The 144,179-nt window shown below is 42.6% G+C and overlaps 3 protein-coding genes across 5 annotated transcripts in view; 1 reads left to right on the forward strand and 2 right to left on the reverse strand.

Annotated features, from left to right (window-relative positions):
* The window catches only part of FBXL5 (F-box and leucine rich repeat protein 5), a 16,331-nt gene extending 10,255 nt beyond the window's left edge, over positions 1–6,076 (forward strand). Inside the window, exons 5-11 of the mRNA XM_072126061.1 lie at positions 1–121; positions 1,302–1,427; positions 2,179–2,333; positions 2,411–2,493; positions 2,634–3,326; positions 4,114–4,262; positions 5,792–6,076. The exon at positions 1–121 is cut by the window's left edge and continues 62 nt beyond it. Coding sequence (XP_071982162.1) covers positions 1–121; positions 1,302–1,427; positions 2,179–2,333; positions 2,411–2,493; positions 2,634–3,326; positions 4,114–4,262; positions 5,792–5,868 — 1,404 coding nt within the window. The 3' untranslated portion in view covers positions 5,869–6,076. The remainder of the gene's footprint in view (positions 122–1,301; positions 1,428–2,178; positions 2,334–2,410; positions 2,494–2,633; positions 3,327–4,113; positions 4,263–5,791) is intronic.
* Positions 6,077–10,071: 3,995 nt separating this feature from the next.
* On the reverse strand, positions 10,072–70,763 carry CC2D2A (coiled-coil and C2 domain containing 2A). 2 transcript variants are annotated; one of them, XM_072126063.1, is made up of 37 exons: positions 70,521–70,763; positions 63,738–63,821; positions 62,630–62,705; positions 57,193–57,284; positions 55,368–55,469; positions 54,589–54,687; positions 52,466–52,654; positions 51,312–51,465; positions 49,126–49,262; positions 47,574–47,705; positions 46,758–46,967; positions 44,696–44,802; positions 40,711–40,851; positions 37,469–37,625; positions 36,924–37,156; positions 36,208–36,385; positions 35,949–36,105; positions 32,224–32,365; positions 30,469–30,607; positions 29,447–29,650; positions 28,233–28,325; positions 26,961–27,052; positions 25,906–25,920; positions 23,891–24,058; positions 21,189–21,294; positions 18,042–18,151; positions 17,583–17,679; positions 17,403–17,501; positions 16,594–16,770; positions 16,304–16,507; positions 16,134–16,223; positions 15,425–15,538; positions 15,018–15,152; positions 14,758–14,880; positions 14,234–14,292; positions 13,895–14,072; positions 10,072–12,444 (listed from the first exon to the last, which is right to left on the reverse strand). In XM_072126063.1, exons 1-37 carry the CDS (start codon positions 70,668–70,670, stop codon positions 12,256–12,258), a joined length of 4,932 nt encoding a protein of 1,643 aa, XP_071982164.1. In that variant the 5' UTR covers positions 70,671–70,763; the 3' UTR covers positions 10,072–12,255. The 2 variants fall into 2 exon arrangements, with proteins under 2 accessions (XP_071982164.1, XP_071982165.1); XM_072126064.1 differs by lacking the exon at positions 25,906–25,920 and having other exon boundaries at positions 70,521–70,762.
* A 9,774-nt stretch (positions 70,764–80,537) lies between these two features.
* On the reverse strand, positions 80,538–120,168 carry C1QTNF7 (C1q and TNF related 7). 2 transcript variants are annotated; one of them, XM_072132609.1, is made up of 3 exons: positions 119,827–120,168; positions 84,011–84,256; positions 80,538–83,115 (listed from the first exon to the last, which is right to left on the reverse strand). In XM_072132609.1, the coding sequence occupies exons 2-3, from the start codon at positions 84,249–84,251 to the stop codon at positions 82,487–82,489; spliced, it is 870 nt and encodes a 289-aa protein (XP_071988710.1). In that variant the 5' UTR covers positions 84,252–84,256; positions 119,827–120,168; the 3' UTR covers positions 80,538–82,486. The 2 variants fall into 2 exon arrangements, with proteins under 2 accessions (XP_071988710.1, XP_071988708.1); XM_072132607.1 differs by lacking the exon at positions 119,827–120,168 and adding an exon at positions 114,725–114,797.
* Positions 120,169–144,179: the final 24,011 nt, after the last annotated feature.

Below are 144,179 nucleotides of genomic sequence, written 5' to 3' on the forward strand. Positions count from 1 at the left end.
ATTTTTAGTTACCTTAATCCTCAGGAGCTGTGTCGTTGTAGTCAAGTAAACAGTAAATGGGCACAGCTGACAAAGGCTGGATCTCTCTGGAAACATCTGTATCCAGTGCTGTGGGCTAGAGGTAAGTCACAACCAGGTAACCGTGACTCTGCAGTTCATATCTGGTTACACATACCTTCACTCTGTTATTTAAAGGAGGAATTTTACTAACTGAGGTCCTCCACCAAACTCAAGAACTAATGCCCTGACTCTGATTGATGGACGCACATGTCCTTGTCCCCATTTTATAAGTAGGGGTCACACTGGTCAGTGCTCTGCCTGCCAGATCTTCTTGATAACGACTATGTTATCCATTCATTGATGCTGTATAGAAGCCTAGGCACCAGATAGTATTCAGGGTATGCAGGTATCATAACTATTGCATTATATAAAAGATCTTCACATTTGCAGCCCAGTAGTTGTAGGACCCGGTGGTTTATGTGCATGAGTTGTGTACAAGATGTTGTGTTGATATTCTCTGTCCCTCTGGTATAGCATTTCATCACACCTTCTAATATGGAGATGACTGTTGTGTAATTTCCTTGTCGCAATATTGAAGTGAGGTTGTTTCATCTCTGCTGTTTTGCAGGTACATAGAAACTTTGGTAAAACCAGCAGTTCTATCAGTCCTTTCATTGTATCTTTGGCTCAAGCGAGTTCTGTCTGTCAGACTCGTTGCATGTGCTTGTGAGATTTCTCATAAAAAAACCTCAAATTGCCAAATTAAATTTAGCAAAAGTCCGTTCAGTGATTCCAGGTTGAGTCCAGGAAATACACAGGTGCACGGAGCAAGTTTCTTGGGCCGAACTCGTTTGTGGGCAATGGTCTTTAGGCTGACGACACACATTAGATAATGAAAGCTCAGCCTCCAATGTCAGATGTCACGTGTAATGTATGAGCCAGCATTACTGTTATGTATTGCATTTGTACATGGCTGCAGCATGTTGTGTCTAGTAGCTGCTTATCTCCCATGGCACAGCTCATATGTATGGCCACCTACAATTTGTAACTCTTCATACGTTGTAATCTGGATGTAGCACATTCTGGTGGACTATTACTTTTTGTCATTGTTGTATCTGACTACACTTGGTTTATGTTGTCTGGGTACTGAGCAGCTTACATAGGATGTGTCATATACCAGCTCGCTCTGTTGTGTCCCAGTTGTATTACACAATGGGGACAGTATACTCCTTAGTCATGCCCTGTCTTGTTTACTTGCCGGGTTATTTTCCTTTTGCATTGTGACCAGCGTCTTTTTATAGGAAACTGGTACAATGGGCCAGCCGCTCACCTGGACACCGAACCTGATGAAGACTGGGTCACCAGCAGGAAGGATGAGAGTCGTGCCTACCAGGAGTGGGATGAGGATGCCGACATTGATGAGTCTGGTAAGGACATGGACTTCTTCATTACTGGAGGGTGGCTCCCGTATTAATGGTAGATGGGCCCAGGCCACTAAAACTAGAGACAGTCTGAGTAATAGCAGAAGGTTGGCTTAGCCTGGGGTGACATATTGAGGTTACACTGTTAAAGGAAACAAAGGAGTAGCCGAGAAGTATAGCTTTTTGTTTAAATATTGTTTTTCTATACATTTTTGCTGATTCTATGCTGCAAAGTTTACAACAAGTTATCCACAGAATCCACGATGGCAAGTTATCCACACAATAGAGTGTAACAAACTGATTAGTGAAGGTCTGACTGTAGGGACCCCAACCATTCAAGAGAACAAAGGGGGTCCATTGTCTCTGATGGGTGGAGTGGAAGGAGGAGTATGTGTCATACCACTCCATACAGTACTATGAGAGTGTCAGAAATTACAGAGCATAGCGCTTGTGCATCTCTGACACTCACTTAAAGAGTGAACAGGAATACCGGGAATATCTGAGTGATCCATCCATTAGTGAGAACAGGAACCTCATTTTCCAGATTGCTGGTGGTCCCATTCTTTTGATCAGTGGAGGTCCCAGTAGTAAAAACCTCACCAGTCAGCTTGTCATCCCCTATCTTGGTACAACTCCTTTAAGCTGCCCTGCTCTGTAATAACTGCATGATTATTGAGAAAGGAACCCTCTAACTTTCAAGTATTAACCTACTCATGCTGGACGTTTTTCTTGAGTGTTTAATTATTTTTTTGTACAGAGGAACCTGAAGACGATGGTTATTCTTCCTCCATAAGTGTAGCGCAGCAAGAGAAAGATTTACTGCACGGCCTGATCCAAAATGTCCTTCCCCATGTTGGTCATTCAGTGAAAACCCTTGTCCTGGCGTACAGTTCTGCAGTGAGCAGCAAAATGGTATGTGCAACCTTATAGATATCTACTGTGATCTGTACCTTCTATGCATACAATATCATTGGGGTTTTTCTTTATAGATGCGACAGATGCTGGAGCTATGCCCCAATTTGGAACATCTGGATCTTACACAGACAGATATTTCAGACTCTGCATTTGATGGGTAGGTGTATGTTATACGGGACTAAAAATGTAATGGACCTGTGAGAGTAACATGTGTGTTTTGTTTTGTTTTTTTTTGGGGGGGGGGGTTGTTCTCAAAATCCTATTCATGTATTAATAAGCTGTCGTTCTCATCCTCAGATGGTATTTCGGGAGTAGTCAGAACCTGTGTCACATTGACTTGTCTGGGTGTGAGAAGATCAGTGACCTGACGCTGAAGAGGCTGAGCCTTGCCCTTGGCGTGTTACCTTCTTACAGGAAAGCTTTGCTCAAATGTTCCCAAAACGACAAAAACGCTAAAGCGACATGGGGAAGGAACCGGATGAGGACTAGCACCATGCAGTGCATTGGTGGCCAGTGTGGGCGCTTCTCTGAAGACTTATGGACACGTTGTAGCCCCTGCGATGGCTATTTGTCTTCACCTTTCTGGATTTTACAGTCTGATCGGCTGGCTGACATTGAGGATGCGGCTGACTGGAAATATAGGAGCACTGACGGACTTTGCGTGTTGGAGATGCCCTCCGATATGAATTGTTTTGCTAATGGGTATTGTAACAGGAGGCCGGTGCCCGGCATGAGGACTAATGGCAGCTGGCAGCAGCGATATCAGGCAGAGGCTTATACCAATTGTGGACATTCATTCTGTTCTGCTGGATCAAAACTAAGGACTATTCAAGCACTCCCAGAGCCCTCTGCACTGTGCAAAAGTGGCAAAAGGACTCCCCAGTCAGAGGGAAGAGACTCTGGGAGTGCAAAATCTGAGCCTAGTGCTGCCCGCGTGTTAAGGTTACTCAGCCTCTCTGGTTGTCATCAGATCACAGATCATGGGCTCAGGTGAGTGGATCATTGCTTCCCCTTAGTCCTTACATTTAGTGGTGCCCATCCCTTCGGCTTTAATGTATATTTATGGCTGGTCGGTAGTGATCAGTTGAAAACTTGTTAGGACAATTTGGGACACTAAAATGCTGGGCCACACAAGCTTACTGGTGGTTTAGTCTCCCGTATAGCCCTATAATCAGTGCTGTGTATAGCTTTATGTAGTACACATTGGCTTTATTGCACATGCATCTGAGGCCTGGCGCATGTACTGGAGCCACGATGTGTTACAGCTCCAATAAACCACTCTGCAGGCACTGGGAGCAGCGGATGTGGATAAGGTGAGACCCTCATGGATCATGAGATCTATAGGACTGTGCAGCCTCCAGTGTATAAGAATATATACAACAAAGTCTAGAAGGTACCATAAAGCGTCATCTGTAAACTCTGAATAAGTTGCGGAACATAAATGTGCATGTTGGTCCTCAGTCTAGGGACATGCCTTTCCTTACACATTTTCATCAACTTGATGAGCCTCATATATCCATATACACACAGTGCAGTTTTCTGGGGTTGTAGATCTCTCTTGCAGAGATTGCAGTTTGCAGATCCCTGTTTCTCTATATATGTGTGTGTGTGTGTGTATGTATGTATATATCTATCTATCAGTGCAGTATTCTGGGTTTGCAGAATGCCACGGATGACCAAAGAGATGAAATATGTTAATGCCTATCCTGTGATTTTCTTATCTGCTATCATTATTACATGGCATCACCGGGTAACGCTGCGTCTGGTTTAATTACAGGGCGTTGACCATAGGAGGAGGATTACCTTTCCTGGAACACCTAAATCTCTCTGGATGCCTCAATGTGACTGGATCGGGCTTACAGGATCTGGTGTCAGCGTGTCCGTCTCTTAATGATGAGCACTTCTACTACTGTGACAACATTAATGGTAATGTGTGTTCTGTGTATGGGCCAGACTGCTGCCTGCTCTGCCCTTATACAATATCTAGCGCATTGAAGCGTTTCCATCATCCCTTATCACTTGTAAGCACTAAATAGGATTACCATATAGCGCCATCTGCAGTATTAGTGGATGCAGCCAGTACATAACTATAGTTCCCTAGTGTCTAGGAATGTGTACTGTGTCCTACAGAGGATGTCGGGCTCTGTGGTCTGTCTGTGAATCGCTGACCAGCAGTTGTCTGATTTTACGGACCGAGCACAGCGCAGAGGACAATGAGCATAATATATCTATATCCCACAGAACAGCAGGGACTATATGCATCATAGTGATATAAGATACAGAGAGTCCTGTCCTGCACTGTGGTCGCTCTCTGAGTAACCTGGCCACCAAGGTTTTAGGATTCATGACCAGCCGCAGTCACCTGGTTTTTAGCCATAGTGTTTCTAGCATCTGCCATGGAGCCTTACATTGCCAAAAACAGAAATAAATAGACATTCCACGTAAAAACAGAAATTTCTTTAGTACATACAGTGCTGTAATGTTGATGTTCTCTTACTGATGACTGGCTTCTGCAGGATTTTTAGATTGATAACCAATGGTCCAATTTAGGTCCATCTTTAGGACACCCCAGAATAGGGAATACACAGCTGTATATTCTCTGTAGTGGCAAGTTGGGGTTACAAAGCTCATCTGCCATTTACTTGGGCTGCAGTTACGTGACTCGGCCTCTATATGTTGCATGGAGCTGCTTATTCTCACAAATCCCCCATAGTGTAGACAATGTGCAGATCTCTAGATCTTTGCTTGCTGTCACTCTATAGGAAGATTCATTGTTTACTTCCTGTGTTTAGAAACCATCCCATAGTCATGTGATGTCACACAGGTGCACGCCTAGTTATATCCCTGGTCATATGATGCCACAAAGGTGCACAACCCGTTGGTATCAGAGTAATCAGAGCTGTGTGTGTTATAATGAGGCGTGCACCTGTGTAATATCACATGACCAGGGATATAACGAGCCACACTCCTGTGTAACATCACATGATCAGTGATGTAACGAGCCCTGCATCTCTGTGACATCACATGACCAGTGATATAACGAGCCGTGCACCTGTGTAGCATCACATGACCAGTGATATAACGAGCCGTGCACCTGTGTGCTGTCACATGACCAGGGATATAACGGGCCCTGCATCTCTGATGTCACATGACCAGGGATATAACGAGCTGTGCACCTGGGTGACCACAGACCGGTGTTTATAGACAAGAAGTAAACAAGGATGCTTCCTTTAGAATAACAGCAAGCAGAGATCTAGAAATTTTTACAGAAAGTGTATTGGAAAATTTTCATCGTCCTACACGGATAACCCCTTTAAAGAGAATTGCACAGGGTTGAAGGCTGTAAAATCCTGAGATTGCCCCGGGGGGTTGTGTGATACTGTGTGATGCCTGTAGTGTGTTGTTGTACGACTCTCTCGCTTGTCTCTATTCACCGCCATTGTGTTCTCGTGCAGGTCCTCATGCTGACACGGCCAGCGGATGCCAGAATCTGCAGTGCGGTTTTCGGGCCTGCTGCCGATCTGGTGAATGATCAGTTCTTTTCTGACTCCCCCATCATCTGAGCAGCCATTCTCTCATGCACTTTACCTCTCTCTCACACGCTGCGTGTAACAAGCTGTTTTTGGGATCCTAATGGAGTTTTTTTTCCCTTGAGAAATTGAGCAGCGTCCATCCTAGTGAGCAAAGCTGTCCAGTGTAGTCACAGTTTTCCGCTTAATAAAACTTCATTATTGGAAAATCATTTATTTTATTTGTTTTATGTTGAAATATAAGAATTTGTTCCTGATCTTTGACCACATTAGGAGATGGACACAACATTTCTATGAATCGGTGTGTGCATATAGTTTTGGCCGAGGTGGGAAAATATTTATTTTTTTCCCCTGTTAGACTGAGAGATTGTACCATGGGGAATACTGCACCGGATGCCGGGGCGTGACCTGTAGAACAGGGGCAATTGTTCAGCTTTCATTACATGGCAGACAGGAGATACAACACCCGCAGTCCTATGTAAACCCAAGATATAGGGACTAACAGAGGAAACCAATCACAGCGCTCCTAACATTTCTTCAGATCTGTTTATATGCCGGTTTGACTCGGCTTGTTAGTATGGTTAACAAAGCCAAACACTAGTTTACAAGAGTAGTATATAATCCTACTTGCTAACGCTTCCAAAATGTCGAGGGGGCTCACGGAAGAGAGGGCAAAGCTCCCAGTCACTGGTGTAACGCCCATTGTGTCCCAAAGCTAGCACTCCGAAGACGTTTAAAGTTTCTGGATTTGGAATACAGCATCATTAAAGGAACACTCCGGTCAACTCTAATTCATTGAATAATACAAGGTGCAAGGCCTGAAGGGAGGAGCAGGACTCCTTCTCGTTGTACTTCTAGAGCCTAGAGTCCTGCTCCTCCCTGTAGGCCCTGCACAAGGTATACGTTTTCTGTTAAACACAAACCGAACCCCCTAAATGTACATTTATTAGGCGGTACAGATTAATGGGGGAATGGTATACTAAGAAAAGGTTGTTGCTGATCCCCCTAATCACTATTAAGATGAGATGCAACATAACGGGGTGGCCAACTCCTGAAGAAGGGTTTTGCTTCCCCTATTGTAGTAGTAGCGAACCTATTGCACTCAGTGCCTTGTCTGTGGGAAACAAGGCTGTCACCCCAGCACATAGGTTTCCTTTAAAGTACAACTGTAATGTATTAATGTAATTTTGCCTAACTCTGCACTAAGCAAAAATAAGCAATTCTCTAATTTACTATAATGAGCTATCTGCAGGTGTTTAGCTGCTAGCAGAGGTTTTACCTTACCCTCCAGGCTAATCTCCATTTGTGATGCTTTTTGGTTGACATGGGAAGAAGTATAGTACAGCTAGAGATGACAGGAGGCTTGTTGGGATGGTCTGTAGGGGCTGTATTGATCATCATCACATGCTTCAGGCTGGCCAATTACAAAGAAGCTGTCCTAGCTCATTTAAAAGTACTTAATTTGATGTAAAGGACCTGTAGTGAGGTCACAAGCATGTGACTCATCACATGCTTCAGATGGGCCAATTACAACCATGCTCTCCTTCTGGCTTCAGTGGGCTGAACTGATGTCACAACCAGGAAGTGCCCACCCACATCAGGAATAGCTGAATCTAATTTTATATATACCAGATATATCTCTGGCTAGCAAAAAAGCCAGAAGCATGATTTAGATATTGTTGGAATCGTTATCAAATGTTCTCCAACTTTTTTTGTCAGTAACTTTACAGTTACATTTTAAGGACTCCCTGGTGAACAGTCAGATAAACTAACCTAACATAAACTAAACATATTTTTGAAAACTGCTATTATGCAGCAGTACAAATATCTCTATATTGTACCTCCCCATGCCTGTAAAGTTCCACAGTCCGTTCATAAAGTTGACTCGCCATCTATATCGATGCAAATGATCCCATGTGACAGCCAAGTCCTATATATTCATGTCCTTCCTGCACAGCCATGTTTCCAGCTCATACTCCCTCTTTCATTCCTGAGGGATGAGTGAATGATGCAGCAGAGCCCAGCTGACTCGGCTGAAGAGAAGTCCAACCCCTTGTCAATGAGGAATCTGGAGTCATGGCCAAGCTATAAGAACATATATGGGTGTGTCAACTATATGAACAGACTGGAACTTTACAAGCATGGGGAGTAACAATATAGGGATAGTTGTACTGCTGTACAATAGCAGTTTTCAAAGAGATGTTTCAGTAGTTTCTCTGATTACAGCTGATTTTCTTATATGAGTAGACATGAGTCAATTACTGAATAGAAGAGTCATGTTTTCTCCTGGCTGACAGTGAACCCCGCCTTTTGACAGGTTGGTCTCATCAAATATTAGGAATCCTCTCCCTGTCCTTCCCAGAATGCTGTCTCATCATTTTGATGGGTTTGGGCACTCTGTCTTACTCGTCATCGCTGCTCTATTGTTTCAGGTAGAGTTTGGCATAGCGAAATACTTTATGGGGTGCCAACTCCTGGTATTGGGTCTTACTACAAGCCTTAAAAAGGAACCTGTCAGCAGAAATTGACTGAAACTACTACTATATGTTATCCAGCAGATCAACACCTTCCAGATCAGGTTTCTTTGACTCAGGTTTCTGGATGATGCCTCCACACTGACTCTGAAGTGATATGTAAATTAGTTGTATAAAATCACAAACGAATAAAGCTTACCACTCAAGTCAAGCTCTCCCCACTACAGAACGCCCCCTCTGATATGTTTATATCATTTACCAGATTTCTGGAGAGCCCCTCATCATGTCCCTTGATGTAGGGGTGTCAGTTACATCAAAGCGCACAGCACGAGGTGGAGAGAGCTTGACTTCAGTGACAAGTTTTCCACCTCAATGAATTTCTACAATCAATTTACAGCTCATCTCAAAATGCATTTTCTGGATGATGCCTCCACATTGGACAATGAAACATGATCTGGAAGTTGTTATGCTAATAGACAACATACTGGTACAGTTTTTCTAGGATAATTTCTGCTGACAGGTTCCCTTTAAAAGAATACTATAACGCAATCTTATGTCTCTCTTCTGCTCCTCACAATGTGTCATATACTGTAATGTTACTTTTACAAGTTGATTTCTGCAATAACTTGTAAAATGACACTCCACGCTTTACATGGAGACAGTAACATCACTGCCAACCTATGATCTCACAACCATTAGGAGCTCAGCAGAAATCTCATTACCGCGCTAGAGAATGAGGCTAAGCCCGGCTTGTAGGCACATCCACCTTGTACGATAAGTGACATTGCCCGGACATACTAGAAATACCAGTGTCCAGTCACAGCTGTGCAGGGCTCCAGGCTCTAGGAATACAATGGGGAGTCCTGCTCCTGCCTTCAGGCCCTGCACCAGGGATTATACCACAATTTAGCTTAAACTGCAGTGTTCCTTTAAAGGGGTTTACCCACAAACTAACGTTAGTGCCTAACTTGTTGATCAGTGGGGGTCTCAGTACTGTCGGACCCCTCGTCGCTCCATCCGACTAAATAATAAATAATAATTCTTTATTTATATAGCGCACACAGATTACGCAGCGCTGCACAAAGCATGTCAAATTGGTCCCTGTCCTCATGGGGCTCAGAATCTAAACAACCTAACAGTATATTTTGGTGTGTGGGAAGAAACCGGAGGACCCGGAGGAAACCCACACAAACACGGAGAGAACATACAAACTCTTTGCAGATGTTGACCTGGGTGGGATTTGAACCCAGGACCCCAGTGCTGCAAGGCAGAAGTACTACCCACTCAGCCACTGTGCCGCCCATGGAGCAGACGGCCGTGCATGACCGCTGTGCTCCGTTAATCTCTATGGAGAAAACTGCGTATATCTGGCCACAAATTCGCAGCCAGATATACGTCCCCATAGACGCCTATGGCGCCCGGCTGCGGTACACTACAGGAAAACGATGGAGCATGCTCAGTCTCTTCCTCTGTTTGCGGCCAGACGACATCCCTTGCTATGGAGAGGGGAGGGGTGAGCAGATACAATTTACAGAAGCAGCATAAACATCCCTAAAAAGCTATTCCTGTAGGTTTCAGGCTTGCCCTGGTGTATGACCTGGGGTGTGGGGGAAAAAAACAAAAAAAAACACTCACACCAGACACAAAATAGAAGAGAAAACCGTGTATCTTGTGGAGCGTACATCAGACACACAGTACAAATATATCAACAAGAGTCACTACAAACGAAGGTAAAATCATCAGGAATTTATTATTTGCCTAAAATGATATAAAAATAGAAAAGTAATAAATATATTTACAATAAAAATGTTATAAAAATAATACAATACAATAATATAAACAATGTGGATATTTGATAGGATCAGTATATAAATCATCATCACAAACTTAGATGAGGGAACGTCATGGAGGAGTTTCCTGTAAATAATCTTTGCATTAATCAATAAAGAACTGGAAATAAAGGAAAATCATAAAAGTGCAGAACAGAACGTGCTGCTGTATTTTCACATCTGAATTATGACAAATTGATAAGTGCCTTTAGATCTCTCTGCCCCACCATTATTACCCATTGTTAAAGGGAACTTGTCAGCAGGGGACACCGTACCACCAGCAGGTCTTTATTCACACATGGTTTACTGCCTCCCCAACCAGAGACGGAGTAAGCCTGCCATGTGCCCTGTATGAATATTATAGCCCTACAAGTCTGGAATCACTTCCTACATATGGTACTAGAATCAGCTTCATGGGGAATGGAGGATGTGTCCCTTCTGGTTGCTTTGAGGACCTTTAAGGGTCCTGAATTGGCTCTTGTGTACATTTGTATTGAGAGCAGAACAAGTCGGGCGTCATGTATATTTCTGGCAGGGGTATTGATTATGGAAGAAGAACTGTAAAACAAATTTGAAGCTCCCAATGGATTTGCCATAATGAAAAACAATGGTGTCCAAAAGACCTTACCGACCACACTGGAGTCTATTGCCTTCCATAGGAGGGTCAGGAATTTAGCATTTTTATGTCCTAGAGCCACGAGCACGGATGTGAGCTTAGCCATGTAACAATAAAGCGACACAAAATCATCACCCAGAGTCAAAAGTAAGAAAAGTCATATCTGTAGGAGCAAGAGTTGGACTTGTGCTTTCCCAGAGCTCAATACCAGCACATGTATTCTTGCATTTCAAGTTGGATGACAACAAAACAAGCATCCTGTGGGCTTTCAATCTGCAGTTCCAGGACCTTTGGAGGAACGTCAAAGGTCCTGAAATGGCTCTTATGTACAAGTGTATTGAGAGCAGGAACATGTATGACACGAAGGTCCTTATCCGTATAAAATCTGGTGGTTCTATATAGTAATCCACTACTGTGCCCAACCCTGGAAGTCTAGAGGCATAATGTCTTCACGTACATGTGTGCTAAACAAAGGGTCCCCTGCACCTATGTCCATTCAAAGTGGCTTATTCACAGTGTGGCGAGACACGGTCAGCAGAAAAGGAGATAATTAACCACTTCAAGTATGTTGTCCAACATCATCACACCTTCCAGATCATATTTCTTTCATGGTCCGGCGTTGTTGCATCTTCTAGAAAATGTACTGAGATGTAAATTGGTTGTATAAAGTCATGGGGGCGGAGAGTTCAGAATTACAGTCACGTTCCCCCTGCCTTTTCGTTGTAATTGATGTCTCTGTGTCCATGGTCATCACTAACCCTGAAGTTTGGCGCATGATGTCACATAGTGAGATGGGGATAGTTGGGCTTCACCTCTCTCCGCCTCCATGACTTCATTCAACCAATTGCAAAATAGAATATGCAAAAATAGATTTTTTGGATGATGCCAACACGCTGGAAAATTAAAGAAACAAGATCTGGAAAGTGTTGATCAGCTTGACAATATGCTGGTAATAGATTATTAGGTCAGTTGCTGCTGACAGGTTCCCTTTAAAGGGATTCTAAGGTTAGATGCACTCGACGGTGAAATAATAGTTTTTGAATGGACGGCACACACCTACATTACTATTTCATGGATCAATGAACTGTTCTGTTAATGTGTAGAGCCTCTCCTTGTATGAACGGTCTTTCATGGTCAATCATAGTCGATATTTAAGATGGTCTTAAAGGGATACAAATCAGTCATGAAAACGTTAATTTCCCTTCAAGACTAAAAAATAAAACAAGAACACGGCTGCCTCTATTATTACAGCTTAGCCTTTTTCAAGTGAATTTAATACAGACAGGGGTGCCGCCATTTTCGAATCTGAAAACTTTGAGGTTATGTCCCCTACAGTAAAAACTGTGAAAAATTAGTCTCCCCTCCTTTCCCAATTCTCCTCCTGCTGACTACATGTTGACTACTCAACCACACACACAATAGATGTTGCAGGAGGACACCACCCAAGCGCTTGGCAATGGTCTCGGCTCATCATCTGTTTCGAATAAGAGATGCAACATATATCCACACAGAGTAGATGTTCTTGGGGTAGGGGTGAACGTACACGGCCAGGGCAAACTCCACATTGGGAACTTCATTGTTGTGAACTCCAGTGCTGAACACAGCCTCAATGAGAGGTCTCACGTCCGAGAAGGCCATGTTTATTGGGAATCCCGAAAACTGCAAAGACAAAATAATATATATAAAATATACTCACAATATTAACAACAGCAGTGGTGATGCTTTCTATGCTATACATTCAGATAATAACTTTACATTTCTATTACTATAGAATACCACTAAACTATTATACTACAATACCATTACTATACTACATGTTAGACTACAATATACCTTAAAATTATGTAGTAATAGTAATATTTTAGAGTACTAGACTCAGTGGCGTAACCCAGTGCAAAGTCTGTGCCAGGCCCCCAACTATAATGTATGGTTTATAGTACTAGTCTTCTCATATAGGAAAGTGACACAATAAGGGCCCCCTAAACCTCTTGGGCCCGGTTGCGACCGCATCCTCTGCAGCCCCTCAAGTTACGCCCCTGACTAGACTATAACTATACTAGCTCTATACTCTATAAATATTCTATACTATCTCTATACATATATTCTATATGCTATTACTATGATACCTCTGTGCTATCAGAAAAGAATATGCAATTACGTTTTGCAGGATGGGAAAAGGAAAACTATGCCTAAGGTGCTAGCTTAACTCTTGCACAACCGGCCAATGTAAATATATGGACAGAGCCCTCTCCATATGCTTTGGGTGTTGGCTCTATTATACAGCTAACACCCATGCCATACAATTGGAACAGGCACAGGCTACAGGAAGTGCGCAAGCAGCGACGGGAACACCCCCCCCCCCCCTCAGCCCACTTCACCGGCGACTGCGCCCCCTTACTACTTTTGCCGTAGAGGTGTCATGATGGAGGAAATATGTGCAATTTCTGATGGTGCACCAGGAACTGTGCCCATTTCAGAAATCAGGTTTATAAGCCCTAATAAATGTGGCCCTTGGTATTAAAGGGGTTAATTAAGGCAACTCCCTATACATCAATGTCTGACTTTCAAGAAGCCTTGTGACACAATGTGCGATATAGTCTTCTCCCAACTGTAGGCAGCGCTGTTTCTAAATTCCTTGCCAGTTCAGTGTAGGGAACTGGTTTGGCTCGGTGAGAGATCATGGATGTTGGTCAGGAAGGGTATTGTGTCTCCTTGGCCATCTCGAAAGTCGGGCATTGATCTCGATGGAGCCTCAGCACTAGAGTCATAGGCTTCCTATTCTTACTTATTTCCATATTCCTTTCCCAGATATCAATAGGCCTGAAAACACACTAAGGAGAAATATTACCCGTCCTGACCCATCTCTATACTATATGATATGCCATGATATATATATATATATATATGTAAATAATATACTTTGTATGGAGCCACTTAGCAATTTAAGTGTCATAACTAATGCTAGGCAATTAGCTTCAGAGATAATAACTGGGCTAGAACCCGAGATACAACATTTATTAAAGACTTGATGGAGGTGATGAAAGGTCCTCGTTAAAGGGATAATAGAAGTGACACAGCTGAGTGTATGATATAGGATATAATACTGTACCCTGTAATCCCCCAGCTGTCGCTGCAGTTCTGCCAGGTGATCTTCCTCTACATCTTTTCCTTGGTTCTGTTCCAGTAGAGGAAGGAAGTGCCTAAGAGTAGATATACAGTACCGGTTCCAGCGGGTGGGATGTCTCGGCCTCCATTCCATAATCTTCTCTTTCAGCAACTTTTCAATCCTTTAATAAAATTTTTTTTAAAAAAGTGATTTTTTTTCCTTTTTAATCTGAATGAATAAAATGTCAGTCAGGACTGACACAAACAAGACCCAGTAACGCCTGACTAGAAGACGGAATTTGTTAGGATTTGTTATAACACTGATCTGTGACCATCCTCCTACCTGTCCTGTAGCTCCGTGGCCGCGGTCTTATCTGTCCGCTGATAAAGCAGCTCATCTGGCTAAAGAAAAATGGACAAACATATTGATTTATTAGAAGAAAAATATGGGCTATTGTGATGAGGATTATACCTTCCAATTATTTTCCTATCTTAAAAGGTGATTTTTTTTTGTATTTTTAAAGTGTTTCAAAGTTGCTGTTACATTCTGCAAAATTCTGCATATTAAATGGCTTTTCCAGGAAATTCTAATGGAAAACATTAAAATATAATTCTTCTTTTACTGATCCCTTAATGCTTTGTGTTCAGTCCTGCCTAGGTCCTAAAGACCCTCCTCTTCCTGGTTTCCTTAGCCAATCGCAGGCGGTCTGAGCAGTCACATGACACCAGGAAGTAAAGACTAACAGCATCGGGTAGTGCCGAAACCAGTGCAGTAAAAGGAGGTTATCTTGACATATCAATTGTTAAATTATTAAATATCCACAGAAACCGGACCAACTACCATCCGATAGGTGCAGGTCCTACTACCTGCACACTGGCGAGTCCAGGATTTGGGTAACTTCTGGAGAAGAACGTCTTCCACAGCTTAGGCCGACTCGTGTCAAAGATTATACTCATAGGAGCATCATACTGCTGAATATTAAACCATATCTACAAGAAAAGGGTCAAACATTGAAGGTTAGAACACACAGAACAAATGTCTGGACTCATTTTTATATATGTAAGACCAGGTGACAGGGAAGAAGATGGATTGTATTGAATTAGGAGTTGGGACATGACATACTTACATTATCTGCATTAATCAAGCAACCAACACTTTGTAATGGACAAAAAGTGTCATATTGACTATAAAAGCGACCATTACTCGGATTCCATATGATGTACTGGTTCTGCTCCAGTGTCAGCACGTAAGTAGTGGGTCCCTGAAATAGTAAAGAAAATGTATCACAAATCCAAGATATTGTATACAGGACACATGCACATGTGGGCCTCTGTGACACGAGTCCTGAAATGTCACATGGTATGTTACACGTTCGCGATTGGTTTCTGTATTAGAGAGAATAAGAATAGATGGCTTGTTCTCCTTCCAATTCAGAGCTCATATGGTTACATTTTGTTTATAAACAGGGTGTGACACGTAAAATATTTCACCATAATTGCGGTTTGCCTAAAAATTAGGATTATCAATGACTACCTCTGGGATGGCATTTCCTATAACAAGCCAAGCCTTCTTTCCCATAGCCAGGAAATAATTGCACAGCAGTACGGCATGTTCTTCCTCATCCCCAGCCAGAAGGTCAAGGAATTGCTAAAGAGTACAAGAGACAGAAGATATTATCGTTGTAAGATTATCTCTATCCCTAAGGATATGTTTAATTATGGGGGAGATTTATCAGAAGTGTCTGAGGTAAGACTGGTCTAGTTGCCCATGGAGACCAATCAGAGCTCAGCTGTAATTTTATAAACAGCTGTGGAAAAATGAAAGCTGAGCTCTGATTGGTTGCCATGGGCAACTAGAAGAGTTCTGCTTTCAGACACTTCTCATAAATCTCCCCCATAAGAGATCACTCTGATGGATCCAGCCATTCTTCGTATTCCATTACCTGATGAATGGCCACCATGTTATACTACATATCCTGTTGTATAACCGTTTGGAGCTTAGTCATATTAGTTATTAGGTAGACTTGGATATGATATTGTTCAGCTCAAGGCTGGTTCACATCTCAAGTTTATGGTATATAATTGCCTGTATGGCTTACATGATAATACAGCTCAGACGGAACAGAAAAAACACATTGTAAGAGACGAGGAGGCAACTCTACACTTCTGAACACACATTATACTACATGGAATTATATATTATATTATACTAGCATATTATACTATGGTATATGTATACTCACATCTGATGTACTCCATAAATTGCAGATACCGGCAAATGACACATTATCTGGCAGGAAGGGGATTAATGACACGTATCGAGCCACCAGCTCCTGTGTAGGAGATATGTACACAAGTATGAGCCATAAAGTCTACCAAAGCTAGATACGGCGCACAAATACATTACACTTACACTCGTTGCTTGCACATTATTTGGATCGTTGTCTAAAAGTTCCTGTGGAGGCTTCAAGGCCTTGATGTATCTCGTCACAAACACAGTGGTCCCATTGATATCAGTCACGGTGGTCAAGCACTGCCGACCGGGGAACTTTAAGGCAGCTTCACTCTGGAACTTCTCCGCAGCCTGAAGCAACTTCTCCTCTTCTCGACTGTCAAACTAAACATGTAACGTTATTACTATACATCACGCACCATAACCATTACACAATATACTATGAACATGATGTTGCGCTATCGCCCTACCTTCTCTCTAATGGGTTCTCCGGGGACAAGTTGAGGTTCAATGGTGATAAAAAGGGTCAAAAAAGACCCCTGGCTCAGGCTCCGTACTGACTCGTAACCACCATCACTTCCGAGGCTGCGTTGCTTGCTATATCCAAGTAGTACAGAGGGGACATCAATCCGGAACGTTCCATCGATCTGAAATGCAGAAACTTTCAGTAAGAATTCAGAAAATAATGGAGAAGATAAAATGTCAGCAATATTTATAGGGTTGGCCTGATGGCTTTGTGGTGTCCTCAGGGATGTAACTACAGTGGTAACAGCTATAATAGCTGCTATGGGGCCTACAGTGTCAGGGGGCCCTAGCATCTGGGCTACCGAGTATGTATATGCTGTATGTGTGTGTATATGTGTAAATGGGTATATATGGTACTGTATGTATGTATATAAGGTGTGTATATACAATGTGTGGTTGTAGCTCACATGTGTGTGTACAAATATGTATATTTTTTAAGGGGGGAAGGGAGGCCCCATTTAAAAGTCTGCTATGGGGCCCTGGGTCTTCTAGTTAAGTCACTCTGTGTCCTGGATCTGACCACAGCTGTATGAGACTCGTTTGTTCTTCCTTTATTTACTCTCCTTCCGCTGCCCAAAAACATTCTGATTAATAATAAACTTCCTATACATTCTTCCCCTAATGTCTGGGGAAATGAGGAACAAATATGGAAAGAAGAAAATACAAAGAATGTATATTGGGAAATATACAAAATATAAAATGTATTGGCTGAATATCCTTTTATGGAGTTCCTTCTTTATGAGAGGGCACCTACCCGGGCCTGGAAATAGATGGTAGTAAATGGAATTCGGATGGATCCCAGCCAGTGTCTCTCCACTCTTGTATGGATTCCACTTCCTCTCTCACGATCATCCTGAAACACAGTAATACGTGACCTTCACATCAGGCACAAGGTGATGTGGTAGATACATAAAGCCCAGTTTATAAGCCTTACCTCTAATATATCAAAGCAAACTTCATCGAAGACATTGATGAAAACATCGTCTTTAACAGACTGTAAGCTGGAGGTGCTGTAGTCGCCATTAGGAGCCCTAGAAGAAAGGAAGACCATGGAAGATAAAGCCGTCAACTCATGGAAAAGACAGGATCAGGGCTGGATTGTAGAGCAGACACATTGGGGGCAAATACACCGGGGTCACCAATTTCCAAGCCCCATCTCCATTCTCAAAATCATTCACAGTATTACCAGTCTGTAATACTTGGCTTGAAAACCTAAAATGTCCAAGGGTTCCTGCACATGGGAGTGGATAATTCCTTTGTCCAAAATGGTGGTCTTGGGATAAGTTTTGCCTCGGATTCCCGAAATAATTTGATATAATATAACATTGGTGTTACAATGTAAAGCTATTATAAGTGAAGGTTATACCACAGTATCATTCCTCTCATTGTTTACCTGAATGGCAGTTCCAGTTCTTCATTCCAGTTGGGATTTGGCCCGTCCGCGGTTGAAGTCTGGCACACGGTGCGCTGGAATGAAACTTCTACAAATGGCCGGACCAAAACCTAAAATCACATAACACAATGTTGTGTAGAGTATTACATAGGAATAATATACATGATAGTATAAAGCGCCGCCCATCAGCGATGTAGCGGAAATCTGTACGTTTATGTTTGACTGCGGTGTGAACAAGAGAGATCAAACCGGATCTGTAGAGTTTGTCTGAATCCATTTGTTGTCTGTATGCTGCTGCCTGTTTGTTCTGCTTGCTACAATCCCAGTGCATAGGAAGCATATATATATATCTGTCCCAGTAGTGGTGAACTGCGCCAGGATACAGATAATAGGCTCATACCCATCATCCAGAAATCTTGGTTAGTATATATGTATCCTCGATTTGGTCTTCTCCCGACCATCTTCAATATCTGATTTTACCAATTCCTCCTTTCCACTTTCAGACCATAACCTCCTTTCTTTTACTTTCAATAATCTTTCTCATTCTCAGAAGCCTTCCACCCATCATTCATACCGGAACCCACGTGCAATAGATACTCATAAATTCACAGAAAACTTACAGTCTGCACTGTCCCCCATCTCCTCTTTCACCTGTCCAAACCTGGCTACTAACCACTATAATCACACTGTCAGAAGCGCCCTAGATGAGATGGCACCACTCTCTATCCGAAATTTTCAACACACACGCAGGCAACCTTGGCACACTGAACAAACTCGTTTCCTTCGGCAGTGCTCCAGGATTGCTGAACATCTGTGGCGAAAATCGCGCACATCTGCAGACTTTCTACACTTCAAATTTATGCTAAAAACTTATAACTCTGCCCTTCACCTTGCTAAACAGGTCTATTTTACTAATCTCATATCCTCTCTCTCTAACAACCCCAAAAGGCTCTTTGATACCCTTCACTCCTTACTAACACCAAAGGTGCAGCCACCTGTCACAGACCTTGGGGCTGAAGATCTGGCCGCCTATTTTAAGGATAAAATTGATTATATCCGCCAGGAAATAATTGCTCAATCCACTCACCCCTCCAATCCCCTTCCCTCCGGTACCTTATCTTGTTCACTCTCTTCCTTTGAGCCAGTCACAGAGGAAGAAGTGTCTAAGCTCCTTTCCTCTGCTCGCCCCACTACCTGCATCAGTGACCCCATCCCCTCACATCTGGTACAGTCTCTCTCCCCAGCAGTCACTTCTCACCTAACTAAAATTTTCAATCTCTCTCTCTCTTCTGGGGTCGTCCCCTCTTCTTTCAAGCATGCTATTGTTACCCCTTTACTAAAGAAACCTTCTCTGGACCCATCCAATGCTACTAACTACAGGCCAGTTTCTAACCTCCCTTTCATCTCCAAACTCCTGGAACGCTTGGTCTATTCTCGACTAACCCGCTATCTCTCAGCTAACTCCCTCCTTGACCCCCTACAATCTGGTTTCTGCTCTATGTATTCCACTGAAACTGCTCTTTCTAAAGTCTCCAATGATCCCTCTCTGCTAAATCCAAAGGTGACTATTCTCTCCTCATTCTCCTGGATCTATCGGCAGTGTTCGATACTGTGGACCACCAGCTCCTCCTTAGGATGCTTCACTCCATTGGCCTAAAGGGCTCTGCACTCTCTTGGTTTTCTTCCTATCTCTCTGACCGCACATTCAGTGTCTCCTTTTCTGGGTCTTTCTCTTCTCATCTTCCTCTCAGTGTCGGGGTTCCTCAGGGATCAGTCCTAGGTCCTCCTCTCTTCTCCCTCTATACTGCCCCCATTGGACAAACCATCAGCAGATTTGGTTTCCAGTATCATCTTTATGCTGATGATACCCAGCTATATACTTCTGCACGTAACATCACCCCTGCCTTACTCCAGAACACTAGTGACTGTCTCTCTACTGTCTCTAACATCATGTCCTCTCTCTTCTTGAAACTTAATATTTCTAAGACTGAACTTCTTGTCTTTCCACCATCTACTAACCAAACCAACCCTGACCTCTCCATCTCAGTCTGTGGGATCACTATAGCAGCGAGGCAGCAAGCCCGCTGTCTTGGGGTTGTGCTGGACTCTGACCTCTCCTTTTTACCATATATTCAATCTCTTGCTCGCTCTTGCCGGATGCATCTCAGAAACATCTCCAGAATCCGGCCATTTCTGACATTTGAAACTTCTAAAATGCTAATTGTTGCACTTATTCACTCTCGACTAGACTACTGTAACTCCCCACTAATCGGTCTTCCACTCTCTAAACGCTCTCCTCTTCAGTCTATTCTTAATGCAGCAGCCAGGCTCGTCTTTGAGGCCAAACGCTACACGGATGCCTCCAGTTTGTGCCAATCATTGCACTGGCTGCCCGTCTCCTTCCGTATTCACTTTAAAATAATAACCCTCATCCACAAAGCTCTGAATAATGCTGCACCTCTCTATCTCTCTTCTCTCATCTCAGTCTATCGCCCTTCCCGTGCTCTTCGATCTGCCAGTGACATTAGATTAATCTCTACCTTAATTCGAACCTCCCATGCACATATCCAGGACTTCTCCCGAGTTGCACCAATTCTCTGGAATGCCCTTCCCCGGACTCTGAGACTAATACCCACCCTCCAAAGCTTCAGACGTGCTCTTAAAACCCATCTCTTTAGGCAAGCCTATCACACTCGCTAACTGCATGAAATGTCAACTCTCCCTTTACTAATCCATCCCATGTCCTATCTCCCATCTGTTATCTGGCAAACAGCTGATATATACCAAGTTCCAGGCTTCTCTTCCGTCTTTTTCACCTAGGACCCTGTAAATAAAATGGCGGCTGATGGCTGGTTCAAGCAGCAACATCGTTGTTTAGTAAATTATTTATTAAATTATTTTATATTGTTCCCTTATAAAGAATGGCTGGACCATTATACAACCTCTTGTGTCACCCCCTCATCCTCATGGTCTGTAAGCTCTTGTGAGCAGGGCCCTCACTCCCATTGTTCCATATGACTGTTTGTTCTTTGTAATGTAATATATTTGTATATGTCCCCTATGATTTGTAAAGCGCTACGGAATTTGATGGCGCTATATAAATAAAGATTATTATTATTATTATTATTATTATTATGTATTAGTTACCTGGTTAATGGAATACTCCGGTGACTGGCCCTGTCCTTGTGGTGAAGTAGATGCCGTAAACATCTCATTAAATGACCTGCCAGACCTGGATGGCGGCGCTGGTTTACTAAGAAGAACATATATACATATATTAATACATTAAAGGAGTTGTTCAGGTTCAGCAAATAATTGATATTGTTTGTATAATGAAAAGTTACACAATTGTCCATGATGCTGTTTTCACGGTTTTTCATTGTTTACTTTCTATGGATAAATACCGGTCCCTGGTCATGTGATGTCACACAGGTGCACGGCTCGTAATATCCCTGGTCATGTTATGTCATACAGGTGCATGGCTCCTTACACTCACTGGCCACTTTATTAGGTACACCATGCTAGTAACGGGTTGGACCCCCTTTTGCCTTCAGAACTGCCTCAATTCTTCGTGGCATAGATACAACAAGGTGCTGGAAGCTCCTCAGAGATTTCGGTCCATATTGACATGATGGCATCACACAGTTGCCGCAGATTTGTCGGCTGCACATCCATGATGAGAATCTCCCGTTCCACCACATCCCAAAGATGCTCTATTGGATTGAGATCTGGTGACTGTGGAGGCCATTTGAGTGCAGTGACCTCATTGTCATGTTCAAGAAACCAGTCTGAGATGATTCCAGCTTTATGACATGGCGCATTATCCTGCTGAAAGTAGCCATCAGATGTTACAGGGTACATTGTGGTCATAAAGGGATGGACATGGTCAGCAATAATACTCAGGTAGGCTGTGGCGTTGCAACGATGCTCAATTGGTACCAAGGGGCCCAAAGAGTGCCAAGAAAATATTCCCCACACCATGACACCACCAGCCTGAACCGTTGATACAAGGCAGGATGGATCTATGCTTTCATATTGTTGACGCCAAATTCTGACCCTACCATCCGAATGTCGCAGCAGAAATCGAGACTCATCAGACCAGGCAACGTTTTTCCAATCTTCTACTGTCCAATTTCGATGAGCTTGTGCAAATTGTAGCCTCAGTTTCCTGTTCTTAGCTGAAAGGAGTGGCACCCGGTGTGGTCTTCTGCTGCTGTAGCCCATCTGCCTCAAAGTTCGACGTACTGTGCATTCAGAGATGCTCTTCTGCCTACCTTGGTTGTAACGGGTGGCGATTTGAGTCACTGTTGCCTTTCTATCAGCTCGAACCAGTCTGCCCATTCTCCTCTGACCTCTGGCATTAACAAGGCATTTCCGCCCACAGAACTGCCGCTCACTGGTTGTTTTTTCTTTTTCGGACCATTCTCTGTAAACCCTAGAGATGGTTGTGCGTGAAAATCCCAGTAGATCAGCAGTTTCTGAAATACTCAGACCAGCCCTTCTGGCACCAACAACCATGCTACATTCAAAGGCCTCAAATCACCTTTCTTCCCCATACTGATGCTCGGTTTGAACTGCAGGAGATTGTCTTGACCATGTCTACATGCCTAAATGCACTGAGTTGCCGCCATGTGATTGGCTGATTAGAAATTAAGTGTTAACGAGCAGTGGGACAGGTGTACCTAATAAAGTGGCCGGTGAGTGTATATCACAGGTGCAAGGCTGGGTTTATCCCTGGACATGTAATGTCACACAGGTGCATGGCTCGTTATATCCCTGGTCATGTGATGTCACACAGGTGCACAGCTCGTTATATTCCCAGTTATGTGATGTCACACAGGTGCAAGGCTGGGTTTATCCCTGGACATGTAATGTCACACAGGTGCATGGCTCGTTATATCCCTGGTCATGTGATGTCACACAGGTGCACAGCTCGTTATATTCCCAGTTATGTGATGTCACACAGGTGCACAGCTTGTTATATTCCTAGTCATGTGATGTCACACGGGTGCACGGGTTGTTATATTCCAAGTGATGTTCCCAGATGCATGTATGTAGAGATGTATGAAACAGCAAAGAATTGATACAGAATGTATATTGGAAAATAAATCTAAATTTTCATTACAGAAACAATATCAATTAGACAACCACTTTAACATGGTTCCCAAAAAATCCAAAAAGTGTTTCGGGATAGTCGTCTTAAATGCCAAGGAATCTAACACTATATAGGACATAGAGACTATAACATTGGGGATTTCCAGCACTCGCTGTTATCCACCTAGACGGAAATATTGTACTTTCCCCTTTCCTGTTATTTTCCAGTCGGTGCACTCCACAGGGATACACTGTACTATATCCATAAAGCAAAGCAAAAGGCCTCCAATTCAAACACCAGGGAAGGTTGTTTTCTCCACCAAATTCTGAATTGGGAACAAGTCCTAAAGTGGGGCTTGACAGCAGGGGGTCCAGAGGATCATTACCCCAAAGATCCATTACTTAATTGGGAATTAGGATATTTAATGTAAAGAACATTCCTGGATCAAACTGATACATTTGACGCACGGCCTAAGGGGGTGGAGCATAAGTCAGGGACTGCCCTCCGCTGCACCGGCACCTGCACCTTAGAGGGACACTACATGTGCCATTACACAGCAAATCTAAGAACAGCAGAAGAAGTGGAGTTTATGACTACATAAATAATCAGCTTTCACTGCTCAGTATTCTGGGGAATCATGAAGGCAATGCCCGGGAATAGTTGCATCATCAACACTACAGGATTATATGGGGTCTATTTCCAATATCATCCATTATGTCAACTGGAACAGTCACAATATACAGTGTTTTCTCACCTGCTCGTTGGCCTTCTGACTGGTATATCATAAGCACGGACGACATTGACCAGGACCTTAATGTCCCCATCAGACAGGTTCTGAGCCGTGACCTTCTTCCGCTCTTTCCTCCTTGGCTTCAGTGGTCGCTTCGGCTCGGCCAACTTGAAGAGATCCATCCCCAGGATCCTGAGACATGATGGAAACTATTTATAGCCTGAATGTCTTATATGATACAACTACTAATGTCTAACTATATGGCAGTCCTCAGTGGAGCCCTCTACAGATGGCTTGGAGCAGAATGGACCAAGAAAAGTAATGCCTTGCTCCCAAAGTTCCAAGTCAAATTATACAAAACATGGAGCTAAAACATTCAGGCAAGTCCTACTACAAAAAGAATGTGGATCCGATCTGATGGAGCCTATGGATACACCAGTAATATCATGAACCTGGAGAACGCATTTCAAGCCACTTTCCAGAGATGTGATCTTCAATGAGAGCGTTTCCAGCTATCGTAAAACTACAACTCCCAGCATTCTGAGGGAGCCGCAGTTTGAGGACCACTCTTTAAGTGACATCTATGAGGACTGCAATATAGGACTGATAACTAGCTACCACTATTGTACAAAACTTCACCATAAAGTTGTTACAAATTTGTAATTAAGACGTGGCAGCAGCATCATAAATCCTATCCCGAAATTTACAGCTCTACACTAGCGGGTGGAAAGTGGTCCTTCGTCTCAACAATGAGATACAAAATATGATAATTTGTGTACCGCTTTGTAAGGGTATGTCAGAAAGATTCCCGACATGTCCTTTCCATTTCACCCTTTTCTCGTACAATGGGTTACATTCTCTGTTTCTGCTCCTCCCCCAGAAAGCGGGAGGGGGAGGGAACATTGGCAGCAGCAGCAGCTTCCAATGTTCATTGTTCAGCTCTACATAAGTGGATAGTTACATCACTAGGAAACACCTACAGCACACATTCAGCGGAGTCTGGGGATGGAGGCCATTCGGTGGCATCCATCCCCCATACATTATAATGACCTCCAGTGAGCATGTACGTATTATTTACAGCAGGAAAAAGTAGTAGATGACTAGAACACTTTTTCATCCTGCCTTTCCTGCTGGGTGTGATGTATACTGAGCAGAGGGTGCTTAAAGGGAACCTATCATCAGGGATCTAACAAGGTAGATTTGATAGAAGGTTCGTACTATCAGCCTTATCCCCCTATTGTATCCGGGTTATCTAAGAGTTTTGTAGCATCTAAGTAAAACGTATCTTTCATTTATGCAAATCAGCTGTGGCTACTTGGGTGTGGAGTAGCTGCGTCGTGGAGGCGGAGCTATGGTTACTCAACACCCCTGTAACCCACTTATCAGCACATCGCCATCGCCCTCCTATCTTCACTTTGGCATGCTCATAGTGAAGCAGGAGTTCAGCACATGCACATATCATGGTAGGGACACGCTAATGGGTGGGATCAGCCATGGCTACAGGGGTGTGGAGTTGCTACACAAGCCCAAGAAGCTGTGCTTGATTATTTGCATAAATGAAAGATATGTTTTGCTTAGATTTTACTAAACCCTTAGATAAGCCGGATACAGTATAGGATGAGGCAGATAGTGGCAACATACCTTGTTGGGTAGATCCCTGATGGTAGGTTTCCTTTAATTTTGTGGGATTTGGAAAGCAGGATGGGACTCCTCATCCATGTCCTGACATGAGGAGCCTTGATGAGAGTCATTCTTGTCATTTTAATGTGTTTTAGGTGCATGTTACAATCTATTAGGTTTTATGACAACTTTATGGTGGTAGTTTTTGTACTTCTATCTACAGAGGCAATAACCAAGGGGGTGAAAGTGGAGGCAAACGCCAAGTGATTAAAATGCAACACAGAGATATAAATATAGTCGTAGCCGTTTATAGAGGTGAAACATGGCGGTGGTAAAGGTGGTATGTTATATATATGGAGATACCCTTGGTTTATTGCCAGTGCACTGAATGAAGACTGGAAAAATGATGGATGACATACCCGGAGCCACTAGAACTTAGTATATAAGGCAAAGCAGAAGTAAGAGAGTATAAATATAGATCAATGTAAGATATAGACACAAATGGAGAAATGAACACTTAAAGGACACCTATCAACAGATCGAGGATTATAAACCAAGCACACTGACATACTGGTGTGTGCCGCCTCTGGCAGGATCTGCTCTTCTTTTAGCTCCTTATGCTCTTGTTTTTCCAAAAAAAGCTTTTAAAATTATGCAAATAAGCCTGAGGAGCTCCAGGCTTAATAGGAGTTAATGGAGCCTGGAGCCCTACATGCTCATTTGCATAGTTTTTAAAGCCTCCTTTAAAAACAAGGGCATAAGAAGCTTATAGAAGAGTGGATCCGGCCAGAGGGGGGCGCACACCAGTATGTCCGTGTGCTTGGTTTACACTCCTTGATCTGGTGATAGATGTCCTTTAATATTACAAGAAGTATATAAGTAAAATGTTAGGGATACACATAAGTGGTTATTACATGCCATAAAGTTAGGAGAATAGATAGCAATACCTATTTATTAAAAGATTAAAAAATCATACGATTTATACAGATTGCAGGTGTTATTATGAATATTATATTATAAAATGTTACATTTCTTAATATGCACCAAAAATTCTGAATATTTTATTCTTTTTTTTACTGAACATTCCATCAATGGCTACAGGTCTCCACAAGCCTGCAAGGCGGCCTCAATTGGCAAAGTCTCCGTAAGGGGAACTCTAACTTTTTATTAATGTTTTTTCATTTGTAATTTTTTTCAAGTTCAATATAGTCGACATCAAAAGACCAGATAAGTACAGCTAAAGCCAATGGGTCCAGAACAATATGAATGTGACCATGGGACTATGGTTCATTCTATTTCCCATAATTATTTCATATTAGTTCTTACACAATATTCTTTCAGGTTTTTTCTACCAATACATTGGTGGAGAATCAGAGACACTACTGGACAAAGCTGTCCGGGCTGCTATGACAGGTCCAATGGTAGTTACGTCCATGTGGAGAACCCTTTGTAGAGCATTATGAGACACTCTTACCCAAGGCTAGGAATATCCTCTTCAACAACCATGTCCGAAAGAATAAAATGATGTTTCGCTATTAGGAACCGATTTATCACAGATTCCCTAACCTAAAAACATGACAGAGAAGTAAAATTAGACAGATACTAAAAACATCTACCTTATATACTCAAGTATAAGCCAAGGCAACTAATTTTACCACAGAAAACTGGGAAAATGTATTGACTCAAATATAAGCCTAGGGTGGGAAATGCAGCTGCTACTAATAATAAAATATCCAGCAGCCCCCCCTCATCAATGAAATGTCCAGCATCCTCCCCTCATCAATGAAATATCCAGCAGCCTCCCCTCACGATAATGTCCAGCAGTCTCCCCCATGTGATTTAATGACATTTTATTCAAGAGGGGAGGCTAATTAATGTCTACAGAAGCCTGCCTGCATTAATACAACGCCCACCAGTAGCCTTCCCTCACTAATAATTCTTTATTTATATAGAGCACACAGATTATGCAGTGCTTGCCAAACCGGTCCCTGTCCCCAATGGGGCTCACAATCTAATCAACCTACCAGTATGTTTTGGAGTGTGGGAAGAAACTGGAGGACCCTGAGGAAACCCACATAAACATGTAAAAAACATACAAACTCTTTGTAGATGTTGACCTGGGACTTGATCCCAAGTCCCCAGCGCTGCAAGGCAGTAATTAAATAATGAAATGTCCAGCAGTCTCTCCTCATGATTTAATGAAATTGTATTAATGAGGGGAGGCTAATTGATGACCACAGAAGCACCAACCTTCCCTCACTAATAAAATGCCCAGCAGTCCTCCCCCCTCATGATAATGTTTACAGTAGCCTCCCCTCATTAATAAAATGTCCAGCAGCAGTCTCCCCTCACTAATAAAATGTCCAGCAGCAGAAGCCTTCCCTCAATGATATGTCCAGCAGAGCCCCTCATCAATGAACCAGAAGAGGAGTCTGGAGTGCTTAGTTTATTTTTTTTACATACTCGCATATAAATTGTGCTGAATAACTCACAGCTTATACTCAAATATACCCAGTATGTGCTATATAGTCATCACCCATGTGTACTAATGTCTTACACTATAAACAGGGTCAATACAGGATTTTATTATGTAGGTAACTTAAGGCGTAAATTCTTTTCAAATAAAACCGGCAAGATATAGCAAAGCTCAGGGTGACAACTCCTCCAGATGTCTTATGAAGTTGCAGAGTTTAGCACCGCTGCATCTCATTGTCTGCACATGTTTATATCCGGTGTCATAATTTACCTTGTGCAAATATTTGGCAACCATTATCCTATGTGAATCCAAATGTGTTTCAGCGGTGCTCAAGTCCTGGTCCCGTAACTTCTTCTCATATTCCTAGAATATTCCAGAAAAAAAAAAAAAGATATATCAAATATTTGTATTCCAAAAACCAAGCAACATTTGAGATTTGTATCTATGGTTGGGGTGACAAAGTAGAATATTATTCGAAGAGTCCAGGTTCGAACAGCAAAAAAGACCTACCACAAGAGGTCACATGAGTTCCAGCTGATTATTAAGGCCACCTATAGAGTATATAAACTGATGCCTTGTTTTTAGGGGGTACATCAGGACTTGTGACCTACACTTTTGTAGTGCATATTTGTATCATTTAGGAAAAAATTTTGGGTTACTTTTACTTTCACTCTATTTTTTCCGTTTTTCCTCTTAGAGAAGGAAAAGAAATACGGACTGGCGCTCAAACATCCATAAAAGGGTTCAAGCCTCGTGAAGATTTTGTTACTTTATTAAAGTCTTGCAACGCTTTTCAGCTCCGGACTGGGGCTTTCATCAGGCATGGTAAAAACAAATATATAATGTTTTTACCATGCCTGATGAAAGCCCCAGTCCTGAGCTGAAACGTGTTGCAAGACTTTAATAAAGTAACAAAATCTTCACGGGGCTTCACTCCTTTTATGGATGTTCGAGTGCCAGTCCATATTTTTTGTCCTTCTCTACGGGCTTTTGTATCTCCTTCTGTTGTTACCCAGGACGACTGGCCTGGGTCCAACGCAGACGTCACGAGCATCGGCTGCCATCATCACATAAAGACCTTATCCAAGGTTCACTTTCACCAGACACCAGGTGAGAGTTATCGTCACCCATCTAGATCAATTTACATTTGCAGTATCACACTATGGTTGCACCCCTCTATCCTGTGGTTACTCCCCCGGTGGTTGGACGAACGTCTCGCACCCGTGTTCACCCACTCTCCAGGTACCTCTGTCCGTTTTTCCTCTTAGAAGTTGGGGGTACCTATGTCAAACAGTGAATGTACTCGCCCATTTGACAATGTTGAAAAGAACAACACAATGCAAAGTTTAAAAAAAAAAAGCAACCCACGAATTGATGTACGATGTGAAATAAAATTAATAAAAAATAAGGGTAATTTTTAGGGAGTTTGTGCAATAGCATGGAAGAATATCCTTCATTTCTTCTTTATCAACAGGTCTATTTACCAAAAATAACTTGTCTGGAATTTCCCGCTCCTTTATGGGCACCATCTTGTAGTTGCGGAATTCGGCTACTTCCTGGTTTCGATACTGGAGGAGGCGGTACCGCTTTGACCTTCGGAGGTCTTCCTCTGACACAAAGTCAAACTCCTTCTGCAGTTGCTCAAGTCTGAAGAACTCCGGGACATACGTATCCCCGCTGTTTGCAATCTACAATGTATAAGACGGCTTATGAAACAGATGGGGAGAATCAATTCGTAATGTGGAAGATGAACCAGTCAACGTGGTGGGAGTGGGAAACACAAGCAATTTGTTGGTGTTTAGTAAAAATTTTAAAGAAAACCTACCACCATGGATTTACCTATTAAGGTAGATCCGGTGGTAGATGACTTTAATGTATGTAAGGATAAACCTTTTAAGGGCTAATCCTTTAGTCCCCTTGATCCTTTTGAATTTTAATTGTGGTAATATGCTAATTTACCAAGGAGGTTACTGGGCCGTTGAGTAGCCGGAGCCGAGGCTACACAGCGCGACTAACCTTAAAACCCGGTAGCCTCCTTGATCCTCCTACCCAGACATCTTCAGCGCGTAGCTATAAGGAGCTGTGCGAACTTGTCCGTGAAGCATTCGCAGTAGCTACGGCTTCAGACCCCAGACCACACAGCCAGCAGCCTGCGTTCTGCACATGTGCAGAACGCCAGCTTCATGGGCGAGGGTGCACAGCTCCTCGTAGCTGCGCGCTGAAGATATCTGGGTAGTTGGATCAAGGAGGCAACTGGGGCGTGGAGTAGCCGCGCCCTGTAGCCTCAGCTCCGGCTACTCCACGCCCCAGTAGCCTCTTTAGTAAATTTGCATATTATTAAAGATTAAAAATGATAAAGCGGACTAAAGGATTAGCCCTAAAAGGGCCATCCTTACATACATTATAGGCAACTTCCACCAGATCTACCTTTATAGGTAGATCCATGGTGGTAGGTTTCCTTTAAGGTTTATCCTACAAATAAATAGTAAGGGGCATTATATCTCACCATTATGAGCTGCATGAGAGCTGCGTTGTTCGGATCATTGGGATCGAGCTTGGATTCTGCTGCCCACTTTGCCAATTTCTTCATGTCAGTCAATCCCGAAGCTCCAATAGACGATACGGCATCTATGTTGTTTAAGGCTCTGCCATGAAAATATGTTAATTATACATTAATGTCAAGGAGATATTAATTGTGAATGTATAAGATTGGTTTAACTATAGGGTAATTACAAACTTTGTTTAAATATTTGGCATCTATTGAAGCGTCCAGGCAGCTTTTATGACATCCTGGAGCTTTAACAGCCTGATAACCTCTGAACTGAAGACTGGTCTGTTCAGACCCCAAAGGACATTTGGTCTCCCTACCCCCCTCTTCTGCATCAGGATTTGGAAACAAAAGACTGTTTAAATATTCCTGGACTCTCCCCCCTCATTAAAACTTTGCCCAATCGTGAATGACCCTCTGGACTAATTAATGAATGGGAGGTTCTGAAATCTGAACCAAACTGAGAAGTTATAAAACAATATGAAATCCAAGAATTGGTGTTCACATTTTGGGGGCTGCTTGACAAGCTGAGTGTGTTCCTTATTTCTTCCACCTCCAGGGATCAGGATTTACTTTAAGTTGGTAAGTTTCTGTTATTTTTCTCCCTTTTTATTTTATAACTGTTTTGCCGTGTTGTGTGTCATTTTATTTTGTAATTCTTTTGTTTTTAATATCTTTTTATGCACTGATCAACTTTTTGTAATTAAAGCTTTTCACCTGGATTTCAAGGTCACTTTTCACAGGCCTACTGCTACTTACTACATACACCATAGCTCTCCGCCTATACCCAGCACTGTCTGCAGTTTATGAAGGTCAAATCTGATGACCGATTCCTTTTAAAGGGAAACTGTCATCAGCAACTTGCCTTATAAACCACAAAAAGGATATATTCACAGCATAACACCTTCTAGTTTTTGTTTCTTCCATGGTCCAGTGTGGTGGTATCAACCTGAAAATGAACTTTGAATTGAGGTGCAAATTGATTGTATAAAGTCAAGGAGGTGGAGTATTTCACACTGAAGTCAAGATGGGGAGCTTTGAACACCCCCTCCTCTGTGATATATACCATGCATTGGACGTCAGGAGATCTGGACAGTGAGGTACCTGGATGGAGGACCGTCAGTCACAGTGGAAGACCTCTTTCTGAGGAAGAGAGAGCTTGACTTCAGTGTTATAATCCCCTCCTCCTTGACTTTATACAACCAGCTTACATCTCACTTCCAAGTTAATTTTCTGGATGATGCTACCGCACTGGGTCATGAAAGAAACACTCTTGGTAACGGTTTATTAGTTCAATTTCAGGTAGGTTCCCTTTAAATCTATTTCATGTCTACTGCCCTATGAATAAATCTAATTCTACTTTTCTTGCCATCTAGAGTCTGATGACTGACACAGGTGCCTATTCTGTGTTTCTATCCCTGTGGTTCCAGAATTATAACTTTCCTTTTAGACATCAAAATACTGTAGCTGTATGAGATCTTTTTTGTGGGATAACATATATTTGTGAGTTGTATTCTAACATGATAATGGCACCTGATTCTCCAGGTTGATATGTTCTCTTTCAAACTTATTTTTGTTATGTATATAACATCCTTAGAAAAATGTATCAGTATTGTGTCGCCATATTGATAAAATATTTTATTCTGGTGGAGTAAGGTGAATGTTTTATGATGTTATACAAATACACAGTGTATGAACTGTGTGGAGACTTACCGCTGAACATTTTGCTGAGAGAGAGGGGGAACCAGTGGCACCCCGTTCTCCCCCACTGCCCAGGACACACAGCATGCAACTTTTCCAGATGTCATCAAAGCCAACTTGTTACTTCCATCAGCCTCAAATGAAAAGGGAACATCTGAAAAATCAAAAAAAGGGATTCATTTATGTGCAATAGCTCTTGATGTGTACGAAATTTTAACCTTGGAAGCCAGCAAGTAGTGGATTATATTACAGGCGGTTTGGGTGGTAGCCCGGGGTCCAAGCCTTCTCGGGCAGCCATGGCCACCCAGACCACCCACCAAATTTTATACGGAGAAGAGCCTTCAGCCATGAAATCCTCATACATCTGAGAGCAGCAAAAGGGATGAATCATCCATTCTCCAAGAAGTTGATTCTAGTCCAGCAAGTAGGAAGTGAATCCAAGACTTGTAGGGGCTATAATATTCATACAGCCCAGTGCCTATGTCAGTCTTAATCCCCTGAAGCCAATAATTCACTTTATAAAGACAATAAATTAAAGGGGTTGTCCAGTTCATTTATTATTACTGGTTTAAAAAAACAAAAAGAACCAATACTTCGATCTTTACCTTCGATCTGATCCAGCAAGGCTCCTCCCTTCACCGTTACCTTATTTTTCTTTACAGATTGTTTACAGCTTGTAAAGATATTGCGCAAAGGCTACTAGTTGTAGCCTGGATACAATGGAGACAGGTGTCCAATGTCAATGTGACCTCAGCACCGAGTGCAAGTATTATTATCGTTCCCCAACGCCACAACACATTTTTCCTTGTAAAAGTCCTTTACGGCCCTAAAATGTCTTTATTAAGGAGGCAAATATAAAATAAAACTTCCCGTAATAAGACATCTTTGAATTGCATCTTTTATTGGATATGGTCCTAATCTTTCTATTAGTAGGACAGGATGCAGGACCTCACGTTGACACCAGATAATCACAGCTTCCTATAGAAAGTCTTTATTCCATTTTCTCAGCCTCCAAAAATGTAGAAATTACTAGCAGGCCTGCATCTGTCTCCCTGCTCCTCCATATCTAACGGGGTGTGACGGATGATCTGGTGATCCACATCCCATGATTTATACATTGCTCTTATCATGTCGGGATGGTTCCCGCTATGTATCATTTCATACAGCACAGTGGTGGCTGATTTATCTCTTCCTGTATTTCACTACTAGGGAAGGGTAATGAAGATAAATGCGTGAATAGGGCCTATGACCCCACACATGTAGAGAAATGACTGCAGATGTAGGACTTGCATTTAGTATAATGCTATCCAGTCCAAGTCTGTGCCGAAATGTTATGCTTTTTCCTATGTCTTGGTATGGAATATTGGGACATACTTGACAAAAACACAGGCTATGGGGTCTATGGAAATAGATGGACATTGGTGCCCTATAGTGGCCCTGACACATCTATGTATTGGAGCCTAGGAGTGACTTTTAATGGCCAGGCTGACACCGATGCGTCCTTCCAATGCTCTGGTTTGGATGAGGGTAGTCTTAGATCAAGTCAGAATACGCATCAATGTTCACATCATAGGTTGGTTTATAGGTAGTTACTCTTCTAACGTGTGTTGTTGGCAGGGGCGGATTAAGACTGCCATGGGCGCTGGGCTGTATGAATATTATTGCCCATACAAGTCTGGAGTCACTTCCTACCCATGACAATAGAATCAGCTTCTTGGGGAATGGAGGATGTGTCCCTTCTGCCTGCTTTCTGTTGTTTCAGGACCTTCAAGGTCCTCAAATGGCTCTTATGTAAATGTATATTGAGAGTAGGAACATATGTAAGAGGATTTCATGGATGAAGGTCCTTCTCAGTACACAATTTTATGGCTGGTTTGGGTTGCCATGAGCCCCCTAGAAGTCTTGGGTCCTGGGCTGCCGTCCAAAACGCCTACATTATAATCTGCTACTGGTTATTGGGTGTTGTGATTCAGATCCACGTCTTCCACTCCATTTGGACTTGAATCAACCACCTGCAGTTGACCTAACTTGCAAAATTTGCCAGGAACATTTAATGGTTAACCGTTCCCCAAACGAAGATGTTGGGGAAGGAGGCAAGAGATGAGTCAGGCATATCGAGTTTCAACAGGCTTATTCCTTTGTTCTTCAAAAAGAACAGAGGTGTCAGTAGTGGCCAATTCTCCTCTTCCAAATGAAAACATACAGTATATGCACTTGACAATGCTGCGGGAACAAAGGCCCCTGAAGCTGGGTGAACTGTAGACAGCAACGGGTCACTTTGCCTTGGGCAGGTTATATAGATACAGGTTTTTGTCATGGAGCTGGAGTTTACCACACATAAAGAAAATAACATAAAGTTATTTGAAGTCAGCATATAAAAAAAGTATTTAAAGTTGTTGGAAAAAGATGTTGTCGTTACTATACGCACGGACTTCGCCAATTTCAGTGCCAATATTTACTCCATTGCAACAGGTTCTTGTTTATCACTGTTACACTGTCCCTGACTCCTGCTGGGCAGAGATCTTACTAAACAAATGTAGGGACCCTACTTTGTATGCCAGTATGGTATATATAGGATTGGTGACATCAGTCACTGACAATGGTATAGATCAGTGGTGGCTAACCTATGGCACGGGTAACCTAGGGCACTCAGAGCCCTTGCTGTGGGCACTCAGGCCATTACCAGAGAGGACTCCAGGTATTTTCCTGCAGTCCCATAGACCCCGTGTACCTGGGACTACTGGAGGAGTGGGAAGGTGTGGACAGATCTGGATTATCATTGTAGCTCCTGCTTTGGCCCTGACAATTCTTCCTGTTTATGGGACCCTGGAGGAAAGCTAGAATGATCATCCAAATTTCTTCTATTTTCTGCTTTATTGGTGTCCTCAGGGTGCTGGTATCAATGAAAGCTGTCCACACCCCCCAATTTGTGTCGCATGCAAGCCAGCGCTGATGCGCCACAATCCGATCGTGTGCAACAAAAACCCTGGGCAATTCAAGGCAAAATGGAAAAGTCGTGAAACCCGACGAAAATGCGGTGTTCGGACCCTTAGTAAATGTGCCCCTATATTTCTGTATTTTCTAACGCAATACTGTACCCCATAGATACAGAAGAGGATAGTCTGGTCTATTTCTTGAGAAAGATGAAGTAAATAACCAAGGAACCCTAGTCAGACACTGATTACTTGTTTCGAAAATGAAATAAAAATATATTTTAAACATTTTTTGACACTCTGAAAACAATTGTCCAACCCAAATTTACAATAAGTTTGGGTGGAAAAATTACCCTCAAGAAGTATGAAGTTTTTTTCTTGTGAACCTAGGAAGAGCGGAAAGTCATGGTCATGGTTAACACCAAACACCCTGGAACATTGAGACTACATTTCATCATCTGTGTTACTGCAATGTGGTAATGGTTCTTCTGAAAATAATTAAAAATGTGGCTATTTTACAGCCAAGTGAAGCCAAGATTACATGTGTGGCCAAACTGGGTTGGATCTCCTCTCTCTGAGGGCCTCATATGGTTTGCCTTTAACATAGCGATATGAACACTCCTTGAGTATGTATTCATCCCTCCCTTCGTTACAGTGAAGATAAGGGTATTACATCAGATACACAGACCATATGGTTCACCCAAACTCTGGAGTACATAGTCTTGAAGACCTCACATGAAGAACAACTTCTATAACAGTACAGTACAATATAACATCTAAAGACGTGAAAAATATTATACTTACCACTGCCAACTCCTTCGTGATCATACATGACCCTCTGGTTACTGCTAAACTCTATTTCCTCCACCGGTGCTCTACCAGTTAATACGGTTGTCTCTGGAATGGGCACGAAAACCTCGGCCAGAAGGGAACTGCCACCGTGTCCTACTGTCTCATAGATCTAAAATAGAAATTCCCAGGCTTTTAGGAAATTGACCGGTTCATGTCCATCGGTGAGCATCACAGCATGCTGCAGAGAGTTATCATAGATGGTCATGAGTACCTGTAGCTTTATGCTTTCTGGCCAGTTATAAATCTGCAAATTGAAGATCTGACCAAAATGAATCCTGAAATCTGACCCCAGGCGGTTTGTCACAGTTCTGGAAACTTCTTTATTGTTGAAAAGGATCTTGATGAACAATGAGTGCTTCTGAAGATCTTCACGTCTCAAGACTTCTACCCTGTAATGGGAAGGATCTGCGTCTTATTTTATGAATTAAAAACAGAAAAAAGAACAATAAACATATTTCTATATTTTGTTTTTTAAAACCCGAAAAGAAGGAGAAACTACTTCCCCTTTCACCAATATCACTATTGAACTGCCCCTCAGTAGCTATGGGAAGCCTGCCGTATCTTAATAAATCAATGGTGTTGGTTTTGGCAGGATATATGGTCCTAAACTGGAGCAGACTGATGACAGGACGCAAAAAAAAAAATCAAATGGTTGAGGTGGTGAAAGCTTCATCCTTCACCTGCAACTGTATTCTGTCTTCTCCAAGGCTATGGTTTGCCTTACCATAAAAATCATAGTTGGACAAACATCAGTATCTATGTTCTATATGAATACGTGGTCTTTTTTTTATGGTAAACATATGGGCCTAACATGAAGGTCAACAATTTTTAGAACTAATGAGACATTACTCATCGCTCAAGTCTCTACAAGAGCCAATTGGCCCGAAATGCACTAGACATATAATACTGATCAATAACTTACGATACCTAGGACACATGTTGTTAGGGGTGATGGCTCCCGAAAGGCTCAGTTCAGGATGTAGAATAGGTTCTCCCGGTCTCCTCCGGATGTTAGCTGCCTTATCGCGAACCTGTAGCTCTACCTCTTGTCTGTCTACTGGAGCAGGGGGGAAGGGTTTGGTGGGTTCTTCTCCAAGATATTCACCATCTGCCTCATTCTCATCTTCTACACCTTCCTTTTTCTTTTTAGTCTTCAATTTCTATGTACATATTATATAAGATATAAACATAGAGTAACATACAGCACAAAAATGTATACAATGGTGTATGTCCAACCGATTGTGTTCTGTGCAGGTCGAACCATCAAAGAGACATCCAAATCCAAGCCACAACATGACAATATAGCCCTTGGTGACACCTCATATAAGGGGTGTGTGATGTTCTGGACCCTTACATGCATACACAACACTATCCAGCTTGTCTTCCTTTGAAGGCCACACCTCCTAGAGAACTTATTAAGTTATTCAAGATAAGGCTGGCTTGGGGATGGGGCATGACAAGGTATTTTATACCTGGGCCCTTTTCCATGCCTTCCATTGCTGAAGATGATTTTTGTATTCCTTCAAGCTCTTCTCATACTCCTCCGAATGTTCTTCCCTTAACTCATTTATTTCGGCTTGAATTTCAGCTTCGTAGGCTTCTTCATCAGCTTTTCTATTAACTTCTTCCCTGAAAACAAAATATGTTTTAATTTCAATATCTGGATTTCTTGGCATTGTTTGGTGCTACCCATTCCTTCACCGCTTGACACATGTGACTATGTTGGCAAAGTCTTCGAAAAACCGTTTAGGAAATAATTTTTTTTCACCAACATAATTAATGCAATGCATGTAAATATGGCATCCTGTCCTCTGCTCAATACTTGTGCACATCTGAGGACAATGGCTGAAGATTTATTCTGATGCAGCGGTCATACAATATGGGAACATTGGCTCCAGCATTTGTGATCTCATGTTCTGCTTCACACATGGAGGAGCATCAACACAAAAGAATTTATGAAAACCACAACAAATGATCTAAAGCTACACGACTATACACTGCTGACTGTATAGACCTTTTCAATCTCAATTAAAGGGATTGTACCCATAGTTTACGTTATCCGTTTGCAGTACAGGGGAGAGCAAACTGATTAGTATGGACACAACATCTGGAACCCCCCCAATCCAAAAAATGGGGGTTCAGTCCTTACTAATTGATTGAGCAATAGCTTGACAATGGGGCTCATTTACTAAGGGTCCGAACGCCACACTTTTGTCGGGTTTCCCGAATATTTCCGTTTTGCGCCGAATTGCCCCAGGTTTTTGGTGCACGCGATCAGATTGTGGCGCACGTGATCGGCGCCGGCTTGCGCGCAACAGAAATAGGGGGCGTGGTCGCCGAACAACCCGACTGATTCGGACAAACCCGCAGAATTTAAAAAACAATTGTGTAGCAAGATCAAGCACTTACATGCACCAGGAAGAAGAAGTTGAACTTCGGCGGACCTCGGTGCAGCAGCAACACCTGCAGGAACTCGGGCTCACAATCTTAGTGAATCGTGGCAGACCCAAATCTTCGTCGGACAACACACCGCGGGATTGTGTCAGTACCGGGTAAGTAAATCTACCCCAATGTGTCCTGCCATGGTAGTGTTGGAAATAGCTGAGCACTGCGTTCAGCTACCTACATCACTCTTGTTCACCATCTTATAGGTACAATTTCTGGCACTAATATGTAGAGCAGTAGGACGCATGCCGACCCTACCGCTACAACTATCAGCGAGAACAGAACCCCCATTCTCTGGATTGCTGGGGGTCCCTTTCTCATGAAAGCTGGTGGTCCCAAAAGTTGGACCTTTACTGATCAGCTTGGTAGCCACGATCTTCTGGAAAGGGTATAACTTTAATTAGAATGGAATAGGGTCCAATAGCATAGCCCTGTAACCATCAGTTGTGTGTGTCTATGGCGGCTCCATGAGCTCACATCTATTTTCCGTGTGTTTGGTTAAACAGCTCTGAGAAGGGAGGATTCACCCTTTCACTTTCAACTTAATGAATATAGTTCTCATAGCATATTACAGCCAGGGGGAGAGAAGAAAGGGTTAACACTCACTCACGGCTGTGTAAACAACAGAAGAAGAGAGTTTGGGATCCTGTAGATAGATTTGTAACATTGAAGCTCAGGAGCACTTTTCAGTCTGTTCCTTAACAAACTAATGAGAATTTCTTAATGAAAAATTTTAGAAAAATGTTCACAACACTTCTCCACCTCCATGATATCAAAACTTTCTTTAGTACCTACAAAGATTTTAAAGATAAGAATCTCATCTTGTAGAACACATCAGATTTGCAGTTCTGCTGCAGAGCAGAAGATACAGGCTACTAAATACATAGTCAAAAATGCGAGTTGGAGAAAAAAATTCACAAGTCTGATGTGATTTGAAAGAGGAGATTCTTACATTTAATATGATACCAAAAACATGTTTGTAGGTACTACAGAACAGAAGATAGGATCAACTCCCTGTGCAGCCTCTAAACTTGGCTCATCTCTTCCCTGCTCATTTTTACATGACTTTGGAGGAGATTTGTTTTATAGGTAAAAGTAGGAGATACATAAAAGAAAAAAATCTAAAAAGGACATTTAACACCCTACTAGTGGGGGCTGGTAGTATAATGGATTAAAATCTGGTGACAGGTGAACTTTAAAGGATTAAACTAGCTCAATCCATGTGTTTCTAAAGGATAGAGATGGAATTATCATAAGAAGCTCAAAAGCAAAATCATGGCTGATCCCAAAGTCATAATTCTGCACAATTCTCTATTGTAACAACGAAACATAAGAGTAGTGAAGGCGTTGATGCGACTTGAACATGTTTTAAAGGGAATCTTTCACCACCTTAGACATTAAGATACATACTGTAGGGGCTACTACACAGATTCAGGGGCACTTTGAATTTTCTTTCCAGACCTCACAGTTGCGGAGATATAAGTCCTGGTATCAGACAGTTATAATCCTCTCCGCTGTTGGAGAGAATGTGCTGGAGAGGAGGAGGGGGCAAGCATTATGCTAATATTCTGTAAGGCTATATTCACACTACCGTATGGAGGACGTATATACGGCCGATATACGTCCTCCATAGACGGCAATGGGCGCACGGCGCCCTACGGGAGCGGTACGGTGCCGCACCGCTCCGTACCCGGGAAAAAGATAGGACCTGTCCTATCTTTTCCCGTAATACGGCGCCGTGCGCCATGTAACGCTATTGAGAGGGGCGGGGGTGAGCTGCGCTCATCCCCTGCTCCTCTCCGCAGCGCCGATGTATGCCCGCCGTACTACGGTACGGCGAGCATACATCGTGTGACTGTAGCCTAACACTGAGACATTAACATGTCCTAGCACCACCTCTCTGACAGCGGAGAGGATTACAGTGGTCAGAGGATTACCTGGGCTGATATCTCAGCAACCGTAGGTGCTAGAAAGGAAATTCAAACTGCCCCGGGATCTGTGTAGGACCCCCTACATTATGGTAGGTTCATCATCACATGCTTGAGTTAGTGAAAGATCCTCTTTAAGCATTAGGTTACCCAGCAATTAAAGTTATCACAACAGCTTCATGACCGCTCACCCATATGATAAATCTACTTGTCATCGCAATACATTCTACCAGAAGGCACATGCATCTCTATCATCCCTAATCCTAATCCCTAAACCAGAAAACGAATGTGAAAATTCCTCGTCTGAAGTCAAATCCAAGTCACTTGTCACCGCTACGTACTTTCTCAGGTAGAGTTTCACTGGGGTGTTGGTGAACTTCTGGAAATCACGTAAGGACTTTATCTCTTTCCAAACTTTGATCAGGGACTTGAGGAGAATACGGTCCCTTTCCTGTTCTGCATCTCGATATTTCCTTGTTTGCCTGAAATGCCAAAAAATTATCATAAAAAAGACAGTACTGTGCATACAAAAACAAACAATTGTAGACGCCAAAATTGCTTGGTGAAACTCCAAATAAAAATAATGAAGCAATACTTGCCTGTACATGACTAAGACATAGCATAGTGGATTTTAATGCATTGATATACTCTACAAGTCTTAACCACCTCCTTAAAGGGGTTGTAGCAAGTTTGAAAGTTCTCCCTAAACCACAAGATAGTATAGGAAGATGATTGGTAGGTTTTTGACTGTTGGGATCCACAAAGATCATGAGAACAGACCCCCAGTAATCCTGGGAACGGGATCCTGAAATAACCGAGTGATGTGATCTGAAAATTCCAAACACTTCCAAACTACAGAATGGAGCTGCAACTCTAGCCGAATATGGGACCCCTGTTCTCCAGATTGCTGGGGATTCCAATCTCCTGATCTTGGTGTCCCAAAAGTTGCATCATCACGAATTAACTTGGTACAACCCCTTTGGAAGCAAAAGTATCAACAGTGACTGACCACGTCTGGGTCTTCTGGGTGTATGCTCCCCTCCGGTGTGTCTCCTGGGCCTAGTATGAGACGTCCTCCAAGCAAAATTTGAGAGGGTTTTGTTCTGGCTGCTAATGTTTTATGGTAGGAAGGTTATCTTGCTGAATTGGAAGCCTCCTAAGCTCCCCACGTTGGCCAAATGGATTTCGCCGATTAATGTGGAACTTCCAATGTACAAACTCACTTACACTGCTAGAGGTGCTCCAGACCGGTTTTCCTTGATCTGGGACGTGTGGATGACTCTGCTCAGACGACTTCAGTAGAGGAGGAGGGATAGCTCTGTGTGTGTGAGGTGTGAATGAGAGAGTGAATGAGTGTTCTCCGCTTTGGGGAGGGGGATGCCTCCTGTGAGGCAATATATATACGGGTTTGTTATTGCATTACTGACCGATGTATTTCTCCAATAGTGATATCTTGGTACTGCTAACCCTAACTATGATTGTGTCTTATACTTCCCTGAGGCGGATGTTGTTGCCTTTTGCGCAATGTAATTTTGAAAAATGAAAAATAAAATCTTTAAAAAAATATATATATAAAAGACAGTGACTGACCAGTGGTCTGAAATGTACCTCAACTTCCTACAAACTTTAAGCCAGGGGTCTCAAACTCAATTTACCTGGGGGCCGCTTGAGGTAGATTCTGGGTAAGGCTGGGCCGCATCAAGTTTTCCACACAAAATGCACTTACAAAATAGCATTATTCAGATTCAAATGTCATGGCGTCTCCCAGCGCAAGGAAAGCCCCGAGCTGGGAGACATGTTTTTTCTCTATGAACGCGTCCTGTGCACCGAGGGGTCCCAAGCTCCTACCGCACTGAGCCCAGTCAGGGACACTCCATCCCCCCCTCCCCCCCGGTACTTGCCTCCCCTTGTCCCTCCCATCGAAGAAGATGAAGTCGCCGCTCTGACCTGCACCAAGGGCGTTCAGAGCGGCGACTTCATCTTCTTCAAGTACCGGAGGGAAGGGGATTAACCGGTTACGGGCCCTTTCCTGTTTTTTCATGTCCATTTTTCACTCCCCACCTTCAAAAATCTATAACTTTTTTATTTTTACACGTAAAGAGCTGTGTGAGGGCTTGTTTTCTGCGTAACAAATTGCACTTCACAGTGATGGTATTTAATATTCCATGCCATGTACTTGGAAGCGGGAAAAAAATTCCAAATGCAATGAAAATGGTGAAAAAACGCATTTGCGCCATTTTCTTGTGGGCTTGGATATTACGTCTTTCACCAAGCGCCCCAAATGACATGTCTACTTTATTCTTTGGGTCGGTGCGATTAAGGGGATACCAAATTTGTATAGGTTTTATAATGTTTTTTACAAAAATTAAAACCTCCTGTACAAAACTTATTTTTTTGATTTTGCCAAATTCTGGCGCTAATAATTTTTTCATACTTTAGTGTACGGAGCTGTGGGTGGTGTATTTTTTTGCGAAATTTGATAATATTTTCAATGATATCATTTTTAGGACTGTACGACCTTTTGTACTGATCACTTTTTATAGATTTTTTATATTTTTCAAAATGGCGCTATTTTCCGTTACGGGGTTAAAAGCAGTGAAAAACTGTTATCATATTTTGATCGGGCATTTTCGGACGCTTCGATACCTAATGTGTTTATGATTTTTACTGTTTATTTATATTTATGTCAGTTCTAGGGAATGGGAGACCGAAGACCCGAGGCTATGGAGACGGATCGCCGCCCCCCGATGACGTCACGGGGAGCGGCGATCCCAGGTAAGATGGCGGCGCCCATGCGCCGCTATCTTTTTGAGGCTGCTGACAGCTTTGCCGGCAGCTATCGCTGTGCAAACACCCGCGATCGGTGCTAGCACCGATCGCGGGTGTTACCGGTAAGCCTTTGCTGCAATATGCAGCAAAGACTTACCGGCTATGGAGAGGGCTCAGCCCGTGAGCCCTCTCCATGCAGCGTGACCTGACCGCCGCCGTGAATACACGGTGGGCGGTGCTTTTCCAGGTGGGGGCCGCAAAATATTGTCCCGCGGGCCACAGTTGGCCCGCGGGCCACGAGTTTGAGACCCCTGCTTTAAGCCCTTAAAGCACTGAATCAACTAGTATTTTTTTAGTATTTATTGCTCACATTGGTTTTCTTTTATGGTCTTTTTTTCTTACTTGAACCGTCTTCTTTTTTACGGGATGGGTTGCAGATTTTTTATGACAATCTTTCTAAAGTTCAAAATATCTTTATGTATAAAACCAAGCAAGGAAAGTGTGTACTGTATTTCAAGCTGTAATCATAGCTTTGCTAATGTGTTATAAGTGTAATGTGGCCCAAAGGGTCAAATTGCTTGTTCTACTATTATATTATACTATGTTACACTGTGGAAAATGTAATAAAATATAATTACATTATAATTATAATTAAATTATATTATAATTATAAAATTTACGTACATTGCCATGGAATTATGGCGACAACCAATTTATACGTATTCATTGTTTAAACAATCTAAAATGATGAATGTATCTTTTTGTCAATAGTGTATTTTCAACTGCATTGTAATATCATATGGCTTTTTTTTTTTTTTTTTTTTTTGCATTAGTCATTCAGGCATTTTTAGGCAAATTTTAAATTAAAAGAAAAAATAATAATTCATTTCTGTAGAGCATAGACCTCATTCACTACTGTCCAGCAGCTCCTTTATTATTGGTAACAAAATATATTGGAAAAAAAAAAAATCTGAAAAAAGATATGATTTTCATTACAGCCCAATGCCCGTCCAATGGTATGATTCCAATTAGTCGTGTCTAGTTTATTATACCCAAAGTGAAGTCACATATAAGTGAAACCATTGCTCCTCAATATGTCACATTTCCAGGATTTTACAAGACTCTCTATGAGGTAATGTACTGGAAGTGAAGCCTGAGAGCTCCGCCATGTGGGATCAATGGAAGGCAGATGCCTCTAACACACAGTAGGAGCTCCAAGGTTGGGGATACCTGGAAATAATTCCAATTTATACTCGAGTATAAGCCTAGTTTTTCAGCACAAAAAATGTGCTGAAAACCCAAACTCTGCTTATACTCGAGTAAAAAATATATAGCTTTTACCAGGTTTTTGTGGTAAAAATAGGGGCCCCGGCTTATACTCGAGCATATACGGTACTTAAAAATTCAGGCACGTTAAGAATTAAGTCACAGGCAATATTTTTTTTTAGTCTGTACAATTAAAAAAAAAAAATCACAATAAAAAATAGTTATATATTAGTCCTTGTAGGAAAATATTCCAATAACTGGAATGAGTAAAACATAAGGGGAATAATTTACCTGATTTCCACTTTATATTCAGAAATACTCTGTTCAGTCACTGAGCTGGAGAAATGACCAGCGCCCCCAGAGGAGATGTTCTGTACTGCATTCCTCAGTGCATGTAACTTTATCACAGTAAAATAAAGAATAAGGGAAAAAAAAAATTAACTATTTCAGTAAAAAATCTTAATCCATTTCAAGGGCTCTTAAAGGGAACCCGTCACCAGGAATGGGATTTTTTTTAAGCTGGTGACAAATTCCAATAGCCTATGCTATGCGGATTTAATAAATGCTTTTATCCGTACGCTGAATCATTTCAGTACTTTATAAAACTTTATTTCACATTACTTGGCTCCCTGCTATCAGCCTGTGGTGAATCCTTGGGAGAGGGACAACTGTCTGTGTCTCAGTCTCCTTGATGCATTATTCCTCTCTTCCACACCAACCAGATAGCTGGATGAGTGAGGAGTAGAAGAAGGATGCATAAGGAGAGTGAGACAAAGGCTGGTGCAGCTGCCCCCTTCCCAGGTTTCAGGACAAGCTGCTAGCAGGTAATATGAATAAAAGGTTTCTAAAGTACTGAAATAATTCAGAATGGTGAGAAAGGAACCTGTCACCACCTAAAAGTGACATTCCTAGTGACAGGTTCGCTTTCAAAATCTATAAACATATAACTCAACCTCTTAAAAATCTAAAAGTACTTTCAATGAACTATTCTAGGTTCTTAGTCAATGTTTCTATTGTAATTCAGTTCTGGTGTGGGAGGACTGGTTATCGTTCCAGACATGAAGACGCATTGGGACTAGGAAGTCTTTCAGGCAATGCTCCTTGGAAAAAAAATCAGGAAATTAGCTTAGCTCTTCATGCTTTTTATTCTAAGGCTGATGGCGCAGGAACTTGAGCTCTCCTCGTGCTGCAAACAATCCATTTGGGCTCATTTACTAAGGGTCCACGGAGCATATTTTCGTCGGGTTTCCTGGCGATTTCCGTTTTGCATTTAACGGGATTGTGTCGCACGCGATCGGATTTTGGCGCATCCGTGCCGGCTTGCACGTGACACAAATCAGGGGGTGGGCCATCGGACAACCTGACGGATTCGGACTACGCGCGGGATTTAACATTTTGAATTGTGCCGCAAGACACGCACTTACAAGCACTGGGAAGAAGAAGGTGAACTCCGGCCGACCTCGGCGGGAAGCAACACATGCAGGAACTCGGGCGCAAGAGCTACGTGAATCATGCGTCAGACCGCCCGAATCCGGGATTGCGACAGGACCAGGTAAGTAAATTTGCCCCATTGAGTCTTGGGTCCGAAAAGCTGTCTGAGAGTCATCTGTTTTTGGGAGTCAATAAAAAAACAATGAGGCTGGCAGATGTTGTCACTAGCATGTCACAGGCTGTGACCAGCAAGCGATTCTAAAATACGGATGACTAGCGGATATTGTGGCATCTGTATTGGGACAGAAATATGGGCAGCACCTGCTCTGAGTTTTCTGCAGCCTCTACACAGAACCATAAAAAACATGTTCATGTGCATGGGGGGGCCACTGAAATTATTGGGGCAGATTTACTTACCCGGCCCATTCGCGATCCAGCGGCGCGTTCTCTGCGGTGGATTCGGGTCTTCCGGCGATCCACTAAGGTAGTTCCCCCGCCGTCCACCAGGTGGCGCTGCTGCGCTGAAGAGCATCGGAACGCACTGGAGTAAACCGAGCCGGGCTGAGTGAAGGTAAGTGCAATTTTCGCGACACATTATTTTTAAAAAATGTGACAGTTTCTCCGAATCCGTCGGGTTTTCGTTCGTCCACGCCCCCCGATTTCCATTGCGTGCATGCCAGCGCCGATGCGCCACAATCCGATCACATGCGCCAAAATCCCGGGGCAATTCAGGGAAAATCGGCGCAAATCGAAAATATTCGGGTAACACGAATCAGGCCCTTAGTAAATGACCCCCAATGTGTCAGTGTGCAATGAAAAAAATGGGGCTTCAGAGCAATACTAGAGTTCTAACCCTTTAAATTTATACAGGCAACCTCATACACACTTTGGTAGAGCAACCACTTCAGAAGATTCCACATACCTTGTCTGACAGCAGGTTGGAAAGATTCTTCTGCTTCCTTCCCAGATATTGATCATAAAGTTGGGATAACTTTGATGCTAGAACATGTTCTCTACTAAAAAGTGGGTGATGGGTAAACACAATGCCTGAAATATCAATATCCAATTGGAACTCTCCTTGAAGTCCACTTGACTCCACCATGTACTGATGGGATTTCTTAGAAGGAACAGCCTTTGAGTGAAATATAGACAAAAAAAAAAACTTCTGAAGTCCAGTTTTGAGAAGATTTCAAGAGAGAATTAATATAATTTAGAAATAACATTCTGTATAGTCTTCTAAGCCAATGACAAAAGATATACGGACTTGGATTCTTTGAGTGTATAAATCCTAACAATGATGGTTGGCCATAAACTCGTTTTTTTTCCCCATCCCAATGTAGACCTCAACTTTTGATGTAAATTGTATGGTCTTGAGATTTTCTTAGTGGAGCCTCTAGGCCAGTGTGTCACGGATATCTGTACACCAGCTATAGCTCCAACCATGTACATCCAATGGGCTATATGATTAAGATATGATACAAAAAGGAGGAATGTCAATCTACAAAATCTGAAAAGTCAACACAAAGTCATGTTCTGTAATATAATCAGAAGCTAAACAATGAGCTATAATTACCAGTATGAATACCGTGCTCCGGGGGATATAGACAATGAAAGACAGAGAAGGGCAGATCAATTACATGGGAAGAGGAGCGGCATAAATGTGTCCACGGGGAGAAGATAATACAATCAGCATGCCTGCACGTGTCAGGAATCAGTCGCATTATATATCGTTGTGTACCTTTACGTATATGGTCTCCAAGGCCGGGTCTATCCCTTCATGCAGAGTGAATATTGGAGGTCTTGTAGGGGAGGCTTTTATAGGATTAGGCAAAGCTAAAATGTTCCCATCATCTCCAAACCACTTCTTTCCCTGGGTGAATAAAAAACATAGCAAACATAAAGAAAATAACACTAACCTTACAGAACCAAGACTGGATCATAGTAACTAACTTATAAGAACTTGCCAGATTACATAAACATGATCATTACAAAGGCTTTAGACCAAACACTAAGCTGGCCTTACACATTACACCAATGTTGACCAAAGCCACCCTTTATGGTGGCGTGGCCAACCCTCAAATTCATATTGTGATATCCTCACATTCTCATAACGGTAGATGTTAGGGTTTGAATGATAAGGTTGTTGGATTTCAACATGGCTGGACCTTAGTTCAGAGAGAAGGTTTTCAAAAAACATGCAAGCTAGATCAAATCAAAATGTACATGTAAGTAAGGTGGGAAAGCCAAGAGTCTGTTCACATTCGCTTCTCGTCTAAACTGCAAATATCACAAAGCAAATGACTGACCACATTGTATGTAAAAAGGGTCCATCAAACTTGGTTCCGCCATGAAATGCTAAACTGTAAAGCTAGATGCCCATGTCAAGTGAAGTTTGTGGAAATAATTCTGTAAAAAAATGCTGTATATACTCAAGTATAAGCCGAGTTTTTCAGCACAAAAAATTTGCTGAAAAACCCTAGCTCGGCACATTTAACTTACCAGGTCCCTGCACGATCCCCAAGGTGCGTTGGCCGACGAGGATGAAGTCTGCCTCGATTCACTAAGATCGTGCGCCCGATATCCTGCATGTGTCGCTTCCCCGCTCAGGTCCACAGAGTTCACCTCCTTCTTCCCGGTGCATGTAATTGCATGTCTTGTGACACAATTTGAATTTTAAATCCCACGCTTAGTCCGAATCAGTCGGGTTGTCTGACGGGGCACCCCCCCAATTTGTGTTGCCTGAAAGTCGGCGCCAAAGATTGTGCCAAAATCCGATCGCGTGCGCCAAAAACCCTGTTAAACACGGCGCAAAACAGAAATAGTCAGGAAACCCAACGGAAATGCGGTCCGCGGACCCTTAGTAAACGTGCACCATTGTGTGTGCTGGCAACACACTCTGATGGACGGAAGAAGCGAAGACCTGCGGTGGGCATTGGAAAGGTGAGAATTGAATTTCTTTTTTTCTGAATTGGGCAAACGAGTCTGGCTGTATAATAGGGGGAAGGATGGCTGGCTATATGCAGGGGCTGGCTATATACTGGATCAGGGTGCTGGCTATATACTGGCGGCAGCAGCTGACTGGCTATATACTGGGGGGTGGGCGATGACCAATGCATTTCCCTCTCACCCTAGGCTTATAATCAAGTCAATAGGTTTTCCCAGTTTTTTGTGGTAAAATTAGGAGCCTCGGCTTATATTCGGGTCAGCTTATACTAGATTACATACTGTAGTTATTTTTTGCCCAATTGGTCGATACTTCTGAAACATGCAAAATCTAGTTATTATAGTACCTCATCCTGCTGTAATATCCGATTCTCCAGAAGGTTTTGGTTGATCCGGGATACGTTTGGCCTCTCACCAATGTACAAGCCTTCATCTTCCAGATATCTTGGCTGCATGTTCTCCGGGACCTTCTGGCTAGGTGGTACTGTACTCAAAACAAGAAGAGTTTTAGTTTACCTTCTATTATTTTACATTTTTTGTGTTCTTCTCATATTTCTTCTAAATCCGAGTAGTGTCTTAGATTCTCCAGACATTTCCTAAAAATCTCTTACGCTACAGGATTAATTCTGAACGTGGCCTGGACTAAGGCTCTGGAGTCTGTTTTAGATCTAAAGTAATAACCTTAAAAAGGTTCTAAGATTACAAAAACATGATTCCAGTCTTCCAAATTCAGCACCACAACCGCCCATGGTTTGTGTCTTGTATTACAGTTTTTTTCCTATATTAACCCCGTCATAGCCTTTTATCGTTCTTTTTTTGTTCCCCTCTTTCAAAAATGTATGATTTGTAAAGCGCTGTGGGATTTGATGGCCCTATATAAAGATTATTATTATTATCTTTTTCATTTTTTCATGTAAAAATGTGAGTAAGCTAAATCTCTGCGTAACTAACGATATTTCTTAGTGACGGTATTAGTTATTTCTAACCGTGTACTGGGAAGATGAAAAAAAAATCTAAGGTGGTGAAATTGGCAAAAAAAAGGCATTCATGCCAAATTTATGTGCGATTCCTTTTAACAGCTTTCACTGTGAACTAAAAATGATACATCTAATTTATTCTTTGGCTTTGTACGATAACAGCAATGCCAAATTTATAAAGGTTTTATAGTGTTTTAATACATTTTTAAAAATGTAGACACCGTCTTCGGACGATAATACATTTTTCGTATTTTGGCGTACGGAGCTGTGTATGGCGTAATTTTTTAAGCTGGCGTTTTGATTGCTAGAATTTGCAAAAGGGTATGACCTTTCAATAGTTTTTTTTTGTTTCCCCTATATCCACATAAATCATCTTTATCTTATATTCCCTGGTATCAGAGAAAGCTTGTCCTGACCGGCTAGTTTCTCCCATCTACTCCTCCCCATGTCCCATGCCTCTTCCGAGCATGTCATTTTACCAGGGTGACATCATCACAGGTCCTTTAGCCTGCTAACATTAGCAAACTGTACACCATGCATATATCTGACTAAATGAAATCACAGCAGCATCCATGCACTTTTACTCCTTACCATTTTCCATGGAAGCTGCTGTGATTTCATGTGATCAGATAAATACATGAGGTAGATATACTGCTTCTGGCAGGATATGGCAGTTTTTTTTCCACTGGGTTCCTGTTTTAACTTGTATATTGTAATTAGTTTACATATTTTAAATGTTTACAATTTTGCAGATAAACCTGATAGGGATTGAAAGTTCAGGCTGCTCCTTTTTTTTATTTAATTAAAATAATTTTTATTGAAAATGTATTGGTTACTTTTAAAGTCATCATGTGTGTTTATGTAAGTTGTAATTTCCAGGTTTAGTACATTTTAGAGTGCGGTCACACGTGGCGTTTGTGATGCGATTTTAAACCCAATGCAGAAATTTAAGCATTTTACATGTTACAATGCGTTTGGCTGATTTGAAAGCGTTTTTCTTCATTGCTGAAAGTGTAAGCAGCTGTGTAGATGTTAACACAGGTGCTTACACTTCCAGCAATAAAGAAACTTTCTATCCAACCAAACTGTAACATGTAGAACACATGCGTTTCTGCAAAGCATCTAAAAATGCATCACAAACGCCACATGCATCACAAACGCCACCTGATAAGTCGTCATCACCCTGGAGTGTGGCTAGAGTGCTTAAAAATACAGGTCATGGCCTGAGATGTATATTTCCAAAAATACAGCAGTGTCCAGTCCTGAACAAGCCCTCACATGGCTTGTGTCCATGTCGATTTGCAACAAAGTCGCACCAACACAAAAGTTGCTCCTGCAAGAACAGGAAAAACTAAACATACAACACAAGAAAAGTGAAATGAACTTACATAAGGTGCAATAAAGAATTAAAAATGTTTCAATTAAACCAACCCCCCCCCAAAAAAAATTCCCCACTTAGTTTCATGTCCTCTATATTGTTGTTATCTTTGTATCTGCTCTAGGGGCTCATATACTGTATAGAAATAGGTACCACTAATGAATATCACAGTTATCACCTTGTCGAAAGCTGGGTGTGAAAAAAACATCCCGTTCTTTCTGCATCCGACTGTGATATCCTTCGTATTCGGCAGCCGTCATCTCTATGAAGTCACGTGCCGTCTGGTCAATGAGAAACAGGTCGTCCTCAGGAACCAAGGACTCCTCTTCTCCCTGTAACAATGTCACCTTGTGAAATCCATGGAAGCACTTTCCTCTAATTTAAGAACAAAGGCGACCCGAGGGGAAGGAAATAAATCTACTTCATGCTGTAAGTGAATTATTCTGTCGATAAGGTATCAAGGATTAAGTGGTCAAAATTTATAAGACTTCTTATATTAAATTTCAGATTCCTTATTTATACATTACGGTAAATGGTTTAAGTACTTTGGGCTGCATGTCTTCACAGATTGGGGCAGATTTACTTACCCGGTCCGTTCGCGATCCAGCGGCGCGTTCTCTGCGGTGGATTCGGGTCCGGCCGGGATTCACTAAGGCAGTTCCTCCGCCGTCCACCAGGTGGCGCTGCTGCGCTGAAGTTCCCCAGAGGCGCGCTGGAATGCCCTGAAATTCACCGGCCTATACCTGGTGAAGGTAAGTGTAATTTTCGCGACACATTTTTTGTTTTAAGTGCGGAGGTTTTTCCGAATCCTTCGGGTTTTCGTTCAGCCACGCCCCCCGATTTCCATTGCGTGCATGCCGGCGCCGATGCGCCACAATCCGATCGCGTGCGCCAAAATGCCGGGGCAATTCAGGGAAAATCGGCGCAAATCGGAAATATTCGGGTAACACGTCGGGAAAACGCAAATCGGGCCCTTAGTAAATGACCCCCATTATCTTCTATATTGAAGTTACACCAAGCTTTGGGTTTCCCTAGTTGGGCCTACATGAATTTTACCATATTTACTGTTTTCAGACCCATAATTTAATGGAAAAGGGTTCTGGTACAGAGTAAACCAATTAATAGGTAGTATAAAACTTTATAACATAGTTTAAATTTGTGCCATTAGATCAACAAGCATCAACCATGGTGATAGATCTCTCCATTTTATAGTCTGTGTGATCAAAGTTATTTTTGGAGAAAGTTTGACAAGCCCAAATTTATAAAAAAGATCATTATATCACTGGCGATGACTCCGATACAGCATTAGGCTAGATCTCTAAATAAACCCACCATTCCTTCTTCTCCCTCCTCCTCGGGCTGGTCTTGTTCTGCCCTTGAGCCAGAGTCTCTCGTTTGGTCCTTTCTTTGGGGTTCTTCAGATTTCCTTTGGTCTTCCTCAGTATCTCCTTCTGGTTCAGGGTCGAAGTTCAAAGTAAAAAAGTTAAAGGATTCTTCAACTGTAGGAAATCCATCCGGGACCTGTAAGAACATCAAGGAATTTATTCAAGCAGGCCTCTAAGAGTACTCGGACAATGCCAATGACAAGACGGATACTTCTGAAGTATTATATAGAAAGGGCTATTACACTGGTCATGTCTCTGTGCATTGCTTGACTTCATAAAATGACCCAAAGGGTAGATGAGGATTGTTAAAATGTGCATAAAAGTGGGCATTTTGGTCAGTCTGTGAGCCTTCCTATGAAGACGGTCTTAAAAGAAGAGGAGGAGAGAAGGAGAGTAGGTCGACTTGCCCGTACAGGGCACAACCAGTTCAACCCGCTAGATTCCCTGCCCAAATACCAGGATAAAGTACTTTTTATTCATTTTAAAGCAGGGATTTTTTAAGGGCTCTATGGGAACCTGTCAAAGCCAAAATTTTGGCAAAAGGGAACCCGTCACCATTATTTTCACAAATACAGGTACCGTAGTGGCAGGTTCCTATAGAGCTCTAGTAACTATCTGACACCCTGCTTGTAGCTAAAAGTAGTTTCCCTCAGATCCCCATAAAATCAGAGTTATAATCTTGCCTGGTATCTATGCAGCTTTGGAGCGAGTCCACAGGGGGCGTGGCCTAATGTCATGTGACCAGGGTGACAACATCAAAGGTCCTTGAGCTACTTAATATGAAGACTATACCCCATGTACATATCTGACCACATAAAACCATCACAGCAGCCTCCATGGACTCCTACTCCTCTCCATGCAGCCTGCTGTGATTTCATGTGATAAAATATGCTGTGATTTCATGACATATATGCTTAGTGTACAGTTCCTAATGCAACAAAAGCTATAGGACCTGCGATGATGTCACCCTGGTCACATAACATTATAGCAGCATACAGAGATAGGGATGGGGAGGAGCTGCTGGATTCAGCCTGAGGAGGCCACGCCCACCTGGACTCGCTGTAGCCATGCTTAGTTACCAGATAAAACTATAAAGTTGAATATATGGGGATCTCAGGGGAATATTTTTTAGCTACAAGCAGGGTGTCAGATAGAATAGAATGCTTTATTGTCCCCATAGGGGAAATTGATCTTGTCACAACGACAGCAACAACACCTCCATTCATGATCATAATTATACATATACATATAGGTAAGATGCTAACATACATGTACTAACACACATATACAAACAAGTCATAAGATAGTTATTAGAGCTCTATAGGAACTTGTCACTACCTGTATTTGTGAAAATAGTGGTGACGGGTTCCCTTTAAAGGAAATCTACGATCAAAATTCATCATGATAAACCAGGGACACTTAGGCTACATTCACACTGCCGTTGCCTGCCTGTACCGTACCGTAGCGGGCAACGGCAGTGCACGGGAGAGGAGGAGGAGGTGAGCGCAGCTCACCCCCGCCCCTCTCCATAGGAAGTAATGGGTCACGGCGCCGTATTACGGCAAAAGATAGGACAGGTCCTATCTTTTTCCGGGTACGGAGCGGTACGGTGCCGCACGTTTGCTGCACCGTACCGCTCCCGTAGGGTGCCGTGTGCCCATTGACGTGTATGGAGGACGTATATCGGCCGTATATACGTCGGCCATATATACGTCCTCCATACGTTAGTGTGAATGTAGCCTTACTCATAGATCCAGGGACCGTGACCTGGGTAATCTTTTATTTTTTAATCTATGGCCTCCTTCCTTCTAAAATCAACTTTTAAAATTATGATAATGAGCCATTGTCCCTCTATGATTTCCTTTAAGCCATTTCCTTAATGGAAAATATTGGATTGTTTTAATTTTTCTGGGCATTTACGGATGACAAAAAAGGAAAATGTATTAAATCCATTCAAGGGGTGTTCTGTGATTCTGCTTAGGTAAGAGATGAGGATCATGAAGAAATGATCCTCCTCTATTACCTCAAAATTAACATAGAGGGTAATACATGAATGAATCGTAGACTCACATTTGATTTCTTCTGAATGGTCTTCACAGCATCCCGGAATCTAACTTTTGAAGTCAACTGAGCTTCTACGTCCTTTGCTTTCTGTAAAGGGTTGACGTCCTGTGGTGGGAACATAAGAAATACTCTTGTATTGGACCTGTACTACTTTATCTCTTTAAATTATATTTGGAATTTGTTCATTGGATTCTTTTTTGTTCCTTATTTAAAAAAAAAAAGAAGAATAAAAATACAGTTGAAGAAAAAAGAAATACCTAGCTATGTAATGATCTCTACCCATATTTAGGGTATTTTATAGGATTACCATAAGAATGACATAGTTGACAGTGGTCTATCCTCTAGACCCCAACTGAAGCTTTGTATGTGGCCCCCAGCGTGCCACGCACACTATATGCAAAAAAGTCCCATTTTGAACTTTCTCAGGCTATCCGTGTGGCAAAATGTTCCCTTCAATGGTCCAACCAAGTTTCTTCTAAATCCTCCTTAGTATACAGTAAGTGATAGCATAGCATACAGCCAACCAGATAGACAATCTAGATGGCCAAAAAGAAGTACTCCAAAGTTAAACAAGGTTACATGAGGTAAGAAAAAAACACATGGCCACTTCCTTCCCGACTCCCATTTCGCCTCAACCTGAGCCTTACAAACATGTATCCACACTGCTGTGAAAACCCCTAAAACACCCACAATGCTCTTCTCCCTGGTTTAGATGGTACACAAAATTTAAGTAAGGAAAATGTTGCAAGACAATTTTCATTACCAAATGAACCCACTGTACCCACCTCTTCATCAAACCTGCTCCCTGTGTCGGTGAGGCGAGGTCTAGTCAGGCTTCGTGGTGAGACAGCCGGTGACTCTTGCTGGAGAATACTCTCGGCTTTAGACTGCATGGCAGAATCTCAATATTAATGAAAAAAAATGCTCATAGTGTTTGTAACAATTTGACCAGAATCACGTCTCATGAAGCTCTGGTGCATACATTCAGCTGTAAACATAAAATCAGCCCTGACAGCACTTGCTCTTATGATCACTCGAGAGGGATGAAATTAACCAGAGAATATCTGGTCAATTACATATGTATACAAATAACTTGGCTGCACTGAATCTCCTCTGGTCTGGGATCATCAGAAAAACACAAATCGTATATAAATACATCTCTAGAGGATTGGGTCATTTTAAAGTCACAGATAGAATGGGATAGCATTGACACAAGACCCGGGACACACCAGATAATGTCTGTCCGTCATAAAGAATGGAGGTGGCTTGGTAACAGCATTTGGGTCAAAATAATGACAACTAGTTATAAATGGAAAGCGGGGACCAAAAAGTTATAATGCAAGACCCTCCCTAACAGAGACAATGGATGCACCTTGAAAAGTGTTTAGACCACCCAAGAGATGGGGGCACATTTACTAAGGTGCTTGCTTTCTAGTGCAAACTGCTCGCACAGGTATTTAAGAAGTGTCTGCACCACATTTGTGTTGCACTTGAACCTTTTGTGGCGCAGCTGCACTAAGCACTATGCAACACAAATTAGGGGTGTTCCGGAGCTCACTGGGACATGCGCTAGATTTTTCATGCAAAGTCCAACAGAACTGTGTCGCACGCCCCATGTTAATGGTGCACCAGAAAAAACGTGGTGCACTCTGTCAGAGCAGTGCAGGGGGCAACAGACCGCGAGCGGACAGGGGAGAGCGGAGGAGGCCGCGAGCGGACAGGGGAGAGCGGTGGAGGCCGCGAGCGGACAGGGGAGAGCGGAGGAGGCCGCGAGCGGACAGGGGAGAGCGGAGGAGGCCGCGAGAGGACAGGGGAGAGCGGAGGAGGCCGCGAGCGGACAGGGGAGAGCGGAGGAGGCCGCGAGCGGACAGAAGAGAGCGGAGGAGGCCGCGAGCGGACAGGGGAGAGCGGAGGAGGCCGCTAGAGGACAGGGGAGAGCGGAGGAGGCCGTGAGAGGACAGGGGAGAGCGGAGGAGGCCGCGAGAGGACAGGGGAGAGCGGAGGAGGCCGCGAGAGGACAGGGGAGAGCGGAGGAGGCCGCGAGAGGACAGGGGAGAGCGGAGGAGGCCGCGAGAGGACAGGGGAGAGCGGAGGAGGCCGCGAGAGGACAGGGGAGAGCGGAGGAGGCCGCGAGCGGACAGGGGAGAGCGGAGGAGGCCGGGAGCGGACAGGGGAGAGAGCGGAGGAGGCCGCGAGCGGACAGGGGAGAGAGCGGAGGAGGCCGCGAGCGGACAGGGGAGAGAGCGGAGGAGGCCGCGAGCGGACAGGGGAGAGCGGAGGAGGCCGCGAGCGGACAGGGGAGAGCGGAGGAGGCCGCGAGCGGACAGGGGAGAGCGGTGGAGGCCGCGAGCGGACAGGGGAGAGCGGAGGAGGCCGCGAGCGGACAGGGGAAAGCGGAGGAGGCCGCGAGCGGACAGGGGAAAGCGGAGGAGGCCGCAAGTGGATACGTGAGGTTTAGTAATTGTCAAGGCTATCAAACATTACCAAAACAACCAAGATTAGAATTTTTAACTCAAGACAGATGTAGACTTAAAAAAAAAAAAGTAACAAAATCACAGCCAAAAAAAAAAAATCACACGTAGAACAAGACAAGCCCAGACATCTCCTTACCCTTCCAGCTTTTAGTTTTTCTCGGAGCCGTTCTCTCATGGATGCTTCTGCAGAGTTGGACTTGGTAGTGGATACATTTAATGGAGGCAAACCTATAACAGGTTACTTGGGTTAGACCCTGCGGTCTGGTTTAATTCACTTTATTATTTCAAGACTATTTTATTTCAGAAACTATGAGAAAAAAAAATCTGACTTTGGTTCGGAAAAATGTTCATATGCAGTTTTGGAATTAAAGCACAGACAACATCTCGGCTGAAAAAAACTATTTATACAACATGGGCTGCCAATTTGGAAAAGCTAAAAACTCAAGAACCACTTATATTAAATGAGCATGTAAACTCCTGGTTCTCCACAGTCCAAATTGTAATACATGGGTGGTATACTGTAATCATCCTATGGGGGCACTGCAGGGATGTCAAATTCATCACTATTCTATAGGCCAGTGATGGCGAACCTTTTAGAGGCCGAGTGCCCAAACTACAACCAGGACCCACTTATTTATCGCAAAGTGCCAGCACAGAAATTTAATTTGTGATTTATACTCCCTTCTCTGTCACCGCTTTCATTGATACCAGCACCATGAGGACACCAATAAAGCAGAAAATAGAAGAAATCTGGATGATCATTGTAGCTTCCCTCCAGGGTCCCATAATCAGGAAGAATTGTCAGAGCCGGAGCAGGAGCTACAATGATAATCCAGATCTGTCCACACCTTCCCACTCCTCCAGTAGTCCCAGGTAGAGCTGTCACTTTAAAATATAGCTGCACAGCAGGTCCTGGGCTGTCTGGGACTGCAGGAAGATACCTGGAGTCATTTCTGGTGATGGCCTGGGTGCCCACAGAAAGGGCTCTGAGTGCCACCTCTGGCACCAGTGCCATAGGTTAGCCACCACTGCTATAGGCCCTATTATGTAGCCTACCTCCCACGTATCTCTGTGTTGACGCACCTGCTTTTCAAATAAATTACTTTGATTGATAAATATGGTGTATTAGTGCTAAATATCTGTCTGGTTTCCAATGATTTATAGTATTATTATTGAAAGCAAATGTCACATAATATGCAATGTGGACCTTAATGTCGCTGTGTACATTACCCCTGTGCTGTGACATCGCCGTGTACATTACCCCTGTGCTGTGACATCGCCGTGTGCATTACCCCTGTGCTGTGACATCGCCGTGTGCATTACCCCTGTGCTGTGACATCGCCGTGTGCATTACCCCTGTGCTGTGACATCGCCGTGTGCATTACCCCTGTGCTGTGACATCGCCGTGTGCATTACCCCTGTGCTGTGACATCGCCGTGTGCATTACCCCTGTGCTGTGACATCGCCGTGTGCATTACCCCTGTGCTGTGACATCGCCGTGTGCATTACCCCTGTGCTGTGACATCGCCGTGTGCATTACCCCTGTGCTGTGACATCGCCGTGTGCATTACCCCTGTGCTGTGACATCGCCGTGTGCATTACCCCTGTGCTGTGACATCACCGTGTGCATTACCCCTGTGCTGTGACATCACCATGTGCATTACCCCTGTGCTGTGACATCACCGTGTGCATTATCCCTGTGCTGTGACATCACAGTGTGCATTATCCCTGTGCTGTGACCTCACTGTGTGCATTATCCCTGTGCTGTGACATCACTGTGTGTATTATCCCTGTACTGTGACATCACTGTGTGTATTATCCCTGTACTGTGACATCACTGTGTGTATTATCTCTGTACTGTGACATCACTGTGTGTATTATCCCTGTACTGTGACATCACTGTGTGTATTATCCCTGTACTGTGACATCACTGTGTATATTATCCCTGTACTGTGACATCACTGTGTGTATTATCCCTGTACTGTGACATCACTGTGTGTATTATCCCTGCACTGTGACATCACTGTGTGTATTATCCCTGTACTGTGACATCACTGTGTGTATTATCCCTGTACTGTGACATCACTGTGTGTATTACCCCTATACTGTGACATCAGTGTGTGCATTACCCCTGTACTGTGACATCACTGTGTGTATTATCCCTGCACTGTGACATCACTGTGTGTATTATCCCTGTACTGTGACATCACTGTGTGTATTATCCCTGCACTGTGACATCACTGTGTGTATTATCCCTGCACTGTGACATCACTGTGTATTATTTCTGTACTGTGACATCACTGTGTGTATTATCCCTGCACTGTGACATCACTGTGTATTATTTCTGTACTGTGACATCACTGTGTGTATTATCTCTGTACTGTGACATCACTGTGTGTATTATCCCTGTAGATTGAGTAGATAAAATCTCTTTGACAACATGGGGAGAAGCGGGACAAGCCCCTCATTTCTATTACTACAAGTACAGGTATAACAATGTATAGTAATGCAAAGGCTAGATTCATCTGACAGATACAGAATGACCCTTACAAGGCGGTTATATATTCTGGGGGTCCTGAGGTGGGATTCTCTTCTATGATATCCATATGTCCTCATTTTTCAAAAACTATTTGAAACATATGTTCACTTGTCATCAACTTCCATAAGGAAAACTCCACATGTAACGTGGATTATCGGCAGAGATACTTTCCTATACTTCCATTGTTACATTGTGTAGTCTGCAGCTAGAATGAGGATTCTACAGACCTCAGAGCTGTAATCTCCCAGCATTCCCTTACACCAGGCACTGTATTACCTGCACCTCCGCTATGTAAGGGATTAGTAACGCTGTTAGGAAGCATCTAATGACAAAGCCGGTCAATACAAATCAGAAGAATTTGGAGATCTGCTCCAGGAAGATTTCAGTTCTGGCTGATGAAGACCAAAAGTCTAGTAAGATTATATAATAGTACATCTTACACAGGTTTTACTTTATGGATGAAGCAGATACATGTGTATGAGGACATCTCATTGTATTGTTATATAGAATGTTTCATAGTTTCATAGTTTCTACGGTTGAAAAAAGACACTTGTCCATCAAGTTCAACCAAGGAAGGGAAGGGATTGGATGAGGAAGGGATTTAGGGGAAACAATTCTATATAACATAACCATCAATGTTATTTAGGTGTAAAAAGGCATCTAGACCCTTCTTGAAGCTCTCCGCTGTCCCTGCTGTGACCAGTGCATGAGGCAGACTATTCCACAGATTGACCGTTCTCATAGTAAAAAAGCCCTGTCGCCTCCGGTGATTAAACCTTGATTTCTCCAAACGGAGACAGTGCCCCCTCGTCTTTTGATTTGATTTAATCTGAAACAACTTACCACCATATTTTTTGTATGGACCATTCATATATTTATATAAAGTAATCATGTCCCCTCGTAGTCGTCTCTTTTCCAGACTAAATAAATCTAGTTGTTTTAATCTTTCCTCATAACTAAGACCCTCCATGCCCCTTATCATTTTTGTGGCTCTACGTTGAACCCTCTCCAGCTCCAGGGCATCCTTTTTATGGACCGGTGCCCAGAACTGGACAGCATATTCCAGGTGAGGCCGAACCAATGCCTTGTATAGTGGTAATATTACATCCCTATCACGAGAGTCCATACCACTTTTGATACATGACAAGATCCTACTGGCTTTAGAGGCAGCTGATTGACATTGCATGCTGTTATTCAATTTATGATCTACTAGTACCCCCAGGTCCTTCTCAACAAGGGACTCTCCCAGATTTACTCCCCCAAGGACATATTTTGCCTTTGGATTATTGGCCCCCAGGTGCATAACCTTACATTTATCCACATTAAACCTCATTTGCCAAGTGGATGACCAAACATTCAGTTTGTCCAAGTCACCCTGCAGCCTATGAACATCCTCCATAGACTGTATTACACTACACAGTTTGGTGTCATCTGCAAAAATAGACACAGTGCTATTAATTCCTACCTCTATATCATTAATAAATATATTAAATAGTAGTGGGCCAAGCACAGAACCCTGAGGTACACCACTCATAACTGGTGACCATTCCGAGTAGGAATCATTGACCACAACTCTCTGGATACGATCCTTCAGCCAGTTTTCAATCCAATTGCAAATGATTTCTGCCAAACCAATAGCCCTAATTTTACCCATCAGGCGTCTATGTGGGACTGTGTCAAATGCCTTTGCAAAGTCCAAGAACACAATATCCACAGCTGCTCCTCCATCCAGACACCTGCTCACCTCTTCATAGAAGCAGATAAGGTTAGTTTGACAACTTCTATTCTTAGTAAACCCTCGCTGGCTGTCACTTATTATACTATTTGATGTCACATACTCCAGTATATAGTCTTTTACCAACCCTTCCAATACTTTCCCCACAATGGAAGTTAAGCTTACAGGCCTGTAATTGCCAGGCGAAGTTCTAGAGCCCTTTTTATATATTGGCACCACATTTGCCTTGCGCCAGTCACTTGGCACCACACCAGACATTACAGAATCCCTGAAGATTTTAGCCAGCGGTACAGCAATAACAGAACTGAGTTCTTTAAGAACTCTGGGGTGTAACCCATCTGGTCCAGGAGCTTTGTACACATTGATTTTATTGAGCTTAGATTGGATAATGTCTACATTTAGCCAGCCTAGTATATCACAGGATCCATGACCCGCACTGGCACCACCCAAGTCAGAAGTTCTCTCTTCTATTGTATAAACGGAGCTAAAAAACCCATTAAGTAACTCCGCCTTCTCCTGGTCTCCAGTCACCGATGCCCCATTTTCAGAATAAAGGGGTCCAACCTGTTGTGACCCATTTTTTTTTGCATTGATATACCTAAAAAATTTCTTGGGATTTGTTTTGCTATCTTTAGCCACCTGTCTTTCATTTTGTATTTTGGCTGATTTTATTTCTTTTTTACAGATTTTGGTAAGTTTTTTATAAGTATTGAAAGCCTCAGGTGACCCGTCAGATTTATATTTTTTAAATGCCCTCTTTTTCTCATTAATTGCCCTTTTAACTGTAGCTGTAAGCCACGCGGGGTGTAATCTAGCCCGTCTATACTTGTTACCTATTGGAATAAATTTAGAAGTATAAAAACCCAGGATAGATTTGAATTTCTCCCATTTAACATTAGTATCACCATGTGACAGTATCTGATCCCAGTCTATATCCTGTATTGCAGCCCTGAATTTCTGGAAATTAGCCCTCTTAAAATTCAAAGTTTTCGATTTTCCCACCTGTTTCTGCTTTTTAAAGTTTAAGAGGAAAATAATTATATTATGATCGCTGTTCCCAAGGGGTTCCCGGACACTGACATTTTGGACAATCTCCTCATTGTTAGAAATCACAAGGTTGTGTGAATGATGTAGAATTCTATGTAATAACAGAATAGTTACATAAATCACATCTCCAGATCTCTGCCCATTCCTGTTCCTGCAGCCTCTGACATGATCACATGACTGGATGCATCAGTCAGAGAGGAATGCTCATCCAGAGCCAAGAATTAGTGATGTGAGGCGCGGGGCTGTACTCACTGCGCTGTCCTCGTGTAGCGGGTCCTGCATCTTCCACAGCTTCATCCATAGGAGCATCGCGGACGTTCTCGATCAGCTGGAAGGATGGGATAGCAGGGGAGTCATTGTCATCATAGAGACAGAACAGATCTAACCATATGGCACAGAATTTATACAGAAACTGCTCATCGCATCCTCTAAAAGTGATGATGGATCATGGGGCAAAGAGAACTATTAGATGGAAAAAATAATAACTTTTTTTGTTCTCCTGTAAAAATGTATAGTTTAAAGTAAAGTCAAATTTGGAACAAAATGAGATCAGATTAGATGTGTTATACAAACATCAGTGCCCTAGGTTCCATTACACCCGTACGGTGACAAGGCTGGGTGCGCGATGCCCCGTACGGCGACACGACTGGGTGCGCTATCCCTGTATGGTGACATGGCTGTGTGCATTATGCTGTGTGCAACACATGCCCCTCTACTGCATCCTATTTGTGAACCTCTTTTGGTTGAGGGCCAAAAAACCATAACTCATATATAATGTACAGAACCGCCTCCTTATGGGCCCCACTAAAAATGTAAAGATTTATTCCATACAATAGTTATGTGAAACCATGGAAAACGAGCAATAACAATCAGTCCTAGAACCTTTCATCTAGAACTACAAGTCTCAATGGAATGAAGAGCACGAGACTTCAACATATGGAGTGAATGTTAGATCCTGTGCTCCAGGTGGAAAGTAACAGCGCATGATGTCTCTTTTATAGACCATATAGAACAATAGATTTACTATCATTTATGGGCCAGAGCAGAACAATGATTTGAAACAGCTCAGCCTGATTCTATGTTATTCTATTTTATGTTTTATTTCTTCATCTTCTCTTCTCACAAGAGATAAACTTCTACTAAGATGGATCTTCTCCATTCTTAGCTACACTGTTAGATATCTGTCAGTGACCAGCAACCAGCAGAGCTTTGAATGCTGCTCTGGACTATATCACTGGTTGTAATATTGGGACAGTATATGATAAATAAACAATATATACATCCAACAAAATGATGTTGTAAAGTCAAGTAAACCTATGTATATATGGCAGAAGAATGGTGGTTTGGAGAAGTACTGTACCGCTTTCTTCCTCTTCTGGCGCTGAGCTCTCAAAGTCTTTTTCAGCTGCTCCACCTCCGCGTCATCATCATTGTCCTGGAGCTCCTGAAAGGAGAACAATCAAAAATGCTGAAAAACTATACAGAAAAACTGAGAAATAGTAATAGGGTTATCTAGATCCTATAAGTATATGATTGCCGAGAGCTTATCATGAGAATTGTGTACCATGTACCACAAATGGAAACCTAGCCTACAGACAAGAGAGAATTATGGGAATCCATGTGTCCAACTATTTTCTACAAGAAAGGACATGTGTATTTCATTGACCTTAAAGGAAACCTACCACTGCTCGCATGATAAAATCATGCGAGCAGACCACCTGGTAGCGTATTTAATACTGATGCCGGCACATACTTTAGTTAGGCACGGCGATCGTTAGTTTAGCTAAAAAAATATTTTACTTACATATGAAAATAGCCCTCCGGTGCTACCCTACGTCATCTTCGGAAGGGAGATGGCTTCCGATCTTTAATTATTCCCGCCTTCTTCATTGTAGCCATCCTCCTTCGGGTGCCGAGAGCCGTGACGTCACCAAGCTCTCAGCACCTAGCGCCGGACGGCTGTGCGAGAGTTAGTATCTGCGCATGCGCGATAGGTGCCGAGAGCTTGGTGACGTCACGGCTCTCGCCACCCGAAGGAGGATGGCTACAATGAAGAAGGCGGGAATAATTAAAGATCGGAAGCCATCTCCCTTCCGAAGATGGCATAGGGTACCACTGGAGGGATATTTACATATGTAAGTAAAACGTTTTTTTAGCTAAACTAACGATCGCCGTGCCTAACTAAACTATGTGCCGGCATCAGTATTAAATACGCTACCAGGTGGTCTGCTCGCATGATTTTATCATGCGAGCAGTGGTAGGTTTCCTTTAATGCTAAGACTAGAACAGTAACTACCGTATATTCCGGCGTATAAGATGACCCCCCTACTTTCCTGTTTAAAATATAGAGTTTAAGATAATTTCGCCGTATAAGACTACCCCTTTTCCAACGCATACAAAACACCAGTAAAAAATTTAAAAAAAAAACAGATTTGAATTTAACATGGTCCTTTTTTAAATGTAAATTCTTATGACATGCAGGTATATAGCAGGAAAACTGCATACAACAACAACATTACCATTACAGCACAGGCCCCAGTAGTATACAGCACAGCCCCCAGTAGTATACAGCACAGCCCCCAGTAGTATACAGCACAGCCCCCAGTAGTATACAGCACAGCCCCCAGTAGTATACAGCACAGCCCCCAGTAGTATACAGCACAGCCCCCAGTAGTATACAGCACAGCCCCCAGTAGTATACAGCACAGCCCCCAGTAGTATACAGCACAGCCCCCAGTAGTATACAGCACTGCCCCCAGTAGTATACAGCACTGCCCCCAGTAGTATACAGCACTGCCCCCAGTAGTATACAGCACTGCCCCCATTAGTATACAGCACAGCCCCCAGTAGTATACAGCACAGCCCCCAGTAGTATACAGCACAGCCCCCAGTAGTATACAGCACAGCCCCCAGTAGTATACAGCACAGCCCCCAGTAGTATACAGCACTGCCCCCAGTAGTATACAGCACTGCCCCCAGTAGTATACAGCACAGCCCCCAGTAGTATACAGCACTGCCCCCAGTAGTATACAGCACTGCCCCCAGTAGTATACAGCACTGCCCCCATTAGTATACAGCACAGCCCAGCATTAAAAAAAATAAATAAACTTATATACTCACCCCGATGCTCCCCCGATGTCCGCGCCGTCTTCTTTCTTCTGCCGGGCGCCGCCATTGATCTTCCCCGGCAGGCGCCTAGTATGACGCGCCCAGCAGAAGAAAGAAGACGGCGCGAAAGACTAAAGACTGAAGACAGCACAGCGCGGACATCGGGGCCAACGGAGGGTGAGTATGCGCCCCGATGTCTTTTTGAGGCTGCCGGCAGCTTTTTGAGGCTGCCGGCAGCCATCGCTGTGCAAACACCCGCGATCGGTGCTAGCATATTGCAGCAAAGACTTACCGGCTATGGAGAGGGCTCAGCCGGTGAGCCCTCTCCATGCACCGGGACCGCCGCTGTATAAGACGATTACCGGCGTATAAGACGACCCCAGATTTGACAGAAGATTTTTCTGTCTTCAAAAGTCGTCCTATACGCCGGTATATACGGTACCATCTACAACACTTATGTCTTCTTATGCAACAGAGGGGTCTATGGACTACATTATGCACCAAGACCTCTAGACAACTTGGGAAACATATTTTAAGAAAAGTCTTAACTGGTTTCACAGGACAAATCGTCTCCTACTGGTCGTGTGCAAGAAACCAACCATTACATAAGTTTGGAAATTTTCCAGAACTTTCAGATTTAGAGAAAATTTCGAAATTCCTTTGTAATTTCATCATCTAGTAAAGCGCCATAGACCTCACTGCTCACCCCAGCATGTGTCAGATGTCCCCCAGACTGCCATACACTGGGTGATATCACATAGGAAAACATTAACCAGGGTGATAAATTGGAGAAAGTCAAAGTATCGCTAGAAGCGGTCACCCAAATATATTATGTCATGATATTGAGACCCGTCTGCAGAGAATGAGTCTGATAATTATATCAAGAAGCTGCTACACAGCAAAGAATAGGAGAGAGCAGAATAATAAGACTTTATCCATTATAAGGAAAACTAGTTTTCTGCTGGATGGTTGTTAAAAAATAAAAAACCGGGAGGGACCATGGAAGTACACTACAGCTCAAAAGTTTGGGGTCACATTATTTTTGAAAGAAAAGCACATTTTCCTTCAATGAAACTAACATCATCATAATCATCATAAATACTCTATACATTGTTAATGTGGTAAATGACTATTGTCGCTGCAAACGTCTGGTTTTTAATTGTAATGTCTACATAGGTCTATATAGGCCCATTTCCCACAACCACTACTCCAGTGTTTTAATGGTATATTGTGTCTGCTAACTGTGTAAGAAGGCTGAGGTCGGCGGCACACGTGGCGTTTTGAACCCGTTTTTAAGCAGTCCGTTCAAAAAACGCATGTGTTTTTGACTTATCTTAATTAAAACGGGTCAAAAAGGGATGTGTTTTCAAAAAACGCATGCGTTTTTTAATGGACTGCTTAAAAACGGCCCAAAAATGGGTTCAAAACGCCACGTGTGCCGCCAACCTCATGGATGTTTAGAAAACCCTTGTTAAAGTATGCTAGCACAACTGTAAACAGTTTGGCTGATTAGAAAAGCTATAAAACTGAACTTTCTTTGAGCTGGTTGAGAATCTGGGGCACTACAGTTATTTGTTCCATGAAAGTCTCACAAAAAAAAATAAAAAATTCATGTGAAACTCGGCAGTCTATTCTTGTTCTTCAAAATTAAGGCCATTCCATGAGCCAAATTGCAAGGAAACTGAAAACTTCCTACATCGTTGTGTACTACTCCTCTAAGAGGAGAGCACAAACAGGCTCTAACCAGTGTAGAAAGTGGGTGGCCCCGCTGCACAACTAAGCAACAAGACAAGTACATTAGAGTCTCTAGTTTGGGAAACTGACACCTCACGGGTCCTCAACTGGCAGCTTCAATAAATAGTACCCACCAAATGCCAGTGTCAACCTCTACGGTGTAGAGGCGACTCCAGGATGCTGGACTTCAGGGCAGAGTGGCAAAGAAAAATCCATATTTGAGACTGGTTAATAAAAGGAAGATTAACATGGGCATAAGAACACGGACAATGGACAGAGGAAGATTGGAAAAAGTGTTATGGACAGATTAAAAAAAAGGTTGAGGTGGTTGGATCACACAGGAGAACATTTGTGAGAGGCAGAACAACTGAAAAGATTCTGGAAGATGCCTGACACCATCTGTCACGTGGTGGAGATCATGTGGTGGTCTCTGGTTGATTTGGTGCTGGTAAAGTGGAAGATTTGTACCAGGTCAAAGGGATGTTGAATAAGGAAGGCTATCACTCCATTTTGCAAGACCATGCCATACCCTGTGGACAGCGCTTAATTGGAGCCCACATCAGGACAATTACCCCAAGCCACCTCCAAATTATGCAGGAACCATTTAGGGAAGAAGCAGGCATCTGGTATCCATCTGTAATAGAGGGGCCACCCAGTCACTGGATCTCAACCACATTGAGCTGTTGTGGGGTCAGCTTGATTGTATGGTACAAAAAAAAAAAAAAAGTGTCCATCAACCCGATCCAACTTGTAGGAGGGGCTACTGGAAGCATGGGCTGAAATCTTTCCAGATTACCTCAGCAAATGAACCGCTAGAGGTCAAAGGTCGGCAATTCTTTGATAAAAGCAATGTTTGAAGGAGAAAATTATTTCATATGAAAAAAAAAAAAACCTCGTCAATGTCTAGACTATATTTTCTATTCATTTTGCAACTCATCATATAAGGTGAATACGTCACCAGTCTTGAGCCCCCTAAAATGCCATCATCTATACATAGAGGACAGGTATGGGTTGCCTCAAAGGTATCTGCTACTAAGCAGGATCTGTCACTTAAAAAGAGTGTCTCTCCACACCTGATGTCAGCATTGAGGACCCACTTACTAAAAAGTAACCTGATACATTGCTATTGGATAGAATGGAGAGGGTGCTGTTCTGTAGCTTGCCTCGGGCAGCAGAGAGTTCGCAACTGACAAGGTAATATTTTGGTGTAATGTGTGGAAACCCCGAATTGAAGTTACAGAACATGCAATGAATGGTTCCTAAAGCCTGCTCTTGTGTATTTATGGTGCAGGTTTTAGGAGGCTGTTAGAGTGGTCGGGCAGCTGTAGGGGACCCTGGAGGGATGACAGAAGCAGTATTTCCCACTTCTGTCCTCTGAGCTTCTCATACACAGAGCTTAATTTAAGTCCCCTGTCTCTATGCCCAAATAGTGACATCTGTCACAGCGGAAAAGTAAAAGAAATAAGTTCCCAAAGGCAGTGGTGTAACTACAGTGGCAGCAACCATAGCAACTGCTATGGGGCCCGCAGTGTCAGGGGGCCCTGGCATCCGACCTGCAACACTAAAGAATAAGGATGTGCACCATTATATACATCTTATGCTGCACATTGTACGCCATCATGTGTATATAACAGTGCACATCATCCAGCTCAGATAAGAAATGTCGCCGGAGAGAGAGGGGAAAGGAAAACAGCAGCAGACTCCTTGCAGCTTACTTCCCCCATGTGTCAGCAGTAGCGATGGGAAGTCCGGCTCTTCTTAGTGAGCTGGTTCATTAGGCTCTGCTCACTAATAACAGCCTGCTCTTCCGGCTCCTGAACAGCTCCCTATAATAGGGAGCCATGGGCCAGTCAGTCACCCCACTACACACCATTTTTGATTGGGTTAAAGGGGGTGTGATGAGTCCATTGTGGATGGGGTTCAGCTCACTGAAAGGAGCCAACTCCCGTCATTCATGTGAAAGAACCGGATGTATGTAAGTGTATAAATCAGTGCATAAGTGTGTGTAATAGTGTATAAAAATATATTTATTCAGAAGTCTGCTATAGGGCCCTGCATCTCCCAGTTAGGCCCCTGCCCAAAGGTCTATTCTGACTTTTGAGGGGCAGAAAGTAAAAAAATAAATAAACCCCAAAAATGTGTCACTTATGTAGCCCTATACGACAGTGAGGCGTGATATATCAACATCAGTATATCTTAATATTTCTCTCTATATCAAAAACACTATAACATTGTCTGCTTTAGGGTAAAACTTTGCTACAGTCAGACAAAAAAAAAAAAGCTAGAATGTACAAAAATATATATTTTTTTTCAGCTGTCAAGCCCAACTAACATTTCTTAACATAAAAATAGTAAAATGATAATGGGCAGCACAGTGGTTCAGTGGTTAGCATTACAGTCTTGCAGCGCTGGGGTCCTGGGTTCAAGTCCCAGAGACATCTGCAAAGAGTTTGTATGTTCTCTCTGTGTTTGTGTGGGTTTCCTCTGGGTCCTCCGGTTTCCTCCCACAATCCAAAACATACTGGTAGGTTGATTAGATTGTGAGCCCCATTGGGGACAGGGACTGTTTTGGCAAGCTCTGTGCATCGCTGCGTAATCTGTGTGCGCTGTATAAAGAATTATTATCCTATCGGTCTCCTGACAGAAACACAGCAAAAATAACATTGCTAGTAAAAAAAAATTAAATGAAGATATTAAAAACAACACAAGCAAAAAAAGAAAAACCTGAAAAATGTGTCTGGTACTGAGGAAGCAAAACACACTGGGCCTGAACCAGTTAATATGAAATAATTCTAATCATGGGTTTCAGTGATCTTCTGGGGTCATTTAAGTGTCTAGTGAACTTTCTAGGGAGTTAATATTGCAGAAACATTACATGATGTAGTTCTGCAGATTGCATCATTTACATACTGTATAATATATGTTTGTATTGTATTGTAGCATAGCATAGGACACTATAGAAGCAGTATGATACACAACATCCTCTGCTACATACTGTATATACCTACACACATATATACACTACACTGTCACTCCCAGACTATTGTACAGTTGGTTTCTGTTTTGCACCATCCTAGCAACATCCATACAAGTTACTGCACCCTCCTCACAACAACCACCAGTAACTCCTTAACTGCTGGGGTAGGCTGCCAGGTTAACACCCTAACTACCAGCAATGACAGCTGCTCACCACCTTAGAGTGCCTAAGAACAAGAATCTATACAATATACAGAGCAGACAGGGAAGGGTTACCACAGTATTTACAAATAGAACGTCCAGACGGATACAATGTATCACCCACCTCCACTATCATCCTCTGCTTTTCCTCTGTGCCCCTCATGTTGTGAGCTCCTGTGCCAACGATGCCAGGCATCTGCTGCTGGTTTTTTCTGTTGTGGCTCAGCTCCTGTGTGCAGCCATATAAGATCTGCAAGTTCTCATGTATTATCATCAGCACATGACTGCAGCACAGTAAGGGAGAGCACTGACAACATAGTAACTGTAGGCAGCCATTGTATCATAAGCCCCTCCCACTCCCAGCATCCCTCCTGTGTGATGGGCTGTACTGGGATCAGACTGGGAAAGGTTTGTGCTGCAGCTTGTGGCATTTGACAGGTTTCATTAGCTTTGCATAGAAATAGTTGCTGAGAATTGTAGTTCCACAATGTTTCAGCTGCACAGACAGCAGTGATAACATATATATAGCATTATTGTAATGAGCCAAAGCAATGTGCACTGCAATTGATAAAAAAAATTAACTATTTGTTGATAGCAATGGGGGTGTTGTATCTTTGTTTTGTCTATATGAGACATGGTTTTGGCGCAATTGTGGTGCAAATGCTGTTTTGCGACTTTTCATTGCACTAAATGAACATAGGAGAGTGTAAAGTCACTTTTACATAGACCCTTCTTGCCAGCTTGTGCAAGTTTTGGCAGAAATTAATTCTACTCCCCACCCTGGTCTGTGTGCTGCAACTTTTGATGTTTTTTTGCAACTTTTGATGCGACTGTCGCAAACAACCCCATAGCATAAGACCCCAGCAGATTTATCAAGCCACTTTAATGAATCAGACGGCAACGGAGCTCCAAAGACAGACATAGAAGGCTGGTGACACACGTGCGTTAATTACATTCAGCCGTGTTTCTTGGAATTTGTATAAAAGCAATGATCTTCTTCTTCATTCTGTTTTTGTATGTAATTTTTTCTAAACGCAGACCACAAACGCATGCATTTTCAAAAAAGCAACCGATTTGAAAAACGTAATGGACATGCGTCTTCAAAAGCAGACAAAAAACGCCAAATTAAGACACTTTAACCCAAAACCCCTTGAAAAATTCAATATGCAAATACGACGCGTTTTTCAAGAATGCAAAGACGCAATAAAAACGCCACGTGTGTCATCGGCTGAACTGCCCCAATGAGGAAGTGTACGGGTCAATTTACGGACAATATGGTCTATTTCTTATAAGATGATTCACAAATATTATGGATTTTTAGATTTTATTAATGATACATCCTACATAAGAATATTATGGATGAAGGAGGCCATGAAGATCATTACCTTTGGTAGACCCATCATACCCCTGTCTGACACAGAATGCTCTATCTTTTCCCTGTGTGGCCCCACACCGCCGGGGGGGTCGTCATTGCCGTCTATGGGGACGTATATGCGGCCGCAAATTTCCGGCCCTATATACATCCCCCCAGACTGCCGTGTGAATGCACCCTATGGCTGTTTGCAGGGATCGGTACTCTGGGGATATGCTTTTGTATTTCATACCCCATACAGTGGTTTTTCCAGACTTTAGGTTAATTAGAGGATAAACTCTAGTGCCCCATCTGGTCCTATACAAGAAAATACAGATCTCATTTACTGCAGTACCCAGCAGCCTACCCTATAGGACTACCCTGAAAATGTAGTTGTGATTATAAACATGACTAGAACTCCTTAGCTACAATGACCCTATAATGTCTTTTGAATCATTTGTTGTCAGACTGGTTGAAACTTTGTCAAAATTTACTGTTAAATCAGTGAAACTGAGAATAATTTCTGGTTAATTAGTTTTAGTTGGGCAGTTAGTAAGTAAACATTGGAAAACCTGTGATAAAAAATGTGCCAGATGAGTGGGGTATTGTTCATGGATTTACCTTAGAATTTTAGGTTTTATATCTTATACCATGTAGCATTACTGGTCCTGCCAGCCATGATATCATGTGTCCCATGTATTGGCATGATGTTTCGCACAATAATCTGGAATCCATATTTTCCTTCCATATTTTATTGACATATCTGATATTATCTCACACTGGGACTCATAAAACCCTGGCAGGTTTCAGATGATTCCTCACAACATAACACAGAATAGTTACTGCAGATCTATTTGTCCTATTAATAAAGTCTGATATAATTCACTTGGAAATGTCATGAATGATCTCTCACATAATTCCGGAATCTTCAAAGCTAAGATGTGTGACAGTCCAGGACATGGACCCAATGAGGACTTAGTAACGGTTCTTATAGGATTATAGATTTTTTAGACGAATGTAGATAGGGAGGATAAATATGGTGCACATCCAGCTGGCAGAGATGGTTGTGTCTCCGGCTGGTATTATGATGCTTTTTTGTGGAGGTATCATGGGATTGTTAGAGGAGAGGAGAGGCTGCACTGAAATATGTAAGTTCAGTATGTATGAAAGTTGTGTGGAGTGTGGGATACTGTGAGTAGGGGAGCAACGATGGAAAGCTGTGATTTTTACCAGAGCCTTACCAGACCGTTAAAAGTTTGGTTGATCAATGGGGGAGCCAGGTGAAGACTCTGCATAGAACCTATAGGTACATCATGTGTTCTATATGAGCCTTGAAAAAAAGCAGTTCTCTAAACAATGATCACCCATTGCAACTCTACAACCTGGTCGTATCTTTACCAAGAAATGGCCACTTGGAGTCTGCACTTTGTCCAATGAGAGGCATTTACTATGAGCTGTGTCTCATCCAAGGACCTAGTAAACATCAGAATAGAGTAAAGAGGAAAGCGAGGTTGGAAATACTGAATGTTTGAACCCGTTCTGAACCTATGTGATGTTTTCTTCTGCTGGACAAAGCCATTAAGAGATTTTTAGGATAATGTAACACTTCATTTAATGATACATTATCAGTACTTTACATTATGCCTATTGTGGGAAAGTGAGAGGTGTAGTTGGGGAGGACAGGTATCTGCCGTACAAACAGTTGAAGGCTGTGTGATAAAATCCCTGGATTTGTCGTCAGGGCCACCTAAGGGTTAAAGCGGGCATCTGATAAGCAAGTGTAGTCTAATCTATTTATGTTGGCCTGGACCAAATCTGTACCTGCTTATTGTGGAGTAGGGGTAGACTTGTAGTGGGGCGTCTACTCGCTCCGGGCTTTGGTCCTGGGTTTTTGTATAGCCCACAGGTGCAGGACACACAACTCGTTAGTGCCTGATATATATGCAACATCCCCCATCGGGGCCTAGGCATTTCTTGGGGCCTGGAGGCAGCCGGGGCCCAGAATACCGGAGTGGCTGGGGATTGCGGCCTAGGGCGCGCTGATGTCGCGGTGCTTGGTATGGGGACCGGAGGGCTGTCAGACAGCCTGGCAGGTCTCCAGCAGGTGGTGTATGCAAGAAATAAGGAGCGAGAGTCATGGAGAGTGGTCTGCAGGAATAATGCACCAGCCTGGTAGTAGATGGAGGCTAGGAGTATTGAGATGGAGCTTTGTCCTAACTGTGGAAGCTGCAGCTCTGGATAAGAGTCTCCTGACTCAGTTCCTAGGATTGGTTTCAGTGACGGCACTAAAGGTGTACTGACACTGATTCTGTCCATGTGCTCAAAATACCACTGCAGACTGGACCATGTGCTCCCACTGCACAGGGGTTTTATACTCCCCCTGGTCAGGTGGTAGCACCTCTCCAATCACACTCCAGTTTACAATACAGCCACATAATTGGATAACATCTTACACCCATTTAACTATTGCCTTGCCAGGCAAAGGCTACATCTGCACATTACCTGATTTCTCCCTGCATTATCCCTTGGGTGAGTTGATCAGGCTCACCAGATGTTTCCTCCGGGTACTCCGGTTTCCTTCTAGAATCCAAAAACATACTAGTAGGTTGATTAGATTGTGAGCCCCATGGGGACAGGGACCAATTTGACATGTTTTGTGCAGTACTGCGTAATCTGTGTGCGCTATAAAAATAAAGAATTATTTTATTATTATTATTTATCCTGACAGGTACAGGGCCTTATTTGCAACTACCCCCTTGATTATTCATTGGCAGGGGTGTTGCATATACTTTATGCCAAAATGAGTAGGGGTGGCCTACAGTGTGTTATATACAGCAATAGGTAACCATATCCACTATATCCTGTTGGACAAAAGCGGTTGCCTGAAATCCAGGCGCACTAATAGTGGGGGAGTTGTATTATGTTAGTCATTGCTCGACCAAGCAGGATTTGTATTGTTTATCCCTTTGTTAAGGCTGATTTTATGTTGTTTGGCTAAAGTGTGCAAATAAAACACTCGATTTGGACTTCATGTGTCCCGGCTTACAGCACTACTACCTCGCATCTGCCAGAGCGATTCCCCACACTACTAATACTGATTCTTTTATTCCTATTCTTCCTTTTAGACATGGGATCGACATTAGACCTATCATCGCAGAATATCCTTGGCTCTTGTTATACATCACAGCGTCATGTGCACATGTTCTGATCCTCTGGTGTAGTTGTGAACACTTCTGGGGTTTGGGGAGATCCTCACACTTTATTATAAAGCCTTGATGTGAACAGGCACCATCCTGGGAGTGCTGTAATTCGGGAATGTTGTTAGACATGTGACGTCCCCACAGCTTCTATCTTACTGCTTTCAGCTTTACGTGATAATTTAATGCAGGATTCGGTTTTGCTCTACCAAGAATTTTTCCATCTCTGTTTCTCAGATCTGGTCCTAGAAATCCAGCCAGAGGTTATATATATAGCACTCAGCGCCAGGATTGTAGCTTTCTATTTTATCTTTTCAGTAAGGAATTGTGCACTGGGATGAACTATGACTAATTAGGAAATGGAACCAAATAAGTTGATACCCGCTATATCCTAGATCCCCCTTATACTAATAGCACTGGGAGGGATGTAATACTCATTGATCAAAAAGTCCAAAGTCCAGTCGAATCTGTGATCGAGGTGATGTTGTAGGTTATACAGAAACCAAGTAAACACACACAAAATGCTGAGGACATCTTAAAGGGGTTTCCGAGAATGAGGAGTCCGATGGGGTCCAAGGTACCTTCATCGGATTCCTCGCCACTCCTCAAGAGTATGGAGCAGACGGCCGTGCATGACTGTTCTGCTCTATAAAGATGAATGGAGCAAAACGATCATGCGTGGCCATCTGCTCCAGTCATCTCCAGGAGCAAAGAGGGATCCGATGGGGGTACCTGGACCCGATCAGACACCTTGCTCTTGAGATCTGTGGAGGTCTCATTGATGAGACCCCCACAGATCATGAGAGCGAGGTGTGGATAGGGCCTAACTTTCTTGGTGGGAAACCCCTTTAATACAAGGGTCTCCTATTTTAGTCTCCCATGTATGGCATATAGCAACAAATTCTAGGTAGGTTAGTAGGAATAAGCTATTGATGCAATTACTTCCATATTTGAAAGGGTTTGTCCTCTTCCCACAAAATTTTTTATAGTGTTAAGTCAATATTTTTTGCAGCTCTTATAGACATATATTTGTCAGGGAAAGGTTAGGCAGAGAGCTACAATCTGTAGCTACAGCTCTGCTTCAGTGGTTACAGGAAGTCTGAGGTGGTCTGAGACACACCTCCTGTCTTATCATTGGTTCAGATGCCTACTCCCTCCCCCTTCCTGTGTCACTCTGTCTCCTCCGACTGGCTCCTGGCTCACTGGGTGCATGAATTCCTGGTTTCTGGAAGAGAAGACAAGGTTAAAGGGGTATTCTCATCTGGGCATTCACATTCAGTGTCATTAATCTGCTATTAATGTGATAACATGTAATGTGATGTTATTAAAAAAAATGTTCCTGTGTAAAGATAATTTCTCATAAATGTAGTGATATGATCCCTTAGAAACAAGACTGTGTACTTGGATACGGCCACCTCTGCTGGAGTGATTACACAAGGAAACAAAAAGTTTCTGAATATTAAATGCCTGAGGAGTTACTGTATGTCCCACAGCCGTCCTGTGGTAATGATTGCTTAGTCCAGGTGGTCAGGAAGGGCTCAAAGGTGCATTTTTGGCCAACGCTGCCAAAATGTGAGGTGGTCGTATCCAAGGAAGCTATCTAGTTTCTAAGGGACAACATGGCTACGTCTATGAGAAATTATCTTCACACAGGAACATTTTTTTTAATAACTTCCAATTGAAGAAATGTTTACATATGGCAAATGAATTTAATAAAATGTGAATGCCCAGATGGGAAAACCCCTTTAACATCTAGAAGAATGCTCCACCATAAAGTAAAATAATAGCTGAGGATTCTGTACAGATACAACACAGGCAAGAGGGGCATCTGGGGGCATTGATTTGAAAGCTGACGCCGAAATATACAACTTGTAAATATACTGGGCCAAACTACACTAGACTTCAGGTTCATGTATAATAACTATTCAAAGGAACTGGTTGATTAATTTGGTAATTCTGTTACTCATCTTCTTTCTGTTGGGGGACATGTTCTATGTCGCAAATCTCAACCCAGAGAGCCTGAATTTGCTGCTTACTTTAATCTCTTTTTAGGAACATTATCCGAAATATGTTTGGCATAATTAACATAACATAAATTCGGTAACTCCTGCCAATGTTCTTTCTGTTTAGCAGTTACACGTATCTACACTTCCTTTGGAAAGTTTGTAAAATGAGCTTTTTAAAAACTTTAACCCCTTCATGTCTGCCGTACAGCTCTACATGTCCTAATTGGACATACTCTTTATGAATAGCACGTATGTAGGTGTCATGGCAGTAGGAAACGTCAAACCATATCTTCTGAAATGGGGCACTCAGGAGCACAGTTGTTTTATATCACTTTAAAAAGGAGAATCTCCCTTTTCATATTGCACAAGGACTGTGTTTCTGGATGCCGCAGAACCAAAATCACAGTCGGAAACATGTTTTTTTTATATACAGCTCCCAATACTGACTTTAATTTTAACATGGGATATCTCCAGTTCTGTGACGTCTAGAAACAGAAATTCTTCTCTTTAAAATTACACCAGAACTGTGTTTCTTGGCGCTATGGTTCAAAAATATAACCGTTTAAATGGAAGAAGAAGCTGACAATTTGCAGAAGTACATGCACACTCTGCATCTATAGCTAAACCTGGGGAAGGGTGATGGGTTGATGTTGTATTTTTAACAGTTTTTGATAAAGTTTTATTAAACTTTACTGGTATTTAAAAAAAAAATTGGCGAAAAAAAAATATTTTTGACATTCTTAGTTATGTGCTAATTCAGTACATAGAATGGGTAGTTAATTAAACTATGCTATCAAGTTAAAATCTCATACGTAGTAGTTATGATATGTAAAATAGTTCCAAATATAGCGTCATTTAAAGGAAATCTACCATCAAAATCCATCATGATAACCCAGAGGCACTGATAGATCCAGGCACCGTATTCTTAAAATTGTTATCTATGGCCTCCTTCTCTTTAAAATCAACTTTAATAATTATGCTAAGTATTCAGAAGGGCTCTGGGGTGTGATACCAGTGCCTATCTGTGCTGTAGCTTCACCGGCTGTTACACTGTTCAGGAGCATTTTCCTCTCCCTCTGTGTGAGATTACAGCAGGCACACACAGGGAGGGGAAGTGCTGAGGGTGAAGGAACGTAGGAGGCAGTGCTGAGGGAGCATGTGTTATTTGTTATCGGAGAAAACTTCTTCATCAACTTACTGTGACTCTTATCATGCTCCTTACTCCTCTCACAATCTTCTTTTCACTGAAATCTTTGCTGAATAACATCTTGCTAGAAAAATGTCAGAAGCCTACTAAGGTGTCAGACTATATAGAGGCTCGAGCAGAGGGGGAGGGGAGCAGAGAGTCACAGCAGCTAGATCTTCAAACAACTGAAAGAGTCTGCAGAAAATGAAGACACACACGTTGCTACAGATTTTTTTTACATTCTCTTTTTGCTGCCTCAATGTCCGCACATATCTTCTTCTGGTCATTTAGGGTCAGTGCAGTGATCTGATGTAGAATGCATTGTTCTCCAACATTACAGGAGTTCTGGTCAGCTGGAAAAGCTGAGATTCCCATAACAACTTGCAGAATAAAGTTCTCAACTCAAGAGCAGTGGTTGGATTCAGATTGCCAAATTTGGGACCCATGATCCAAGGTTCATAAGGACCTCCTGCTTGTGTAGGTGATTCAAAGTGGTGATGGGTTCAAATGGGGTCATTTATCTTATGCTGGCGCTTGTGCGCCGGAGTATGATAGCTCTGCTGCCCCTCCGGCGCAGAAATGTGGCGTAGAAATAAGTGCAGCCAGCACACTGGCCCTCTTCCCTGCTGGACGTTCCCCTTTCACGCTGGGAAGAGGAGGTGGAGGTGGCGCATAGGGGAAAATAATATTGAGCACTTTTGTGGCATAGAAGTCCTGATAATTACGCCCCAATGTTTAAAGGGAACCTACCACCACAAATCTACCTATAAAGGTAGATCGGGTGGTAGGTGGATCAATGGGACATGAGGATAGCCCTTTTAAGGGCTAATCCTCACGTCCCTGCACTTTTTTAGTAACTTTTATTAGACTGGCATGCAAATTTTGTTATGGGGCTACTGGGGTGTGGAGTAGCCGCATCTGAGGTTACATGGCGCGGCTACTCCACGCCCCGGTAGCCTCTCTTCTCCTCCTACTCACCATCTTCGTCCGACGATCCTGCCATCTGCGCATGCGCAGAACAACAGGCCCGCGCCTGTGCAGCCCCGGCTTCGGAGCAGTGACCGCGCAGGCATGGGCCTGCTGTTCTGCGCATGTGCAGACTGCAGGATCGTCGGATGAGGGCTGCTCGTAGCTGCGCGCCGAAGATGGTGAGTAGGAGGAGAAAAGAGGCTACCGGGGCGTGGAGTAGCTGCGCCGTGTAACCTCAGATGCGGCTACTCCACGCCCCAGTAGCCGCATAACAAAATTTGCATAAAAGTCTGATAAAAGTTACTAAAAAAGTGCGGGGACGTGAGGATTAGCCCTTAAAAGGGCTATCCTCACGTCCCATTGATCCACCTACCACCCGATCTACCTTTGTAGGTAGATTTGTGGTGGTAGGTGCCCTTTAATGCCATCTCACATGCTGAGACATATATTGAAGTATTTTTCGTTATATGTTGAAAGTGAACACAACTTTGCCTTGTGTATATATAGGTATTTTTTTATTTTATTTCCAAATTTCAACATCCAATGATGACAAACAGTATTTTTTATAAAATCCAATGATCATATGTTCTGGAATATCTTTCTGGTGTAAATATGATTTTTTATAAAATAGTAGCCATTTAGCCAAAACCCCTAATTTTTTGTACCTGGCCCAGCGTGTGCATATGAGCCTTATGACAATATTTTTGAGCATGGAATAACTCTATTTGGGAATTATATGGTATAATTAATGTACAGACAGTCCCCGGTTACATACAAGATAGAGTCCATAGGTTTGTTCTTCAGTTGAATTTATATGTGAGTCAAAACTGTATATTTTATAATTCCGGACAAAATTTTTTGCCCCAGTGACAATCGGAGTTTCAAAATTTTTTGCTGTAATGGGACCAAGGATTATCAATAAAGCTTCATTACAGACACCTTACAGCTGATCATTGCAGTCTGGGACTATAGTAACATGCAGAGAGCTTCACCAGAGGTCACAGTGGGCAGAGGGGTCCCTCTGTAACTAGGGGTCGTCTGTAAGTCAGGTGTATTAAGAAGGGGACTGCCTGTATTGCATCAGGCACCAATCCACCTGGCCAGTCATATATCATGTCAGAGTAGATTTTGAAATTCAGTGAGGATTAAAAAATGTTTATTTGTCCATTGTAACAAAAAGATGTGAATGAATATGGCAAACAAAAATTAAGGATTCCATCAGCATCAGGCAAAAAGTATGTAAAATCAGCAAAAATGTATTGAAGAAAAAACATAGTTAAAAGTGATCACAGGAAAGAAAAAGGTAACACGTTTTTTCCTTTTTCTTTCCTGTGATCACTTTTAACTATGTTTTTTTCTTCAATACATTTTTGCTGATTTTACATACTTTTTGCCTGATGCTGATGGAATCCTTCATTTTTGTTTGCCATTACCACTAGTCCCCGGGATTGGACCGGGTTATCCATCGTTGCGCGGCCTCCTACTTGGAGCTACAGACTGGATGAGCTGACACACTTTGTTTTTCTTTTGTTTTGCATGTGAATAAATATGTTCCTCTTGCGGATGAGCTACGTTCATAGGAAAATAGAAGGGGTTTAAAGGGAGTGGACCTTCCAAAGCCTTAAAATCTACTGCAGCATGTTGTAGAGAAATGGACTGTGATTTCCGACATACCTTTGTTATTTCTGTCAATTCTGCCATTTCTGAGAAATTACCTTTGAATCATTATGCTTATCGGTACTGCAGATGTCCTGGGTGCACCAAGTGTCACATTAGCATACTGATTAAATTGAGAATATCTCAGAAAATACATAGTGGAAAGAAATAAATGTTTGTACAAAATTGTAGTGAATTTTATGCTGCCAACCGATTTTAACACATGGTGGTAGACTCCCTTAAGACATTTATGAAAAAAGCATATGAATACATATAGGTTGAAATTCCATCTCCAAGATTCCCAATGTCGACAAACAGGAGAAAATGTGAAACAGTTTGACAAGCCAAGATGGCATATAGTGAAAGTGATGGCTGTAAATATGATGTCCGTGGTTACATTAAAGTTTATGAACAGTTGAAGGGGAGTAACTACAGTGGTAGCAGCTATAACAGCTGCTATGGGGTCCGTAGTGCCAGGGGGTCCCATCATCTGACCTGACACACTGTGGAGTGGAGGATGTGCACCTTTATATACATAATATGCTGCACATTGTACAGCATAATATGTACATAACATATATGTGTCCGCATGAGTGTATAAATGTTTGATTGTAACTGGTATGTGTGAGTATAGAAATATGTATATTTTCCAAGTGGCAATGGGGGCCCCATCTAGTAGACTGCTATGGGGCCCTGCCTCTCCTAGTTATGCCCCTGAACAGTTCTGTTTGTGTTCATTCTGAAACACCCATAGTGTGGGAAATGGAATGGAAATAGCCCTTTAGCTTTACAATAAGGGTAACATTTTGCAAAATAAATATGATTATTTTGTTTCAAATAAAATATTCAATAATACATTATCTTTATTTGTTTGCATTTAAGAAAAGTTAGTACAAGTTCTAAAAAAAAAAAAAAATCCAAGTGGCTATTTATATTTTTTCTTTTGTCCGTTGACAGACAACTAATAACTTCATCCTTTTATTAAATATCTGAACATGTTATTAAAAATGCCCTAAATGCCAGGTTCCCAGGCATCCTCTAATTTTAAGTTCCTCTGGGAGGAACCAGGAAGTAGAGTTCCACACAGGAAGTTACTATTCACCCAATCACTGGCCCCAACAGTTATAAACCAATGATCGCCTAAGTGGGAATTTCCTATGTCTCAAAATAACAAAGAGAGACTATTGGTCACCTGATGACTGCAAGCAGATCCAAGCCCTCCTTCCCTCTTGCCCAAAGACATAAGGGGTCATTTACTAAGGGCCCGATTCGCGTTTTCTCAACGTGTTACTCGAATATTTCCGATTTGCGCCGATTGTACCTGAATTGCCCCGGGATTTTGGCACACGCAATCGGATTGTGGTGCATCGGCACCGGCATGCATGCAACGGAAATCGGGGGGCGGGGCCGAACGAAAACCCGACGGATTCGGAAAAACTGCCGCATTTAAAAAAGGAAATTGTGTCGCGGAGCTTGCACTCACCATCATCCAGGATAGGATTGTGAACTTCAGTGCATTTCAGGGAACTTTAGCGCAGCAGCGCCACCTGGTGGACGTCGGAGGAACTGCCTTGATGAATCCAGCGCAGAGAACGCGCCGCTGGATCGCGAACAGACTGGGTAAGTAAATCTGCCCCATTATCTTTCTGCAAAACCATAATATGATGCGTCATGATGTTGATAGAACATAAGCTCGAGCCTCTTCAGGAGAACTGGAGCCATGTACTAAAAATAATCATCAGTCAAAGAATTCAGATAATCCGTATCTGCATATAAAAGAAACCCAGAGAACAAACTATCTGCCCAACTCGGATCGGAGAACAGACCATTTTGATCATTGTAGAATATCTCCAGCCAGACTTCATCTTCTGGCTTCAGGTAGAGGAGGGTAGAACCTGAGGCAACATCATGATTTCCTGTGTTGGCATCAAATGTCTTTATTTTATATTCTCCGTTATGTACCAGGCTGATGGCCAGGTGCTTGTCTGCAAGAGTGATGTCATAAGAGAAGTAATAAATTCCAGGAATGGCACAAATAAACTTCCCTGTGGATGGGTTGTAGTGTTCTCCTTCGTTAAAGAGAATTTTATTAAATAGAATTGGAAGTCTCTCCTGAGGGAAACTGGTGGTGATCCCAACCGAGAAAGCTGACCTGAGAACTATATCACCACACTTGCACACTCCTGCTTCTCCTGGATCTCCTCTTGTCCCTGAATCACCTTTAGGTCCCAATGGTCCATCAGGTCCAATTTCTCCCTTGTCTCCCGGGGTTCCAGTTGGTCCCTTTTTCCCAGTTTCTCCTTGATCTCCTTTTTCACCAATAGGTCCATGTGGACCCGTCTTCCCTCGTAAACCTTTAGGTGAAACATTAATAATGTTAATGTCATAAAAATGGTATAAGAACTCAAGAACACACACGGAAGTCCTATCTATGATCTGGTTGTCAACCTTCCAGATTACAAAATTGTTAAAATTAGATAAAATGTTCAGTGGAAATGGCAATGATGCAATAAATATTCAGGCCTCCTCATTATCGGAGGAAAAGAAGGTCGAGGGGAAGATCTAATAGAGTGAAACCGTATGGAATATATTTATCGGAGAAGAGGGTGAAAATGTGCTCACCGATTCACGGTATGGTATACAGGCACAACACTATTTAGTGCATTGGTATATTTCTTCCGGTGCCACCCCCAGGAGAGTGGTCATCTATGTTCAGTCGCCACACCAGACAAGATATGTGAATTGTGAAGAGAAGTATTTGAGCGTACTGAATGGCGCACTCAGATAGATGGATTAGGCATTTTTAAATTTTTATTGTTCTAAAAAGTTCCGGGGTGTACTACCCCTTTCTCAAGTGCTTCCATGCTCCCAAATGTTTTGGGACGTTAATGTGTAGCAAAGTTGGCACTGGAGATCTGTGTAATAAGATTATCTTTTTGGTGTTGTTAGGTGAAGCAGGACTGTAAAAACAAATGTATGTATACTCCAGGATTGCAGCTGGACTTGGAACACTCTGGTATAATGAGGTGTAAGATTTCTTCCATGAATACAATGCAGCCCCTGCCCCTGAGTAAGTGGTTATACAAAATTGAAGAGAGTCTAACCAAGCACATCTCCTCTCATCTTCCTGGTAATATCCCTACTCACTGGAAGGTTAGTGCAGTTAGTGGATTATGAGCAGCATTAGTCCTATGTATTACAATGTAGTTATATTACATATGAGATGATGGGTGTAGTAGTGTTCATTACCTGCCGTGCCTTTGTCACCCTTTTCACCTTTTCTACCGTCTCTCCCATCTCTTCCAGGAAGACCAATGCGTCCATGCGGCCCCACTAATCCGTTGGCCCCGGGGGATCCTGGGGGTCCTGGTGGTCCTGGGATACTGCAGACGTATCGTGTATTCTGGTGTTCTCCCTTAAGTCTATAGCTTGGCGACTGCCCACTGACACAGAGTGCAAAGCTTGTAACGTATAGCAAAGTAATCATCATCAACCCTGCAAGGAAAGAAGATCATGGATTATTACGGAAAGAGTTTTACATTGTATCAAAACAATGGTATAACATTGGAATCATGAAGTCAAAAGGTCTAAAACAAGGAATCAGGGATGAGATTTCCATGGCAGGGTGTTCTCAAGGTGCCAGTAACAGAGTATGAATTATACCTGTACTGTATATCACTGTGTGTGTATTGTTCCAGGACTGTGACTTTGCTCTTTTTTTTATTGTCCTTGTACTGTGAAATTACTGTGTATAATATCCCTTTACTTTGACATCACTGTGTGTATTATCACTGTACTGTGACATCACTGTGTGCATCATCCCTGTACTGTGACATCACTGTGTGTATTATCCCTGTACTGTGACATCACTGTGTGCATCATCCCTGTACTGTGACATCACTGTGTGTATTATCCCTGTACTGTGACATCACTGTGTGTATTATCCCTGTACTGTGACATCACTGTGTGTATTATCACTGTACTGTGACATCACTGTGTGCATCATCCCTGTACTGTTACATCACTGTGTATATTATCCCTGTACTGTGACATCACTGTGTGCATTATCACTGTACTGTGACATTACTGTGTGTATTATTCCTGTACTGTGACATCACTGTGTGTATTATCACTGTACTGTGACATTACTGTGTGTATTATCCCTGTACTGTGACATCACTGTGTGTATTATCACTGTACTGTGACATCACTGTGTGTATTATCCCTGTTTTGTGACATCACTGTGTGTATTATCACTGTACTGTGACATCACTGTGTGTATTATCCCTGTACTGTCACATCACTGTGTGTATCATCCCTGTACTGTAACATCACTGTGTGTATCATCCCTGTACTGTGACATCACTGTGCGTATTATCCCTGTACTGTGACATCACTGTGTATATTATCCCTGTACTGTGACATCACTGTGTGTATTATCACTGTACTGTGACATTACTGTGTGTATTATTCCTGTACTGTGACATCACTGTGTGTATTATCACTGTACTGTGACATTACTGTGTGTATTATCCCTGTACTGTGACATCACTGTGTGTATTATCACTGTACTGTGACATCACTGTGTGTATTATCCCTGTACTGTGACATCACTGTGTGTATTATCACTGTACTGTGACATCACTGTGTGTATCATCCCTGTACTGTGACATCACTGTGTGTATTATGTTTGTACTGTGACATCACTGTGTGTATTATCCCTGTACTGTGACATCACTGTGTGTATTATCCCTGTACTGTGACATCACTGTGTGTATTATCCATGTACTGTGACATCACTGTGTGTGTTATCCCTGTACTGTGACATCACTGTGTATTATCCCTGTACCGTGACATCACAGTGTATATTATTTCTGTAGTGTGACATTATTATGTGTATTATCTCTGCACTTTGACATCAATGTGCATGTTCAGGTTCGTAAGTCTGTGAAGGAGTAGGAATTGGGTGTTTGCACCTGACGGTGGCCATCCAGTTTATATGTGCTATAGGCAGGGTTGGCACCCTGATACCTGGGCAAGTGTCAGGGCCCAGAGCTGCTGGAGGGCCCACATAAGACTTTAAATGAGGAATCCATGGAGGTCAGGGGGCTTATATGAAATAACCATGAGGGGGCTATTTGGGATGATAAACAAGGGAATATTTTAGGGAACAGGAGACTGTACTGAATTTTGAATGCTACCATGTGAGTTCACTGCAAAGAGGCCCACTGAGGCTTTGTCACCATGGGGCCTACTGAAACCTTCCAGTCTACCTGATCAACCACAAGAAGAAGCTGAGATGGGGCTACTCTGCCATTGACCCTGGGCTCCTAGCATTTGGCCACAGTTTTAGTCTTCTAAGAAGAGATGGACGGCTTGATGCCAATTGGATGGAAACCATTGACACCCCCCTCATATTACTCATGGTTCATGTGTGTTACTGGAACAGAAATTGCGATATACAAATGACTCAAAAACTGATTGAACGAAAACAATCAACAGAACAAATAAACAGAATCTTGGAAAGAAAGGAAGTGACACGTCGTTAGAGAGTTGCCAAGACTCAATATGGAAGTCAAGCTGCAATGGAGACATCTCATGGAGATGTGAATGATCCTGCATTTTACATTAAAGGTGCAGAATGGTGGCTCATAGGTTAACAGTTTTTTATCGGCGCTGTGTCCAGAGAGTGAGGGTCTGCTGTGAACAGTTTCCTTATTTACTTAAGAAATTCAGGTACAAAGCAATACAAGCAAATCAAAGGGTTTACCTACCTTACAGAAAAAGGGGTCCACACTGAGGAAAGGTAAGAACTAGCTGTCCAAGGCTAAAACTGTGGCCAAATGCTAGGAGCCCAGGGTCAATGGCAGAGTAGCCCCATCTCAGCTTCTTCTTGTGGTTGCTCAGGTAGACTGGCAGTCGTCTCCTCCAAGCTCTATTCCCTAACTACAAGACACTAGGGACTGGGATTGTTCTATTCATATAGCCTCTATTATAGAATAAACCATGACAATTCATGACCCAGGCAATGGCTGACTCGGGGAAAATGGGAAAAAGGAAAGGACAATTTTTTTAGAGCCAAGAAGATAGCTGAGCCCCCTATTTCAACCCCTCACTATCTCCTCCCCCCAATTCAAAACCACCTATCTTCTAACACTAATGTTCCACCCCCCATTTACTACTCCTCCCATCATTTTCCTTTCCTCCCAGCCCTGCCTGTCATGGCCCACTGCAGTCGGCTACGTGCTAACATTCTCCTATAAACTTACATTGAGTCCCCATAATATTCTACAGCAAAAAGTTTCTAAAGTGATAAACAACTTCCCAGACAGCACCTGTCACTCTAAAGGTCAGGATGTCTGATTCTCTGGTAAAGTAGTCTGTTTTTCTCTCTTCAAAACAACTTCATCTATAGCCGTGCAAAATTACTAGCTTCTCTTTAGGTACAGATACATTCAGAAATATCTCTCAATGTTCATTAACCCTTCATTAATGCTTTAAAAGTAAGAAGTGCTGACTTTGTATAGGAAAAATATTCAAATGTCCACAAATTTCCAAGGTTCAATGCTCTGATCCAGGGCACTACATGCATGATTAACTGCTAAAGGTTTCATTAGAATGGCCTTTCAGCTGAGTTTTGCTATGGATATAATATTTCCCACACAATGAGATTATGCAATGTCTCCATGGGATTCTTGGGCGTATTCCAGCGATATAATTTACCATCTGTGTTACAAGTAATAGAAGAGCATGAGGATGTTGTACACAGCAAAGACCAGCGAGGCATCGCTATTGATCTCATCACTCTTTGAGCAGACATCAGAAAATTGCTCGAGGGGAACACCACTTCAACAGGAAGATCTGGTCACCAAATGGATGGCAACCAATGCCCCCCCCCTCATATTTCTCAAAGTTGATGTGCGTTACTGGAACAGAAATTGCGATATACAAATGACTCAAAAACTGAATGAACCAAAACAATCAACAGAACAAATAAACAGAATCTTGGAAAGAAAGGAAGTGAGACGTCGTTAGAGAGTTGCCAAGATTCAATATGGAAGTCAAGCTGCAATGGAGACGTCTCATGGAGATGTGAATGATCCTGCATTTTACATTAAAGGAGCAGCACGATGGCTCATAGGTTAACAGTTTTTATATGACCTGTGTCCAAGGGTTTCAACACAATCAAGGGAAACATCTCCATGGTTTTCACCATGTTTGCATGAGATTCCTTCGAGAAGCCTGTAATCCTACCACAGTATACTATGAGGTTGAGGTGGTTGGCATGGGGACAGTATAATAACCGGTTATTTTACAGTTTCCCACTGTTCCGGCTTCACCTCGGAATCTTGTGACAACCATGAAATACTAGGTGAGTATGCATCTAATGCTAATCACTGGATGAGGCAGGCCACTTTTCCAACCCACCGATCCTAGTGTTTCCTGTGGTAAGGGAGACGCACAGGAAGTGTAGTACCTACCATATAGTCTAACCCAGTGATCCCCTTATTTGTTCAAGGAACCAGTAGACTACATGTTCATTTCTAATTGGACCCAGAAGGGGGTTGCTATGGAAGTAAGGGACAGGAGCGACTACTCACTGAAGGATTGGTGGAGGTGCCTGGTTGAAGAACTTCTGTTCCTCCAACCTCTCAGCAAAAGGAGTGTCTGAGGAGCCAAAGCAACATGTTTAGGCACCTCTCCACCTTTAGTTACCTCCTGATCCTCCTTATGTGAACCAGAAAGACATAATTCCAGGCCTATGGTCTAGCATTACAAGTGGTAAAGAGGATTTGGCACCAGAAACCTCCCAAGTCTTTATACATGTTCCATTGATGTCTCTATACATGGGATTAGAGCCCCATCCTTCTGTTCCAGTAATGGAGGCGGAGAGCTGCAGTATACAGTCTGTATAGACCGTCTCCTCTGTGATGCTGGCGCTGATAACCCAGCCCACTCATGAATGAGAGATAAGTGTGACTCTCTGAAGAAGATTCCTGTGGGCAGCATGAGGATGTTTTCTCTTCATATAGGCCGGTCTCTTTTACCCTATACCTTCTTGAGGCAGTGATTAATGATGTAGCAGAGCTGTGCCATACACAACACGTGTCTGTCTCTCTCTCTCTCTGTCTCATAATTCCAGCAAAGCACTATGTAGAATTTCCTACAGCCCCCGCAGGGGAAAGTAAAGGACGCTGTATATGTTTGTAGTTGAATATTAGCAGATGGTCCCTGAATACTAGTTCCATAATGGCAGCTATTGGTAGCAGGATCACCTGTCAATCAGCTCAGGGAGCCAGAGCAATGCCGGAAAAAATAAATATTGTTCACTATTGGCACTATGTACTATGAGATAAATAAAATATTATTGTATAAAGTACTATGGTAACATGTATGCAGCACTCACTAACTGTGATTAGACTAACATCAGGTGAGTTACATATAACTTTACAAACTGATTTTTTTTATCATTGCAGTCATGGAAAGGAACCATTTAGGGATAAGGTCAATGCTTATTATAGTTCTTAATTAAGTATTCATTTTGGGAGAGTTAATTTGAATGGCAGGTTCCCTTTAATCATTGACCTTTGCTGATTTCCAGGGACCCCACTATATAGGAACATCATGGCGTCATCCTTTATAGGAGATTGTTGTTCCTCCAGATGTGAAATTGATGCCAAGCGGTTAAAAAAAACTAATTTGACTGATGACAAAAGTTGTCATCTAACATATCATTGTGCCGGTCACTGTCCCAGTAACGGCAATAGATGGAAATAACGTTCCTTCCTTACAATTTTCTATTCCTCAACCTTTGATGGTATTGTGGATCTGAGCTGTCTAGAAAGATAGAAGTTTTTCCATTAGTTTTTTCAATTTTCCTTAAAAATCAATGTACGGAAGAATGTGATTTTAATAATTACCTCCTATTGCATCCACTATTCATTTGACCTGAATTTTACAAAAACCGATGCGAGGATAGACTTGAGAATAGAAGTCATACATACAATATCTAACTGTCCAGCAACATATACAACTAATTGTTACTTTATTAATAAAATATAATAGGATTTAGAACATTTCATTTACTTACAGATGCTTGTTTTAGTACAGTCAGGACAACATGAAGTGCAGCTATATCTGTAGTTACATTCTAATTGCAGCCACCATTATGTAGACCTAACTGTGAAATAGCTCCCCCTAATGGTGGCTGCCATCAACTATACTTTTATAATTAATCAAGCTATAAAATTCTAGACTACCTAATATATCCAACCATTCAGCAGAGAGTATAGAACCTAGAAGATTAATTGTGGAGGTAAAAGACATAGTAGATTTGTCAGGGATATACTGTGATACACAACCCTGATTTTAGTGAACCTCTATGATTCATATGCAAAGTTATATTACATAAAAATGGTAAAGCAAGAAAAGGAAGTGAAGGTTCTTATGTTCTTCACAGTTATAATGATAAAAAAAATAGTCAATGTCAACAATAATGATGACGAATTCGGCGTCTTGCACAAGTCATCTCTGGAGTATGAGCGAAGTCATTCCGTAATGTAACATAACAAATGAATAGTATCCAAGTTGAAAAGAACTGGGGTACAGGGGAATAATTATACGAGTGAGCTCATTGATAATGTAAGTTGCCTTTGAGATATGAGGTAGTCATGGACGGAATATTTGTACCAATAATTTGCAGCAGTTGTGGTCTCCTCAGAGCAGAACGGAAACATCTGTTTTCTTTTTTTATTAATGATGTATACAAATGTCTTATACACTTAACATTCTATCAGGTTAAGGTCTATTCGGTTTGGCTCACACTTAGGTTTATGAGTTAATTGAGCCAGCAGTAGCAGAATATCCTCCGGTGGGCCAATGTTGTGACCCAAAAGTCTAACAGGAGACAACTCCTCTGGCACTATAATAAATATATCATAATCATAAACAATGTGAACTGTGTTTTATTGGAGTTCCGTAAGATTTGAAAACATCTTATGGAAATTTTGATTATTTCTCCATGGATCCCCAGCAGAAGGGGAATTTTTAAAAATGATTATGTTTTTGATTCCTGGGGGGGGTTGTCCAGTCCAAAAAGACTTGCTGATCGGTGGAGTTCTCAATGTTGGGTCCTCCAAGAATTCACAAGGGGACTGTTGTACTCCAAATGGATGGAATGGCAAGTCAAGGTCAGAGAATAGAGCAGCAAGCAGCATTTGTATTAATTTGGGGGAACGACAGATCCTCATTCTCGGAAAACGGGGGGGGGGGGGACATTATACTCCTTAGCTTGTATACAATAAAGAAATTAAGCGCAACTTACAATGTGTAAGGAGATGTCTATACAAAGGTTTGGGAAATATATACAAACTCTTCATTGTTTTGATGTTAAAATACCATGACTTTTTGGTATGTGTTTTGGGCAGGTGGTCTCACCAGGAAAAAAAGGTTTTTTTAGGACTACTTTAGGTTCTTTGGAAAAAATTGGAATTGATCCAGGCCATCACTGGATATCTTCAATGACTTAAGGTAATGAATATAGATAAACTGCAGAAGCCTGAACACTATCAACGTATGTGGTCGTATTTTATCCAACTTTTCCAAAAATGGAAGTTAGATTACCTCAATTTACCCCCGTTTGATTAGCTTTTGTTGAAAACAGGAGAACCGATCTAAAGCACTTGTGCCAGAACTGGACACACTGGGGCAAATTTACTTACCCGGTCCATTCGCGTTCCAGCGGCGGCTTCTCCGCTCTGGATTCGGGTCCGGCCGGGATTTAATAAGGTAGTTCTTCCGCCGTCCACCAGGTGGCGCTGCTGCGCTGAAAGTAAACTCATCGCGCCGGAATGCACCGAGCTGGACCAGGTGAAGGTAAGCGGTCCTTATGCGACACATTTTCGGTTTTTAAATGCGGCGGTTTTTCCGAATACGTCGGGTTTTCGTTCGGCCACGCCCCCCGATTTCCGTCGCGCGCATGCCAGCGCCGATGCGCCACAATCCGATCGCGTGCGCCAAAATCCCGGGGCAATTTAAGTACAAGCGGCGCAAAACGGAAATATTCGGGTAACACGTCGGGAAAACGCGAATCGGGCCCTTAATAAATGACCCCCACAATGTCTTGTTATCAGAATTTGGATGGGATATTTGTCTTGGCTAATTAGAAATATGCAAAAGCCAATGATCTGTCTTCCCTGGATTACTCCCCATTATTTTCAAAAATAAATTATAAATTTTGCAAGACAGAACATTCTGTGAATTGGGAGGTACCTGGTGTTCTGGGATACACCACCGAGGATGGCTTCTGTGTGTACTTCACAATGACCCAATACTTGTTTCATCACATATATGTACCAGTAAGTAGATTTGTAGCCTTTCAAGTCTAATGGGACCATATATTGGCACAAAAGTTTTCAGACCGCATGACAGCCATCTCATTACATTACATGATGACGAGAGTTAAGCGGACCGGACGTTTCGGTTAAAATTCAGCCACGTGACCCGGATGTATTGCCAGACTGACGGCCGAACAGGCAATACATCAAATTGCCATCCCTAACAACTAGCCATGGCTATTATTGGCCAGAGGGACACATTATAGCCATGACTAGTTGCTAGGGGCGTAAACCCGAAACCCGAACCCGCTCATCTCTAATGATGTTATTTTCACATAATAACTAAAAAGGTTAAAGGTTCACCAGAAAATGAATTAGGGGTAGTGATGTAGTATAGAACCCTAGGTATGTTATCTCTGTAGAATCTGGTATCAAGCATTTCATTTCCCTACAGTGCCTCTGCTGGAGGAGTAAAGAATTACACTCTTTATATTCAAAATCAATAGGCGTAACACATAAAGACAAGCCTCATAGTCTTTGATAATTGACTCCCCCTATATTAACTCTTAAAGGATAATTGAGAAATAGTTTTGTAAACTAGGTGACCACCTTTTTTACATCACCAATAAAGTATGAGAACATAGTACACTCTATCTGCTCATGTTACTCGCTGTCTGCCAAAGTGAATACAGAAGAGTCCGAAATCTGTTAAGCACAAACCAAAACAAAATAAAAGACCTAAATCCGGTAAGAGCTGCATCAACAGCCAATAATTCTCGAAGACTATATCCAGTATTAAGAACACACTCCCCGATAGGAAACAGCACTTCTACTTCTATTTTGCCAAAATCTAAATTTTTGAACAGTTGACAAAAGTTATACTTAGAAAGTCAAGAAAAATAAAATTGTATAAAAGACATAAGTCACTGTCAAAGCAAAAAGGATTCTTTCAAAAAAAGAAAACCTGAAACAAAAAATGGGGTGCTCCCTGCATGAATGGTGCCATCATCAACCTCTCCTGCTGTAGCTCCATTGTGGCTCTGCTGATAAGTCATAATGTAGGAACAATCGCTTAACACATTGTATAATATGTTCGGATATATTAAAGGACACCTGTCATCAGGTCTGTGTCACTTGTCCTGTCACCTCTACCTGTTGGAGCAGCTCACAAGGATCCCATCCCAGCCTTTATCTAGTTATTTCATACATTATTCATTGTAAAATCATCTTTTCTTTATTATGTAAATGAGGCTGGTCACATGGTCAGAGGCAGTGCTGTCACCCCTGTTACCCCTCCCCTCTCCTCCCCCTGCTCATGTCTGTGTGTAATGTATAGTAAAGCATGGCTAGTGTGTGTGCTGCATCTGCTGACATGCTGCATCCTCCTAATACACATGTGACATCAACTACACATGAATCTGACATGTTCTGCTGTAACATGGCTGTCTGGAGCTGTTGTATCTCTTCTATACACACACACATGCACACACAGGCTGCAGGGGGCGTGGCCACCAGCACCAGGAAGCACATCATTATACAGCCTCACATCATTATACAGGCTGTCAGTCATGCACTGGGGGTGTGGCTGTACCTCCCACTCATGAATAGAGTGGACAGCTTGAATATGCTAATGCTTCATTGGACATTTCACAGGTCATTTGCATACAGCTTTAGGACCTCATTGCTTAGGTTTACAGGCTTGTAGATTGACAATGAAGGGATAGAGGCAATGCTCTCTAATGGCAGTTTATGAAAATATATTTAGTTTAGGGGGTTATTTTGCATGACGGGTTCTCTTTAAGTCTGGTGTTTTGAACCTGGCAGAGATGATAGGTCTCCGCTAAATACCAGCAGAGACTATAGTACATATTGGGGGCCTGGTTGTTCCTGTCTGTCCATTTGCTGTCACAGCCAAAGTGGCAAGCAGGATCGCTATCCACTCAAAGTGATGGAAATGTGGCTACATACATGTCTTCTCCACCAGAAAACTGGTGGAGCAAGCATAGTAAACCCCCCTTTAGTTCACCCAAGTGATTGGTTGAGCTGATGGAGTGTTTTTTCTTTTTAGTTTTTCTGCTACAGTGGAGGGTCATCCGATACTCTAAACGATCCTGGACCCTTCTCTTCCATAGACCAGCAGGGATGCAGATATTGGGGCTCATTTACCAACGGTCCGCAGAGCGCATTTTTGTCGTGTTGCCCGATGATTTCCATTTTGCAACGCAACGCAAGGGATTTTGGCGCATGCAATGGGATTTTGGCGCATCGGCCCCGGCTTGCACGTGACACAAATCGGGGGGGGGGGGGTTAGGCGGGCCGTCGGACAACCCGACGGATTCGGACTACGTGCGGGGTTTAACATTTCCAATTGTGTCGCAAGACACGCACTTACAAGCACCGGGAAGAAGAAGGTGAACTCTGGCAGACCTCGACGGGAAGCAAGGAACTCGGGCGCACAAGCTACGTGAATCGCGCTGGACTTCATCTTCGTCGGACCGTCCGAACAGGGATTGCGTCAGGATCGGGTAAGTAAATTTGCCCCATTAATTTTGTCACTGGCCTAGACCACCAGGGATGGAGACATTAACCATGATACTTGCGGGCCACCAGGGATGCAGACATTGAATGTTTTCTAAACTCACTCTATACCATGTTCCAGTCTTCCATGCCATAACATAGTCCACTTGTACCAATAAGCACTATAAAGTTTAAAATACACTAAATATATCACACCATATGTTCCCTGTATAAGATTACCAAGAGAAGTAAAATAAAAATACATGAAAGAAATCCCAAAAGAACTTGCCTTTCCTAGAGTTGTTTCTGACGAGTTGGTGGGATCTTAGACCTGCTCTCCAGCTCCAAACTCCTCTAGACTCCGGGGTGGATCAGTTATAATACATGTCTGACACGTGGATCAGTGGTAAAAGAATTCTTGTTTCTGGCCTCCCATTGCTGTCAGCACCTGGATGACTGTAATTCATGTGATGTTAATCCGCTGACCCTAGTGAGGGTCTTAGCGGCTGAGTCTGTGTTGGAATTTGGATACAATTTTACATTTGCCTTGTTTTTTATATTTTAGACTTTTTTAAAGGCTTTTTCCTTAAAGGGGTATTCCCATGAAGATTCTTAAATATACTCAGGATAAGAAAATAACATATTCTCTAATTCACTGTTATTAATAAAAATACAGCATTTCACAGATGTAATTCCAACTTGTGTCTATCAGTCCTTGTGTTTACAATTTTGGTTGCCCCTGGATACGACTGTAAATCTTCTGACTATGGTCGGATTCTTCTCATGAGGAGCTTCTCTTGTCTGCACACTGCAGCGTTCTCTGCCTCCTGCCCCTCCCCTTGCATTACAAGACCAGCTCAGACACAGGCACTTCCTGCCAGCAAGCAGCAGTGTACAAAGACTTACTCTGCAAGCTACAGACTAGATAAGATCTTTATCCGGATGGGAGGCACATAGCAGTGCTGACTCTGTGAGTGTTATAGGTGAGTTAGCAGAGCTGAGAGTGTCATTATGTTTTATATTCATCTTGGATCTCATGGGCTCTCAATTCTAATCTGTCCCATTCCTCTTTTTCTATGTTTCAGATACTAGTGAATGTTCAGAAGCTAAACAAAAACTGTATATAAACCTGAACTATAATAATCTGATCACATTGTCAGCACCCAGCATCTCATAGCACAGAGGAATCATGAAGCGTCTGCTTAGAGAGTCCCCGCCCACACCCTAAAATCTTATACTGATTTATAGGAACTAAAACAGCAATACAATTGTAAGGGGAAAAATATCTTTATTGTGTAATAATCACTAGGGGATTATTACATAAAAACAGGACCTGGATTCATATGATTGCTTGGTGTGTTAGTGTTTAGACCTCCACTGATCAGAATGTTATCCCTTTTTCACAGTAAAAAATAAAACTTGGGACTGCTCCCTTTAAATATTGTGTTATTACAAGGCGTTTAGGAGATCCATAAGACCAAGTGGGAAAGTGACAAATAATATAGTAAAGCAAAAGCCATTTTAACATAGACTTTACAACACGATGCCACAACCTCCATACTCTTATGCTAAACCATGTTATGCTATTGAAAATTAAAGACTAGAATTAAAAGTAGCAAAATGTTTTAAAAAATTACAAGTTTTCACCAAAATGATTAGTTAAAATCTTAATAATATGGTCAATGTGATTGCAAAGTAAAACCTTCACCGCTAACCTGGCAGATCTTAAAGGGGTATTCCCATCTGGGCACTGACAATTTAATTCCTCTGCTACATACAAACATGTCTTTAATTGGATGCTATTAAGATAATTTCCCATAAATGTAGCTATGTTGTCCCTTAGAAACGAGATAGCTGTCCTTGGATGCGACCACAACTGCTTGAGTGATTGCATAATTAAACAAATAGTTTGAGTTACATGTCACACAGCTGTCCTGTGATTATGAGGTAATTAACACTGAATCCAGGTGGTCAGGCAGGACTCTATAGCGCATGTATAGCCACTACTGCCAGAGTGTGGTGGTGGTCATATCCAAGGACAGCTATCTCATTTCTAAGGGACGCCATGGCCACATTTATGAGAAATTATATACAACAATCCAGGTGGAAAGATTGGTCATTGGTCATTGTCAAGCTAGGGCACCATTCCTGTAATATGGTTATCAAAATGCACTAATTATATGATGGCCAAATTAAGGAATGATAACCCAGAGATAATACACGTAGACCGGTAATAAAAAACCTAATAACACCCAATAATAATCCTAATAAAAGTGTAGTATACTCTCTCATATATTCTCTTCTAATGCCAGGTGATAGTGTTTGCATGTTTGGATGTATTAAATAATTGTCTATACAGGCTGTCCCCTACTTAAGAACACCTGACTTACAGACGACCCCTAGTTACAAACAGACCTCTGAATGTTTCCAATTTACTGTGCTTTAGCCTTGGGCTACAATAAACAGCTGTAACAGTTATCACAGGTGTCAGTAATGAAGCTTTATTGTTAATCCTGGTTCTTATGAGAATCCAACATTTTTAAAATCCAATTGTTACACAGACCCCAAAAAATTTGGCTGGGGTTCCAATGATAAAGTATACAGTTCTGACTTACATACAAATTCAACTTAAGAACAAACCTACAGAACCTATCTTGTATGTAACCCGGGGACTGCCTGTATTTTATTGTATTATCCAGACATCTCTGCTTCTTATATTTCCCACCTTGGAAAATGTAATTGCATATTTCCCCTCTTCTAATGTGGATAAGCTGTTTTCTTACATTGGACTCACGATGTAGTCACAGCTGTAGCCGGTGGATTATTATAGATGCAAATGTTTAGTCTCTCTCTTTGTCACTGGAGACATCACTAGACGCGTCTAGGGCTGAAGACAGATGTCTATTGGGCTGATAAGTGATTTCCTTAAAAGGTTTATAATATAAATGCAAAAAAGAAAAAGAAATATGAAGTTACTATGTTGCACCACCCACAAAAGAACAACCATAATAAACTATTGCAAAATCTAGACACAGGAGCAGTTGATTTTTCCTAATTTGTTTAGTTTTGTGTGGCTTTACACAGAAATCAAATATTTATTTGTAGGACAACCATTGTAAGGTCTGTAGGGAAAAGCTGATACTGAAACCAGCTCTACCATCTTAGCCTATCAATAAAACATAATTACAGACACCTTCACAGCTGATCATTGCAGTCTGGGACTAAAGTAATAGCATCCAGAGAGCTTCGCCAGAGGTCACAGTGGGCAGAGAGGTCCGTCTGTAAGTTGGGTTTCCTTAAGTCCTCTCATATGCTTTCATTTGGACTCCATGGGCAATGCTGTACAATTTCAGATTTTTTTTTATTTCAGCAGTGCACTTCATGATTCCTCTGTGCTATGAGATGCTGTGTGCTTACAATGTGCTTAGATTATCAGGGTACAGGCTTATATACACTTCCATTTAGCCTCTGAACATTCACTAGTATCATAGAAAGAGAGATGAGACAGATCAGAGATGAAAGATGATGAATTCCATGAGATGTTTATTGCACATGACATTCACAGCTCTGCTGTGACTCCCTCCCCTGGATAAAGACATTATCTGCCTGTAGCTTGTAGCTTTACTCTCCTCATGTTGCTTGCCAGCAAGAAGTCTCTGTGTGAGCTCATCCTGAAATGCAAGGGTAGGGGCTGGAGTGCAAAGAGCAGCCCAGATGATTCAGGGTCGGGTCCAGGGGCGCCTGAAATTGTGTACACCATGACTGATAGACGTGAATACTAGGCTCTTGACTATGTTTTATGGGTCTGTAGTTATGGGCTCCTTATGTTATGGGGTATGTGCCTGGGGTCCTTGTTTGTCTATCGTAGAATCAAGTAAGTGTAGAAATATAAGGAAGAAGGCCAGAAGCAAAATAGGTCTGTGAAATCTGGCCTCAGCAGTGTGCACCCAGGATTAGCCTTACCCTACCACAGATGAGTGACCAACATCTGAATCATTTCTAACTGTCTAGAGATTTGTGAGACGGCCCTGACAAACTTGCGCATTTCCTTGTCCAAAAAGGGATGGGCTTCTGAAACCTCTTCCTATAATATGTAATTCCTGGGTGGTCCTTGGGTGGATCCATGGGAAGTGCAAGAGTGAGACTAAAACTTCTCTATTTCATCCAGTATAAAGTCGGACAAAATAGGTTATTAAAATAGGAAATAAGATATTACCTATTTTTAATTTTTATGAATATTATAGTGAGATAAAATAGTTAAGCAAATCATAAGGATGACAGATCTGCTAAGATTGCCGGTTATCACCTTTGGAATAACCTTGCACTAAGGGGCACATTTACTTACCCGGCCCATTCGCGATCCAGCGGCGTGTTCTCTGCACAGGATTCGGGTCCGGCTGGGATTTAAGATGGTAGTTCCTCCGCCGTCCACCAGGTGGCGCTGCAGCGCCGAAAATAATCTTAACGCCCCGGAATGCACCATCCCATAGAAGGTGAAGGTGAGCGCTCCCCAAGCGACACATTTTCGGTTTTTAAATGCGGCGGTTTTTCCGAATACGTCGGGTTTTCGTTCGGCCACGCCCCCCCGATTTCTGTCGCGCGCATGCCGGCCCCGATGCGCCACAATCCGATCGCGTGCGCCAAAAACCCGGGGCAATTCATGTACAAGCGGCGCAAATCGGAAATATTCGGGTAACACGTCGGGAAAACGCGAATCGGGCCCTTAGTAAATGACCCCCTAAGTGTTTCATTTCACTGCAGCACCTCTACAGGGAAAATTAAGCATTGCAATAGTATAATAGATGGATGCAATGGAGAGGGAGAGACAGGGCCTCTCTGTGCTCTAATTGTTCTCAATGGTGGAACCTCCTCCATAATTGAGGAATCTTAATGTTATTTGAAGGTTACCCTATTAATTCCATCAGAAAACATCATGTTGTAAGCACATTCTAATCCAGTTCTTCATTACTGCAGTCACATCCCCAAAAAGACGTTATAGCATAGTTTTCCCACACTCCTTCAGTGTATATTATGGGTTGGATACAAGTCACGCTGAGGACCACACCACTCTGAATGGTTTCTGGAATGAGCTATGTAAATATTAGTAAGATTGGGTCAAAATTCCTTGAAAGGTTAGGAGTCATTGGGAACTAGAAATTAGATTATGACTTACTAGTCCGTAAAACATGTGGAAGAAAATCAGATTTAAACATTTTAAAGGAAACCTACCATGAGGAATCTGAAGTAGATGTGATGGTAGATTCCTCCTGCTGCCTCTACCCTAATCTGTAATGTAATAATCCTGGAACCTAACTTTATTTTAGTAAAATGTGAATTAACTGCAGAGGATACTGGGGCATGTACTAGCCTGGCCGGGCACTGGGAGCTACTCCATGAACCAGTAGCCTCTGCAGTTAATTCACATATTACCAAAATAATACTTATTTTAAACAAGTTAGGTTCCAGGATTATTAAATTACATATTAGGGCAGGCAGGAGGTATCTACCCTTATATATACTTCTGATGGTAGATTCCTCATGGTAGGTTTCTGCAACATCCCCCACCGAGGCCTAGCCTTTTCTTGGTGGCCTGGAGGCAGCCGGGGCCCAGAATTCCCGGAGTGGCTGGCTAGTGCGGCCTAGGGCACGCTGATGTCACGGTGCTTGGTATGGGGACCGGAGGGCTGACCTACAGCCTGGCCGGTCTCCCAAGAAATATGGAGGGAGAGGCTGATGCAATTTTTTCTCCCTGCGGCAACCCCTGAGTGTCTGTAGGTTGAGTCCCTGGGTGATGGATGAGGAGCCGGTGGTGGTAAGTAGTCTGGATCCAGGGATCAGATGGAGGCAACGTTGTGCAAATCAACTTACAGTTATTTATTGAACAGCAGGCAACGGCCAAACACAACAACAACCAGAAACGGGTAACAGCAGATTCTTTATGCTCGAAAGGTCATGGAGAGCCGGTCTGCAGTAGAAGGTGCCCACAGTCTGATAGTAGATGGCTGGTCTGGGCTGTTTAAGATGGAGTCCAAGTGGTGGAAGCTGCAGTGGTGGGTTTAAGTTTCCAGACTTGCCCTGTGTGAGGCAGTAGGTCCGAGGCACTATCGGTTCCTGGGATTAAAGGACTGTGGCAGCACTAAAGGTGTGCTGTTCACTCTGTCTCCTTACTGACTTGACTCCCAGATGCAGTGTCCCACTCTGACTGAACCATGAGGTAAGACTGAACCACGTGTTCTCACCCAGCAGGGGTTTTTATACTGGGCAGGTGTTAGCACCTCTCCAAGCACCCTCCAGCCTGCATAACAGACACATCATTGGATAATTACGTACACCAGTTAACTGTTGCCTTGCCAGGCAGCATCTACAGCTGCAATAACACTATATTTCAAATTCTAGAACCATCCTAGATGGTTCATGACTCCCCCTAACAGCTCCTGACCTGGACAGGGCGCTATTCGCAACTACCAGCCTGCCTATGTGTTGGCAGGGGTGTTGCATTCCCTTAAAGAGTTTGCACATAGTAAGTCAAAAAGATTAGTGTCCCTCAAACCACCAGGACCCTTGTAAATAGGGATGACCACTCCCATTTTAAAAGCAACATTGTTTTCACATTGCTCTGCAAAACATCAAAAGAAATATGTGAGAAAGTATTTTTATTGCTGTGGATTTATTTTTCCCTTGCTGTTATTGCTATGCAGCAAAGCTCAAATTAGGATAACCCCTTTGTTGGCAACAGAGTTACTTATTCACTCCAGGAATTTGACTAGAAGATCACTTGTGGCCAAGTAGACATAGAGTATATGAAAATAAGTTTATTTCTTAAGTGATCGTTTAATGCAATAATAATTGAATAACAAGTGACGATTTTAACATTGCGCATCATAATTCCTATAGTTTACATGGGGTTTGCTGTATAGACTGGGGCAGAGTGACAGAGTCATCTCGATATTATTTACAGGTGAGAGGGGAGCATGACAGATTCACTGCCTCGGAGATATGTATGCTGTATTGTTTCATGTATTACTGTACATTTTATAATCAGTTCTGTATTTTATACAATTCTTACATACAGACTAAAGTTCTTTTGGATGACTGTATAGAGAAAGTAGTAAATCTCTCTATATTGTGTATTTTGACAACTTCATGTTATCCTCAGATGAAATTCTGCCTAACTTTGAGAACTAAATGTAAAGATCAAACTGCTGGATCGTGTCCTCTGGATATCAGCCATGAGCCGTAACAATAGAAACTGTAATACTCGCCAAAAACACACAGCGTTATAGCTACAACAATGGAACCTTTGACTTCTTAAGCCGTAAGATATATTTACAATGCTCTTCAGTTTCTGAACTATCAGTTACTTTAAGGCTCAGCTTAACTATCACGTCAAGTAATGGTTTCCATTTGTATCATTTTGAGTAATGCATTGTGGGAAATTTCTCAAATATGTCCCCTCTTCTCCTTCACCGACACAAGAATCATTGTGATCCATCTTCTTTACATTTTTCTAACTTAAATTGTCATATTTAACAATTACTTGCAACAATTATACTGTGGCTCAAGAAAAATTTGTGAATCCCATATTTTTAGACAAGTTTTCATCTAAAATTTGCAGTTGAATTGTTGAATTTGTATTAAATAGCTTCAAGTCCCTTTATGTTGAGGTTGCTCCCTTATGTCTAACCACAAAATTTTGATTGAATAAGAAGGCGTGGCCACTTTACCTCATGTTTTTGTAATATGTGTTTAAGGGTTGGGGGGGGGGCAGGATATTAGGTAATTTACCAAGATACATCTATTAATAGTTTTGCTCTGCTTTCCTGATATTTGCCTCATCAGCCAGAGATTCCTGACCATAAAATGGCCGCAGATGGAGGGTCATGCGAACTGTCCATGAACAATCTCCCTGCCAGGACCTTATGATAGTAATCATGAATATAAGATCAAGGTCCTGGCAGGGCTATTGCTCATGGACAGATAAAATCACATGACCCTCCATCTGTGGCCATTTAGGACAGAAATCTCTGGCTAAAGAGGGAAAAGACAGGAGGCTTCACTTTACAAATCAAGAAAGAAGAGCAGAACTATTAATAGATGTATATTAGTCAAGTAGATAATATCCTGCCCGCAACACTTACACACACATTACAAAAACATGACGTAAAGTGGCCAACCCTGTAAGGTCAGAACTTGATAGATCAGCTTGTTGGGTCAATGCGATCTTTATGACCCAAATGTTAATGGGCAAATATCCTTTTATTTTCCTTTAGAAAATGGCAGTATACTTCAGAATTTGTTGCTCCACCAATGACAGCAAGACCTCTCGGCCCAGATTCAGCCAAACTGGCCCTAAACCACAATACTAGCACTGCCATGTTTCTTTGGCCGACCAGATAACCAGAGGATCCTCTAGTGCAGTGATGGTGAACCTTTTAGACACTGAGTGCCCAAACTACATTGAAAACTTGCTCATTTATTGTAAAGTGCCAACATGGTCCTTGCTCCCTACTCTGTTAATTGTAATGGCTCACCTAGGACACAAATACAGTAGAAAGGAGGAGAGATTTGGTTTAAGAATTGTGTGACCTGAAACAGGAGCTACAATGATAATCCAGCTGTTTCCACACATTTTCCATTCTCTGTTAGTCATGGGCAGCCCAGGATCTGATGCTTTAAAATAGCACTTAACTCAGCATATCCTGGACTTCGTCGGACTACAGGAGGATGCCTTGAATCCTGTCTGGTGAACTGTTGAGGTTATTGGCTTGTATACCCACAGAGAGGGCTCTGAGTGCCACCTCTGGCACCAGTGCCATAGGTTCGCCACCACTGCTCTACTGGGCCCAGGCTCTAACCAATTACTGGACCCAGACATCAACCCAATTTGAAAACTAGAAGTGTCTATTTCGTAGTGGATAATAGAAGGTGGGATCAAGGAACTCCAGTGAGACAATGTATTGTAATGCTTTCTCCCAACATAAGGATCCTTATTGACCTATTTAGGTCTCATCCATCCACAAAACATTGTTCATGTGGCCTTCTGGCTTGTCTAGTTGGACTCCAGCAAACTGTTGATGGGCAGCTTTCTCCTTACATTCCTGGCATATACTGTATTGTTGTTCAGGGTCCTCCTTACATTAATATTACTGCATAAAGGTTACTTTGTGACCTCGTGAACTATATCACGCTACGTTCTTGGCAGGATCTTTGTTGGTTGACCACTCCTTGGAAGGATAAATACTGTGTTAAATTTTTTTCATTTGTATAAAATCTGTCTACGAGACTACGAGAGTCCAAACTCTTTAGAGATAGTTTTTGTAACCTTGTCCAGCTTAGTCAACATCTTCAACAATTCTTTTGAGGTCTTCAAAATTCTTCTTAGTTTTTTGCTTATTGACTTCCATTTTTAATTTGTAACACCGAACCACACCATCAACTGTTTCAGGCAGTACCTCAACATAGCAATTGCATAATGAGAGGGTAGTACAATTCTGGCACCAGATGCTGCCTGAAACAGATGTGCCCAGGTATAAGAAGCCCACAAATCTAAGACTCATCTCCTACCCTAGGTTTAGGTCATCAGAGTCAAAAGTGGCCCCTGTTATTGATGCCATCGTACCCTATCCTATATGAAAGCCTTTGAATTATACATTTTTTTTGTACCAGAGTTTTGGAAATATATAAAATCTGGATGAAGCTTTTTAAAGAGTCCTTTCGAGTTTCCATGAGTGGAAATGATTACCAATGTAGTCACTGGTAGACATGACATCAGTATGTAGAGTATAGATCTTGCTCGGGTACAGCTGTTCTCCCTGGTATAAATCTCCATGAGTTTGCCCATGACTTACACTGTTATGGTCAGATGTTAAGTCACAGATCAACATCTGGAGGATCAAAATCCCCTAAGCCTTACATGTATAAATTGTAAGCTGTAATGTGGATGTGTTTATCACATTGCTGATCTGAATATTATGAACTTTGTTACTGAAAGAAAATCAATTCTGAAAAGTGTTGAATTTTCTGATATGATGCGATCATATTAGAAAGGTGATGAAATTACAAAGGGCGGCCTTTTAAGACCCATCACAGAACACCACATTAGGAGATTACAATGTCTTCAAAAATCTTGGACGCAAAGCCTCTTTGTTTGCTTTCGAGAAAGTTGTGTGAAAAAAAAATAGATTTTTGATAAGGAAGTTGAGTTTCCTTATCATAAATCCTGTGGAAGAACAGTTGTGTCAGAGAGGGATTCCAGCAATGGACAACTACTACTACTGTTACTGGTTTTGTTCCTATAGTTACAAACAGAGTCAGTCCAAAATGTCGGATTTTGCTATGTATTTCCATTGGGAAAATCCTTGGCAACATTTCAGAAAAAAGAAGCTACTTGTCCTATTGTCCAGAGTCCAGATGGATATAAACATAGAGCTAGTTGGTCAATATCAAAGTCTGTATGTAATAAAAAGCTATAGGAGTGATCATATGGGCAGACATTTTTCGGAAGGACTTTGAGTTATCTCATACAGGAAACCTCTCAACACAAAGCTATCTATGCCAGTGTAGGACCTCCAACCTAAAAAAAACTAGCCTCAGTGATTTCTTTGGAATGGTAAAGTTAAGTGAAACAGATAAAAGTTGAAAATCCTCAGTTGTTGATACCTTTTTTGGCACAAGGATGTTAATTGCAAGCTTTCGAGACTAATCAGATATCTTCATCAGGCATTTTATACCATTTATACAATGCCTGATGAAGTGACCAAAGTGGTCTCAAATAGACCAAAGTAGTCTCGCTTGCAATTGTCATTATCCTTTTTACTTAGCCAATAATAGGTATTAACAACTGAAATCTAGAGAAAAAATTTCCATTCACTCTGGAATTAGTGGAAAAATCTCTTAAAGGATATGAGTTGGGGTTGTAAGAAGTAATAAAAATCCCTCCTTAACATATCCTACTATTGTGTACAATTTTTCTCGGTCCCTCTATGGCAGACCTGGGCATTGTATGGGCCGTGGGCCACCTCTGGCCTCTAACTATCTCTGACTGCTCATGTGAAATTGTTGAAAAATAATGTTAAAATGAGGTCCTCCATATTTTCTTTGAATCATTGTAATGTTTTATTTAGAGTTTTTTAATGAAGGGATTGGTTATATAATGAATGCAGGAAATAGGTATTGGATACAACTCAGTTAAGAATATTTGTCCAGCCCTCTAAAACTATTCCAATTACTCATGTGGTCCTATGGGAAAATTATTTGCCCACCCCTGCTCTATAGTGACCTCTATCACAGAATATGCCCAAAACCAATACTCCAATACCATTGATGTCAAGAAGCATTTTTCTGGGTAAGCATGCTGGAGGAATGCCATGATTTCATGTGATCAGATACATACATGGGGTAGATTTTGCAAATGTTATTGGGTCAAGGACCTTGGATAAAATCACCCTGGTCACATGATATGAAGTGCTGAGTTGTGAGAAGGAGGCAGGAGTAGAAGTGAGTGAGGGCACGAGGACATGCCCCTCTGTTTCCCTGTTTAAATCTGTTTTTTTTTGCCTGGTAAGATAACAAAGTTGATATTATAAGGATGCAAAATAAACCATTTTTAGCTACAGGAAGGTGTCATTTAGTTAATAGGGGTCTATGGGAACCTTTTACTATTTGTAAAAGATGCAAATCTCTGAATTGCTTTTAACAGAGCACTAGAACATCTCTGGCAAGATGTACAGAAAATAAAATTTAAAAAACTAAATAAAATATTTTAAAAAACTGAAAATGTTTCAGTATTTTAAATAAACAAGAAAATCTTTGAGTTAGGCTATATGCACAACAGCCGCAAGCTTGGCCGCATGGAGCGATACGGTGCAGCACGCGTGAGGCAAAGTACTGCTCCATACACGGGAAAAACATAGGACATGTCCTATCTTTCCCCGTGTTACGGCCCATACATCATGCATTTCTATGGAGAGAAGAGGGGGTCACCGATCCTCCTCTCCATGGCGCCGCAGGTATGCCCATCTGGCTAAGGACCGACGGGCACACGCTCCTGTGCATGCAGCCTTTGGCTACATTCACACACATGTATGGGGGATGTATATACTGCCGACGTATGTACGGCCGATATACGTCCCTCATACACTTTTATGGGCTCACGGCCCTGTATGGGAGCGGTACAGTGCCGCAAACGTGCAGCACTGTACCTCTCCGTATCCCGTGTTACGGCGCCGTACGCCATATGTTCCTATGGAGAGGGGCGGGGTGAGCAGCGCTCATCGCCTGCTCCTCTCCGCAGCGCCGATGTATGCCCGCCGTACATAGTGTGAATGTAGCCTTATACTGTAGGTTATCATGGAAAATACAAAAGAAACCTAATGGAGACTCGGGCGGTTCAGATGGAGAAGAGATGATGGATTCTTAGCCCTTCCTCACTGCATCACCATCCATCATCCGAATATATGAAGCAGCCAGTGTATTAATTCAGGTCTATGATGTCCATGATGTTGCTGCAGATTAAACCTGTCATCTATCTGCTACTGGAAAACTGTAATTTATCTCGTTTTCCATTTTTTTGGCTTTGATGTAAGCAGTAAATTAGATGTTTCTTATTCTCCAGCTATTTTTGTGAAATTTCATCATACATTAGAGAAAAATATTTTTGCTTATATGTGAAGCTGTGAAGCCTTGTAAGGTCTTTGATGTGTTTCTTGAGTCCGGTCCCTGCTCTTGTCATCCTCGCTCTTTAGAAACTCTTGGCTTCCCGTCAACTTTCAGTCTTTTTATAACATCATTTGTATAATTTTGCAGACTTCATTCCTGAGTGCGTTTAAAGGTTAAGAGAAATGAAAAAAAGGCAAATAACCTCAGAAAATATCCATTTAGTATCTATCTATCGATCATCATCTATTTATCTCATATCTATCAGTCTATCTAAAATATGTATCTCACATCTATATAGATAGGTAAAAAAGATGGCAAAATGAGGTGGACTGTATTCCAGAGCTACAGTTCAGCTTCTGTTTGAAGCCTCTATCTATCTATCTCATATCTATCTATCTATCTCCTATCTATCTATCTATCTATCTATCTATCTATCTATCTCCTATCTATCTATCTATCTATCTATCTATCTATCTATCTATCTATCTATCTCATATCTATCTATTTATCTATCTATCTATCTATCTATCTATCTCCTATCTATCTATCTTCTATCTATCTATCTATCTATCTATCTATCTATCTATCTATCTCATATCTATCTATCTATCTATCTATCTATCTATCTCATATCTATCTATCTATCGATCTATCTATCTATCTATCTATCTCATATCTATCTATTTATCTATCTATCTATCTATCTATCTATCTATCTATCTAGAAAAAGGAGAAAAAGGAAAATCCAGAGCAGCACAGCAACCTGGATGGGTGCAACGTCCTTGACCCTCTGGCTAGAGCGTCCTCCAATATAGTCTTTCCAAAAACAGGCAGCACTCCAAAGTAGTAGTAAAAAAGTGGGGGGTGTCTTTATTCCAAGTGCAACGTTTCAGCTCTTGCAGAGCCTTTATCAAGCTTGATAAAGGCTCTGCAAGAGCTGAAACGTTGCACTTGGAATAAAGACACCCCCCACTTTTTTACTACTACTTTGGAGTGCTGCCTGTTTTTGGAAAGACTATCTATCTATCTATCTATCTATCTCCTATCTATCTATCTCCTATCTATCTATCTATCTATCTATCTATCTCATATCTATCTCATATCTATCTATCTATCTATCTCATATCTATCTATCTATTTATCTATCTATCTATCTATCTCCTATCTATCTATCTCATATCTATCTATCTATCTATCTATCTATCTATCTATCTATCTATCTCATATCTATCTCATATCTATCTCATATCTATCTATCTATCTCATATCTATCTATCTATCTCATATCTATCTATCTATCTATCTATCTATCTATCTATCTATCTATCTATCTATCTATCTATCTCATATCTATCTATCTATCTCATATCTATCTTCTATATATCTATCTATCCCATATCTATCTATCTATCTATCTATCTGGTTTTGAAACTTCTCTCTCTTTTGGTGGCACGTTTTTTAGATCCTCTCCAATAGACCTAGCCTTGGTGTGGTGGATGCTCTTATTCACCTTGTTCATAGAGCACATGCTCAGCTGCATTGGCGCTCTGTTCTGCTGTTAGGCTGACATTTTGCAACTTCAGTAGTGCCTTAAAGACAATTATTCCCGAGAAATTCTGTGACAAGTTGATAGGGATAAAAGTTGATCCCCATATTGTCTTTTGGATAAATAGTTACTGAAGTGATAGATGACACCTGGTGCGGTAGGACACTATATTTTTTGGACGTAACTCAGATTGGCACACCTCAAGGAACAGTGTTGGCCCTGTTTTTTTAGTGTTTTGTCCAAAAATACTCTGATGATACTGTTATCATTGGGTGCATTAGGGATGGGAATGACAGTTTGTAGAGAGAAACAGTAGTGTCCTTCTCACAATGATCTTGTTACAATGGCTTAAAATTAAACTTACCAAGATGCTAGAGATAATAATTTGTCGGTGGGTTGTTATAAATACCTTGGGGTGTTGGTGGATAATAAGCTGAACTGACAACCCAATCTAGAATCTGTATATATAAAACATAGAATTGGGAATCTCTATTACGGAGTGTAATGTTGGCTTAGTGGGATGGTATTTTAGCAAAAGTACATTATTTGATGTACCGTGTTGTGAAGGATCAGCAAAGCTTGCTTAGTGGTAGGTTCGTTCTCCTAAAATGCTAAACTCATGGATTTAAAAATTTATTTATTCTGAGTGCCTTGCCAATAACAGATATGGGAGTGGACTGCCGAGTAGTGATGGATTATGTATTGTATAAAAATGAAACACTTTTCTGTAATAAAGAGTTTTTAAAAAAGTTTTTCGATCAATATGAATCCCCCACCCAGAGGGGCATGATAAAAAAGCATACTTACCCTGCTCCCAGTTCCTACTTTTCCAATTTCGACCCTGCACTGTAACAATGGGTTTTTATTTTTTCTTCCCCCTGGCCCATATTCATGGAAAACCTCTATAACAGTGGTGGTGAACCTATGGCACTGGTGCCAGAGGCGGCACTCAGAGCCCTTTCTGTGGGCACTTGGGCCATCGCCCCAGCACACCAGACAGGACTCAAAGAATCTTCCTGCAGTTCCAAGCCACTTAGTCATATTTTGATACTTGCTTCTCTACTTAGAACTGTAGGAACAGTGAGAATGAGTAGACAGGGCCAAATTATTTTTGGAGCACCTCCTGCTGGACCCACGATTCTCTGTGTACAGAGGGACACTGGCAAGAAGCTAAAATTATGCTAATTTTCCATCTTTCTACTGTGTTGCTGTCCTCAGGAGGCCAATATGATTGAAAGTTGTTGAAGAACAGGGAGCAATAAGTTACTGCTATAATTTTTGGATGGCACCTCTCGATAAATAAGGGGGGTTTAGGTTGTAGTTTGGGCACTCGGACGCTAAAAGGTTTGCCATCGCTGCTCTATAACATTCATAAGAATGGAGGTCCCGAAAGAATGATGCTTCAGGTAGGATGTGGAAACTACTGCTTTCTCTAGGATAGAGAATGAAAATAGCAACCAGGCACCCTCTCAGCCTGCTAGAGGAGCAGGAGCCTGTTCTAGGTATTCATGGGGATAACGTAATCGGACCCCCATTGATCAACATCAAGTCTTGTGCCAACCCCTTTAACTAAGCATATGTTGTAACATATTGCAAAGCACAAACATCCAGAAAGAAATGCTTAAAATACCAGGAAGTTCATATCTGTTTATGTCCTGTAACAGAATTGTAAGCATAGTTTGTGAAAACTTTCATATGCCGAGCACATGTCCCTGTCTACGATGACCTACCTGCTAAACAAGAACAACATGTGCCTCGCTGCTCGTAAGGGAAGAAAATTTGGTTTGAATTTTTCTTTGGAAGTATTACTGATTTTTCAGAAAGAAATGAAGATTGGATGAGCCGTGGGCTTCAGAGGGATTACCACATCTGGAATTAATAATTGCTTGTATATTAATATGGAAAGTCTCCACATAAAGGAAATTAGTCGTATAATAATATTTTTGTTAGTTTTTAATCATCTGTGGTGTATACGGCTTTTACATATTATTAACAGATTTTATAAATTACCTCCATGACAAAACTGATTACGAAAAAATATCAGCATAATCAACAATAAGAGGAGAGGTACAATGTACAGCCAATCTCTGCACTTCTGTATGGAATTCATTTTTGTTTTACTAACTGGGGATCTAATAACATACGGTATATAAAATAGTGCAGAGGGATCAGTTTTATGCTGCATTTGTTTGTTTGGGCTCTTTTGTCTTATTGAACATTGATTTGTTGGTCAACTAGGACAATTTTTAAGTTAGGTTTTACATTTGAAAAATTTAAATCCTACTTGAGTTTGTGATGGAAGGTCAGGGAGAGGCAACAAGCAAAGTTCCGAGAATAATCTATCGGACCAGGAGGGCAGATATTGATCAGATCCAAGGTCTTCAACAGAGCAGAAAACAGACACAGAAAAGAAATAGAGTGAGGAAACAGGGTCAGGATCAAGAACAGGTAATCCAATACAAAGCCATTCAGGAGACCTTTGCTAGGCCTGCTGTAACGCAGCAAAATGCAGAAACGGGGGGATGGTGCCTTCTATCAACAAAGTGGGTGCTGGTTACTTGGGGACAGACTAGATGCGGCCTTTAAATATTAGGGACTGACGTGAAGGGGCGCCTTATGACCCACTAGCTGATGGTCAGGCGCAATATAGTGGGCAAGGGCCAGAGCACGCTGAGGAGCATAGGGAGCCGCAGGAACAGGGACCGAGTGGTGGCTTTGGCAGGTAACATGTCGATGAGCTTGGAAGTACTGCACATGACTATATTCATCAGTACCATAGAGTAGCTGGGTGCATTTGCAACCAGCTGCTCAATTAATTTGGGGTTACAATGGACCTTCCTTGTCATGATCCTTCTGGGTCTCACCACTGGAAGAGACTGGATGTGAAGGAATGACCTGTGCCAATAACTTAGGCTGCTTTTACACAGCACATGTGGGATGTTTATAGGGCGGATATATACGTCCTCATAGACGGCTATAGGCGCCCAGTGGCGGTACGGTACCCCACACTTGTACCATGCACGGGGAACTGATAGAACATGGTCTATCTTTTCCCCATGTTTACGACGGGGCGTGGTGCTTCGCTATGGAGAGGGCAGCCCTCATCCTCTGGTCTCTCCAGCGTGCTGCCGTGTTCTTACCCGGGCTACAACCAAGCGAGCACACATTAGCGTGAAAGGAGCCTTAATGTATTTCAGTTTTGGCATCCAGATTGGTTAGATAGAGGCCCCCTAATTACACTTGGATTTTTCAGATTTTGAAATTTAGTAACCATTCAAGGTAAAACTAAAAGGAACAATATTTATTTCCATTTTTTATTTCCCAAGACTATTATTCTGATTTGTTGAAATTTGTACAGTAATGAAACTTTTTTTTTACTTTTCTCATTATTTGATAATATTTGCTGCTGGGTTTTAATTATTTGTCACTTAAAAATAATGGGACAGTGTGTTAGATAAGGACATTATAGCTAACCGTGTGTTCACACAAACTGCTGGGGCAGGACCAGCTATAACTGTGACTTTAATGCTTTCCTATTCCTCGTGATTCACTGCATAAAAATGTCACATTATCCACAACTAACGCAAAATCTGTGGTCATGAAATGAAATAAGGTTTTAAGGCCTTAACAAAGAAGAAGCCCTCAAACCACTCTGTAAACTGAAAAATGAAATAAATATGCCTCTGAAAAAATGGCAACGCTAAAAGAAATTATATTTCAGTAAAATTAGACAAAAATTGTAAAAAATTATATAAATGAGCAAGTGCTGTCATCGTAGTGACCCTGTAATGTGAGGTCGGGACTGACAGACAGGACAGTGAATCCTAAACTAAGCCCACACTGTCACCCTGCTTACTCACTTAACGCCAACCCAAGCTGTGGCCGGTCTCAAAACAAGACAAATAATTAACACTAAATAATAACAATCTCTCTGAGTCACAACAGAGTTGGCAGATAAGGTACAAAATTGCAGATACAAAAGGAAAGTCAAAATATGACTGGAAAACCAAAGATGTGAGAAGTATAGAATTATAGAAAATAAGGAGGTCAAGCAAACACTTCTAAGCTACTAATTCAGGAGATCGGAGCAGAAGTCTGTCAATCAAAACATTAACTGTTGCTGGGAAGAGAAGACCGCAGGAGGAAAAGGGTGTGGTGCAAGCAACTCCAAAACACCCAGCAAGCTGAGTGCAGGTTCACACAGGGAAGTAACAAACAAATCAAACCAAGACAAAAATCAACTCCACCTAAGTCATACTCTGCGGAAAGAGGAACACTTTGCTACAGCTACAGACCCAAATGAACAAGATAACATATTATTTTTATTCAAAAAACAGTCCACACTCTTCCGCCACAATAATCATTCCCATGTGTACGGTAAATGAGTCCTTTTTATTCTTTAAAAGGTTGCAAAGACACTTCCAGCAATGTCCAAAGATAAACACATTTAGACACATAGCATCTCATTAAGATCAGGAATAAGACTCTACGTGTTAAAACACATTGGGGCTCATTTACTTACCCGGTCCAATCGCGATCCCGCGGCGCGTTGTCCAAAGTTGATTGGGAGTTTGCCGGGATTCACTAAGGTCGTGCGCCCGATATCTACCAGGTGTCGCTGCGCCGAGGTCCACCGGAGTTCACCATCCTCTTTCTGGTGAATGTAAGTGCTTGTCAAGCGACACATTTCTTTTTTTAAATACCACGGTTTTTCCGAATCCGCCATGCCCCCAGATTTCCGTCACATAAAATCCGGCGCCGATGCGACACAATCCCATTGCGTGCACCAAAATCCTGGTGGTATTCGACGCAAATTGGAAAAATTTGGGAAACCCGACGAAAGTGCGGCCGCGGAGCCCTTTGTAAATGAGCCCCATTGATTTTTGACTTTGGCACTTAACAGAGCTGCCTGATGGACACCAATCGCTTGTAGGCCTGCCATGGATAGTGAGAAATCGGGCTCTGTCCGAAAGGTGAAAAGTGTCTTTGGTGGCAAGGGGTTAAAGAAACACTTCTACACTTCTAACGAACACTAATTTTACATAAATGTATTGTAGAAAATGGATCTCTGAACAAATAATTTAAATAATCTTATAACTACTCAACCCTACTAATTTCCCTACTAGATACAGGCAGTCCCCGGGTTACGTACACGATAGGGTCCGGAGGTTTGTTCTTAAGTTGAATTTGTATGTAAGTCGAAACTGTATATTTTATAATTGGAGATCCAGACAAAATAAAATTTGGCACCAGTGACAACTGGAGTTTAAACATTTTTTGCTGTAATGGGACCAAGGATTATCAATAAAGCTTCATTACAGACACCTTACAGCTGATTATTGCAGCCTGGGACTATAGTAAAGCATTCAGAGAGCTTCACCAGGGGTCAGAGGGGTCTGTCTGTAACTATGGGTTGTCTGTAAGTCGGGTGTCCTTAAGTAGGGGACTGCCTGTATTAGCAAACATTTGTGTACTCAGTTCCAGCTTTCATAGTTTTCAATCACACAAGATCCAACAGAGTGAGGCAATGGTGGTAATGGTAGACTACATTACAAAAATTGAAGGTGTCTTCCAAGAACCTGGATGGTGGTTGACCCAACAAACACTTTCATGTGATACATTTTTCATATACAAAACGTTAGCAGCAAATCTCCTTTGATCTGCGAAAACTCAATTAAGCCGCCAGAGAACATGAAGCTTCAGCGTCTGCGGGTGTAACCTGCACTCATTCCACAGGATGATGACATCTCATGTGAAATAATATTACATTGCTTAGTTATGACCTGAAGTTATTTGGCATTTGTTTCTATGAGCTTATTAATAAGATTTGTTGATGAAAACCATCACCGCTGTATTAGACGGATAGAATGGAAGGGGAATTTGATTTAACATGTAACATTTACCTACAAGTAATGGAGATCTGTTCCTGGCAATGACATTGAGGACTCTTCATAAGTGTTGCATGGGTCACCTCTTGCCAATAAGGGCAGTTGCTCAGCTGTCAGGCACCTGCTATAACAAGTGGTAGATTGGATAATGTCTTCTATTAGATCTATCGGTTAATGTGGACTATGGCGTTCTATATGCTTTCTGTGGGAGAGGGCTCCATTTCTCATTCTATTGGCCCCCATGATAGTACTGCTGTTATTCTCCCCAGAAAGAGTTAATAAAATGTAGTCAATAAACCCCAAAATGATGCCATCAAAATCTACAAATCGTCCTACAAAAAATAAGCCCAAATATGGCTATATTAATGGAAACAAAGTTATCACTATTGCGATGCGACAAGGGAAAATTGCAATAAAATGGTTTCCCCTCTAAGGGGTTAAATGTTATTAAAATTAGGCAAATAGATTTTACATTGTCTGTTATGCAGGCTCTGAGAGCGAACAGGTGACACAGACCAACAATGGGCCCTGATACTAAATTCCCTTCCAAAGCTGTTCCTGCCTGATTGCCTCACATTATCTGAGGCGTAAAGGGACAACTAGTGGACATTCCATTCCTGCAATGAAACAAAGACAAGACAATGCAAACAAAGAAGAATAGTCACTAGAGCTGAATCAGAAGCAAGAGGACAAATACAGTACAAAATCACAAGGCAAAAGGATAGTGTGAATTCAAACAAAGGGTCAGTAAACCAGGTTACGCATAGCAGAATAACAGAATAGCGAGGAGTTTACTGAGAATAGCAGACACCGAACTAAGGACAGGTAGAGCTCTTATGTGAGTCCCAGTCCCAAAAAGTGATTGCACCAGATGTCTGACAGAACTGCAAGGGAGCAATGTGAGTAGAGGGAGAGCCTGTCAGTAACAGCAGGTTAGCTGTTGATGAACCAGAGGAGAGCTGGAGGAGAAGGCTGTCAGGGGAAAGAATACACTGGTGTTTGCACAAACAGCATCAACAGACTGACATATCAGTGCATACTCTGCAGTACCTTAAAGACAGAAAATGACATAGGTACAGATATAACAATGTCATTATTTATTAATGAAAACAGGATAAGTAGCAGCCAGGTGCTTCTATATAAATACTAATGATTAATTGATCATCAGCCAGTGTGACCACCACTATAAAAACAGAAGTTTGGGCACTTTGCTGGTTTGGAACATTTATTAGTATTTTATAATTTTATCATGAACATTAAAATTTATCTCTCGCTGTCTTCTTCATATCTCCCTTTCTTGCTAGTCTGCCCACAAATCCATCCATTTCTTTAAGAAATAAAAAAAAACAAGATTTTTTCACACACTTTTTTTGTTGGAATCATTGGGAAACCATATTGATTTACAATGAAAGTTAGAAAAGTTGCAATGTCCTGCAGATTCTATTGCGCCCTATTCCTCTTCAATCGCATATGACTTTGTCTAAAACCAGCTGTGTAATGGGTTAAGTACTACCGCTGGGGGGGGGGGGGCGAGGATTAATTTTCTTTGATTGGATTCCGGGCACCCACATCGCCTTCTCTCCCTGATATTAACAGTATATTTATGTTGACATAGTAAAGAGTTGATGTAGTGATGTCGTTTTGTATTGGTCAAAAATGATATAAACCACTTAACTTTTTTATGGCATTATCCATAAACTTCAGAAGTTTTAATAATTTATTAGTATGTAACAAGTCAGGTTGGCCCTTGGTTTTCTTGGAAACATCTCATAAGTGCTAGTCATCAAAATTTGTATATCTACACATTATAATTACATTATAGTTCCTACATATGTGCTGTACAGAGGTGTAAAGGGACACCCCCTCCAAATAGTAACACCCAGCTGTCAATTCATTTATAGATCTCCCCATAACATAGCATCAATACAGCCCAAAGATTCTCCAGAATTCTTCTATTACAGACAAGTCCTCTAACGCATTAGCTAGTCTGATCGATTCCCACGTGACAAACTACGGAGGAAAACTTTTTTCACCAGAATTTCCCTTTAAAATATAATCTGAAAGTGATCTTTTTTTTTTGGATGACTTTTTGGACTTGTTCTTCTTGTTACATGGAAACCTTGAAGCGTCACATAAATTCTCATAAAGGAATGAAACTATGATAACAACGAGTTATCCTCTCCAAATAGAAAAATCTGCATAGAGCAAATAACTGCCCTGTATGTTATCTATCTGCCCATTTATGTGGAACTAACAATCATATTGGTTGCCAGGGTCACCGCCCTAAAAATATATATTTTATCCCCCTCACCCACCAAAAACAGCATGTACTGTCATTTGAAAATTGCAGCTTAGATACAGCAACTCAATTGTATGTCATGTGGAGGTTGATATTACGGCAGCTTACATATAGCAGCTCAGTTCTATGTAAAGTGGAAGCTCTCTATGCATTATAGAGACAGTACTGGATGTATACCAGCTGTACACAATGAGAAGTGATTTACACTCCAGTTATATCCAGTCAGTTTCTGAATGTAGCAATGGAGTAAACGGAAATCAGTGTAACCCCTTCAACTTCTTTCTTCCATATATCCTCAGTTAATTCATTATAAGGTTAATCATCTCCTAAGGATTTGAGATGGATGGATATAAGACTCTCTTGCAGCATGAATCTTAAGTGTGTAGAGTAAGGCCCCTTCCACACTAGCGTTGCATTTCACGTCAGGGTGCAATGCGTGAAAAACTGACGTTTTTGGCTGCGTTTTTGTTCCATTTTTCCTTGGAATCATTAGCGTTTTTGCGTTTTTCACACGTGTGTTGTTCGCGTTTTTCTTGCGTTTTCGGTGCGTTTTTCACACGCGTTTTTAAAGTCAATGGGAGACTCGAGCAGTTTTCAAAGGGACCATGGTTTGGGAATAAAATGTGTTATTTAATTGAAAAAGAATGTCTTCTGATAAGTTAGCAGATGTATGCAAACATCTGCAAACTATTCTTCACTGTTCCGCGTGTATATTATCTCCCGACAAGTTAGCAGATGTGAAGAACAGTGAAGAATAGGATAAAAACAGTGAACGCAGTGAACACAGGATCATTTAAGTGAAAAACGCAGTGAAAAACACAGTGAAGAATAGATTACAGATGTTCGGCACATCTGCTTACTTGTCGGGAGATACGCGCGGAACGGTGCGAACAAAATAGTATGTGAAGAACAATATATATGTGTGAAGAAGACATTGCAGATGTTTCCATACATCTGCAATGTGTTCTTGACACATATATATTGTTCTTCACATACTATTTTGTTTGCACCGTTCCGCGCGTATCTCCCGACAAGTAAGCAGATGTGCCGAACATCTGTAATCTATTCTTCACTGCGTTTTTCACTTAAATGATCCTGTGTTCACTGTTTTTATTCTATTCTTCACTGTTCTTCATTGTGTTTTTTTAATTAAATGCTCGATCTCGAGCAGGGGAATTATTCATGTCACCTAGCAACCCATCCATTTAAAATGCATTGCACTCGCAATGCTTGCGAGTGCAAGGCGTTTTCGATGCGTCTCCATAGACTTGAATGGGCCGGGAAAAACGCGCGTGAAACGCAAAAGTAGGGCATGCTGGGATTTTGACGTGCGTCAAAACTAGCGCACGCGTGTGAAAAAAAACGCAAATGAGGAAAGGCCCATTGGAAACAATGGGACAGAGTGCAATGCAAGTTCTGCGCGTCAAAAGCACGCGCAGAACTTGCGCGTGAAAAAGGCTAGTGTGGAAGGGGCCTAAGACTGAAGGATTTATGATGCTTAAATTCTGAGAGCACTGGGGACGGCAGGACAGTAGGACATGCAGCAGACAATTGAATGCAGAGACTGTGGATGCTCTAGTTAGCATATCCTCACTAACACCCTCCACCATAGAAATAAAAAAATCTTCATAATAACTAGACAGGGTCAATATTAATGACCTAAATTGTTGCTGTCCTGCTGCTTAGAAATAATCACAACCTTTATCTCTGTCTCGAAAGAAATAGACCCTCAAATGTAACATATTGTAGAATTTGTACAGCACAAGAGAGCTTATAACATATAATTTTTTCCTTTTTCCCCATTTCTGTCTTTTTGCACCTTTATTGAGTCTTTTTTTGCACCTCATTTGTCTTTGTAGTCTTTTTGCACAACTCATACTATTGTCTCTCCACGCACCACCAGGACTGGCGGTTTTTTCTGTGCTATTATTTGCGCTCTTTTTTGTGCAAATCAATGTTAAATCTGGTGCAACCATCTGGAAGCAGGAGAAATACAAAGACAAGTTAGGCGCAAACCAGGACACCGCTACACGGAGAACTCCGGCAAAGTGTTGGAAAAAGGCATGAAAAAGTGTGTAAATACCCAATGTACCCAAAAAGTCACTAAACTACAACCATAATGTATCAGGCTAAGATAAATTTGCCCCTAAGTGTTTAAATTTCCTGCAGCACCACCAAAGGTCAGACTGAGCATAACACTGTTTCTGTTCAAATGTATGGTTTTCAGTGCAGACCGGGCATGTCCTGCAGAGTTCTGCTTCTCACTATGGCCGCAGATGAGGATAACAAACAGATGACCCCATCTACTAATTCCTAACTAATTGTTCCAAACAAACCTATATAAAAAATTCAGAACATATATATAAAAACCTTGGAATAAATTCAGTCAAAGTGATCTACTGTGTGTGTTCACAGATTCTAAAAGCAAACGAAAAAATTTTGCGGATCCAGAATAAGAACAAGCACTGAAGCAGCTACTATATGTAAGGAAGGGATATACATTCGGACCATGCACACATCAACTAGTTAAAGTTAGTCTCCTGTTTTCCCTAACGCTGGGGGTCATACTTACCCCTTACCTATTGGTTTCTTTATAGGACAACCCCATTTTTTTGCACCAAACAAGACATTTGGATACAACAGAGCTGTATACAGAGAGCTGCATAATCTCTATAATCTGCTATGTTATAGTAAAATGTCATATATACATCTAGGGCAGAATATTCCCATCCAGATTACATCTGGTGCCATGAGTTTACAATAGCGTTGTACCCTATACATGCAATGACATGTGCACATGATATGCCGGTATCTATCTTTACCTTATCTTGGAATATTGTCTTTCACCATCCCAGGAATGATCTTGCAGTGCAACTTTCCCATAGGTTTCCAGAGACAGTAAAGGGGTTCAATGTTGTAATTCCTATGACAAAGTGTCACCTCCGCAGCAAATCTGTTCTCCGCTGAAGAACTATCCTGCAAGTTGTCGATAATCCAGTTTTCTCCGCTACATGTAGCCCCGCTCCTTCAGCCCAGCACTTGCCAAGATTTCTAATTCGAAGCAACTGCAATAAGCCTGACTATGAGCAGACGTGGTGCAGGGTCTCTCCCCTCTATCCACTCGCTGCCCTATAACATTGAGCAGAAGTGGTCTGCAGCTTTCTATCCCATCAGATTGAGGTCAGTAAGTCACACAAGCAGCTGGGAAAAATTACACAAGGAGCTGGATTTCGGCTGGGACCAGTGCTGTGCCTTCAACGTATGTTCCTTCTTTCTGTGGACTTGAAGGTTAGAATTGCCAATAAGGAGATTATATAATGTTTCACTTGTAGAATATCTGTTATAGACCTGAAAATTGCCAACAAGTAGAAAATCTGTTATTAACTTGGTATTGGGGCACATCCTTTGGGGATCCTTGGGCACAGCAAATAAAATTATTCTGGGTGACGACCCTTCTTGATAGACCCTACAAGGTTGTCTTTTGTTGGGTTAATAATAATTCTTTATTTATATAGCGCCTTCAGATTACACAGCGCTGCACAAAGCATGTCAAATTGGTCCCTGTCCCCATGGGGCTCACAATCTAAACAACGTAACAGTATGTTTTGGAGTGTGGGAGGAAACCGGAGTACCCAGAGGAAACCCACGCAACCACGGAGAGAACGTACAAACTCTTTGCAGATGTTGACCTGGGTGGGATTCGAACCCCGGACCCCAGCGCTGCAAGGCTGAAGTGCTACTCACTCAGCCACCGTGCCGCCTAGTACAAGGTTAGAGCCTGGGACCACCGGCGGATCCTCCGCTTCTCCGGTGGCCTAGTCCGACACTGTTGGGGCACTGCCTGATAATCCATGGCCGATACAAAAATACAAATTATACTCCCTACATAATATACACCCTATATAATACAGCTAAATGGGGCTGATTATGTACATGTGCATGTGCTTTACCAAGTCCAGTTTGTAAGTACAGTATATGATTAATAACATCCAAAAACTAGGCAGAAAAAATGGTGCTAAAAACGTCTACATAAATGGAGTGTCTACATCAAAAATTTTGATTCAGCTCCACATAAAATAATACATTTATTAATAAAACATGAACAAAAGTGGCATTTAAACAAGGACCACACTACTAGTTAATTGATTTTATATGTCACTTTTATTCATGTTTTACTAATAAAGTTATTATTTTTTGTGGAGTTGAGTCAAGACGTTTGATGAAGACACTCCCTGAGGTTTCTCCTGGATGTACTTACTTGCAGTACATGTTTACCGAGCCTCGGTTTTTTTTGGATCTCGGGTTGTTGACTAGTGACAGCTTAGCAATACATTGACCGCCTTTAAGATCTTGGCACCATGGACAAGTGGATTCCTTCCCTTACCACCCCATTTGGGGTATTTGGCAACCAAATGAGATCCCTTAACTAGGGGTTTGGTTTTCTTCACCACTTTTCCAAGAGGTATTACCCGTGGTGCCATCGCCTTTATTAAAGGACATCTACCACAAGGATGAAGGATTGTGCACCAAGAACACTGACATACTAGTGCGCACCCCTTCTGGCAGGATCCGCTCTTCTTTAAGATTCCTATGCCCTTGTTTTTAATAAAGGTGTTAAAATTATGCAAACGAGCCTGAGGGGCTTCCGAATCCGTTAACAGCCCAAAGCCTTTTTGTGTAAAAACCAGGGGACAATAAACTAAAAGAAGGGTGGATCCTGCCAGAGGGGGCACACATCAGTATGTCAGTGTGCTTGACTTACAATCCTTCATCCTGGTGGTAGAGGGACTTTGGACATTCTTTTTAGTGCAAACTGCTTGCACATGTATTTATAAAGTGCCTGAGACACATTTGTGGCGGCTGCACTATATCCGGCATGACACAAAATTATTTACATAACGGGGCGGACAGTTGCACAGCGGGCCACATTTATCGTCCAGACAGAATTGTGTTGCACACCCTGCATTAACGGTACACCAAAAAAAAGTTGGTGCACTCTGCTGGGGAAGCGCAGGGAGCGCCAGATTCATGAAGAACGTATGACGAATTTCATGAATCTGTTGCACCCTGCACCCTCTACAGGCAGATTGCATATAGTGCAGTTTTCACTATTTTTGATAAATCTGGATTAGTGTCTCTACATTGACGGTCGTGAAATATAGAGTGGGTCCTATTCCTGCCGTATTGTGGTATGGCCGCTCATCTCCTATAGAGCTCACCTTCATCTCCACCTGAATGAAACGGTCCACAAACTTTCCCCTGTTTGTGGCCTGTTTCTGCCCAAGGTAGCGTCCAGGAGCGGTAATGCTAATTAAGGTAGTAAGACTGGACTTCATTTTGAATTTTCTGAATAAAAAGGATAAAATGTTTCCATTTTACATATAATTTGATCTCCATAAAACAACCAAGTCCTTCATATCGCATCTGACCGCCAGTTCATCTTGTTTTAGGTACTAGGGCTGACAGCGACATCCTATTAATTTGAGAAATGCAAACAAAGAAGGACTCATGACATGTGGCCAAAAAATACTGAATGTCTTGTATAATATAGTTATTAGGAGAGGTTTTATGGGAAACATAACAACGTAAAACTTTAGAGCCATTAAAGTGTTCGCAGCGGAGGTCTGCGATGTTTACACAGGCGCCGAGACTTCCAGATTATATTTGGAGAACGTTCTCATCTTTGATCAATTCTATCAAAAAACGCCTTGCTTTTTGGATAAAGGCTGCACTTCCCCTTCCCCCAGCGAATTCCCCTAGGCTGGACTTCAGTATAGGCTCAAATAGTCACTAACTCTCTTAAAAAACTTTGTAATAATCAGTAGGACATGTAAATATGTGAAGGCTTATAAAGTGCTTATAAGTGCAAAAGTATTCGCCCCCTAGAACTTTTGTACTTTTCAGTCCGGGATGCATTGAAAAAAGAGAGTTCTTTGAATAACGTGGACATTAGATTTATTATGTCATTGTTGGATATCATCCTTAAGAATAATTACTTTAGATTTGGTGATAAATTTTATTTGCAGCTACAGGGATCCTTTATGGGGGCCCCTGTGGCTCCAAGTTACGCTAATATTTTTATGGCGTATTTTGAAGAGAATTTCGTTCTGCATAGTCAGTGGTCTAAATTTATTGCATTGTGGACTAAATATGTGGACGATGTCTGCTTGCTACGGACAGGTTCCGAAAAGAGCCTTGATGAATTTATTGTAATCTTAAACCAATGTCATACCCTTATTAAATTTTTCGGCAGAAAAAAACACTCAGACATTACATTATCTAGATGTGGAAATTAAGAGATCCCAGGGTCAATTTGTCACTACATTATATGCAAAGGAAACAGATCGGAATAACTTAATTATGTACGATAGCCACCATGCCCCCCAGACCTTCCAAGGCATCCCTAAAAGTCAATTTATTTGTGCTTGTAGAATATATAGTAATGACGAGGAGTATGAAAAACAGAGGAAAAAACTTGTTAATAAATTCGTTGAACGGGGTTATCCAAGAAAGGAGGTTGAGCGAGTGGGATTAGAAGTGGCCACAATTCCCCGTGATGTAGTTAGATCACCAAAAAAAGATAAGAAATGTGATGAACGTCCAGCTTTCATTTCCAAATATGACAAACATGCTCATCTGATTAAAAAATCTATCATGAAGAATTGGAACATCTTGCCCCATGACCCTAAGTATGGTTTATTGTTTAAGGATCCTCCTAAATTCATTTACAAAAAGGGGAAGTCAATAGCTAATGAATTAATAAGATCAGACTTAACTGAGAAGAAAGTATCCTGACAGACCTTTCTGGCAGCTAAAAGGAACAGTATGTTTCCGTGCCTTTCCTGTAATAACTGTACGGGTATTATTAAAGGTGACTCGTTCTGCCACCCCAGTAAAGGGACAAAAATTCCGACCAAAGGTTTCTTTACATGCAATATGTCTGCCGTTATTTATATATTAAAGTACCCGTGCGGGCTAGCATATGTGGGTCAGACATCCAGACTAGAGATGAGCGAGCACGAAAATGCTCGGGTGCTCGTTATTCAAGACAAACTTTTCCCGATGCTCGAGTGCTCGTCTCGAATAACGAACCCCATTGAGGTCAATGGGAGACTTGAGCATTTTTCAAGGGGACCAAGGGTCTGCACAGGGAAGCTTGGCCAAACACCTGGGAACCTCAGAAAAGGATGGAAACACCACGGAAATGGACAGGAAACAACAGGGGCAGCATGCATGGATGCCTCTGAGGCTGCTTAATCGCACCATTATGCCAAAATTATGGGCAACAGCATGGCGATGACAGAGTGAACGAATGAGGCTAGATAGCATCTAAAACATCCAATAATTGACCCTGACACTATAGAAGATGGCATGCAGAGGCAGCGGCAGCAGCGGCAGGCTAGAGTTTGGCATGGCGACATACCCCAAATGGACTCAGGCTTCAAACCAATGGGTGGCAGAGAGGAACCAAAGGAGGTGAGCAAGAAGCGCTGAAATGATTTCCTATGTGAACAAAAGGTTGACGGTATATTTAGTCGATAACACAGCATGGTGGCGACATAGTCACCAAGTTCCATAACGTATCTGGTGAAACACCCGAAAAATGAGCCTGACACAGCTCGTTTGATAAGGGGACGACATGTGGAGGCAGCCATGGAGAAGACTTCCATGATTAAGAGTGACAGTATGGGGCATCCATATTGCGCTTCTATGATTGAAACTTCAGGTCTCCAGCATGGCGGCGACAGATGCGCAGAGTTCCATTATGTATCTGGTGAAACACCTGAAAATTCTGCCTGACACAGCTCGTTTAATAAGGGGATGATGTGCTGTTTATCCTCTCGCGCTCCAGCGTCTGGGGTATAGAGAGTTGAAAGTTGCGCATGGAGACATTGTTGGACGTGGAGGCGAAATGGACAGGAAACAGCAGGGGCAGTATGCATGGGTGCCTCTGAGGCTGCCTAATCTTGGTATGGAGCTGTCGGTCCGTTGCCAGGCGAGCTTTCGCCTGTCCAAGCCCCTGTCTCTCAGCTCCTCCCCACCCAAAATGGGCCTGGGGACCAGAAGCGTTTACTTTGAAAAAATTATAGTTTTCAAAGCAGGCGGGGGCTACAAACACCACTACTAAGTACCTTTTGTATAAGATCAAGTGTAGTACTGTTCTTATAAGTAATTAGCTTGGTTATGGTGGGTGAGGGGAATGTAAACAAATGCGCAAAAAGCGCTGAAATATTATCGGTAAATGATAAAAGTTTGCCAGTATATTTTGTGGATAACACAGCAGGGTGGCGACAAAGTTAACAAGTTTGATGTGGAAGCCATTAAAACAACCCAAAATTCTGCCTGACACAGCTCGTTTGCTAAGGGCACAATGTATGGAGGCAGCTATATGGACGACTTTGGGAGGCAGCTATGGAGATGATGTGTGGAGGTAGCAATGGAGACAACGTGTGGAGGCAGCTATAAAGACGACGTGTGGAGGCTGCTATGGAGACAATTAAATTTCGATAGTGCCTGTATGTGGCAGTCCAAAAAAGTTTTCAAACCAGAGGAGCAGGTAGGTGGTCCTCCAGAAAGATTAAATAGATTGAGTGCCTGTATGTGGCACTCCCAAAAATTGTTTAAAACAGAGTACCGGGTAGGTGGCCCTCCAGAAAAATTAAATACATAGAGTACTATAGCTAGAGCCAGTGGGCCTGGCAAAAAATAGCCAGTTTCCTCTGCTTTAGTGTACAAAGAGGAGGAGAAGGAGGACAATGAGGAGGAGGAGTGCATACATTATTCAGGTTGAGCTTCTTTCACCTGGTGGAAAATGGAAATCCTGAGAAATCCAGGCTTTATTCATCTTGATAAGCGTCAGCCTGTCAACGCTGTCAGGCGACAGGCGTGTACGCTTATCGGTGATGATGCCACCAGCTGCACTGAAAACCCGCTCAGACAACACGCTAGCGGCAGGGCAGTCAAGAACCTCCAAGGCGTACAGCGCCAGTTCGTGCCACATGACCAGCTTTGAAACCCAGTAGTTGTAGGGAGCTGTGTGATCATTTAGGACGATGGTATGGTCAGCTACGTACTCCCTCACCATCTTTCTGTAAAGATCAGCCCTACTCTGCCGAGACTGGGGACAGGTGACAGTGTCTTGCTGGGGTAATATAAAACTGGCAAAGGCCTTGTAAAGCGTACCCCTGCCAGTGCTGGACAAGCTGCCTGGTCGCCTACTCTCCCTCGCTACTTGTCCCACAGAAGGGAAATACTGTTTCAGCTTGTGCACCAGAGCCTGCTGGTATTCATGCATTCTCACACTCCTTTCCTCTCCAGGGATGAGAGTGGAAAGATTTTGCTTGTACCGTGGGTCCAGGAGAGTGAATACCCAGTAATCGGTGCTGGAATAAATTCTTTGAACGCGAGAGTCACGGGATAGGAAGCCTAGCATGAAATCTGCCATATGCGCCAGAGTCCCAACTCACAAGAATTCACCCCCCTCACTGGTCTGACTGTCCATTTCCTCCTCCTCCAACTCCTCCAACTCCTCTTCTTCTGCCCATACACGCTGAATAGTGAAGGACTGAGCAATGCTCCCCTCTTGTGTCTCGCCAACATTCTCCTCCTCTTCCTCCTCATCCTCCTCCACCTCCTCCGATATGCGCTGAGAAACAGACCTGAGGGTGCTTTGGCTATCAACAAGGGAAACTTCTTCCCCCATCTCTTGAGACAAGCGCAAAGCTTCTGACTTCATGCTGACCAGAGAGTTTTTCAACAGGCCAAGCAGCAGGATGGTGAGGCTGATGATGGCGGCATCGCCACTGACCATCTGTGTTGACTCCTCAAAGTTACTCAGCACCTGACAGATATCAGACATCCACGTCCACTCCTAATTGTAGACTTGAGGAAGCTGACTGACCTGACTACCAGTTCTGGTGGAAGTTGACATCTGGCAGTCTACAATCGCTCTGCGCTGCTGGTAAACTCTGGATAACATGGTTAATGTTGAATTCCACCTCGTGGGCACGTTGCACAACAGTCGGTGAACGGGCAGTTGGAGGTGACGCTGCACTGCCCTCAGAGTGGCAGCATCTGTGCTGGACTTCCTGAAATGCGCACAGATGCGACACACCTTCGTGAGCAAATCAGACAGATTGGGGTATGTCTTGAGGAACCGCTGAACTATGAGATTTAACACATGGGCCAGGCATGGCACATGTGTCAGTCTGCCGAGTTGCAGAGCCGACACCAGGTTACGGCCGTTGTCACACACAACCATGCCTGGCTTCAGGTTCAGCGGTGCCAGCCATAGATCAGTCTGCACTGTGATGCCCTGTAATAGCTCTTGGGCGGTGTGCCTTTTATCGCCTAGGCTCAGCAGTGTGAGCACCGCCTGCTGTCGCTTAGCGACGGCACTGCTGCTGTGCCTAGAGCTACTGACTGATGGCGCCATGCCCACGGATGGTAATTTGGAGGAGGAGGTGGAGGAGGGGTGGGAGGAGGAGGAGGCATAGTAGGCCTGAGAGACCTGGACCGAGGTAGGCCCCGCAATCCTCGGCTTCGGCAGTATATGACCAGCCCCAGGGTCAGACTTGGTCCCAGCCTCCACCAATTTAACCCAATGTGCCGTCAGCGATATATAGTGGCCCTGCAGGCAGCACTCGTCCACGTGTCCGTGGTCAGGTGGACCTTGTCAGAAATGGCGTTGGTCAGGGCACGGATGATGTTGTCTGACACGTGCTGGTGCAGGGCTGGGACGGCACATCGGGAAAAGTAGTGGCGGCTGGCGACCGAATACCGAGGGGCGGCCGCCGTCATGAGGTTGCGAAAGGCCTCTACCAGCCTATAGGGCAGCATCTCCAGGCTAAGTAGTTTGGAGATGTGGACGTTGAGGGCTTGGGCGTGTGGGTGGGTCGCACTGTACTTCCTCTTGCGCTCCAGCGTCTGGGGTATGGAGAGCTAAACGCTGCGCATGGAGACATTGGTGGATGCTGTGGAGGATCGTGGAGGCGAAGGTGTGGTTTTCGCTGGTAGTGGTGGAACCTCTGCTGATCCTGGTGTGGCACAGGTTGCACACCACAGTTCGTTGGTCATCCGGTGTTTCTTTAAAGAACCTCCAGACTTCCGAAAATCTAGCCCTCGCCATGGGAGCTTCACTACGTGAAACATTTGGCGCTGATGCACCAGCTCTGGCCCTGCCTCTCCATCTGGCCCCACCACTGCCTCTTCCAACCTGTTCTCGACGAGGACTTGCCTCCGTCTCATAAGCACTGTGTTCACCCGGCCTATCAACCCAGCTTGGGTCTGTCACCTCATCATCCTCCGATCCCTCAGTCTGCTCCCCCCTCGGACTTCCTGCCCTGACAACAACTTCACCACTGTCTGACAACCGTGTCTCCTCATCATCCGACACCTCTTTACACACTTCTTCCACTACGTCAACAATGTCATCATCACTGCGACCGGTGGAAAACCTGGGCATCGGAAGAGAGCTCAGCAGCAACCGGACAAGTGGTTTGTGACTCTGGGAAGGGTCCAGAAAACAGTTACTCAGAGTATGCCAGTTCAAATGCCAAATTTTCCTGGGAGGGGGCAGACTGGGGGGAAGGAGGGTGAGGTGGAGGAGCTGGAGGAGTACTGATTTCGGTGACATGGGTGGACTGCGTAGAAGCATTGTCCGCAATCCACGACATCACCTGTTCGCACTGTTCTGGCCTCAACAGTGCTCTACCACGAGTCCCAGTAACTTGAGACATGAACCTAGGGAGTGTAGCTCTGCGGCGTTCCCCTGCTCCCTCATCAGCAGGTGGTGTCTCACCCCACCCAGGACCATGGCCTCTGACCCCTGCAGTAGTTGGATGCCCACGCCCATGCCCTCTTCCTCTACCGCTAGCCCTCGGGTTCATCATTTTCAAAATTAAAGTGTAAACTGTAAATTTTTTTTGTGTTTTTTTTTTTGTGTTTTTGTTTTTTTAACAAAACGATGCTATCCTATTGCTATGGCTAGTTTCTAACCTACACTGCCAGCACACAACAGGACTTTGTGCTGTGCCTGATGACTTTTAGTTTTGAAAAAAAAAAAAGAAAAGAAAAAGCAGACCTCTAATAAATTGTCCCACTTAGGTGTTTGAGATGGATATGTGTGTCACTAAGAGCTAAACAGAACGTTCGCAAGACTCCCTGCATTCGTCAAAATATGGTACTAGCTGCACTACTAGTGCCAGCAAGCAAATCAACAAAAAATAAAATATATACCGCTATTGTAGCCCTATGAAGGCCTGTTGGGTTCTCGTATGGCTAGTTTCTAGCCGACACTGACAGCACACAACTGGATTTTGTGCTGTGCCTGATGACTTTGAGTTATAAAAAAAAAGAAAAGTAAAAAAAAAGAAAAAGAAAAAGCAGACTGTGCCTAATTCAATCAAACCCCTAATAAATTGTCCCACTTAGGTGTTTGAGGTGGATATGTGTGTCACTAAGAGCTAAACAGAACGTTCGCAAGTCTCCCTGCAAATTCGTCACAATATGGTACTAGCTGCAGTACTAGTGCCAGCAAGCCCAGCCACAAGCAAACAAAAAAAATAAAATATAATGCTATTCTAGCCCTAAGAAGGGCTGTTGGGTTATTGTAGACTCACTCCTGCTTAACAGTAAGCTAATATAACACCCTAACGCTTTCCCTGACCAGCAGCAGCAGCTCTCTCCCTAACGGCATCCAGACAGAGAATGATCCGAGCAGCGCGGGCAGGGGCTAGTCTATTCCAGGGTCACCTGAACAGGCCAGCCAACCACTGCTATCGACGTGTAAGGGTGGAGTGCAGAGTGCAGTGCTGGGCGGAGTGCAGAGGCTCCTGGCTTGTGATTGGCTCTGTTTCTGGCCGCCAAAAATCAAAACGGCGGGAGATGCCATTTTCTCGAGCTGGCGAAGTATTCGTCCGAGCAACGAGCAGTTACGAGTACGCTAATGCTCGAACGAGTGTGTTCGCTCATCTCTAATCTGGACCCATTAAATTAGGTTAAGCGAACATAAGTCAGTGATCAGACAATTCTTAGCGTTCAGCGACGAGGAGGTGAAGAGCAATACTGAAAGAGCCAAACATAAAACGGGTGTAGCAAGACACTTCCGTGAATTTAAACACAAAGGGGGACATTTACTGTGGTGTTTCCGCCAGTTTTGTGGCGCTCTCACCACATGTTCTGCTCTGAGACCTATTTATTAGCTGGCGGCGCCAGAAAAAATGACTTTTTCCGTCTGCTCCGACTCTTCTCCGAAAAGGGGCGTGGCTTTGGCGGAGTGGAAACTCAGACACAATTAATATATGTCGCAGCCCTTTTTGGGCGCTGTAAACTGGCGGAAAGTAGACCAAAAGAAAACTGGTCTAGCGGGGACTGTTGGACACATTTATGGTGCTCGGGACAGATTTTGGTCCCAGGGACAGAAAATGGTCTCAGCACCAGAAATGTCTCTGCACAGCTCTACAATATTAAATGTGTATCTTCTTTCCGAGAGCAGGTCGGTAACAAAGCCAATGCAGACACCGACACTTTAAGTAAATGTCCCCCAAAGTGTGTGATATAAGATGGTTAGTCCTAGAGGAAGTTACACAGAGTAATGATATGAAAAAGAGGTTGCTTCAACGGGAAGTTTATGGTTTTTTAGTTGTATATGTCTTTTGTATGTATTTGGTGTTGGGTTAGGGGTACGTACTAATGTATGTAAATTACGGAGTATGAAGCATTTAAACCCGTGCCTGAGCGCTACTCCGCATGTGTGAGGAAGGAGGAACTTCCCTCCTAAACGTCACAGGACTCACCTGGCGTTCAGCGTCTCAGTGAAAGCCATGGAAGACTAAGTGTGGACTTTCTACCTGGACTACGGCATGGTACAACCGAAGAGGGGTGAAGTACTCATACCAAATGTACCTTTGTTTATGCTGCTTAAACTATAAAGTATTTTGAAACTTCACGGTGGTCTAAACTTAACTCATGTATGGTGATAATTAGGAGTGCGAGAGACTCTGAAATATAGACCAGTGTACACACTTAAAGGGGTTGTCCGAGTTTAAAAAATATATATATGTGTCCGGAAGCGGGCTGACTAAAATAATAAAGCTGTACTTACCTTCCGGTGCCCTCCAGTATCCAGCGCTGCTGTCGCTCCAGTATCCAGCATTCAGCTTCCGGACGTCCGTGGCCGGGTACGCCTATCCGTCCCTATACACAGCATTGTGTATGGGGGCCGGAAGGTTGTCGTGTCCGGCTGGAAGCTGAATGCAGCGCTGCTCCGGCGGCCATGTTTGTTTACATGGCGCCCGGACCGGAGCGACATCAGCGCTGGATACGGGAGGGCACCGGTAAGTACAGCTTTATTGTTTTAGTCAGCCCGCTCCCGGCCACATATATATATTTTTTTTTTTAAACTCGGACAACCCCTTTAAGAAAAGAGTATGGAGCGGCGTTTGTTGTAAAAACTTTTCTACCTTTTGCCACATTTCAGGCATCAAACATATAGATAAAAATTGTAAAATTTTTTGGGTGAAGAATCAACAAACAAGTGGGACACAATTGTGAAGTGAAATGAAATATTTGGATATTTTCAACTTTTGTAAAAAAAAATAATAAACTGGGGAATGCAATATTATTCGGCCCATTTACTTTCAGTGAAGCAGTTTCTGATCTCTGAGGGTGCGTTCACACGTTGCAGTTAAAACTGCATAGCAATCAGCTTTGAGGTAGTTTTAGGTGCAGTTTTGTCAATTGAACAGGTGAAAGACATGAACTGAACGAGTGAATGAAATTTGTGGAGCAGGTTTCCCCTTCAAAATCAAATTCACTTGTTCAGTTCATGACTTTCACCTATTCAATTGACAAAACTGCACCTAAAACCACCTCAAAACTGATTGCGATGCAGTTTTAACTGCAACGTGTGAACGCACCCTGAATGATCTAATGTTGATGACTGATGATGTTAAATATAATCCACCTGTGTAATCAAGTCTTCGTATAAATCCACCTGCTCTGTGATATTCTCAGGGTTCTGCATCATGAAGACCAATGAACACACCAGGCAGGTCTGTGATACTGTTGTGGAGAAGATTAAAGCCAGATTTGGATGCAGGAAGATTTCACAAACTTTAAACATCCCAAGGAGCCGTATTGAAGCGTCATATGGTAATGGAAGAAGGATCAGACCACTGCAAATCTACCAAGACCCGGCCGTCCCTCTAAACTTTCATCTCAAACAAGGAGAAGACTAATAAAAGATGCAGCCAAGAAGCCCCTGATCCCTCTGGATGAAGTGCAGAGATCTACAGCTGAGGTGGGAGAGTCTGTCCATAGGACAACAATCAGTCATACACTGCACAGATCTGTATGGAAGACATTTCTCAAAAATATCCATAAAAAGTCTTGTTTAAAGTTTGTCACAAGCCACCTGGGAGATACCAATCAGATGAAACCAAACTTTTTGGGCACGAAGCCAAACTTTGGGGCTCATTTACTAAGGGTACGCGGACCACATTTTCGGCGGGTTTCCCAGCGATTTCCGATTAGCGCCGCATTTAACAGAGGTTTTTGGCGCACGTGATCAGATTTGGACGCATCGGTGCCACAACACAAATCTGGGGGCTGGCCGTCGGATGATCTGACGGATTGGGACAATGCGCAGGATTTAACATCGTAAATTGTGTCACAAGACAATGCACTTACAAGCACCGGGAAGAAGAAGGTGAACTCCGGCGAACCTCGGCGGGGAAGCGACAGATGCAGGATCTCGGCCACATGATGTTGGTGAATCGCGTCAGACTTCATCTTCGTCGGACCATCCGGAACGGGGACCATGACTATGGAGAGAAAACTTATAAAACTTATAAAAAAAACTATAAAAAAAAAAATAAAATTCTGGATCTCTCTGCAATGTTTAATACTGTGGACCAACAGCTCCTCCTCAGGAGGCTTTGCTCCATTGGCCTGAAGGACACTGCACTCTCTTGGTTTCTTCTCTGCTTAGGACTGACAAAGGTTTACAGTTATACTGCTAACTAGAGGAGAAAGAGCAGAATAGGACACAGAGAAGCTGCTTTAATTAATGCAGTATATTACAAAGTTTAGTTACGATTATTATTGATCAGAGCAGACACACAATGTTTGGGTCCATCCCGGACTTTGCGGGTTTGGGTCCAGGAACCCAAACCTGAACTTCAGTCAGAAGTTCCAAAACAGATTCGGGAAATGACCATAAAACCAAACCCATGCCCGCTATGTGATTGGCTAGGCAGGACATGTGACCCTGCTGTATAAGAGGCAGGGTCACATGCCCAAGCCTCACTATGGCAAGAAGACAGAGAGGGTGCTGATGGAGAGACAGTCAGAGTCAGAACTTAGGTGCAATAATTATTTAATGATTGCCCTTTTTAGGGCTGGTAGCTTGATCGAGATAGAAGGCTATGCAATTTGAAATAATTGCCCTTTTCAGGGCAGTATGAAGAACTGCATTTGTATACTCATACACTCCTATAGGGCAGTGACAGTAATTAGATCTACATATACTGACACTGCTAAAGTGTGGTGAAAATGTGGGCACCCGTAGCATCTTCTACTTCAGAGACAGTAACAGCATTTAATTTGATTTAAATAAATTTATTTATTTTATGTTATTATTTTATGTACTTTCCCTACCAAATTTTTTGCAGGTAAATTTGGATCCAAATACATTCAAATAATACAAGATAGGACCCAAATTGAGTTGAATCCAAATATATGTTTAAATCACTTATAATAAACTCATATTCAAGCATATGTTCAAAAAGTTTGTATGTAACCTTGATATAGGACAGGGACATCAAAAATTTTAATCCACCAATTTATGAGTTTGTAATTTATTGTTTGGGTTTAGTTGATTTATTAGTTATGTAATAGTTTTTATTATCACAATTAGGAATTGGATAACCTAACCCTGGTAATAAGTGAGTTTTTAAGTGAGTTACGGTTATGGCAGCTCATTCCACTGAAGTAGTTTATCTTATTGCAGATCGCAATGAAATATCATCATAGTATCACGAAAAAAAGTAACCCGGTGTGTTGTAGAGTATCAGGGATCTAAAAAATAAAGCTTTAGACAAGTATAAATAGTCTGCCCCTCAAAACACTGAATTCATTAGAAAATCTGTTATACAGCAAACACCGGATATATACCAGGCTCCAGGCTTCTCAAAGTCACTTTCACATTGGACTTTGCATATAAGATGTGGCTGATGGCTGGTTCAAGCAGCAGAATTTATAATTATTAAATTATTTTGTACTGTTCCTTTATAAAAATGGCTGAACCATTATACAAGCTCTTATGCCTCTTGTGTCACCCCCTCACCCTCATAGACTGTAAGCCATTGTGTCACCCCCTCACCCTCATAGACTGTAAGCTCTTGTGTCACCCCCCTCATCCTCATAGACTGTAAGCTCTTGTGTCACCCCCCTCATCATCATAGACTGTAAGCCATTGTGTCACCCCCTCATCCTCATAGACTGTAAGCTCTTGTGTCACCCCCTCATCCTCATAGACTGTAAGCTCTTGTGTCACCACATCATCCTCATAGACTGTAAGCTCTTGTGTCACCCCCTCATCCTCATAGACTGTAAGCTCTTGTGTCACCCCCCCCCTTCATCCTCATAGACTGTAAGCTCTTGTGGCCCCCCTCATCCTCATAGACTGTAAGCTCTTGTGTCACCACCACATTTTCATAGACTGTAAACTCTTGTGTCACCCCCTCATCCTCATAGACTGTAAGCTCTTGTGTCACCCCCTCATCCTCATAGACTGTAAGCTCTTGTGTCACCCCATCATCCTCATAGACTGTAAGCCCTTGTGTCACCCTCTCATCCACATAGACTGTAAGCTCTTGTGTCACCACCACATTTTCATAGACTGTAAGCTCTTGTGTCACCCCCTCATCCTCATAGACTGTAAGCTCTTGTGTCACCCCCTCATCCACATAGACTGTAAGCTCTTTTGTCACCCCCTCATCCTCATAGACTGTAAGCTCTTGTGTCATCCCCTTATCCTCATAGACTGTAAGCTCTTGTGTCACCCCCTCATCCTCATAGACTGTAAGCCATTGTGTCACCCCCTTATCCTCATAGACTGTAAGCTCTTGTGTCATCCCCTTATCCTCATAGACTGTAAGCTCTTGTGTCATCCCCTCATCCTCATAGACTGTAAGCTCCTGTGTCACCCCCTCATCCTCATAGACTGTAAGCTCTTGTATCATCTCCTAATCCTCATAGACTGTAAGCTCTTGTGTCAACCCCTCATCCTCATAGACTGTAAGCTCTTGAGCCATCCCCTCATCCTCATAGACTGTAAGCTCTTGTGTCACCCCCTCATCCTCATAGACTGTAAGCTCTTGTGTCACCCCATCATCCTCATAGACTGTAAGCCCTTGTGTCACCCTCTCATCCACATAGACTGTAAGCTCTTGTGTCACCACCACATTTTCATAGACTGTAAGCTCTTGTGTCACCCCCTCATCCTCATAGACTGTAAGCTCTTGTGTCACCCCCTCATCCACATAGACTGTAAGCTCTTTTGTCACCCCCTCATCCTCATAGACTGTAAGCTCTTGTGTCACCCCCTCACCCTCATAGACTGTAAGCTCTTGTGTCACCCCCTTCATCATCATAGACTGTAAGCCATTGTGTCACCCCCTCATCCTCATAGACTGTAAGCTCTGGTGTCATCCCCTTATCCTCATAGACTGTAAGCTCTTGTGTCACCCCCTCATCCTCATAGACTGTAAGCTCTTGTATCATCTCCTAATCCTCATAGACTGTAAGCTCTTGTGTCACCCCCTCATCCTCATGTACTGTAAGCTCTTGTGTCATCCCCTTATCCTCATAGACTGTAAGCTCTTGTGCCATCCCCTCATCCTCATAGACTGTAAGCTCTTGTGTCACCCCCTCATCCTCATAGACTGTAAGCTCTTGTGTCACCCCCTCATCCTCATAGACTGTAAGCTCTTGTGTCACCCCCTCATCCACATAGACTGTAAGCTCTTTTGTCACCCCCTCATCCTCATAGACTGTAAGCTCTTGTGTCATCCCCTTATCCTCATAGACTGTAAGCTCTTGTGTCACCCCCTCATCCTCATAGACTGTAAGCCATTGTGTCACCCCCTTATCCTCATAGACTGTAAGCTCTTGTGTCATCCCCTTATCCTCATAGACTGTAAGCTCTTGTGTCATCCCCTCATCCTCATAGACTGTAAGCTCCTGTGTCACCCCCTCATCCTCATAGACTGTAAGCTCTTGTATCATCTCCTAATCCTCATAGACTGTAAGCTCTTGTGTCAACCCCTCATCCTCATAGACTGTAAGCTCTTGAGCCATCCCCTCATCCTCATAGACTGTAAGCTCTTGTGTCACCCCCTCATCCTCATAGACTGTAAGCTCTTGTGTCACCCCATCATCCTCATAGACTGTAAGCCCTTGTGTCACCCTCTCATCCACATAGACTGTAAGCTCTTGTGTCACCACCACATTTTCATAGACTGTAAGCTCTTGTGTCACCCCCTCATCCTCATAGACTGTAAGCTCTTGTGTCACCCCCTCATCCACATAGACTGTAAGCTCTTTTGTCACCCCCTCATCCTCATAGACTGTAAGCTCTTGTGTCACCCCCTCACCCTCATAGACTGTAAGCTCTTGTGTCACCCCCTTCATCATCATAGACTGTAAGCCATTGTGTCACCCCCTCATCCTCATAGACTGTAAGCTCTGGTGTCATCCCCTTATCCTCATAGACTGTAAGCTCTTGTGTCACCCCCTCATCCTCATAGACTGTAAGCTCTTGTATCATCTCCTAATCCTCATAGACTGTAAGCTCTTGTGTCACCCCCTCATCCTCATGTACTGTAAGCTCTTGTGTCATCCCCTTATCCTCATAGACTGTAAGCTCTTGTGCCATCCCCTCATCCTCATAGACTGTAAGCTCTTGTGTCACCCCCTCATCCTCATAGACTGTAAGCTCTTGTGTCACCCCATCATCCTCATAGACTGTAAGCTCTTGTGTCACCCCCTCATCCTCATAGACTGTAAGCTCTTGTGTCACCACCACATTTTCATAGACTGTAAGCTCTTGTGTCACCCCCTCATCCTCATAGACTGTAAGCTCTTGTGTCACCCCCTCATCCTCATAGACTGTAAGCTCTTGTGTCACCCCCTCATCCTCATAGACTGTAAGCTCTTGTGTCACCCCCTTCATCATCATAGACTGTAAGCCATTGTGTCACCCCCTCATCCTCATAGACTGTAAGCTCTTGTGTCACCCCTCACCCTCATAGACTGTAAGCTCTTGTGTCACCCCCTTCATCATCATAGACTGTAAGCCATTGTGTCACCCCCTCATCCTCATAGACTGTAAGCTCTTGTGTCATCCCCTCATCCTCATAGACTGTAAGCCATTGTGTCACCCCCTCATCCTCATAGACTGTAAGCTCTTGTGTCATCCCCTTATCCTCATAGACTGTAAGCTCTTGTGTCACCCCCTCATCCTCATAGACTGTAAGCTCTTGTATCATCTCCTAATCCTCATAGACTGTAAGCTCTTGTGTCACCCCCTCATCCTCGTGTACTGTAAGCTCTTGTGTCATCCCCTTATCCTCATAGACTGTAAGCTCTTGTGCCATCCCCTCATCCTCATAGACTGTAAGCTCTTGTGTCACCCCCTCATCCTCATAGACTGTAAGCTCTTGTGTCACCACATCATCCTCATAGACTGTAAGCTCTTGTGTCACCCCCTTATCCTCATAGACTGTAAGCTCTTGTGTCACCCCCCCCCCCTTCATCCTCATAGACTGTAAGCTCTTGTGGCCCCCCTCATCCTCATAGACTGTAAGCTCTTGTGTCACCACCACATTTTCATAGACTGTAAACTCTTGTGTCACCCCCTCATCCTCATAGACTGTAAGCTCTTGTGTCACCCCCTCATCCTCATAGACTGTAAGCTCTTGTGTCACCCCCTCATCCTCATAGACTGTAAGCTCTTGTGTCACCCCCTTCATCATCATAGACTGTAAGCCATTCTGTCACCCCCTCATCCTCATAGACTGTAAGCTCTTGTGTCACCCCTCACCCTCATAGACTGTAAGCTCTTTTGTCACCCCCTTCATCATCATAGACTGTAAGCCATTGTGTCACCCCCTCATCCTCATAGACTGTAAGCTCTTGTGTCATCCCCTCATCCTCATAGACTGTAAGCTCTTGTGTCACCCCCTCATCCTCATAGACTGTAAGCTCTTGTATCATGTCTTAATCCTCATAGACTGTAAGCTCTTGTGTCACCCCCTCATCCTCATGTACTGTAAGCTCTTGTGTCACCCTCTCATCCTCATAGACTGTAAGCTCTTGTGTCACTCTCATCCTCATAGACTGTAAGCTCTTGTGTCACCTCCTCATAGACTGTAAGCTCTTGTGTCACCCCCTCATCCTCATAGACTGTAAGCTCTTGTGTCACCCCCTCATCCTCATAGACTGTAAGCTCTTGTGTTACCCCCTCATCCTCATAGACTGTAAGCTCTTGTGTCATCCCCTCATCCTCATAGACTGTAAGCTCTTGTGTCACCCCCCGCCCTCATAGACTGTAAGCTCTTGTGTCACCCCCTCATCCTCATACACTGTAAGCTCTTGTGTCACCTCCTCATCCTCATAGACTGTAAGCTCTTGTGTCACCCTCTCATCCTCATAGACTGTAAGCTCTTGTGTCACCCCCTCATCCTCATGTACTGTAAGCTCTTGTGTCACCCTCTCATCCTCATAGACTGTAAGCTCTTGTGTCACTCTCATCCTCATAGACTGTAAGCTCTTGTGTCACCTCCTCATAGACTGTAAGCTCTTGTGTCACCCCCTCATCCTCATAGACTGTAAGCTCTTGTGTCACCCCCTCATCCTCATAGACTGTAAGCTCTTGTGTTACCCCCTCATCCTCATAGACTGTAAGCTCTTGTGTCATCCCCTCATCCTCATAGACTGTAAGCTCTTGTGTCACCCCCCGCCCTCATAGACTGTAAGCTCTTGTGTCACCCCCTCATCCTCATACACTGTAAGCTCTTGTGTCACCTCCTCATCCTCATAGACTGTAAGCTCTTGTGTCACCTCCTCATCCTCATAGACTGTAAGCTCTTGTGTCACCTCCTCATCCTCATAGAATGTAAGCTCTTGTGTCACCCTCTCATCCTCATAGACTGTAAGCTCTTGTGTCACCCCCTCATCCTCATAGACTGTAAGCTCTTGTGTCACCCCTCATCCTCATAGACTGTAAACTCTTGTGTCACCCCTCATCCTCATAGACTGTAAGCTCTTGTGTCACCTCCTCATCCTCATAGACTGTAAGCTCTTGTGTCACCCCCTCATCCTCATAGACTGTAAGCTCTTGTGTCACCCCTCATCCTCATAGACCAGTGATGGCGAACCTTTTAGCAGCCGAGTGCCCAAACTGCAGCCCAAAACCCACTTATTTATCAGGAGGTGCCAACCAAAAATTAAAGCAGTAACTTATTGCTCCCTGTTCAACAACTTTCCATCATCTTGGCCTCCTGAGGACAGCAACACAGTAGAAAGATGGAAAATTTTCAGCATTTTAGCTTCTTTCCAGTGTCCCTCTATACAGAGAATATCGTGGGGCCAGCAGGAGGTCCTCCAAAGATAATTCGGCCCTGTCTACTCATTCTCCCTCTTCCGACAGTCCCAAGTAGCGAAGTAAGTATCAAAATATGACTGAAAGCAGCATCTTTTCAGTTGCTTGGAACTGCGGGAAGATTCTTTGAGTCCTGTCTGGTGTGCTGGGGCGATGGCCTGGGTGCCCACAGAAAGGGCTCTGAGTGCCGCCTCTGGCACCCGTGCCATAGGTTCGCCACCACTGTCATAGACTGTAAACTCTTGTGTCACCCCTCATCCTCATAGACTGTAAACTCTTGTGTCACCCCTCATCCTCATAGACTGTAAGCTCTTGTGTCACCCCTCATCCTCATAGACTGTAAGCTCTTGTATCACCCCCCTCATCCTCATAGACTGTAAGCTCTTGTGTCACCCCCTCATCCTCATAGACTGTAAGCTCTTGTGTCACCCCCTCATCCTCATAGACTCTAAGCTCTTGTGTCACCTCCTCATCCTGATAGAATGTAAGCTCTTGTGTCACCCCCTCATCCTCATAGACTGTAAACTCTTGTGTCACCCCCTCATCCTCATAGACTGTAAACTCTTGTGTCACCCCTCATCCTCATAGACTGTAATCTCTTGTGTCACCCCCTCATCCTCATAGACTGTAATCTCTTGTGTCACCCCCTCATCCTCATAGACTGTAAGCTCTTGTGTCACCTCCTCATCCTCATAGACTGTAAGCTCTTGTGTCACCCCCTCCTCCTCATAGACTGTAAGTTCTTGTGTCACCCCCTCATCCTCATAGACTGTAAGCTCTTGTGTCACCCCCTCATCCTCATAGACTGTAAGCTCTTGTGTCACTGCCTCATCCTCATAGACTGTAATCTCTTGTGTCACCCCCTCATCCTCATAGACTGTAAGCTCTTGTGTCACCTCCTCATCCTGATAGAATGTAAGCTCTTGTCTGGCGTTGTCCTGGCGTTCTATCAGCATGTCTTGTTGTGTTGTGCTGCCATCTAGTGGCTCTTGGTGCAGTACTACAATAGGTTCAGAGCAGTAGAGGCAGTAATGCACATATTTCTTAGCTGGTCAAACTTTTCTATGCTTTTCCACCTCCAAATTAAATCCTTTCATACTATAAACCTGCTGAGTATACAGACCACGCTATGAGCACTAAACAGCAATATAGCAAGAGGTAAATAGTGGTAACATACAACCAGGGATATAATAATACTATAATTTGCAGACACAGTGCCGACACAGTTAATACAGATTCCTTTCTCTACCTGTTAGTAATGTAGGCATTGATAGTACCTTCCTTTCTTGGTCTGTATGTGATGTAATCAATAACATAAGCACAGTTAATACCTTTCTTTCTCGCAATTATTTATTTAGGCACATAGCATGTAGCATCCAATGTTTCCTCTGTAAGTGCTGGAGGCACAGATAGTGCTGCCTTCCTTTCTCTACCTGTTAATGATGTAGGCTCAAATGTTAGTGCTTCCAATTTCTTCTCTGTAAGTAATGTGGGCGCAAATATCCTTCCTCTACTTTATCTACCTGTTAATGATGTAGGCACAGATAGTACTTTCTTCCTTTCTCTACCTGTTAATCATGCAGCCACAGATAATACTGATTGTATTTTTTTCTCTGTAAGTGATGTAGGCACAGATAGTACTGCTTTCCTTTCTCTACCACTTAATTATGTAGGCATAGATAATACTGATTGTATTTTTTTCTTTGCAGGTGATGTAGGCACATATATTACTGTCTTCCATTCTCTACCTGTTAATAATATAGGCACATATAGTACTGCTTTCCTTTCTCTACCTGTAAATAATATAGGCACAGATAATACTGCCTTCTTTTCTCTACCTGCTAATAATGAAGGTACAGATAGTACTGCCTTCCTTTCTCTACCTGTTAATGATGTAGGCACAGATAGTACTGTCTCCCTTTCTAACTCTCAGTCAATGATATAGGCAGAAAAAAGAATGTAGCACACACATTGGAGAATTGGTGGCCCTTTTGTTTATCGATTCTACCAAGTCAAAAAGTAGATATCTATTTAGAGTGGATATTCTTCTAGACAATGACATCTTTAACTGATATGACATTAGTAGTGATGAGAGGACCTGAACTGCAATGTTTGGGTCTGTGGTTCAGGTACCCAAACTGGAACATAAGTTAGAACCTGAACTTGCACAGGTCCACTCACCCATAGATATTTAGTGGACTATGAATAACCTGGATTTTAGATTCTATTTTATTACAGATTCTAGATATGCAGCTCCTTTTATTTCTTCACAAATTTTATGCGAGTCATAAAATGAACTGCTGTGATTTATTCATGCATCCGAATATTATAGCGGTTACTGTGCTGTGAAAATCCTGATAGGTTTGAGACATTTATCGCCAATATCAGTCCGGCACAGCGAAAATATTACTGCTACAATTCCACTCCGTGCTCCATCTGGCCATAATTCTTCTAAATGAAATATAGATATTTTTTCCTGTAAAATGAGACTATTAATTAATCTGTAAAAACCAGCGAGAACCTCAGGGGCCCGACAAGATTAAGTGAGAATTAATGAATACTTCTGGGGAGAGGTTCTCATCCAGGTTTAATGTCCTTATAATAATCACTGAGATGTTCAAAGGGAACAATGTAGAAAAAAATAGTGAAATAACAATTGGGGAGAATTGGAGAAAAATTAACAATTGGCTTCTTCAATTACCTTTCTTTCCACCAAAATTTCCCCGTTACCACACATGGTCAGTTTTCTATACCCGGGTATAATACAATCTAGTCCTGCACTTCTTGGGGGGAGATTTATTAAGGAAAATCCAAAAAAGATGCAACGATCCAGCGCGGAATGGTGAAAAATCTTAGACACTTTTTATTGGCTCCAGAAGTAACAGATATAAAATCACATGCGCTCAAGCACTGCGTCCACAACGAGGGCTACGGTTCATTGCCTACGCGTTTTCGAGTGCGTTATGCACTCTTACTCATGGCAGAGATTTATTAAGTCTTGTTCACCAGTTTTCTGATGAACCCTAAAATATCAAACTGCCAGCAATTGCAATAATTTCTTCCTTCACCACACTTCAACGCCAAGTGGGCATGGAGGGGGACGCGGCTCTTGGTTGCTATAGCCTGCGAAGAATGAATATTTGCATGTTATAGTTCAATTCTATGTCAGCCGGGGCCTGGTGTAGGATTGTACTCCGGCGCAAGCCGCCCACCAGTTATATCAGGAGCCCGGAGCTTCCAGAGGTACCTGGCACGATGGGGCCTTCATAAAATATTGGCACTCGGAGTGCCAGTGTATGAGTTACAAAATGGCCAAAAAGTCGTGATTCAAAAATTTGGGTGGTATTTTCCATTACCGTTTTTATATCTAGATAGATCAGTGATGCCTAACATGTTTATGATTTTATGTGTTTATTTTTACATTAGTTCTTTTGTAAGGGGGTGTTTGAAACTTTTAGGTTTTTATGATTTTTTTTTTTTTTACTATTTTAGGGAGTCTAATAACTTCTACTATGTACTATAATACAGCTGTATTGCAGTATATGGATATTTTACTACTGATCTGTAACCACCTGCCACTGGCAGACTGTTACAGATCAGACAGGCCTGGGAAACTAGAAGAGTTTCCCATGAATGCTTTCTGTGGTCACTTAAAGGTGGTGACAGCCTTATCCAGGGCTAATTCTTGCCCCTTTGCAGCTTAAGGAGAAAACTTAAAGGACATCTACCATCACATTTACTGATGGTTCATGCCCTAAATAAAATGCTTGTTACCTTGTCCAGGGGATGATTTGGCTTCTCTTTAATCCAGGGTGTCCTTTATTAAGGTAGAAAACAACTTTATACAATTTGTAAATAACGCAGAGGAGGGCGGGTGTGCATATATTATAATGTGGTGGAGCCAAGAGGCACTCCGGTGAGGTTTTATACCGTAATCAAGGACTCCCAGGATTAAATAAAAGTGAGGTAATCCCCTGGACAAGGTAATAAGCATTTTGTTGAGGGCATCTACCATCAGTAAATCTAATAGTAGTTGTCCTTTAAATGTGGCCCCCTAATTTACAGACAAATCTTTAAAAAGTGCTCATACCCTGATCAGAAAATTATGACAACATTGCTAATAACTGACACTACACATGCTGATGCTGTCATTACAAACAGCAATTCTGCCGCCCCCCTCAGGGCTCGGTCATCTGCTGCCTGAGGCGAGATCTTCATTCTGCCTTATAGCAGATACAGCCTAATCCTAGCCTATCGGATTACATATTTTACAGCAGTACAAAGTATTTCCCTTAGTTCTTGCTGCATTAAATCTTTTCATCTTACAAACGTTTGGGCAGTGATGTGGTTTGGGACTACAGCTTAGTTACAGAGCCTATAGGGTGACTGAGGTATTCAAGGACACTTCCCCTCTGTATTCAGAGGCAAATTAAGGTTACCATGGGCTCTTGAGATGCGTTCTCGTGCTGTGTTTTAATTGCAAATTGAAATGCATTTCAAAAGCAGCAG

This window comes from Engystomops pustulosus, chromosome 1 (assembly GCF_040894005.1).
Source record: "Engystomops pustulosus chromosome 1, aEngPut4.maternal, whole genome shotgun sequence".
Lineage (NCBI taxonomy): Eukaryota > Metazoa > Chordata > Amphibia > Anura > Leptodactylidae > Engystomops > Engystomops pustulosus.

Excerpts from the sequence above, each read along its gene's own strand:
- CC2D2A (XM_072126063.1), bottom strand. The coding sequence starts at position 70,670 with ATGATAATACATGAGAACTTGCAGATCTTATATGGCTGCACACAGGAG. Across the intron at positions 49,263-51,311 it reads CACACCCAGCTTTCGACAAG|TACCACCTAGCCAGAAGGTC; the intron begins GTGATAACTGTG and ends TTTTGAGTACAG. Across the intron at positions 16,771-17,402 it reads CCATCTATTTCCAGGCCCGG|ATCGATGGAACGTTCCGGAT; the intron begins GTAGGTGCCCTC and ends TCTGCATTTCAG.
- C1QTNF7 (XM_072132607.1), bottom strand. The coding sequence starts at position 114,770 with ATGAAGAGTCCTCAATGTCATTGCCAGGAACAGATCTCCATTACTT. Across the intron at positions 84,257-114,724 it reads GGAACAGATCTCCATTACTT|GGTTGATGATGATTACTTTG; the intron begins GTAGGTAAATGT and ends CTTTCCTTGCAG. Across the intron at positions 83,116-84,010 it reads GGGTGACAAAGGCACGGCAG|GTTTACGAGGGAAGACGGGT; the intron begins GTAATGAACACT and ends TTTCACCTAAAG.